The sequence below is a fragment of the Trachurus trachurus genome, assembly GCF_905171665.1.
Source record: "Trachurus trachurus genome assembly, chromosome: 10".
NCBI classification, from domain to species: Eukaryota; Metazoa; Chordata; class Actinopteri; order Carangiformes; family Carangidae; genus Trachurus; species Trachurus trachurus.
In genome coordinates, this window is record NC_139894.1 from 24,845,614 (window position 1) to 24,989,792 (window position 144,179).

General features: G+C 41.2%; 6 protein-coding genes and 2 long non-coding RNA genes across 9 annotated transcripts; 5 read left to right on the top strand and 3 right to left on the bottom strand.

Moving 5' to 3' along the window:
- The first annotated feature begins 6,811 nt into the window (after positions 1-6,811).
- On the top strand, positions 6,812-9,144 carry LOC310992532. Its single transcript, XR_014595697.1, has 3 exons — positions 6,812-6,854; positions 8,539-8,627; positions 9,089-9,144. It is a non-coding gene; the product is annotated as an uncharacterized lncRNA (long non-coding RNA).
- A 401-nt stretch (positions 9,145-9,545) lies between these two features.
- Positions 9,546-10,440, top strand: LOC310993078. Its single transcript, XR_014595726.1, has 4 exons — positions 9,546-9,635; positions 9,766-9,902; positions 9,998-10,091; positions 10,327-10,440. It is a non-coding gene; the product is annotated as an uncharacterized lncRNA (long non-coding RNA).
- A 15,823-nt stretch (positions 10,441-26,263) lies between these two features.
- On the bottom strand, positions 26,264-38,630 carry lonrf4 (LON peptidase N-terminal domain and ring finger 4). Its single transcript, XM_083980199.1, has 13 exons — positions 38,008-38,630; positions 37,455-37,853; positions 35,518-35,636; positions 34,210-34,332; positions 33,425-33,616; positions 33,214-33,331; positions 33,045-33,120; positions 32,740-32,854; positions 31,767-31,888; positions 31,505-31,663; positions 30,306-30,468; positions 30,034-30,183; positions 26,264-29,370 (listed from the first exon to the last, which is right to left on the bottom strand). The coding sequence occupies exons 2-13, from the start codon at positions 37,753-37,755 to the stop codon at positions 29,221-29,223; spliced, it is 1,788 nt and encodes a 595-aa protein (XP_083836325.1). The 5' UTR covers positions 37,756-37,853; positions 38,008-38,630; the 3' UTR covers positions 26,264-29,220.
- A 1,917-nt stretch (positions 38,631-40,547) lies between these two features.
- On the bottom strand, positions 40,548-42,628 carry med7 (mediator complex subunit 7). Of its 2 annotated transcripts, XM_083980498.1 has the most exons (3): positions 42,500-42,612; positions 42,175-42,227; positions 40,548-41,531 (listed from the first exon to the last, which is right to left on the bottom strand). In XM_083980498.1, exon 3 carries the CDS (start codon positions 41,520-41,522, stop codon positions 40,758-40,760), a length of 765 nt encoding a protein of 254 aa, XP_083836624.1. In that variant the 5' UTR covers positions 41,523-41,531; positions 42,175-42,227; positions 42,500-42,612; the 3' UTR covers positions 40,548-40,757. The 2 variants fall into 2 exon arrangements, with proteins under 2 accessions (XP_083836624.1, XP_083836623.1); XM_083980497.1 differs by lacking the exon at positions 42,175-42,227 and having other exon boundaries at positions 42,500-42,628.
- A 104-nt stretch (positions 42,629-42,732) lies between these two features.
- itk (IL2 inducible T cell kinase) lies at positions 42,733-50,729 on the top strand. Its single transcript, XM_083980625.1, has 18 exons — positions 42,733-42,757; positions 44,917-45,043; positions 45,194-45,298; positions 45,413-45,494; positions 45,606-45,731; positions 45,952-45,989; positions 46,402-46,553; positions 46,675-46,740; positions 46,846-46,900; positions 47,363-47,442; positions 47,613-47,755; positions 47,891-47,965; positions 48,238-48,406; positions 48,649-48,865; positions 48,951-49,015; positions 49,174-49,292; positions 50,140-50,297; positions 50,409-50,729. Exons 1-18 carry the CDS (start codon positions 42,744-42,746, stop codon positions 50,472-50,474), a joined length of 1,857 nt encoding a protein of 618 aa, XP_083836751.1. The 5' UTR covers positions 42,733-42,743; the 3' UTR covers positions 50,475-50,729.
- A 1,674-nt stretch (positions 50,730-52,403) lies between these two features.
- On the top strand, positions 52,404-77,023 carry cyfip2 (cytoplasmic FMR1 interacting protein 2). The gene is made up of 30 exons (XM_083980614.1): positions 52,404-52,513; positions 59,715-59,864; positions 59,968-60,057; positions 60,803-60,880; positions 61,319-61,420; positions 61,562-61,743; positions 61,837-61,933; positions 62,543-62,671; positions 62,798-62,902; positions 62,996-63,084; positions 63,829-64,066; positions 64,214-64,366; positions 65,411-65,550; positions 65,646-65,793; positions 66,647-66,800; positions 66,919-67,075; positions 67,175-67,271; positions 67,388-67,464; positions 67,565-67,673; positions 67,784-67,903; positions 68,594-68,793; positions 68,897-68,984; positions 69,117-69,260; positions 69,419-69,509; positions 71,368-71,498; positions 73,239-73,311; positions 73,422-73,516; positions 73,946-74,184; positions 74,852-74,999; positions 75,101-77,023. Exons 2-30 carry the CDS (start codon positions 59,748-59,750, stop codon positions 75,266-75,268), a joined length of 3,759 nt encoding a protein of 1,252 aa, XP_083836740.1. The 5' UTR covers positions 52,404-52,513; positions 59,715-59,747; the 3' UTR covers positions 75,269-77,023.
- A 1,382-nt stretch (positions 77,024-78,405) lies between these two features.
- Positions 78,406-86,984, top strand: hmmr (hyaluronan-mediated motility receptor (RHAMM)). Its single transcript, XM_083980383.1, has 20 exons — positions 78,406-78,537; positions 78,805-78,903; positions 78,999-79,084; positions 79,420-79,491; positions 79,645-79,833; positions 79,962-80,048; positions 80,196-80,307; positions 80,409-80,474; positions 80,718-80,791; positions 80,893-80,963; positions 81,042-81,409; positions 81,513-81,661; positions 81,768-81,982; positions 82,772-82,888; positions 83,001-83,201; positions 84,660-85,373; positions 85,465-85,537; positions 86,091-86,267; positions 86,582-86,744; positions 86,855-86,984. Exons 1-20 carry the CDS (start codon positions 78,492-78,494, stop codon positions 86,869-86,871), a joined length of 3,096 nt encoding a protein of 1,031 aa, XP_083836509.1. The 5' UTR covers positions 78,406-78,491; the 3' UTR covers positions 86,872-86,984.
- A 626-nt stretch (positions 86,985-87,610) lies between these two features.
- On the bottom strand, positions 87,611-104,381 carry insb (preproinsulin b). Its single transcript, XM_083981439.1, has 3 exons — positions 104,317-104,381; positions 88,543-88,738; positions 87,611-87,833 (listed from the first exon to the last, which is right to left on the bottom strand). Exons 1-3 carry the CDS (start codon positions 104,353-104,355, stop codon positions 87,688-87,690), a joined length of 381 nt encoding a protein of 126 aa, XP_083837565.1. The 5' UTR covers positions 104,356-104,381; the 3' UTR covers positions 87,611-87,687.
- Positions 104,382-144,179: the final 39,798 nt, after the last annotated feature.

A 144,179-nucleotide genomic window follows, 5' to 3' on the forward strand; every position in this document is an offset into this window, starting at 1 on the left:
TTTAATCACACCACTGATGTGTAGCTAGCTGGTGACTGATACTAAAACCTGCAATGCAGCAGCAACCAATTTGTGATTTTTCCCTCCTCCAGACCGAAACCAACAAGTAGCCCACACTAATCACCGTCCCCCAATTATATCTGACTGGAAACTGCTAATCAATAAAGACTGTCTGCCAGCCCTCACAGAACGCTTATGATCTAAGTGAGAATCTCTTAGAAATCATTTTGTCATGTCTCATTTATCAGCTACAGTAGCATTGTAATTGATATTTATGTCCAGCCCACCTCCTCTACGCATCCTGCCTATAAATTTAACCAAGAAGGCAAAGCACTGTGGGCTTCAGCACTCCAAGACAACTCGGAGGGAAATCTTGAGGTCATCTCCTCAGTGGAGCCATAGCCTGTGTTCACATGTCAGAGATTCAGCACTGTGCCCTTTACACCCGGACACAGCTTAAAAATGTAAGGAGAGGAATTTATGGAAATAATATGCATTAAAAAAGATGAGAGAGGAGCCAAAGTCAGAGCAGGCAGCTGTCATTGGTAGTGATTCAGAGGTCTATGAGGCCTCTCACTTTGTTCCTAAATTATTCATGCAATCTGTCAATGCTGCTGTCTAGGCAGACTCCTCTCCCCATGTGTTCAATGATGACAGAAATCCTGCGCTATGTTCACTGCTATGTTCTGCAAATCCCCCACAAGAGACACACACCGCAGTCACAAAGCTCCAGCACATGGTTTTGTGTGTGAGCGTATGTGAGTGTGTATGTGTGTGTGTGTGCACCACTCTTAGTCACCAATGATATACATACATATATTTAGCAATGTTTATCAATGTACTGTGCTTGAATATATTCAATGTTTTTCTGCTGGCCTCTTGCATCTTTGTTGTGTGGTTCACAGTCTTTGTGATTTTTATGTCATATGTCTCTTTAAGTGTTCCCCTTAGGCAACACAGACAGAGAGCACACTGTGGCGTATGAATATTCAGACACAAATGTGCACAAGCAGTTCCACATCTCTTTATGGGAAGAATATAAAAGAGAAATATTCTTTAGATGTTGGAGAGCATTATTGAAGCACTCCTTCAAATAGCCTCCCAGAGTTCCCTCCGCCGCATGAAAAAAACTTTATATTTCAAAAAAAGAGAAAAAAAACACAGAACTAAGAGATAAACTTACTCAAATGAATATTCACACTGCATGCACTGCGGTCACCTGTCGCGTTATGTCGATCTAATGAAGCATATCCAGCTCTTTAACTATGCACCTGCTGTGTTTCGAGTAGGACCACACCGCTCAGATGGAGACAGACGTGGCTGTGTGCATCACAGCGATCCAGGCCACTGTCAGTCAGCATTAAGACGGATTGTGTCTCATCAATCAAGGGTTGACCATGTGGACTTTCGAGTCTTAAAACTTTTACATAAACTCGTGACTTCAGGGAAGCAGCTTTGGCCTCCTGCGTGGAACATTTTCCACATTCTGCACAAGTTGGAAAAAATGAGTCTCATTGCTCACACTAAGTGCCTGTTTAAGTCATTGGAGAACTCTTTGTTTCTACAGATGCTGATGTCAAGTGTTTGTGCTACAGCCTCGGGGAGGCTCAGGGAGGATGTAAGCAGAATACAGATGTAGAGACAAACATTATTATATTTGCATATGTGCATAGACACACGCACCTTTAAATATTGTCACTGAATACACAGGATGTGAGTGTCCAGCAGTGATCTAATTAAGAAATGTCCACTGAGCCGATTATCAGTGCAATGGTAACCAAGGCCAACCGCTTCGCCTCCATGACAACCGAGCATCAAAATCAGAGGAAGTCCCTCTGCTCAGTGATGCTGTGATGCTTCACATCAAAGCAGATGATCAAACATGTATACTGAAAGTATACTATTTTTCTTTTTCTTTCTTTCTTTCTTTCTTTCTTTCTTTCTTTCTTTCTTTCTTTCTTTCTTTCTTTCTTTCTTTCTTTCATCTGCATCACATCTAACTTTTCAACTTCCCCCTGCGGCTGGATATTGTTCCTTTGTTACAGGACTTACTGTAATGATAAGACCTGCAGGCTGCACAGTAAATGTGATCTCATCCACAGCTTTGCCTTCTGCTGTGTCTATTCAGGCGTTCTCTTATCTTGCAGGCACACCTTTGCTTTGCAACAAACTTAAATCCTAAACTTACCCGAGGTGAGGTGTGCTCTCCCCTGAGAATGCCATGATGGCTTGCCACTGGGAAAATTATGGCCACCAGGTGAAGGGATGAAATAGACTGATATCACTGTATTTACTGAAATGTGTGCATTTGTCAAAAGGAGCTGCCCTTTGAATCACTCTTTCCCCCTCCATTCACTGCATCATCTCACTTTCCCTCAACTACTTATTTCCTTCTTTTATCATCTTTATCGCGATCATTATCCTCTCTACTGTCTTGGAACTTGTTGTATGATCTGTCATGCTGTTTTTCATTATTCATATGGTGATTATTCAAAAGTTATCTCCTTTATATGCCTACTAGCATCCTGTCTTTCTGCTGATATCTATTTTTGCCCTCTTAACTGGGTGCTAATTTTGAGAGTCTGGTTTGACTTGTTCTCTGCCTCCTTAGGCCTATTTTACAGACAAAAAATGCTCCTGTTGCTGCTTGCACCAAACAATTTGAATACAACACAGCCAGCACATGTGAAAATACTAATGATCTGTTTATTTAAACCCGTGACATAGGCATTTTCCCCGAAGCTGCAGAACAAGTCACAAACACAAGCACGCAAACACAAGTTGATGTGTGAGCAAACAGACATAGTGCAACATTAGCATTAACTTGACCTTTCTGGTGAATGGTTTTGTGTTGGCTGTTTACTAATTAGAGAAAAGGTATCTGGCTCTTTAGCTTGAGCTAGCAGTATCATCATTGACTGAAGTGTCCATTTGGATAAAGGTTTTTTTTTCTAATAAAAATAAGTGTTTGTTTAATCAGGGCTGGTATAATCGGTACAAGGCTTTGTCCTGTAAAACCAAAACAATGAACTGAGAGATGCTAAGATGCAATAGCTATAGCAAAACAATAATCTTGTAGCTGTAAACTTGTAAAAAAATAAAGTAAATAGCTTGTTGTTCTAACTCACTACTTAAAGTATATTATGTTTACACTGAAAACATTTGGCTGATAGCTTGTTTTTCAGCTCCGGCATAGTTCCATCAAATCAAAATATTGTAGAGGTCTTGTGCATCATTTTACACACATTTCCACAGAATTCAGACTGACATATTTGATATATTTGGAAACTTTAGTTTCTGCACTAGAATTTAAAATAAACTTGTGGGGGTTTGAAATGTGTTTGGTTTCAGGGCATGAGCTTTTATCGACTCACCCACTGGTGGGTCAGTAGGTTTGATGTGTAGATTGAGGAACTTGAGACTTGCAGTTTGAGGACTCAGAAGAAAAATATAAATCATAAAAATATCTTTTAAAGTGAAATGAATCGGTCAAATGACACTGTTGACAGGTCTCTGGTGACACTTTAATTTCATTTATCATATTACTTAATTAAAGCATCTGGCTCCCTCATTGTGGTAGGTGAAGCCAGACATGGTGTTGTTTTTTTGGTTGCAATTTCTTTTTTTTGTCTGTACAAATATACACTGACTTAAATTTAGCCTGGAGCATACCACTGGCCTTGGATACACATGAAAACACAATTTCAAACACTTATTGCCCACACAACACAGCGTACAGATGGAGAAAATAGTGAATGCAGAAACACACATGCACGTACACACACATTTTGCTGTTAAAAACTGTCTTTGGGCATGACCTGCCATTATTAAATTTGGCTCTGTCTACCTCTCTCTGTCCTTCAGGTACATAAACAAGCAACACACAGGCCAGTCTATACAACTGTGAGGACCATCTGAAAGGAGCCCCACAGCCAGGTGTGTGTCTCCCCGGGCGGTAACTCTACGAATCAGTGAGCCAGTTGCATGGCATCATGTCTCCTGCAGCGCACCTCGCTCCTACCCCCCCACTTCCTGTTTCTCCTGTCCTTCATCTCCCAGTAGGTGATCCCGATCTGCTTCATTTGTTTCTTGTATTTTTTTTTCTACAAGAAATCACCAGAATACAAAAGGACCAACATGTTTTATTATTTTTTGCCACTCTTACCCACTCAATCTTTGCCCGTGTTTCTTCAGATATTTATTCTGTAGAGGGACAAAGGAGCTAACCCATATTTCTGACAAGTTAAACTATCAATCATACAACAAGGAAGGTCAAATTCTTTTGTCTGCCTCACAAATCTTAAGTTGAAGGCCTGAATCATCAAGTGTCTTCTTCAGGGGGAGAGTTAGAGCTCTCAGGAGAAGAAAGGGAGAAAGTTTTGTTGTCAAATCCAGAGACACAATGCTTTCTTGCTGCTTCTTTCGGGGGTCGGGCATCTTTGTCTTATATGCTGTTTTTTCTTTTTTTTGATCTCCCGTGTGTCTTTATATATCAAGGTATTTCTGATGTGTCCCATGGTGCTTGCAGAAGCAGGTGGCCAATATGTTTACCTTGGCTCTAAGAGGCACTGACACACAAGAGCATAGTCATTGTGTTGAAACTCAGGGGGATTATACAAAGACAGAAACAAGCAAGGTTTGTCAGCCTCAGACCCAAAGGAGAACACACACACACACACACACACACACACACACACACACACACACACACACACACACACACACACACACACACATACACACACATACAGTACACACACACACACACACACACACACACACACACACACACACGCCACACTTACTGACACAAACACACACAAACACTGAAAACTGTAATCCTCTACAGAAGAAGGGCACTGAGCACTGCATAAAACACACACGCATGCATGCACGTTCACATGCACGCATGCACATAGACACACACACTTTGGCAACTTGAGTTCTTTGCCACTATCTTTCTCCCTCCTTCACTCTGCTTCAATTCACCACACTCATATCAGTGGGAATTAGCTTCCTGCACGTTGTCTTTCAGGCTGCGTAAGGTAAACAAAATACTTTTCACTTCAAAAGTTTCACAATTTCCTAATTAATAATTTTGCTCTTGACATTGAGGTTTGCCAGGTTGGGTTTTGTTCCTATGACGACAGAGCCGCATTCATCCTCTGATGTTCTCTGACTCCCTTGCTGTTTTTCTATATTGCACAGAGCGCAGCCTGGTCTATTTCTGTGGAGACCCATGTGAGTTGTTTCATAATTATGGAGGATAATGATTAAAGATTCACACACACATGCTCACTTTCATTTATTATATGCTTTTCAGGACTTATTGACACCATTTCTCTGTGTTGTATTTCTAACCTTGACCCTTACTTAACACAAATTCCAATTTTAATTCCCAAACCTAAATTCTAACACAAAACTTGTTAAAATATCCTCAGAGGGAAATCTTTTTCTTTTCTTTTTTTCATATTTTATCCCTGTGAGGAAATTTGGGCCTCTTAACAGCACACACATACTCATCCAAACACACACACACACACACACACAGCCGGTTCCCCCTTTTGTGATAACTCCTACAAAACGCCTGTCATCCTTACTCAGTCATACACAAGCAGGGAGTCAGCGCAAGCCGATGGATCAATTTAGTACAGAAAAGCTGTGGCATTCTTCAAATGTAATGGGCTTTGATGTAGACGCTGAGCTGCATTACAGAACCCCGCTGAAGCCAGTGAAACCTCTTTTCATCTGCCTGCTTCCTATGCAGAGGATGTTGGCATGAAACGTGCCTCACTTCTGCTACGCTGTTTTTTCCCCTCCTTGTTCATAGAGGAGTGTAGCTCATGCACGCCAGCAGTCTCACATCCTTTTTTCTTTTTTTTTTACTTTCTCTTATTTCTGTTCTTTTGCAGCTGCATTGGAAATAACCACTTCCTCCCCGCTTGTTTCATGACTCTCTCTCCCTGCCTGCCAGAATCTCACTTTTGACCTGAACTGTGACGCCAACATGATCACTGTGAGCCTGTATAAAATGGAAAAGCCACATTCTTAGGAGATTTCTTCTTGTTTGTGAAGTATGAATCCATTTGTGCAACACTCTGCCATCCTCCTGCAGCTACACACTGCCCCCTGGTGGAATATTTGTTCATACCATGTGTTTTCGTTTCGCTTGTGCTGTTGCAATGTTCACACTTTGCAGTAGCTTCCTCTCAGATTTCACATTGGTTGGAGGTGGATAAGATGTGTTAACTAATTAAATCTCACCCATACACCACAAAGATACTAATTTGTCATGAAATAGTATTATTAATCTTACTTAACTCTGAGCAAGAAATTGATACATGGGCTTTTTTGGAAAGATAAAAACATTTTGGGGGTGCACTTGCACATGCTAGACAGTACCAGACGAGTGTGCCATTTTTGCAAATAATGTAAATTATATATTCTATCATAGTTAGAGCCTTAATCCCCAAAACCTAAAACAACAGCTATATAACATTTAAAAACAACTTCATAATAATTTCTGTGTGTTTACCATATTTGTGAAATTAATTGTCAGTTTTTTATTTCCCCCTCTATATTTGGTCATATTAATTTTTCTACACAGGAAAAATGAGAGAGTAATTTTCTCAGAGTTACCATTATTTTACTCTAAAAGAGTATTTTTTATTCATTTTGGATAGTAATTATTTCCAATGGCCACTAGAGTAGGAGGAAAAAAATAGAGTAAATCCTATTGGAGTAATTTCAAGAACACGCCCACAAATTTTTCTTAGGTTTCGTTTCTGCCGCCATTTTCTATCCCAGCAGTGGAAGGTCGAGGTGAACGGCAGTGGTGGACGGCGGTAAGCCAGGTAAGTCAGCAAAGTACTGAAATCGATTTTATTTAGGATAAAATGTCAGCAGAATTTTTGTTGGCTTACTTGAAAGGTAATTTTTGAGTAACATTGCAGCTGGCGAGTGTGTGGGTCTCACACACTGCAATGTCGATGCTAACGTTAGCTTCAACACAAACTATAAGTTAATGTTAACTTAAATGTGAATTTAAACCGAGCCTCACTCTTGTTAGCTTAATTTACCACGTGTGTGTTTTATTGAGCTTAATTTTTACTGACCATTTTATCGAAGGTTTACTCTGAATTGAGTTGTGCCTCGGTTAGCAAGTGTGTTTGATTTTTTTTTTATGGACCAGTCTAGTATGTGTGGACTGTTTTCTCTGCTGTTCGGTTAGCAAGCATGTGTGTTTTACTCTGAGTCATGACGTTTTACCAGACTTGTTTTTCGGTTACTAAGTTAAGTGGGTTTTTGTGTGTGGACCGCAAGCACGTGTATTTTACTCTGAATTGAGGCATTTACAACACCGACTGTTTTAATTGCTCTTCGGTTGATATGTGAACCGTTAACAAGCACGTGTATTTTACTCTGAATTGAGGCATTTGTTACACCGACCGTTTTAATTGCTCTTCTGTTGATATGTGAACAGCAAGCACGTGTATTTTACTCTGAATTGAGGCATTTACACCGACCGTTTTAATTGCTCTTCTGTTACGTTAGCTAACATACCGACATGTGGACCGTTAGCAAGCACGTGTATTTTACTCTGAATTGAGGCATTTACAACACCGACTGTTTTAATTGCTCTTCTGTTACGTTAGCTACCGACATGTGGACCGTTAGCAAGCACGTGTGTTTTACTCTGAATTGAGGCATTTACACCGACCATTTTAATTGCTCTTTGGTTAGCTATAGTGTTTTTTTTTATGTGGGCTGTTTTCACCTGCTGTTTGGTTAGCAAGCATGTGTATTTTACTCTGAATTGAGTCATGTAAGTTAAGGAGCATATCCTTGAAAACATGAATTAATTTCTGAACCGTTTGTGAAAAAGACTAGATCATTTGAATCGCGGTATCTTCCGCTTTCCGAGCATATTTGAATGGTGCAGTGTGTCTATGTAATCACGTCAGTGTTTCCTCGTTTGGGCCCGCCACAGTCTCTCACAGGAAAAGAAAAGAAAAATTCTCACGTGTGTCTACGTGCAGTGAGCCCGCACTCGAGAGAGGCGGCAGTTTGAGAGTCTGAATCTCGTCAGTCTGACGGCAGAGATGAGAGCTGGTGAAACGCTAGCATGGTTGTTTAAAACACCATCTCTGATCTCTGCCTGCACATAGATTTCCATTACAAGTCCCACATTTTGTTTTTGTTGCCTTATGGTCTTCCATTTATCAATACATTGTCTATTTTCCAATTTTAGCTATATAGCTAACACTTTTATGTGAGCCAAAGTCATCATCTATTATTGTTGAGATAAGATAAATGTTGACAAAATGTATTTATTTGCTGTTAGTAGTAGTTGTTTATCTGGCTTCACATGTAGCTTCAAAACACTTGAGAGTTTTAATTAGATGCAAATGCAGAGTGGTACCAAGCCTACCTGTAGATAGGGATTTTGTAATACTTAAGCTAATTGTAGCATTCAATGCATGAATTGTTGTGCTCTATATTATCTTAGTAACTGTCTTATTTTTATTTCCCATAAAGGATGCAGGCTGTAAGAGTGAAGTACCGAGACCGCCAGAAATACATTTGTTATGAAGGGCAACTGACCTTCAAATCATTTTTGGAGTGTGGTGAGTGAAACAAATTGCACAACCTACTGAGTGTCATGTTTAAATTAGTGGTGCTGTCTTACATTTATTATTATTATTATTATTATTATTATTATTATTGTCAAGGACCCTTAGAAGTATATTTATTTGATTTTGGACCCCCATCTCTAAATGTTTCGTGTATCCTGCGAAAAAGAATGATTTGAGTTAGAAATGTTTGCTGTAAAAGTATATTCAAAGATTTGCAAAAATCTTCATGATTAAAAAAAAAATTAAAGGCAGATCTACAAGCTCATAGCGCGGCACTTGTGCTATGAGCTTGCAGGTCTGCAATCTTGAATTTTTTATTGCTAAAGTATAAAATCGTTGTTTTTAAGTGGTTCAGATCTAAAGTGACACAGATGTATGACCTTTTATAATAAAAATAAGATTAATGGCACAACAGACTGTCAATCTTGTGCAATATTGTTTTGTCTTCACAGTTTCCAAGAAATTTGAAATTCCTACCTTGGACTTAAAAGTCTATGATGATTTGAACACTGACGTTGACGAGGACGCGTTTGCGTTTCTTGTAACGAAACCAGACCTGGGTGTGCTTGAGGTCTGTTTGCCCACAGGCTCAGATTTTGAGGGTGAGTCACTTGTTAACTTGGAGTCTTGCCTTTTCAGACACTTAAGAAAGCATCTGAGGAATAACTGGCTTGGTGTGTGGATCCATCCTAATCTATTGTGATCTTTTACATTATTCTTATTACAGATGATCCCCTCTTGCTAATGACATGTTATTATTATCACACCTGTTATGTCAACATGCTAGATTCAGTGAACCCCTCTACAAGCCACTCCACTGCCAGCAGCAACAGCTCCTTTCTCAGCTCTGGTGCAGATAATGAAGGGGACTCTGATGACACCATCATTTTGCAGCCTAGTCCTGCCCAAAGAAACAGAGCCGACGTGACTCGTCTCGCTCAGGTAGTAAGCTTTGCAGATGGAGAGATCAAGATCAACATGGTGATTCTGATAAAAAGGGTAAGGGGGGGGAAATGGCCAAGTAAATTTGCAGAGCAGTATGGGGCATGGTTTACATTTTTGTCACTGTAAATGTAATGGGGCACCAAATCCCTGTGTCCCTCACCTCTTTTTTTCCTCTCACACTTAGAACATTGAAAACATTCTGAGGGAGAAACCTGGAGGAGAGAGGATCCTTGCAGAGTATGCTCGGAAAAAAAGCCTAACAGATTCCAGAAGACGTGACATGGTGAAGATATTGGTTGCACACATGGCGAGTGAACATGGGTATGTTATGTAATTAATATCCGACCCTAACATTTATGGTTTTTTTTTGGCATAGCACTACTTTTGATTGGATCTCATACGTGTGTGTGTTGTAGGACAAGTCCTTCAAGGCGTGTTAAAGAGGACTACGCAAAGGGCATCACTGCCTTGTTTCCATACCTGGCCGATCCCCAGGGCACTTTGGGCTATGTAAGTACATAAAACAAGTCTAACCTCTTTACTCATTACTTCTGGTATTGATCAAAAAAATGAGTGAGATTTCAACTAAATATTAACATTTCTGTATGCTGACCATTTCTCCTAACCTCAAAAAGTTGAACACAGCAGATGTTAGACTGGTTGATCTTGATTTTAGCAATTCTCCAGACAAGGACATGTGTTAGTTTTTTAAGGAGGAAAAACAAAACACTTTCTTGGTTTTTAGGAGCAGTATTACAATCCAGTAGATGGGAGTGGATTTCTTGCATGGAGAGTGAAAACGCTTCAAAAAGAAGCCTCAGAAGGACAAAAGAAAAGAAACCCTCAGCCACTGACAGGTACATGATTTTGAGTGTAGTTAGATTTTTTTTATGAGAATGGGCTTTATGCACCGCTCCACTACTTCCTGAACTTCAGCCAATTCCTTTATTTCCTGTCTTACATTATTGGACCAACTGATGAATTCAGGTGTGCCTGATCATTGTTGTGAGGTCAGACATACCTGGATTAATCAGTTTGTCCAATAATGTAAGACAGGAAATAAAGGAGCTGGCTTAGATTCAGGAAATAGTGGAGCTGTGCATAAAGCCCATTCACATGTTAAATTCATTTTTAATGTGCATAGTCCTTGTTTTGTTACAGTGGTGGGCATCGCAGGGGGTTTAGCAAAAAGATGAGTGGTCGTCTGTGTAAGGGGTGAAAGTGGCTCAACTTTTTTGAGAAGTAAAGGAAGTATTGCATCAGTGTGTGGTTTCACTGTTACATGTCACTGTTTACTGATCACTGTTACAGGTGGTCTAGATTCTGGTGACAGAACCCCCTTCAGTAAGGAAAACCAGCTAACCACAGAAACCCAGTGTCATGAGGCCATCGCATTGATGAAGCATACAACTGAGGAAGCAATCATCAAGGAGAAGATGAGACAGACCTTCACCCATCGCCAAGCAATGGTTCATGACCCAGTGAAGTCCTCTGAAATATTCACCACCTTTCCAAGATTTCTTGACATCACAGGACTGGTATATCACTCTTAAACTGCCTTGCATTAAAATCGAGCTGAAATGAAAAATGAGTTTAAACAGACCACACAGACCCTGGTCATCCCTGGTGCACCTATTAACAATGTATGCCATGTTGTTTTCTGTATTCCATCTTGTCTGCAGATAGAGCAGGATTTCAGTCTGATGTTTGGTGATGACATCTCTGCAAAGTTCCTGGAGAAGTGGCCTACTCACTACAGGCAGAAAGTCCTTGAACACAGCCGTGGCCTCACCCAGAAAAGCGACCTTGAAGATCTCCTTCATAACGCTGAATCCACAACAGAAGAACTGGAAGATGGTACACTCGAATTAAAGAAATAATAATGGAAGAGGGAAATGGTTTTGGAACAAAAATATAAACATTGTAGTAAAAATGTCTTTCTGAATTTGCTTGTATTTTCAGGATGGGACAGTGAGATGTCCTCCATCTTGCTCCTTATCCACCTCATGCCACCATCACCTCATGGCCGCAACAAGAGACCAGGAAAGCTCTCCGCCAGACAAGCCATTGAACACCTTGTGAAATTTATCAAGGTAATGTTACAGTTTAATTAAAGTTTAAGAAGGCTCCCTGTTCTGTCTGTAATATTAAAGCAGATATCAGCTTCACGGCCGTTTCGGCTAATGCTGCGTTCAAGGCAGGCTTTTGAAACCGTAAGTTACAGCTTCAAGTCACAACTATGACTTGGTAGCGTTCCAGGTAACCCGTAGCTCGTGTTTTTACCATCCTGTTGTCTGTGAAAGTTCCCTATAACGGCCACTCGTAACTTCCGACCCGTGAACTCGTACCAGATCGAACTGGTATGACTTCACAGGAAGGAAAAACACAAAGTACGAGTTTCTTTGAACGCACCATGAGTTAGCAGCCCCCGCCCTTGTCAGGCATCAATTGGTCCTCGTGCTACGTCACCACATTCACGCGCATCCCTTGGCTGCACACACAGCCCTTCATGCCGTTCTCTCTCCTCATTGGATAACACTTGTATCCCACAAGGAAAATTTTCTCCTCGGGTTACAGCAGAGCAGAGTGACGGAGAGACTCGTGTTTAGGCTGAAATACTTCATGTAAGTGATTGCTGACGGAAAATAGGACTATTTAGGACTTATATTAACAAAAACATTCCACTGATATCTGCTTTAAACAATAAAACCATACTCTTGTGCATGTGATGACCAAGCTCATCTCATCAATCAGCGAGTGCCCTGTGATATTTATCTGATTTGGCTCCCCACAGATCTATCACCATCTGCCTCAGATACGCTAATATGAATACGTTTATTTCTTTTACATTTAGCAGAATAAAAGCTTCATTAAAAACAAAAAATAGCGCTCATGGCGGTGGAGCTGACAACAGCGGAGTTTCCTCTGCTGCAGCTGAACAGCTGACATGTGGTCAAGACGTAGCTAATGACCTGCCACTGTCTCACGGTGCATTTCATTATTATAAACTTCAACCTCAGCTCTCTGTCCTCAGACTGTCCTGACCTGTCCCTGAACATCACACAGGGACAACATGGAGCTGTGTGATTGGTTAATAAGTTTTATTCATGTTTTCATCAGGCTGAGTTCAACAAATCAGTTTATGCTATTGATCGATTTAAGTAGTTAAATACAGTAATCATCATTGTGTAGTGGCAGGAAAGACCATTTCATCTGTATTCTCACTGTTCTCAGGTCAAATATTTATATGCGATTAAAATGTGATTAATTTTGGTTATTAATTACAAAGCCTCTAATTAATTAGATTCATTTTTTTAATCGAGTCCCGGCCCGATAAAAAATATAAGACTGGAAATGTAATGGTTCATCTTGCATTTTGTGGCAATAAGTGATTCTGGTGGTGATGATGGGGCCTTAAACTGCAACAGATTAATTTTAATAGCAAGACTAATTAAGTTTTCTTGTCACAGACTGGGACCAGTGTTGAGGGGCATCTGGACACCATCACAGAGAGCCGTCAACCCTATCTACTGGCTGTGGGGACCAAGAGGAGCGCCGTCCACAAATATTTCATTGTGATTGACAAACATGCAATCCCGTGTCAGTCACCAGATTCTCTTGCCTCTTTTGACGAGCTTTTCAAAGCTCATTTCGTCTTCGCTACCTCGTACAACAGGGATCTGGCCAATGTCTACCACTTCTTGCAAACCGCTGTTTACCAGATTGATGCTGCTACCACCAAGGTGAATCCCAGGGTCAAAGAGATGAGAGCTCGGATGCTGCACTGATTTGATACAGAGATGTTTTGTTTTATTTGCAAAGGTCCTCAGGCAAATGCCAGACTCTTGCCTGACTCTTGAAAAGATCTCCATCACAGAAGTCATTAAGAAGATCTTCTCTTGAACTGGAATGACTCTGCATCATCTCTTTTATCTTAAGGTGTTTGTAAATGAAGTCTAATGTTTGCAAAATTGGGATATAGACAAATTTATCAGTAACAACAGCTGGATCATAAGTTCCTGTAGTACGATTGCGCCGTGTATCAAATCTTTGTACCAAGAACACATTCAACGGGTTCCACCCTTCCCCACTTCTCTGTGAAATACTGCCTTCTTAGTTTCAGAATTTAAGACACCAAAAGGATTTTAAATTTTTTCAAAGCACTGATCAATTTTACACTCAACCTCACTTTTGATAGGTTCCTGTAAAGATAGACACTGCTTCACAGATTATTTTTGCTTGATTATGGATATCATCAACAATCTCTTCCATTGAAGTAACCAAAGAGTTAATGTTTGTTTCGCCTACACCTGCCACTTTAAGTTCAGCCACTGTTGCAGCACAGCTGTCTACAAGACTCTTATTAAGAAGGACTGGGTCAGAAGGGGCACTGTTTGATGGAAAGTCATCAAGCATTTTTATGCATTTAAAGTTGTGTGTACTGCAGATGGACCTCATGTTGTTGGTGTCAAAGAGCTTTTGTGTTACAAAGCATTTGATATGCAGATGTCATACAGCAATGATGATTCAAGTTAATTTATTGTTCCATACTGTTTCCTGTGATAAAATAATTGCTAAGATGTAACTGTTGCACTGGGGATGAACAATGGATTTCTGAATAACTCATATTATAATTTATTTATATTTTCTCCTCTTTTATCTAATCCACCCAATTTCAAAGAGCACATTGTGTCCAAATTGTGATGGCCCACCAATTGGGTGTAAATGTTTTGGCTGGGCTGATGGCTATTGCAATATTTTACAGCCTTATCTGCAGCTGCTGATGGCGTGGTGATAGTATACATATGTTTGCAATATTCTATTTGTTTTCATTATTGAATTATAGGGAATTTGTCACCATGAAAGACTTTTTTTTCCCTCATATTGATTACTCTGTCCATGGAGTCTTATTCATGGAGATTTTGTTGCAGGTTTTGAGGGCATTTGAATTTTTCATGTATTATACAATGCTGTCATATTACAAAGGCCAAACGGTATGGACATGTACTGTATATTATGGGTGCTCATGTGTTATGCATTTAAGAAAAATACAAGTTGTGCATTGTTGAATATTCATTTCTGGTCTTTTTTTATTTAAATATTTTATTTAATCCAGAGTTATCATTATTAAAATCAATATTGAGTAAAATACTTACTCTGTACAGAGTAGTAACTGCCTCAAAATAGAGGTCAAATTCTACTATGAATAGAAGAATTTGACCTCTATTTTGAGGCAGTTACTACTCTGTACAGAGTAAAATACAACTCTATTAATAGTAGAAAAAGAACTCTCTTATGAGGCAGTTACTACTCTGAACAGAGTAAAATACAACTCCATTAATAGTAGAATTATAACTCTATTATGAGGCAGTTACTACTCTGTACTGAGTAAAATACAACTCTTTTAATAGTAGAATTATAACTCTATTATGAGGCAGTTACTACTCTGAACAGAGTAAAATACAACTCTGTATTGAGTGAAATGGTGTTGGAGTTGTTCTCATTTTATGCTAAATAGAGTACATTTTAATCTTGTGGAGTAAAATATGAACTCTAGATGGAGTAGAAATAACTCTGAAAATTTAACTCTATGACAAGAGTAAATTTTACTCTTTTTGGACTGGGACCAAATACTATCTTTTTGGGAGTAAAATTTTACTCAAATTGAGTAAAATTTACTCTTCAAAATTTCCTGTGTACATTCATATGACACCAACACAGCATGCATTATGCTTAAAGCTCAGGTTGTTTTGAAAAAAAAGTAAAATACTTGATTGTACCTCACAAGGTTGAGAATTTATAAGAATTCATAGATTCAAGATTCAAGAAGTTTATTTGTCACTCAGATGTACAAGTACATACATTGTGAAAAGCTTGAGTTGGGTGGGTGCTCCACAATATGCATAATAAATAAAAAAAGAGACAATAAATAAATTACAATACTAAAACCTAAAAGGTTTAAAAGGTTTAAAGGGAAGTTAAAAGAATCCAGACCAGTTTACAAGGCCGCAACAATAATCCATTGTCCATTTGGATTGATTGTTAGGTTGGTTTATTTAGTAGTCTGGCAGCTTGGGGGAAAAAACTGTTTTTCAGCCTGCTGCTGGCCTTGATGTGTTGGTATCGTTTGTCTGAGGGCAGCAGCACAAACAGGCTGTATAGGAGAAAATATAAGAACATTCCCTAGACCTCACAGTATAATGACATACGGTAGGCTTGTATACACTTCTGTGTGTTTAATTGTTATAGCTTATGATACCATATGAGGAGATGAGATGGTGAAATAGAAGTAGGCCTAATTGGCCTATACTTGGGTCTGTTGTCAGTGTAACAGTTGGATATTTACTTTAATGATTCTCTATGTGATTTCTCTTTCCCTCACAAACATTGTAAACTATTTTTAACTTCACAAAAGCATCTGTAAGTAGCTGATAGGCCTACTAATATTGCTTGTCATGTGTTATGGTAATATACTGCTGTAGTGGGCTCATTTCCACAAGAATGTATTTTTAGTAGGGAGATGGCATTCAGGTAGGAGTATAAGAGAATCTATTAAGAATTGGATTGATAAGCAGAAATGATAAGGGAACAGACAACAATAAAATCCAATCAATTTGCATCCCTGTCATTCAGTGTTCAGCTCCAAACATACTGAGATGATGTCTATAGTAACTGTAGCAGTGGAGCGGAGGGTGGGCTCCTTTTCATCTACAGCGATCACCTGTATATGACACAAGAATTGCATAAAACACAGATTGGTAAAGCACTTAGACAATCATGAATTCAAGAAACGATACATGAGTAATACTATGATCACTGCTGTTTTTAACATTTCTTATACCTGTAAAACCATTTGCTGTTTTTCCTCAAAGTCCAGCATTTGTGGCTGCTTGACCAGAAGCTGAACGATGCTGTCTGATGTCACAATTTGAGGATCCACAAAAAACACATCTTTGTCAGCTCCCTCCAGGGTTAGTCTAGTTATGGGAAACTGTGACAATACAACAATAATTCATGTTTAATTGTTATTGTCAGTGATGGTAACTTATGGATGAAAATCTCACCTTTTAGCTGATGAAATGTTTTTTTGTTTGTTTGTTTTTTACCTCATCAGGATCTTTGACTGTCATGTTGATGGAAACGGACCCCAGCGAGTTCTCCTCGACCTCTCCTGTGAAGTGATTATCTAGAACACACTTTCCAGTTTGTCCACACTTGTAAAACTCGGGTGAGTTGTCATTTTTGTCAGTAATGGTGATCTGTACAGTTTCCGTGGTGCTGGCTTGTACCCAATTGATGTTCTGTCTAGACTCGGTGGCCTAAAATACAACAGAGCAGAATATTTTACTGCCACAACATTTTACCAAAATAAATGTAATTTAGAACTTGACTATGACTAGCATCGATCTTTTCTAATTTTCAGTAAGACAAAAAAAAAAAAAACTGTACTATACTATTACAACTTATTCACAACATAGAGAAGAGATTGCCCCTGCACAGCTCAGATAAAACTCCACATTGGTGCACGTGGTATCACCTTCTTTTCTTTATTCACAACATAATTTGTTAGAAATAGAGGAAAGAACAACTTTACCTTTACAGTCAGAGTAACAGTATCACCAACATCTTCTCTGTCGATTGGTGACGCCACAGTTATGAGACCACTGTCTGGATTGACTGTGAACAGGCCGTCTTCTGTTGAAGCTGTTGAACAATGTGGAAAACACAGAAACATTTCTGACTTGCTCACTGACTATAAACAACAAACAAATCAACCAAAAATATTGAGGCTGACCTTCAATGCTATAGATGATCTTATCATTGATTCCTGTGTCTGGGTCTATGGCGGTCACTACAAGCACAGAGGTTTCCTGGAAATGAAAAAATGTCAGATTTTCTGAAACCTGAGGTAGCTGATGGTCTCGTCACATTCAAAAGCCTGGCAACTGAACGCAGGCTTACTTCTAGATCTGTGTCATGCTACACTATAAATTTGCAGCAGCATTGTCATATTAAACGGACAGAAAGATACATAGTCCTTGGGCCATGACCCAAAATTTCACATATCGGTATCACCTGGGAGGGCAAATTAGTTGTGATCTTTTTTATTCCTATACACCCCTAGATTAAGTTTTGATATGATAGACCTTGTTGACTGGCAGCTTTATAGTATTTATCACCTCTTAAAGTAATAGACTGTTGCTGTTCAGAAACGAAAAAAGTGCCTTCCCTGGAAATCATCTTTCTTTCATCATATCCTCTCCTTTGGGTGTGAACTAATGGCCAGCCAGTTAGTGTTTCAAGTAATTTATCTAATTAATCTATTTTATCTAATAAAATAATCTAATTTATCTAATATATGTGTAAATAAGCTTCAATTAGCCGATTGTCAGTTCTAAATCATTGCAATGTATTTTCTAATTAAGGAGATCAACAAAATGTGAACAAAAGGTGGTGGATGTGAAAGCCCTGTCAATTAAGTATTTTTTTCTCAGGGCTTGAGGCAGCGGATAATCTAAGTTTCTTCCTTAAAGTTTCTCGGTCTGTTGCCTCACTGTACGAAGCTCAAGTTGCTCAGGCTCTCCCTCCAAGCCCAGATATTCTGCTGTACCAAGTACCAACATTGTGCACTCCGATCCATCATCTAAGATGGCATTGGTATCAAAGCTTTTGTCCTTGTTAGAGAGTCTCACTTTAACAACTTTGGGCCTTTCTCAAACGAAATCTGGTGTTTGTCTCGCACGCTCTCTTTTTTCACACTCCCTTGCTTGCCCTCGTATCGATCTGCCTAGACTGGACAAAAACAGACGCGCGGACACCATGAAAATGAAACACTATAATTCCTGTGACAACTGGCCATGGTAGTCCAGGTCAGCCCCACGTGTCAATCACAGGCTACAGAGGTTCAAGGAAACGTGTGGGCATGTGAATTAATATTATCATTGATTACGCATGACACGCATTGCCAGGAAAGATCTGATCTGTCTGTTTAGACTGCAGACGTATTGGCAGATATCCGATTTGTATCTGATTTATTTCCACATATAACGGGGGCCGGAATCTAATCGGACAATATCCGATTCCATGCGTATTTGTCCCGTTTACACGTTCACGTTACAGATCCGATCTGAACCACTTGAGAGGAAAAAATCGGAATTGGGCCACTTGAACCGTACAGTGTAAAGACAGCCTTAGTTGTGCCACTTCCAGCCTCAGTAGGACAGATTCAGGAGGCTGTGATACACGTTGTTGGGGAGGCCTGCCATAAAGTTAAGTCTGTAGATATCTTGGAGGCATTCTCTCCCACTGTGGCCTTTCCCCTTGCTCTCTCCCATCATGTTGCTGAACGGGTCATGGGTCCATTTTCCAGCATGGGTGTTTGCTCCGGCTCGAAGGACCATGAAAAAACTATGATGTGTGATGTCCAAAAAATTAAATTAATTATTAAATTACTTTTAATGTGTGTCTTTTTGGAATTAATGACAATCTGCCTAGGGAAAATAACAAAATGCGAAAATATATATATATATATATATATATAAAGCTAAAAGGCTATCATATTTTAATTTACTTATATTGACCCTAAAAACAATTTAGTATAGGTAAGGTTTTGCCCACTCAAGTGATACCGGTATCTGGTCTGGTCCAAGGACTAACATTACTGTAAAAGCATTCAAGGACACATCAGAATTAAAAGCACATGTCACACCTAGAAATGTTAATGTGTAATGTGATGACATCCTGATGACAAGAGCCTCATCTCCTCTTCATTTTACTCATCAAAAATGAATTTTTCAGCACATTTCCTGATGCGGCATCTTGAATAAAATCCATCAGCACTTACCACAGGAGTATTCTCCTCAACTCTGGCTGGACAGGGAGGATTGATGAACTGTGGGTCCAGGTCTGCGACATCCGCAACAATAATGAAGGACAATGCGAAGCTTGTGAAGACCTTAGGTTCAGTTGAATGACACTTTCCTCCGCCGTCCTGTGATGAAACACACAGTTGTTATTCTAAACCATTTGTATTAAACCAACTTGTCTTAAAATATTTTAGAATTAAAGACCCATAAAGTCAATATTGTTGAGTCATTATATGACCATCTAAGGATAATAGATTGTCACATCACCCCAGAGATCCTCACATTAAACTTTTCATATTACAGTCACGATAAAGATAAGCCCTTTGTTTTTTATTAGGAGGTATTTGCACAGATGTTTTGAGTTTTCAGAGATGCTTTGGCACTAGTTCCACTTTTCCTTAATAATGATTAGTATCACTAAGGACAAACACATCAAACCCCAACTAAACTAGAAGCATAATACTTACAGTTGCAGTGATATTAAGCCGATAGAAAGTGCTCAGTGATGTATAACTCAGACGTTTCTCCAATTTGACTTCACCAGTTTCACTGATGCTGAAAAAACCTAATCCACTACTTGGAATAACCTAGAAAACAGAGTGCAGTTGAAGTTTCCATCACATTAATGTAACATCAGAATATAATATCAATGACGTGATTTATTGAGGAAGCTTACGTCTTCAATTTTGTACTGAATGGCACCAGCAGCTCCAGAGTCTGCATCTGTGGCATGCACCGTAAACAGAGATGTTCCTGCAGCGGTATTCTGATAAATTAGATGGAGATAAAAATAAAATAAAAAAGAACAAAATAATTAACACTAAAATGTCATGGTGGGTTGGAAAGCTGTTTTTTCTCTCACTGGAGCGTGGTAAAAATCCTGCAGGGATGGAAAAAGTGGTTAAGGAAAAGGTAAAGAGAACAATTAACTTGTGTTTGACTTACTTCTGGGACAGTAGCATCATATGAAGACTGCTGAAATAGGGGTCTGTTGTCATTGGCATCCAATAATATGAGAGTTAAGGTGTCTGGTGTCTGAAAGACATTTTTTGACATAGTCTGTGAGAATATTGATAGATTTGTATGAAATTGGTGACTAACACAGATTACATGTGACTTACACTATTGGGGCCATCAGAAACAACAACTTCAAGCATCATGATGGCACTACTCTACAATGAAAAAATAAAAACAGGTAAATAAATAACTCAATGAAACATATTCACATAATCAAAATAAAGTTATTGGTTTCTTCTGGCCTTCTACCCCACCATACCTCTCGATCGAGGGGCTGACGGACTGTTACAACCCCAGTGCCTCTGTTAACACTGAAGAAAGCAGCATTGGGCCCAGAGATTGAATAAGTTAGTGGGTCATATTCGTCATCTCTTGCATCTATCTGAAATGCAGTTTCTCCTGTGAAAACATCAGTGCAATGAATGCAATGAAAGATGTGCAGGCAGAAAATCACAAAAGTAAATGAAAACAGTCAGTTTTTCACACACATGCATACCTACGGGGATGTCTTCACACAAATGATAAAGACGATTCAGGATTGTAGGACTGGTATTTGCTGTCAACATAGAATTAAAGTATTAGTTTGTGAAGTAAACACATAAAGACACAACTGCAGACAAATAAAAATGACTGAATATTCACCATTAGTTAAACCAATAAGGCACAACAGTAGAATAGTTCCTCTGATCCACTCCATGCCTGCAACTAAAAATAAAGATAATCAGTAAATCCAGGCAATGCTCACGTGCAGCTGTCCAGTAAATTTCATGTTTACCATATCTACAAATTTCACCATCTTAGTTCAGCATATTATAATTTATTAAGTTATATTTAAGTTAGATGAAAACTCAGAGGATCACCAACGTCTGGAGCGTTAATGTTTATTAAAGGGACAACAAGGAGTTTGTATTAAAAAGTCTCATATTAAAGCAGAAGTAAGCGATCCGGTCGTCTGGGCTAATGCTGCGTTCCAGGCAGGCTTTTGAAACCGTAAATTACAGCTTCAAGTCACGACTTACGACTTTGTAGCATTCCAGGCAACCCACTCGTATTTTTCCGACCTGTTTTACCTGTGAAAGTCACTATAACGGCCACTTCCGACCCGTGAACTCGTACCAGATCGAACAGGTACGACTTCAGAGGTCGGAAAAAACACGAGTTACGAGTTGCCTTGAACGCACCATAACATCTTGTCAGCCGATGGAGTTAGCAGCCCCCGCCCTCGTCATGGATCTATTGGTCCTCGTCCCTACGTCACCACATTCACACGCATCCCTTGGCTGCACACACAGCCCTTCATGCCGTTCTCTCTCCTCATTGGATAAAACTTGTAGGATACAAGGAAAGTTTTCTCCTCGGCTTACAGCAGAGCAGAGGGACTGAGAGACCCGTGTTTCAGACCAAACACTCTATGTAAGTGATTGCCGTCGGAAGATATAACTATTTAAGACTTATATTAACATTAAAATATCGCTTACTTCTGCTTTAATGTGGATGAATCTACGTTAACCACATTTGTTAATGGGTCTATTTTCTATAAATATATCGCTTTGTCTTTATTGTTATTTTGTTTTTATTATTAGTGGTTGGCTCGCCCAGCCTTTCCTATGGGTTTCACGGACGCTGCCCGGCGAGTCATGGGAATAACGCCGCAGAATTGCCGTTTATGATCGGAACTACAACGGTATCTGATCGTCTTCGAACCTCCGACTTTCATTCTTGATCAATGAAAACTTTCTTGGCAAATGTTTTCGATTCTTCGGTTCTTCCATTAGCAGTAGAATAATGCATTTGTTGTGAAATGATAACTACCAACATCAGTTTTGCTGTCAGTAGATCGGCTTGTTCAGTCCAAACTGTTACTCATTTGTATTTGGAAGAGGAAGGTATTAAACATCTCCTTGAATCTTCTGGTATAATTGTTGCACTAAACAATATGAACGTGAAGCATTGAAGTTGTTACTGCAAAACTGAGTCATCAGTGGTGTTGGTGTTGGTGATGGCTTACAGGGTGCCTCGTACCTGGGGTTACCAGAGTGTCTAGAAACACCACTGTTTTATGTGTTTGGTTTCACATTTATGATTCTGTTTGAAAAATGTTTTTGCATTGAGTCTTCAAACAAAGTTTGCCACTAGTTCTACTGTTTCAACCTGGACTATAACGTTTTATGTTCTGCCTTGTGCTAGGATGATAAGAGCAGCCTAATTATAAACTTATAAAAAGAAATGATAATGAATAATTTTTAATGCTGAGGTTTCTGAGGATGAGTTATATGTAACTGCTTTTAGAGGAAGGAAGCTGGAGCACACCGGTGCATAGGGCCGGCCCTAGGATTTTGGTGGCCCTAAACAAGATTTTTGTTTGTGGCCCACTCTAAGCGCAAACACCAAATCACTGCTTAAAACTGAATACAGACATGTTTATGCCCTCTGAGGTTTGAGGCCATTTTCTCGACTTTTACATATTTTCTTAAATTGATCTTTTTAAGATACTTGCAGATGTAACAATACTCAAGTGTTTTATGTCTAAATATTAGAACCTCCGCTGTAAGCACACTGAGGCCAATTTGCCCTAGAACACTGTATAAAGAAATAATTTAGGCCAAATGCTGGAAATTTGAGGTCTGCTTTTTGAAAAATTTCAAATCCCTTGTGAAAACACTCCTTCAGTCATGAGAATGAACTGTTTTTGGTGCTTGAAATAGGATATGAATACAGTAATAGATAAGTGTAGAAAACAAGTCTAAAATGAAATTTTGTAAGATTGCTTTTTGAGCACAAATGTTTAAATGACTTGAATGAACCCCAGTGCCTTTCTGATCATGTGGCCCCCCACCTAATGGCTGTGGCCCTAAACAACCGCATAGAGTGTTTATGCCAGGGGCCGGCCCTGCCGGTGCACCTGGCCTATGCTCCTGCTTCCTTCCTCTAAATGTTGCTCATCTGTGTCCGACCCTGAGACGCACCGGTCTGCAGTTCGTCACCAAAGCTGCACCTTACAATTAAATGTTTTTGTTTTACTATCTTGACCGACGATAATGTCAGCAAATTAAACTTGCAGCACATTGTGAAATATTTTGTTTTGTTTGTGATTTTATCTCAGCTAACATTCACTAAAAGCAACACACTGACACAAAAAAAGGTGAAGCGTAATTTAAAATGCAGCAGTCAGACTTACCAGATGATGTCCACAGGGAAGCTTCTCCTTTACTGACATCTTGGGATCAATGAAGTATACAGTATATATATCTATCTGGATGAGACCTTTGGTTCTTGTTCGTTCAAGTGATTACCGTCACAGAGTCATAAATGTGAATGATGAAGAGGTCAACCAAGGATGTAGGCTACATCGACAGTAAATGTTTCTTTCTGATGAAAAATATTAATTAATTCATTTATTTGAGAGAACTGATATTTCAGTTGAGGTGTGTTTTGTCATAGTCACGCTAGAGGCTCTGTGAAGCTGTAGGCAACATGCTTTTTGTATAATGTTCTATGACAAAGGTGTCAGCAAATATCAAAGTCAGATCAGATCGCAAATTTTTCTTTTTTTTCTTTTTTTTCACAACTTCTCGAGATCATATGTGTAACTGCAATTATGAGGAGATAAACAAACAATTATTCTACACAGGAATAGTATCATTTACCCATTCTGTAGGCCGGGAGCGTGCCTATGTTCCCACAGCCCTATGTTCCCTCTGGACTCTCTCTACCTATCTGGACTCTCTCTCTCTGGCCTGTCTAGCCTCTACCAGGTCTTTTTACTAAACTTAACCAACTCCTTTCTTCATTGCCTAAACCCAACCAATGGTGGGACCAAAGGGCTGAGGGAACATAGGGCCTAATTTTCAGTGACAACAAAAGTTAGAAATGAGGGAACATAGGGCTGAGGGAACATAGGGCTGTGGGAATGACCCCCTGTAAGGCCTATATATTCAAGAAATCAGCTTCTTAATATTATTCAATTAGACTTTGGTTTATGACTGACTGTAACTATAAAACATATCACTGCCATTGCTGATCGGACAATGGAAACGGGAACATAATAAAACACTGCCACGTAGACATGATAATAAAATAAGTTCTGATTAAGTAATACTGCACACTTTTTTCCCTTTCATTTGGACTCTTCATATTTTTTTTTCATTTCAGTACACAAAGGTATTAGCTTTGTTTTTCATGTTGTTTTAGTTGCTTCCTTGGGGACTTGGCCTTTGTAGCTTTTTAATGGTAGTTTACTTTACTTGTTAAATATCAAATGAAAAGTGACGAAAAATATATAACTCTAAGTAATAAGTAATCAAGATCTAACATGGGTTAAACTAACTTCTGGTAAAGATATTTCTTTTTAAATGTGGTTACCACTCAAGAGCATTACACATCGTAAAAAATAAAGGGCTATGAAAACTCAAAAATTCTAGGTAACTGGCAGCAATAGATTTTTGCGTTTTGAGTCCAACTAAAACTCTCAAGTTTTGAGGAAATCCACGAACATGGTGAGCACTTCTATTTGGACCCCTTTTGTTTGTCTGTCTCCTGGATCGGTGTCCAGTTAAAAGCAGAAATTCAGCCAAATTCAATATAAACACTGTTAAGAAAACACTTTCTTAAACACCCAAATGTGTGTCTCAGCCTGAGTAAACCTGTTGTTTCCAGTTCCTGTACTATACAGCCTGTGATTCTGATTGTTATTCCTCCCTGTAACAAGTCATAATCTAACATCACAATTAGTCTGAAGCTGTTTAATGACGGTAAAAAATTAAACATAAGGTAAATATCTTAAATAGTTCTTCTCTGTGCTACTCTGATCAGAGCTGCGTGTGTTACACTTCTCGAGATCATATGTGTAACTGGTAAATTATGAGGAGATAAACAAACAATTATTCTACACAGGAATATTATCATTTACCCATTCTGTATATATTCCAGAAATCTGTTCCATTAGACTTTGGTTTATGACTGACTGTAACTATAAAACATATCACTGCCATTGCTGACCGGGCAATGGAAACTGGTATGAACATAATAAAACACTGCCATAGCACCCACGTAGACATGATGATAAAATAATGATGATATAATAAGTTAAGTAATAAGGCACGCTTTTTCCCTTTCGTTTGGACTCTTCATATTTTTTTCATTTCAGTACACAAAGGTATTAGCCTTGTTTTTCATCTGGAGGACCTATGATATGTTGTTTTAGTTGCTTCCTTATGACTGGGGACTTGGCCTTTATAGCTTTTTAATGGTAATTTATTTTACTTGTTAAATATCAAATGAAAAGTGACGAAAAATATATAACTCAAAATCATCAAGATCTAACATGGGTTAAACTAACTTCTGGTGAAGATATTTCTTTTTAAATTTGGTCACCACTCAAGAGCATTACAATAGTTATCGTTGCTCTTGTAACCTCTGCCACTCCTGTGTGACTATATCCTGAAAGTTTTGGCAGCAAATCTAAAAATATCACCCAAATTGGACATTCAGTGGGAATACCCGTTCTATCCATTCTAATTTTACTTTCTATCCACAAGAGCAAACTCAGGGCTTGTTTCATTCTGCTGCAGCTGCAGCACTTCACAGTTCTCACCGTAATTATAACTGTTTCCATGCCAAAGTGTCTTTCTATCAGTATGTGAGGCATGTTTCACTCCCATCACCCCTCCTCATGACCAATTTTTCTCATACTATGTATTGCAATAGATTGTACCGCTTCCATTTGGCTTGTTCTATCACCCTAATGACTGAAAAATTGGTGGCATAACATTCAAATCAGACACAGAATAGACACATAAGTGGAGATAATGCAAGATTTGCTTCAATAAGCTTTATTTATAATAACATTTAAAAAGTCATCCAGGGGGCAAGCAAATAAACAATAATCCGATCAAGGTAATTTACTGCTATTGGCTTAGAGGTGGGGGAATGAATAGAAATACATTTTTGCGTAATTTTCAGTGGGTGTAAAGATATTGGTATGGATGCATTTGTGCAGATAACAACAGGCATGTCTGTAGTTTCACACACAGCCCACAGACCACTGACCATCAGACCACATCAGCCAACGCTTCCTGCAAAGCTGCAGCACATAGCAGCAAACCATTGTGCTTTTCAGAGTCTTTGCCAAGTACACAAAGTCTCATTCTCACAACGAATCGCTGCCAAGAACCAGTCACTTACTATGGCTTGGCTGTATTGTAGACAAAGTGGATTTAGTGCAAAAATGTTTTAACTGTATTGGAGGACATTTTCTGACAGTTAATTACACTGCAACTGTGGCAAAATGCATTAGCAGCATTAAGTTGAACCTATTAAAAGATTATAGGCAACTTTAACTCTATGTTACAAATAGCTCCAAAATACAGAGGTGAATTAATTGATTTGTCAATGATATTGCAATATCTCATTTATTATATTACAGGGATTAAGTATTGTTTTAAACAGAGTAAACCAGAGTTAGTTCCCATCCACTGTGATCAACACACAGAGCATCACCATTTTATTCAATGAAATGCCGGATCTTTAATGACAAAGACACAGAGGAATATGCATGATTTGAAAAACGAAGAAAAATGTGCGAGATTGCAGCGGAGCATCAGAAAACAAAAACACAACAAATCATTTCAATGTGCAAAAACAGGACTTCTCTAACAAGTGCGAGAAGGGAGTGAAATCCGCTTCAGTGGCTGTGAACTTGTAGTTATCTATTGCTGTCATGTGTTTACCAAAAAGGCTTGTGAGGTTGGTCATTCAAAGAAATCCACAAGACTTGCAGTCCCTTTTTGATTTGAGCTTAAATCATGTCCGGTAGCAGGAAACTGACCTTTATGATGCATGCAATTCTTCTGTGAAATCAACAGCTTTGGAGCCATGTCATGGTAACTGGCACATTTAAGTCTCAGATTCTGATCTTTTTCCCACATGGATTTAAAAACTTCCACACATATTAAGAGATGGTAGCAAACAGTGTGTGTTCTCCTAATGTAAAGTCATAGTTCAGAGATTTGCCTTTTATCCAGGGAACCAATGCTGCACCAAGTCTCATGATCACCCCTTTTATTCTAAGCTGTGTATATGTACAATATCACCCTACAACTGTGCTGTATCTGTGTTTGCTGGACTAATTTTGACTTTTTAAAGTGATATGTTGGCCATGAAAAGACGGTAGTTCACTGTCCACCATACAAAAGGCATGAGATTCGAAGCCCAAAGTCAGAGTCTGTGATGTAGACAAACATAAACACAGTTTCAATTCAGCTAACTATCCCTATAAAACACAAGACATAGAAATATTTATGGCACATTTATCAAAGTAAAAAATTAACATAATCTCTCGTTTCACCCAGTTAAGCCCGCATCTGTTAGTAAATCGACTACAGGCGTCAATGCAGCTTTAACATTCTGTGGAATGTAGCTTCATATCAATGAGAATCAAAATGGCAAAAACCACCCACACAGTCTGTCCTCTCTGTTGTGGAGAAACTCTAAGACAGGTCTCCAGGGAGCTGGCCCAGGCACTCAGAGGCACCATGACCGGTGTTAGAGGCCAAACAGACGGGGAGACACGGTAGAGGCCAGAGGTAGGTGTTGCGGCCTTCACATCAGCTCATGAAAATGGCGACAGACAAAAATGCCTGCGTCTTTACCAGCAAACAGTGCTGCATCCATATCTGACCATCAGCACATGTGAGCAGACAGGTTCATACTGTAAAAACAAAGCTGGTACAGATGAATCGCCCATTCACTGAACGCATCTCCTCATTTACAGAATCTCACAGAAACCTTTCTACCACCCGATGATGACAAGCAGCATCCAAAGACAGTTCATACATAAAAATCATCATCCATTTGCTGCCATTCCAAGAGATACGATAAATTATTATTGCCGTATTTACAAATACTAAATAGGGATCTTTTAAGATTACTTAAAAGTATAAAATGAGCCACAGTCAATTGCTATCAAGGCCAATAAATGCAACTAAAATGCAAGCATTACAAATGTGCCCCGCAGCAACAGCTATCACTCAGGGGAAACAAAATGTTTACTTGCAACACATGGACTTTAATCCTCTGATGTGCATAGTCCTGAAAAACCTCTACATGTCGTGTAGTGCTATTAATGTTAATTCTCACTCCAAACTTAGCTGTGTTAATACAGAGTATTTGAATAGGCAACACATGGCAGTACGGTATACTGCACGAGCTTGGCTGATGCTATAGCGTGTTCTTCATGTGTGTTATAATTGGACAAACAGTGGCACCTAGTGTTGATTTTTCGCAAAATGATTTTGAGAATGACTAGATTTACTTTGTTGACAAATACTATTTAATCATTTTCGAGGACCTTAAATAAGAAACGTCTTTGGTCAGTCCTGCAGTTCCTCACTTGTACAGCACATACACGTGTGTTCAGAAAACTAGTCCCAAATCTCTTGAATTCCCAGGCAAGAAAATGGAGTAAGAAAGATAACAAAAGCAAACTCAAAGAGCATAAATCCACCCCTTTACAACTGCTTCATGTTTTTATGATAAAATCACTATCATTCTGCTTTTGACCAGGCGATTTGGCCTTGAGCTGCAACATTAACAGTTCCTCTATGATTAGGAGTCGTCCAAAAAAAAAACCCAAACAAACTCAACCTTCAGACTCTATGGTGTGAGTGCATTCATTGGTTTTACTCCATTTGTCTGTGTGTGCGTAATATTTGACTCTCAGCTGTCTGGAGCCACAGTGACATGGTGCTGTGTGGGGTCTAGCTCTGAGAGAAGTACTCAAGAACGAGGCGGAGGTGTCCCAGGCGGTCTTTGAGTGAGGTCAGGGACAGGACGGTGGTCTGATAGGCGGGGTCCAGCTGGAGGACAGACAGCAGCCACCAGCACCAGGCAGGACCATTGGACGAGGCCTGTAACACAATAAGAGCAGAAACACAAGAGTCTTTTTAAGCAGAAATCACTTGAAATTACTGAGCTCTGTTTTTCAAGCACACTCTCATTCAGTTTCTAAATTGTGTTTTTCTCAACTTCCAACTCACCAACTGATGTTTTTGAATTTCCAGTTATTTCACTGAAATAACCGTATCAACATTATCAACAACCTTTCAACATAATGTTACTATTCTGCCATGATGGAGCTCTGTGTGTGCGTTTTAATAATAAAACAAATACAGAACTTAAAAATAAAAAGAAGAGAACAAATTATTTCCTCTTCTAAGAATGACCAATCAAAAACAAGAAATTAATTTTCATTCCAAACTGCAGTTATTGGGACAGGGGCTACCAAGTGAAACAAAATGATAAATTAACAAGTCGCATTGGTTGGTTTGCTGTGTAACTTGGCAGTAGTGTTTCATATACATGATTTATATTAAATGGACAGACACGAATGTAGAAAATGTTGTTAGAAAATAGTTACAAAGACCTATAATAATTATCATTTAATTATTAATTGAAGCTGTTACTATAGTCACCAGGACTGGATATTGTGTCACACTCAAAATGTATTATAGTACAGAGGACTTAGAGGTGAAGGGTTACAACCACTGTCACCTCTGTGTTAAAGCCCCTACCTGTATGTTCTCCTCCTTCTCTGGCATTGTGCCATATTGTCTGTTGATCTGCTCACGAATGCGGCTGCCGAGGCGCTGGTACCAGTCCTGAGCCTGCTGGTACACGCTGTCATGGAGCTGCTGCAAAAGCTCCAACTCACTACCATCAATCTGGGAGAGAGAGAGAGAGAGAGAGAGAGAGAGAGATACGCAGCGAGTGAGAGAGTGGTTCAGATGTAACACTTTGTGTATCTTCTTTCAGTGTTGGTGGAGTGTGATTTTAAGACGCTGACCTTAAGGTCCTCCAGGTACTCAATATCAGCAGTGTGGTAGCCGTCTCTCTGACCTCTCTTAATCACCCTGAATCTGCTGCCACCCACAGTGTCCACATAGGACCGTCCATCAGGCAGCAGCTCCAGACTAAGGATCTCCAGCATACAGCCATAGTCTGCAAACCTGCGGCACATGAAACAAAAGCATGAAATGACCCAGAACATATTAATATATAATATTTAACATATTACTTTAAAAAAGGCTACTGTTCACGCATTATTCAGTTTTTATACTTAGTACTTTTTTAAAGATCAATATGTCTGTTTGAAAGAATACATGTGAACAAAAAAAGGGCTCGCGCACATCCAGAAATGCAGCCAGGTGCTGAGTCCAGGGAGACGATTATCAAAAACAAGAAAGGACTCGCAACACTGTATGAGCTCCCCAAAGTACAAACATTTATTAGAGGACTATAAAAAGGACAACGTTTCGAGCAGTGCGCTCTTCGTCAGGTCAAAGGACGAAGAGCGCACTGCTCGAAACGTTGTCCTTTACAGTGTTGCGAGTCCTTTCTTGTTTATGAAAGAATACATGTACCTTTTCTGTCTTTAAATAAAAAATGTTTTTTTATTTAGTTTATAATACTCAGAGGTTTTAAAGGGGTTGTATTGTAAATGATGCTTTTTATGAACTTACAGACTCAGTATAATGGTGTCCAGAAAAGAATTGGTAGAATTATGAACTATAATTTAACTTAGCATTAATAATCCTGATGACACCATATTTTGGCACTAGCAACATATATCTGGTGGAGGATGGATACAGAGCAGATCTCATGGCAGATTGGTGACCATGCTGCTATTTTCCATCCCCTCAGGGTCACATACTGTATGACTGTTTTAAGCCTTGCCTGCTGTGCTGCCGGCATGTTCTGTACCACTGACAGCCATTAGGGTGCACGTAGCTTGCTGTGTGATTCACAGTTAGAGAAATGTCAAACATGGTCTGTCCATTGCCCAGAGAGTCTGGTCAAAATAACTGTAAACACCTGTGTAAACCCACAGGGAATGGACCTTCAAATTTATATGCATTTTCAGTTCATTTAATTTTGTTTTATTATTATCTACCAAAATACATTCATTTCACCTGAGTAGGCTGCTCTGGATAATTGATCAAAGTACAGAGAAATGTGAAGGGGTTGTTTCTGTGTATTACATACCCTTTGCCATGCTCATAGCTGCACATGCCAAATTTCTTGGTGCCAGTCTCCATGCAGCGGCGCATCATCAACCGGTACCGAGGTTCAAATATGTGCAGGGGGCAAGGAACTCCGGGGTAGGCCACCGTGCAAACAAATATAGGGATGTCCCTAGTAAGACTGCAAAGGAAGAGACAGAGGAGAAATCAGGAAGAGAGTCTGAAGGTCTGCTACAATAAATCCAGAGTGTGGGCTGTATTATGTGCAGCTGAGAGATGCCTACTTGGAAAGTTCAGCCATCTCAGCATCGTGGACCTGTTTCCTCTCAGCCAACTGTGAGGGGAAAAGGTGGGTCATGATGTCCTGAAGAAGAACTGTGGGGTTGTACTTCCTGTTTTTGAAGTACTAGGGAGAGAAGAGTGGAAGCAGGTTATCAGTAGCCACACACAATAATATAAACACTCAAAAGAAATCATTGTATTCTAGCAACACAACCAACTCATGGTTTCATGTCTCTGTCAATTTGTTGGGTTTAATGTTTCAAGTGGCACAGTGATCTTGACCGTTGACTTTCGAAAACCAAATCCTTATTAGTTCAAGGTGAAAGTGCCAAACAGAAAATCCCTCAAGGCAGTGTTAATAAAAGCATGTTTTGTGATGTCACATCACCCCAAACCTTTAACCTTCAACCTCCTGAAAGTACGTGCAATTTTTGAAAAGATTCCTTTGAGTTGTTCTTGAGAGATCATGTTCAAAACAACCAAAGATCATCAGTTACCTTGACCTTTGACCACCAAAATCTAAGTTCATCTTTGCTTGTATCAAATTGTTAAAACAAAGTGTTACTGACATATCACAAAACACAGCCATTTACATGTGTAGTTAACATCCAGGCTGGTAATCTACATCTCTCTCAGTTGTCCCAAGGAAAACACAAGTATGAGAAACCAGGTAGCTCTCTGGTCCCTTGTACTTGATGTGAATTTGATAGCAGACCACACAGGTGTATGAGTTATCAGATACGAATGGTAGAGAATCATTTTTATCAAACTAAAGCTAAAACAAAAGCAGTCAGATCCAGCTGACCCAGACTGAGCTAAATCTGGTATCTGAAGGCCACAGCCTGCTAGACAGCAACAAAGCTTTAATAATTAATCAGCTTTTAAAATGGAGATGTTCACAAAGCTAAAAGAAAAAAACAGACCCTTTCCTATTCAGTTGAAAATAGACACATAAAAGTGTCTGTGGGTGGTTACCTCTTGCAGTGGCTGTTTGCAGAGTGGACAGCGGAGGTTGTGGTCCAGACTCCGCTCTATGCAGTTTTTACAAAAAGTGTGACCACAGGGAGTAGTGACTGGTTCAAAGAACAACCTTCAGAGAGCGGAGAGATGTGAGCTTTAGTCAAAACAAACTTGCAGAGGAGGGATGTTCATGCTATTTGTACAGTAGATGTAAGCGCTGCTTATTTGTGTACATTAACCAGAGAGAGAGGAGAGAGCAAGAACACAAGGCAGCAGACAGCAATGCAGTATGGATTGGGAGAGCACTCCAGGACACCGACCTAATGCAGAGGGGGCACTCAAAGTCCGACACGGTAAGGACACTCAGAGTCTTCCCTCTATGGTGACTGCTTTCACCTGATAGAGAGGGTGGACACATCACAGTTAGTTTCAAACTCTATGATGAATTTACACTAGTGAGGAAGAGAAGGAAAAGGAAGAAGGAGATACCCCTGCCGTGCCCTTCTTCTTTCCTCATCATCATCTCCTCGTCGTCTTCAGCAGCAGGGAGGAAGGAAACAGCTTGACAGAGGCTGAGGCAGCACTCGGTACCTGTATCATGTTTCACCTTGAAGCCCAAAACACAGTGTGATCAGTCGAGGGTTTATATTTACATTCGAGCACCTCCAAAACCAAACATTTCTCTGTGTCCTCTCCTTACCTGTTGTGCGTCTCTCCTCCCTTTCCCCTCCTCCTCCTCTTCTCCAGGTGTATGTTTGAAGCCCTCAGGGTGCGTTGGCCCCTGAGAGCCGCTGAGGCTGGTGATGGGACAGGGCTCTTTCAAGTACTCTGACACCACCTGCAGGATGCAGGACACCTCCTCCGGCACTGCCATGCCCTCTGCCTCCAGGATCTAACATTGTATCCATTTCACAACACAAATGAGTCACATAAAGGGTGAAGACGGCTGTTAGATTCTTGTTATAATTTCAAAATGTTTCATGTGCAATATTTGTTACTATTTTAGTATATATTTAAAATGAATTTATTGCTTGAAAGACACATTTGTGGTGTTTTTAAAAGCAGCATTAGTGCTTCTGCAGCTACCTCCTCCTCCCAGAGTAAGGTAATAACCCTAGCCTAGTGTAAGATAATAACATCTAAGTTAGGAGAATATATTGACTACAAGAAGACAACACAAACTAAACCTGGACTGAAATGAAAACAAACATAATAGCACATTTTTCAAAGAAAGAGGACAATCTCTGTCTCTAATAACCACAGACTGCACCCACACATACTGGAAACTATCTTTAATCAGAGCAGATGATCATGCACGCCATGTTTGGCTTCTGAACAGATGAATCATAATGTGACCTATAATTAAAAATCACACATTTAAACTTGCTTGGTGTATTAAATCGCACATTATTCTTCACGATTATTATTTCTGTCGAAATGCACTTTAACCTCCCAGCAGAGGAGCATTCAGAGATGTAAACGAACCTTCTTGATCTGGCTCTTTGCAGGAGCAAAGTCGGCTTGAAGTTTTAGGCAATGGTGGAACTGGATGAGGGCTTCTGTCTGCTGACCCATTTCCAGCAGTACATTCCCTTTACGAAAGAAGCCCTGCACAAACACAACAGCGCAATCAGCACATCAATGCCTGTAAAAGTGAATGACACATGTAAAACATCTGGCTGCAGAGATTATAAGAATTCTATGACACAATGACACACTATTGCGTTATAAAATGCATTTATTCTTGCTTCTTTTGCACTGATAGTCATTTGCATAATGTATCAAATGCGATGTGAAATTTACAAGTAATACCTCTGGAAATAAAACAACATGATATGAATGAGCGCATACAGTGTGTGTTTCTGCATTAGCACTGAGCCACCCACTGGCATGAAGTGATTAAATGACATTATGACATAAGTAACTGTTTGTATAACACTGTGAATGACATAACTCCAATAAAGAGAAAATCTTTTTAAAGCCCCTCCGAGGAACTTTCATGTTTTGCCGGAATGAAGACTGCATTTCCCATGAGCTCTAGCGCGTATTGTCGTAAAGACACTTATCTGGCTCGCGTGTCAGGGCTCCAGACTAACTTTTTTGTGAGCAGGAGAACCGAGTCTCGGTGAGCCCGCCGCGGAGTGTGAGACAGACGTGGAGCACCAGAGGACCGCTGAGGTTAGTGACACCGAGCTGCTCCTCTTGCCTCGACTGTCTTCGGCGCGGAGAAGCTTCTCACTCTTTTTTTTCTTTTTCTCTCCATCTCTGTCTTCTGTCAAATTGCTCTGCTAGTCTCTGTCGGCGCATGCGCGTAGTCGGTTGCAGTAAATCGCTCTGTCTTTCCGAGGAAATGCTGGGCGAGTCGACTACTACATAATAATAACAAAACAACTACAAAGATAAAACAGTATTGAAAATGGACACATAAACAAATGTGGGTAATGTAGATTCATCCACATTAATATGAGACTCTTTTATAACCAAAAGCAACCTTCACTGGGCATCTTTAAACAGGTCAGCTTTGCACACTGAGTTAAAATACATTTACAAAACACATTAAATACATTTATTTTAAAAAGCCAGCAGATTTTCCTCTGTGGTTCTCTGTGTGTCATTCAATTCAGTGTTACAAAACCAACACACAAATCCCTTCTGCAATTACATTCAGGTGATCTGAAGTGAAATGGCAGCTTTAAATGTAGCATTGTACACTTCTTTGTTGCTTTGTAGGAAAATAAAAGACACCATAATATGTGAAACGCAATGTCTGGTCATAACTGTCCTGACTCTCACCTCGGTCCAGTTGGGACGAAGGCAGCAGAGGTAGTCGAGGTCTGTCAGTGCGTCAGAGAAACGCAACAGGCCCCAGTTGGCTTCAGCTCTGTACACCTTCAAGCTCAGATCATCTGGGGCTGAGGATAGTAAAAACAGAAAAGTTAAGAAAGGGAGAAAGAGACGGTGTGAAACTCATTACATTCCTGTACAACTTTAAAATAGGTGAGGCCTCAATGCTTAGACCCCCCTTTACACACCTCTCTGAATGCAATTGACTCATCAATGAGTATGATGAAAAAAAAGAATTCACAGACCTGAGGTTCTAAATTTCTAGTGGTGCTGATACTGAATATGACTGAATAACGTATGACTGACCTCCATCAAATGCTCTTTCTTAATCACTTTCAATATACATTTGCCACAGTACACTTTTATAAATTTTACAGAACAATATTAATATTGTTACAAACCTAAAACAACGGTACAGGTACAAGATTGGAACACAATAGTGAACCATAGACTGGTGTCATCAGAAAATACGATCACTTCTCACTGCAGTATCTGGGACATTTAAGATTTGACATTGATGTATTAAGCCACTTCTATAAACAGAAAGTGAAATTTGAGCAGCTTATATAAACTGTGTTTTTGGTTCCAACAAATGAAATATCTTCATTCATCTGCTACACCAACATGTGTGTCTTTTCAAGGCTTAAAGAGAAACTACTACTATTAATAAGGGATTTAATCAGATTTGTATGACTGGCGATGCCCACATAATACAATCTTACAATCGTAAAATGACCAGGCCCAACCTTTAACTGCCGCACAGGAATCTGCCAGGAAATCATTACACAAGGAGAGCACTAACGGAAGGTAAGCACTAAGCAGCAGTGTTTAATTGGATTGGCAGACAGCAAACATGTAGGTTAACAGTACGTTGATTCGCTGAAGCACAAACACTCCTACGATCCCCAGGACGCCTACTGACAAGATAAACTCATCTAGGGCAGAATTTGTCCCTTTTTTGCTTTCTCTCTGCTGCATATAGAGAAAATAAGGTCAGTTGCACCAACACAGGCAAGTGCAGAAGATAAGAGAGTGCACAGATGAAGTGGAAGAAAAGTTGTTTGCAAAGCTGTTTCTAGGAATTTAAGGCATCCTCCAAGCTATGAAAAAAATTACACAACATCCTTGTTACATATTCTCTTCTTTTCAGTGCATGTGTTGTTGACCGCAGCAATGCACAGAAACCCTGTTCTAAACAGAAAGATAGTCTCAGCCTGTGTCCAATATTTTTCCAGTCAACAGCTGTTGGAGAGGGGGAAGTTTAAATATCAAGATGATGCATGTGAACTTCTCCATTGCATGTTTCTTACTCTGCAGAAAAACATTTGTATTTGTCACTCTGCCGAAACGGTTCAATGTGCACATGGGGGAAAAAAACAAAAACAAGAATCTAACAAGAAAGAAGAAACATCTGCAGACTGATAACTGACCCAGATATACATTCAGGCCATCAATCGCCTCCCACACCCGATACAGTAAATACCTGTGGTTTCCCCCTATTTCCTGTTATTATAGGCTACCTGTATCTCACTAGTGAGCTTATAATGTGTGGCAGGAGTGCACAATTCTCTATCATCTTTTAGGGTGACTACTTAACAGTCCATGGACAGCAGATGTAAAATAGTCTTTAGGCTAATTCTGGCATGTTTACATTTGTTTAAATGTTTTATTAATGTGCATTGTCCCTGATAATTAAACATTTAAATAAATAAATCAGTAGACTGGGAATCAGCCAAGACTGTGTGTACTAGTGCACAAAAGTGGGACTTCACACTAGTCTGTCTGTCTTTGTTATATGGCATTGTGATCATAGGTAATGTCCACACACAAGAGAGCCTCTTGTACAGTGTCTGCAGCTGTAGCGGTGTCTTACATGTGCGCCTTACCTAAGTCTAGCCCCTCATTGGTGATGCGTAAAGCTTCCACGAACTCGTTGGCTTTGAGCTTCTCCTGTACATGGCACTGCATTCTGGTCTCGTCGGGGTAGCACTTCTCCACGACACCGATGAGCAAAACGTTGTTCTTCATGCCTTTCACCTCTTTTTGTTTTAACCGCACTTTGCACGAGGGGCATTTGGACGGGAGGATCTGTCCCCCGGCGCACCTCCGGCAGAACGTGTGGCCGCACGACATGGTCACCGGCTCGCACATCAGGAAGAGACAGAGCGGACACTCCAGCAGATCCATGGTTGGATCGGATGGGTTATGTCACCGCAACAACAGTGTCCTGTGCAAAGGAAGGCTGCTGCTGGTTCCGTCGAAGCGCTGTAGTCGGTGAAGCTCCTCTGTGAAGTAGTGGTAGTAGTAGCGCATGGACCATTTAAATAACGCACCAGCAGCCAGAGATACAGTAAATGTTTCTCCCTTTTCTATCTCGTCTGCCCGACCGGTTTGTGTCCAGCTAGGCTAATGCTAATTCCAGCTCTCATATATGCTCACCTCACAGATTTCCTCTTCGTATAAATCTGACATTATCCATTTTCTGTCCTAACTTAGACTTTGGCTTGGGACACACAACATCTTCCCTTCTAAAGGCAGGTTGAATAAAAAAAAACAAAAGTCAGCTTCCGGTCCAATGCGCCGCTCCAAACTCCATAAACGCAACCCTAGACAAAGCTGAAAATCCACACATTAATATTATTCCTCCCTAGTAGTAGCCACTGTCCGCTTTTAACCCCTGTGGGGACGTATGCACGACCACAAAAGCTAGGTTACCCGTTTAACACCATTACGTTACATAAATAAAGACCACGTGACGCAGCAGCGCGCACTCCGATTGGATGAAAGGATGGCTTTCCGCCCTGTTGTGAAACCCAAGGATGCCGAGTTTCATAACATAATTCCTGCGACAGCACTTATTAGTTATTTGTTCGGTTTAATGAAACGCTCCGTGGGTAAACGTATTAATGGTGTGAAGCTTCCTGTCACCGTGGCGAGGACCGTTCGGCTCAGGACTGTATAGAAAATACCTTGTCACAGTGAAGGGAATCCCAGCAGATGATAACAATAATAGCCAGGGGGCGGGGTGGGAGGACTGTGACATAAACCCTGTTACGTTCGTCCTCCCTTTTTTTCTCACTTATATAGCCTACCACAAACAAGTGTTTACAAATGTGTATAATGCATTAAGATCCCGTGGAAGTGCAAACAAACTGCACATTGAGGCTGAACCTGCCTTCCCCCCCTCCCTTTTTTTTAAGTAGCCTATGTGGTTGTCAGCATGGCAAGAATATGCTGCAGAACAGAGCAGTTTTATAACAAAACTTGTGTGCATCTGTTACACAATGCAGTGCATGTTGGGAAAAGCCTTTCTCAGTGAAACGAGGCCAGGATCTGCAGCTGGCCACACAAACGTAATTGTGAAATGCATGCTTCAGAACATATAAAATAAGTGTAGTAAATTACACATTTGCTTTACCAAGTACCAATTACCCCTCAATCGTTGGGTTATGTTTTTGTCAAATACCTTCCATACATATCATTAACCTTATTGAAACTGCCTTGTGTCACAGAAGTAGCCTACACCTTATATATTTAAAAATAATAATAATTTAACTCCTTAAAGGACAATTCTGGGCAAATTCAACTTGGGGCTATAATTTCCTAATATTTTATGTCTAAAAGAATGATTCTGAAGATTTTCTTTTTAATGCCTCTGTTATGCAGTAGTTCTGTCTGTCCCCACATCGCCACAGCAGCATATAATGGGGGCAGACTGATCTTAGGCTGTTTACATCCCACAAAACCGCATTTTCTTTTCCACAGACAACATCAAGGCAAGGCAAGGACATTTTATGTATTTATTTGTAACATCAGATGGCTATTCAAACATACAACAAGGGGTTTGTTTACTTCTAGGAAGCCGACATGTGGGGCTTCGATTAGCTCAGTTGGTAGAGCGGGCGCCCCATATACAGAGGCTATAGTCATTGCCGCAGCCGGCCCCATATTGAACCTGACTCAGGCGGCCCTTTGCTGCATGACATTCCCCCTCTCTCTACCTCCCCTTTCTTGTCTGTCTCAACTATACTATCCATTAAAGGCAAAAAGCCGGCATGTTTGTAAATGGAGCTGTAATACAAAATCTCGCGAAGTCTTGCGCGACAGTCCAGTTGTTTACAGGCAGAATAAACACTATCCAGACTTACTCTCACTGCTACAAAACGTACCTCCGAGTTGATATTCCTTTGTCGATAAAACAAACGGGAGAGCTTCAGATGACTCTGGCATGAGACTCTGTCAACAAACATGTCGGATTTTTGAAGTAAACAAACCACTCCATGTATGTTTGAACAGCCATCTGATGTTGTCTGTAGAAAAGGTGTGCAGTTTTGTGGGATGTAAACTGCGTAAGATCAGTCTGCTCCCATTATACGCTGCTGTGGCGATGCGGGGACAGACAGAACTACGGCATAACAGGAGACATTAAAAAGAAAATCTTCATATTCATTCTTTTAGACCTAAAATGTTAGGAAATTATAGCCCCAGGTTGAATATGCCAGGAATTGTCCTTTAAGATTCGGCTGAGTTGCAGTACTTTAAGAAACGTGATGTCATGGTGATGTGTGGTTAAGTTTACATAATTTAACAAGTGAATCTGCTGGAGGCTCAACAGACTGTTGATAACAGTGTTGCATTTCTTTCTCACAGTCCTGTAGAAATAACCTGCTGCAAGAAACACAGACAAGCCAGCACAACACAGGTTACATTGTCAAGTGCTCTCAAATCCTGTAAGTACAGTCTATACGTTTCATTAACTACTCTAACAAGATTAGACACTGTGCAAGTCACAGTGACAGGATTTAAATGCTTTGCAAATGTGTATGGTCTGTGTCTGTGAGTATAAAGCATCTAAACACAAAGATCTCCAAGTTCGGTTTTCAAACAAATACCACCATGCTATACTGACAGCATTGCACTCCTACTGCAAGTGGATTCTTTTAAAAGTTGGTTTTATTACAAACACTGAAAGCTGGCACCTGTGTGATATTTAAGTTCTTTGACTATCTTAACAGGAAGTGGTAAAATTATCTACATGATAGCTTTTAAATAAAAACACCATCTCAGAGAGCTTCTTAGGCCCAGTGGAAGCACAGCAACCTTGTCCATACTTACACTAAATACAACATACAAAGAGACATACACAGCTTAGATTTACAAAAAAAAAACATTACTACTCAACATAAAACTCAAGCAATTTCATCAATAATACTGCACATGGCAGCGTCCTTGTCCCATATTTTGTCTCTCTTTGAAGTAGGGCTGGTTTTGTCCTGCTGACCCACTGCTGTACAGCTGGCACCCGCTTCCTCTACATCCATAGGTTCACTTTTCAGCCTGGGAGCCTGCCCAGAAGAACAACTAATACTAACTGCTGCAGATATACCCCTTGTCCCATCTCCAGCTCCATCTGGGCCCTCCATCTGTGGCAAGTCATCGGGTAGGGAAGCGAGGCATCCCTGAATCATTTCCACCACCCTCTCCAGATGTTTCTGGAACCTCTCAGCTGTTTCTAGCCTCTGTCTCTTCTGCACCTCCATCATCACCCTCAGTGTCTCTCTGGCTTGATGTGGCCTGTACTCATTTATCAAGTGGTGCAGGTGAACAAACAGAAGCTTTAAATCCTCCAGCTTCTCCTCACGCTTTAAACTGCCAGGGCTCTTGATAAGGATGTCCAGAAGATCAAGAAAGTTCACGAGAATGGACATGTTGAGCTTCTTCAGCTCCCTTTTGTGGTCAAACTGCATAGGGTGGAGCCTCTCAATGCCTTGGCTCTCTAGTGGCCGAATGATGAGGTCATCACACTGGAACTGGTTGCCGAACATCATGTAGTTGTCTCTGATGGGCAAAGGTGGCTTGGGAGCCAAACCCTTACGGATGTTTTCATCTGTGTACTCTTTGATGTACTGCATAGGTGGGGGAGGCAGGGCACTAACCTGCTGTGGTTCACCCATGGTTCTGACCTGAAACAGAGAAAATATCAATCAGTTTCTCTTATCAAGCAAAATAAACTATGCTCTTGCTTCTTTAAGAAACTAGTCACACCATGGTACACCAGTTGTAGTTTAGAAAGCATGCCATTTGCTTTATATAGACTTTGTTATCAAGAGTTCAAGTATTCATTACAATAAATTACATTTTTCATAGTGGGCGAATGCATTAATGCAGCAACATGTAAGTAAGCTTTCCTTTCACTTTAATAGTAAGTCCAGTAATTTTATCTAAATTCATGTATTCCTGGGTATTTTTGATCTATAATAAAACTCAAACAAAAAACTAAGTCTTTTACAGTCCACTTAAGCTACGCATAGTAAAATACGTAAAATAACATCAACTGTCACAAAACAACAGGAGTAAAGCGCACAATATTGACATTTATACGTCGTGAGCTGCAATAATCAGGTGCAAATGTCACTCAAGTAGCATAGCAGTGATGCCCTGTCAAACTGCAACCCACTAGGGCCACTACTCAACTTAGTTTGGAGGTCTGCAAAAAAAAAAGAGAAAGAAATCTGATTTCGCTCTATTTATGAATCTTTCTGAGGACCGAGACAACATCTGACTGCTTCCCAGCACAAAGTATGGTAAGGACAACCTTAACGTTACCCTGCTGATCGTCTGTGGGGGTGGGCGACCCTAGTTGTGTTAGCACTGTACACCTGGCTAATTAGGAAACAGTATAGCTCTAGTATACACCTAAAACCATTACTGCCATTATTGAAAATGTCAGGTCTTCTTGAACAGACACAGCCACACATTGACGCCGGTAGCATGTTAATTAGCCAACTAGCACTGCGGCTGCTACTTGGCTAACAGTACTGATGCTAACTGCTGCTAGCAAGTTACGTCGTTACTCGTTACATCAAACTTGAAGCTAACGTTAACTATCAACACAAGCAAACGGAGAGCCGGTGGTAATATCTCTACATACCTTTCAAACGACCCCTATACCCGTGAATGAAGATATAATAAGTAAAATGTAACAAAGCGAAAGGCTAGTCGAACAATTAGCTCACAACAAGCTTCGCTCCTTCCGTTCACTGGCGTAAACGATCGTTTCTGTTCTTATTCCATTGGCTGAACTGATCATGTGACGAATAAACTGAACGCTGATTGGTCGTCATTTGTCAGCGGTGTTTGATCGATGATAGCAGCTCTCCGAAGAGGGGGCAGAGATGCAACCTGAAAGGTAAGGGTTTTTATAATATACAGTATATACTGACATTTTAAACTTTGAGATGAGAAAAATGTTTTCCCCCTTTTCAGTTAAAAGTGCATTTAACTCTTGACTTAATTTAATAGTAACTTATGACACATAGCCTATTTGAAACCACTTTGTCCAATAATCTCCACCACTTCCTCAACACCGGTGTTATTATCATACCATTACCACTATACCTCTGCTACTATCGGGCTTACTACTATGACTGCAACAGATACTAATACTAACAATTTTAATAATAATAATAATAATAATAACAATATCAATTGTGTAATTTCTTAACAAAAGCAAGAAGCACACCACGTCTTCAAGAGTGTATGATATTAAAAGAAGAAAATGGATATTTAAATAGGCTACACATACATAGGCTATACACGTATATATGATATTCATATCTAATTAAACACTTGATACAGTTTCAAACCTCCCAGAAAACTAAATGAAACCGTTATACTATATTTTTATATGGAAATTGATTATGCAAAATAAAACATTTGCACAATTAAACTTACAGAACTTTACAATGGGAATGAAATATTCAAAACTGCTTAGCATGTTTCTTTTTTTCCCGTAAACCCTGGGGGTTTGGTACATTGCCCCACTCTTTCACAAAAATATGCTTCTAGACAAGATTCCTTTTACATCCAGACCTTTTGTAGAAAAATTGTAAGAGCAGTTTTCCTGATGGTGGTGCTGTAGTATCCATTAAATCCCCTTTGCTTTGTCAGGATGAATGGTGGAGTTTTAAATTACAACTTTTCAAAATTTTATTTATTATGTATTTATTATTCCCTCCTCTTTTCACTGTTTATCAAACTACGTTTTCCATCTCCCCGTTTACTAGAGCCCAACACTATTGTTGCTATTTTTACATTTTATATATGCAGCATTAGAAAAGGCAAAAGTGAGGATTAACCTCCCTGTTGTGTTTGGGTCACCAGTGACCCATTTTAAGGTTTTAAATGCATAAAAGTACCACATAAATTTGTTTATACATCAAGGCTTTTTGACTTTGTCAGGAACCTCTATTAAAACAAAATAAAATAAAAATAAAAATTCTAAAATGCTCTGCTCAAAAATATGACATTTGTGGTGTTAGGGTACCCTACATTTTGACCCGGTTATAACGATAAGAACAATAACTAGAGGTAAAACTGAAATCATAACCTTTAGATAAGGAAGCCTAACAACATAACCAAGAGATGAGAAACAAATGGAATGAAATAATTGTTTTAGCTGATTTAAGACTCGGGTCAAAACCGACCCTAACACAAGAGATGGTAGCAGAAAGCTGACAAGAGGAAGGTTAAATTGGGGTTAGGGTTAGGTGTAATGGCCCAGGGGCACACACCAAAAAATATTAAAACCAATATTTTCATGGATAATGAAGCCCAACAGAAAGAAAGAAAAACAAATTGTAAGAAAAAAATGTTTTTAGGGTATTTTACAGTTGATTTAAAACATGGGTCAAAACTGACCCTAACACCATAGATGGTAGCAGAAAGCTGACACAAGAAGACGAAGGTTAAACAAATAAACAACGTGTCCCATCATAAAAATATGCAAAACATTCTAAATCTTCACAATGGTGTCAACGTTGAACAAATGTCAGTGTACTTCTTGATGTGTATTGTGTACTTGATTTCTCAGTTTTGATACATATAATGAACAGGCTTAACAAAACTGTTTTCAAGTGTGTTTTTAAAAAAGGATTGCTTTAGTTGTAAAAAAAAAAAAAAAAAAGTTAGAATCAGTTTTTTGTTAAATTAACATGTTGCAATTGTTATCTTCAAGGATTTTCAAAACTACTGAGATTAAAGAAGCATTTCACTGACTTATTACGACAGTTAGTGAAAGTACATGAAACTCTGTATAGCTTGTGTGTGGTGTGTGTGTGTGCATTTGTACATGGGTGTTTGTTTGCTTGCACAACCTGCCGTAAGGATGTGGTTTACTGAATGCAACAACCCTATACCGGAAGCTCCACAGCGTCTATCAAGTCAAACAATCCACAGCTTTTTTTTTTCATCTCCTCTGCCACTGCGATGTGCTCACTCTCTCCCCGTGTGCTCAAACCCCCAAGTGTTGCTCACAGTGTTACTCATCGCTGTTACGATGTTCCCCAGGGTGATTTTGAAGGGAACTATGATCAAAAAATCTCAACAAAAGAAGAGAACATCACCTTGTAACTACAAGGAGAGATTTTTTGTATTGGACACCCAAGACCTAAAGTATTCTGAACGCCGTCCAGGGGTAAGTCGTCACATATTTAATTAATGCACTAGTTTTCATTTCAGTCAGGAGGTACGTAGTGAGAATTTGACCTCCTTGGAAGTAACTGTAACTTAAACTGTATCAATGTTGTTTAGATTAAATACGAAGTAAAGATCATGTTCGTTTCAGAAAAAGCCCATGATGAAAGGTTGCATTGAGCTTTCCAGAATTAGATGTGTGGAGATTGTGTGTACTGATGTGCCCATACCGTGTGACTATAAGTACCCTTTTCAGGTGAGGTTCATGATTGCTCAAATAATGTACACTTAAAAATACACACTAATATGTTGTTGTATACAGTAAATGTGATCTATTTACATAAAAATAATAATGCAAATGGCTCCACAGGTTTTTCATGGCAACCATTACCTCTACATTTTCGCCCCAGACAATGACTGCCGTCAGAGATGGGTCAGAGCGCTCAAAGAGGGTGAGTTCAAGTAATGATAGCAGCGTGACACATAATGGTGAACCCTGAATTGTACAAAATGCAAATGTATAACCTCTGTATTTCAAAGGATTTTTATTTTGTCTGATATAGAGACAAAGCATAATAATTTGGTTGCGAAATACCACCCAAACCTCTGGATGGATGGAAAATGGAGATGCTGTCAACAAACAGAGAAACTGGCAGCAGGTTGTCATGTATATGATCCAGAGGGCTATGGTCTGTATTATTTCCTTACTTCTTGATTCAATACATATTTTCATTCTAACCTAAATTTGAGTATTTGTTACAGCATGACATTATCTCATCCAAACCAAAATTTGATATGATCTACATTTACCAGTGTTGCATAACTTCAATCATGTTAAAAAAAAAGTATTCTGTGCAGCTGGATTTGTCCGAAACATCCTCTAATTTCATATTTCTGTTTTCTCCACAGCTTCCAATAAGCCACTCCCTAAACTCCCTGATCCAGAGGTACAGTAGCCCTTTTTGAAGCTTAATTAAATGCTGTCGTTGAAATATGTTTGACTATAAAGTGTCTTTGCTTTCAGGGCTGTTTTGCATTTGGGATGGCATGTTTAAAGACAGCTCGATGTGACATCTTTAGATATATCTTTCCAAGCATTGCTGCTGTGGTTGGGGCACAGATCACAGATGACTTTCCTTTTCTGCATTTTGGTTAATTATCTTGTGTTGCTCATACCACATGCCCTCTAGGCCTCTTCTACTGCTGACATTTGATAGCTACTGTAAAATGATACACTTAAAATTCACTGTATCATAGCCCAGAGTTCATTGTGACGAAGTTGAAGTCCTTTACTGTGGGGTCTTCTCATGTTTATCTAGGTGAAGTTTTTCTCAATTATTATTTTTTTTACATGGACAGATGGAACTGCATGATACAAATCAGAGGATGGTCATTGCTCTTCAAGACTACACGCCACAGAGAGCCGATGACTTGCCTCTTCGGAAAGATCAGGAGTACGTCCTGTTTAACAGCTCCCACCCTGAGTGGTGGGCCGTACAGGACAACCAAGGGTAGGGCACACAGAAACAGCCGTCCATTCTTAGACTTTGTATACGCTGAAAATCATATACCCTTTTCCTTCAAATCAGGATGATAAGTTGATGTACATTTTTTTCCCTGATCCCTCATCAGAAACACCGGTTTTGTGCCCAGCACTTACGTAGCTGAAAAATCTGGCAACAATTTTGAGAGATTTGAGTGAGTTTTATTTCATCTTTGCAAATTGTTAACGTGTGAATACCTGAAAATCAATCATGCCCTCTATGGGAGCAGTTTAACTGTGGTTAATTTGTTTTCTCACAGATGGTACAACAAAAATGTCACCAGAGGGGAAGCAGAGGTTTTGTTGATGAATGAGGTAAAAACAACAGTGGTTATTGATTTTCATTTGTTTACGCTTCTGGCTGCAAGAAGAAAAAAAAAAACTCAAAATGCTAATAATCCAAATGCCAATAATTCTGATGATGATACTCAGAATGTTCCTCTTGTGTGACGCAGTGCACTTTTACTGTGACTGTACCACCTACAGTAGTGTTGCATTTGCAAAATTAATGCAGATGCACCTGCAAAATGAAAATCTGACATAACATAGGACTTGAACAACCACAATGTTTCCTCCAATGTTGAATTTCCTGCTGTGAGATGCTTTGCTACATTTTGCACGCGGAAGGTAGAGCAGCTATCCATCATGATCTATTATTTAAAATGCCTACCAGACTGTGCTAGTATTCACTGCTATCAGTGAACCTGTCTAACAAGTAAATCACAAATATGTTGTTAAGTTTTAATGATCTATGAGTTTTCAACACTTTATTTTTAGGGAAAAGAAGGTGCGTTCATGGTGCGCGACTCAAGACAGGCAGGAATCTACACAGTGTCGGTCTTCACCAAAGCCCCAGGGTATTTTTATTTCCTATTTCCTTCATTTTCTTAACTGATTATTATGAAATGGTGATAATGTACTTGAGTCTGTGTAAATCACTTGATGCCAACATATAACTCATAATGGCTTGAAGCCAGTAGTGTAATAAACACAATGGGATGATTTGTTGTCTTTTCGTCTCCCTAAGGTCAAATGGAGAGAAGAATCCAAGAGTGAAACATTACCTAATCAGACAGACAGAAACAGGAGAGGGTGCGTTTTACTTGGCAGAGAAGTACCTGTTCAGCACCATTCCTGAGCTCATCCATTACCACCAGCATAATGCTGCCGGTAAGTGTGACTTTCCCCTCAAAAAAGCAGTGTTATTAATGTGCATTATAAAACAATAAAATAAACATAGACACAAATTGCAAGTGCTTGCTGCTCTGCAATACTTGTATTAATGTGCAGTCTATGTACTTACAGGCATGACAACACGCCTGAGACACCCTGTCTCTGTAGATGGACACTGCTCCCAGGACATTGTACACCCCACTGCAGGTCAGAGTGTGTACAGTTTTATTAACAGTTCAGCTGGTTGAACTGGAGCTCAGTTATAACAGTTACAACTTAATCCTGTGTGTCTTGTTTTTGCTGTCCTCTAGTGGGTTATTTCTTATTTTCACAGAAATGCACTGTGTTAAGTACCAAAACACAACTGAAGTTATCATCTCAACTTCCACATTTTGATATGTTCCCTATGTCGTTATTTCAGTATAATGCAGTATTGTGGGTGCAGTTGTTCATTAAACTTCTCCTTTGCTGCACAACAGACCAGTGGGAATTGGACCCTGAGGAACTGACCCTGGGTCAGGAGTTGGGCAGTGGTCAGTTTGGGCTGGTGCTGGAGGGGACGTGGAGGGAGAGGAGGGTTGCAGTGAAGATGATAAGAGAGGAGTGCATGTCAGACGAGGATTTTAAAGAAGAGGCGAGAGTCATGATGTAAGTGCAGTCCATGTTCATGTTCAGTATCCAGGCAAAATGCACTGAGACCCAGTCACTTACTTTACTTACTTTATTTGTTTATTTAGTCGGGACAATGCATATTAATGGACAGTGAGTGCTAGAGTACCCACAGTAAATACACCGGATTTAGCACATGTGCTAAATTACATCCGTGGTCCCCAAAACAATACAACAATTAAATTAACATAAAAAACGTATGTCTGTGTATGTTTTAACAGGAGAATGTCCCACCATAAGCTGGTTCAGCTCTACGGTGTGTGCACACAGCGCTCTCCCATGTGTCTTGTGTTTGAGTTCATGGAAAAGGGCTGCCTGTCAGACTACCTGAGGGACAGGAAAGGGCGTTTGTCTCAGGACATTATGTTGGGGATGTGTCTGGATGTCAGTGAGGGGATGGCTTACCTGGAGAGCTCCAACTTCATCCACAGAGATCTGGTAAACCAGGAGTGAAGAATTTATAATAATCCACCTTTGTGTCACTGCTGTCAGAGTAATTAATCCTTCCTCTGTTCTTTTACAGGCTGCCAGGAACTGTCTCGTTTCAAAGAATCATGAGGTGAAAGTGTCTGATTTTGGCATGACTAGGTATGAATGTCACATTCCATTCCATTCTTTACCGATTCTTTGTACTGTCCGTCATATTGTGCAAACTTTTTTAATTTGCTACGATTTTACCATGGTTAAAAGTTGGCCTCCATGTACTCCTGTATAATGGCATCATGTGTCCCCTCTCTGGACTGTAGATTTGTTCTTGATGATCAGTACACAAGCTCCCAGTGCTCCAAGTTCCCTGTCAAGTGGTCAGCCCCAGAGGTCATCAAATTCTGCAAATTCAGCAGCAAGTCCGATGTCTGGTCATTTGGTGTGTTGATTTGTCTGTCTCCGTCTGTGTGACTGTGTGTCTCTCCAGTCATGCGACATATCTACCCTTTGCCCTTTTTTTGAACTACCAGTGACAGCACGTCAGTGAGAGCATTGCCAGCTATGGCCCTGTGCTATACTGGAACACACTGGTTCTGTGCAATTTCAAAATAGGCGCTGAGCATCATTGGATACAAACAAGCAAAAGATTGGGTTGAAAAATGCCTCGTGTTAGTTAAAGATCCATTCACAACACAAATCTTTGTAATGTACAGAGAAAAAGAGAATGCATCTTTCTTTTCCTATTTCCTGTGTGTGCATGTGTGCCAAACATGACAACTATTGGTTGCTATTTTCATGGTCTAATGCCAACTAATGGATTTACAGTAATCTCTAAGAAGTAAATTGTGTCATGAGAGTCTCCAAGGCCGGGGTTTAAACAGGTGGCAACATATTAACTTGGCATGAGCACCAAACGGAAGAAGAGTCTGTAGTCAGAAGCTGTGACTTGCACCGAGTAGTAAATGAGCACAGCTCCTAGTGATTGTTTTTCACTGGTATCATGCTAAGAAAAACATACCTCTGTTCATTTAGATTGAGAAGCAGTGTACTAGAATAATAGAAATCATGTCAGTTTTAGGTTAAGATGAATAACATGATGTTATGTTCAAACTGTTAATGTTAAATTGTGAGTGAAAAATTATCCTTTCTTAGATGACATAATATTACTACTCAACCACTGGCATGCTTATTCAGCTTTATCAGGAGTTGATTTTCATGTTAAGATTTTCTCTGACCAACAGCCAGTCTCACTTTGCATGATCTATAACGTTGTCTCCCCTGCTCAGGTGTGCTCATGTGGGAGGTGTACAATGAGGGTCGTCTTCCCTATGAGAACCGCTCCAATACTGAGGTGGTGGAGTCCCTGAACGCAGGCCTGCGGCTGCTGAAACCCCGCCTGGCCCCCAACGCCATCTACCTGCTCATGGAGTGGTGCTGGAAGGAGGTATAGGCACAGGAGGCGTTTAATGTCTCTAGCAGAAGAGCTTCTGAATGACAGGATAAGCAAACAGAAAAGTGTTCTGTAATAATGTGTTTTCTCTATTCTCACTGACAGAAACCAGATGATCGTCCGTCCTTCGCTCTCCTCCTACATGAGCTGGCCTCCCTCTCAGAAATGTAAACCATGATGAAAGTTGAGGATGATGATTTTTCTTTTTTTAAAGCTTTAATTTATTTAATTTATGGAATCAATTATGTATTGTTCATCAAATGTTTTTTTTTCTTCTAAAGGATCTGAAGTTGTTTCATCCAATTATCATTTAGACAAGACAATTTTCAATCCATGGTTATTGCACTTTATTTGTGTCATAGTTCTGTAGACAGTTCCTGAGAATGCTTCTACACAGCTGCTTACTGCAGTTTTGTGTAACTATGCTCTGTATATTAAATAGATGAGATGTTTATGTTGTTGAATGTTTTTATTTTTTTCTTCCTCAGCAATACAGCAATTGCACCTCATTAGATGAAAGTAGGTGATTCATTTGCTTTAGAAATAAAGAAATTAAAAAAAATGCTGCAATTAGTAGCCTACTGTTTGCATGATTTAATTATTGATATTTTAAACTTAAAACACTTTGACACCAAATATATAATTTTCTGTAAGTTTGGTGTAGATTCTTTTTTTCAGTGCTACAACCAGCTGACATATTTTCAAGTGTAGGAGAGACCGGGGATGGTTGTAACACTTTTTGTCTCAGCTCCCATAACTTGCAGAGGGTTCATGGTTCATTGGTCCTCTACAAATAGCAGTGCCTTAAACTTATCAAACCAAATCACAGAATTCACTTTTTGATGTCAAATGCAAGTGGCGCTGTTACAACCTACCCCACTACCAGGGTAGGTTGTAAGACGACCATGGGGTAAATTGTAACAGTGAGATTAAAGACTAAAACTGAGACCAAACCAAGAAAACATGCATCTATGTGAGTGTATTGTGCATGTTCGAACACTAAAGCATCTTACTGTGGTTCAGTGTGAAAAAAAATAACTCATCGCTGATGGCTAAATGAAGAAATGTGACAGCGGTGTGTATCCTTACATTAGAAAGTTGTCATCTTCTGATAATACCAGTGAATGGTGAACATGTATGAATGTAAACCTTCAGCAGGAGGTCAGAAGCAGCTCATAGTCCATGTAAAATTCCAGGAAAAATTGTGACATTAATGACAATACAGTTTAGACATAGGCCTAACTGGAAATGTAAGACTTTCTTCTTTGTTGATAACATTGCAAGTAGTGGCTGACAGTTGGGGCTGCAGGTGATGCTGAAGACCAGAGGGACTCAGACATGCACAATCACAAAACACACAAAGGTTTATAAGTCAAGGGCCATATTAACTGGCCTTTTCTTTCTGGAGTCTGGCGACAACCAATCAATAGAGCATTTATCAACAACCCATGTACATTTTTTTCTATATTTATAATAAAAAAACAACTGTAACTGTTAATAATAAAACATGAAGCTGGCCCCATAGGCATCTGGGGCATCAGGTGTGAAAGATTAGCCTATTTCTTCTTCTTTTTTCATCCTGTAGCCTATCATTAATGGAGTTTTTGATGAAATTATCTGTGATATTGAAATAAAATCATACACCACTCATATATTCCAATCTCATATGGAGACTGTTTTGATTTGTCCACTTGAGGACAGTAGCCTACCTTCTGACCTATTTTGTTGAGGATCAAAGATCACCTCCCCCTGCCCACACACACACACACACACACACACACACACACACACACACACACACACACACACACACACACACACATTGTATTGTATGTGAATAATCAAATAAATGTTTCAAACTACGTGTACAATATTGAGTTTCTCTTATGAGAGTGACAACACAAAGCTAAAACGAGCAGAATCAACATGTCGGGGGCCCCTCGCCGCCCCCTCCTCCTACCCCCTCACCACCACCACTGCGCTGTGACGGTCCCTTTAAGAAAATGCACTTGCAGCCATTTTCTGCTCTTTGTGTGGGGTGGATTAGCACTGGGTAGGTACTGGGCGAAACTAGAGCATCAATCGGCACAGAAGACGAGGAGGAGAGAGGGGAAAAAAAAGAAAAGACAGGAAAAAATTGGACTGCCGTCGCAGACCGCGACACCGTCCGCCCGTCTCCGTGTCTCGCCGGACGGACATGCAATTTACAGGTATGTGGCGAAAGTAGCGGGCGGATGGAGCCGCAGCGCTAGAGATGATCGGGGTGGTGATGTGCGCTGAGTAGTGATGATGGCTGGAGACCACGGAGCTGTTTTCTCTCTCTCTCTTTTCCTCCTCGCACCGTGCATCCCTCTCCGTTACTTATCGCACAAACGACGCTAACGAAGCCGTGGCGATCGGTGCAGAAATTCGCCCCCCGTGAAACCGGCCGATGGATGGAGCTGTCCCGATTTTCGCGGATTTATTCTGACACATGAATGGGATCTCCCCCCACCACCATCACCACCACCACCACCACCGTTAGCTTGCATTGGGCATCGTAGCTCCACACTGAGATGGGTGGGGTGAGGAGAGGGCTCGCCTGGCTGTGTGGCAAGTGCACTGATGAATGATGGATCACGGGGGAAAGAGAAGCTGTACGGTTTTCTGACGGGCAGTGTGTGCGTTTTTTTTGTTTTTGTTTTTTTTTACATTTTTGAAACAGATGTGTGCTATGATGGCAGAGGAGCAGATTTTGAAGCTCCGGTTGGCTTGATTGCACATCACCGCTTTCACTCTCTTTCATCATTTTTATTTATTTATTTCCTTCTCCCCCCACCGCACCCTCCCCTCTCTCCTGTACACCCCCACCATCATTTGATCCAACCGGCCAACAGGGCTCAGCATGTAGCGGCGAGCAGCAGCGTAGACGCTCCCACAGCAGACAGCAGGCCCGTGGCTGCTGCTACTGATGCACAGATGACAGGTTCACCCACTTCCGTTTCACACTAACGTCTAAACCTGTCCTGGCCCCTTTTTTTTCCTCAACCAAAGCTGAACTCTCATCATATGTATTCTTCCTCCTCCCATCCTGCCTACCCCCTCGGTGTAGGAAATGTGTGATCTGCCACTGTTGCAGACTCACAGAGTTGTAAATCTGAACGCCAGCCCCTCACCAACAAGCAGTGATGTAATGATGAGGCTGTAGATCCTCTGCTCCTGCTAACACTGAAGCTAGGCTACATGGAAAATGATATTGCTGTTTGAGTGAAATCATGCACTTCCCCACCAATATCTGCACGACATATGACACCGCCTGTAGGGAAAATACCTTGAAAGAAATGAAGAGTAAAGTAAAAAAAAAAAAAAAAAAAAAAAAAAAAAGACCCCAGGGACAGACATGCAGTGTAGATGGTGGTATGTAAGTGGTTTTGGTTGCTTTTGGCCTCACTGTCTTGAAGTAGTGATCACTGCTGTGCTTTGAGATGCATCAGTAAATCTATTATTAGAAGCATTTTGATGATTGAATGACAGTTTCAAGTCATTAATTGTGCAAAAAATTCCCCAAATTCGCTAGTTCCATGGTCAAAATGTAAGAAAGTGAGAAGTTATAGGTTTTTGGTTGTGTGACAAAAGAAGACTGCATCATTGGGCATTTTGTGACATTTTACATGCAATATTTTAGAAAAATAATCGACAGTCTAATCAACAGTAGTGCTATAGTTTCTGCCCTAGTCATATTCACATAATATTGTTGCTGGGCCATTTGTATCACAACCTTGCAGTCGCTTGTTTTCTTTTATTATATGCGTTATATAGCTATTCCCTTCAGACAGCTTGATCATGAGCAGCTGGCAGTGCTGTAGCCAGGGTTTCACTAGATTACATTCATCGACAAATGCCTGCAGACATAAATAAACAACCAGTGAAGAAAAGGGAAGTAGACACAAACAATGCTAACAAGTTATGGTGAACTGAAAACCATTTGGGTTTTAAGGAATCATGACCTTCCTGAATGTGACACAGGTTTGACCCTCACATGCCACCGTTAATCTCTGAAGGGATTTTCTTTAAAAACCTTAAATGAAAAAAAAAATGTAGATGATGTCAGTATGGGCTTCTGTGTACCCTCCTCTACCTGTGGCAGGCGTGGCCATGTGAGCCCGGGGGGCTTGTGTCATTGTTGTTGGTCTAAAAAAAGGTGAGGCATGACATCATGGGGATCATGAGATGACAGCAGTTTTGTTCTGCCGGTCTCTGAAACGACAAACATGTCAAATACCTCAGTCAGCTGGTCAGATGATGACACACTGTTGTTCACTGCACAGATGCTGCTGGAACACACTTTTTTTTTTTTTTTTTTTTTTTTTACTAGTGTCCGTTTGCATGCATGTTAGCGAATGTGATGCAGACTGTCACGCGTGCGTCGTCTACATGCTTGAGATTCCCCTTTATTCTTCCACGCTGATCGCATCTGATCGTATTGTGTTGGCGAATATATATTACACAGCTAGCCTTGGGGGGAGATCCCATTCAGTGGTGTGACCCTGCCGTTGACACACTTTCTCTCACTCCGACTCGTCGTGTGTCTTTTCTCCCAGGGATGATGTATTGCACAAAACCCCGAGCAGCACACACTCCTCCTGATTTCCTTCTACAAATTTTGTGTCATTGGGTTCACGCTGCTCTGTCTCCTTCCCAGTCTTCCTTTTAGTTGTAATATTTCAAGCACTTCCTCAACACCCTTGGATCGTCACGGTTTAGTGCTGTCATGAGGAGATCTGACCCAAGCTTTTCCATCCTACAAGAGTTGGTTGTAACGCCAGGTTGGCCAGGGGGGGATTTCTGCTATGCATATCATTGATTCTCTTTGCTAAAGAGTTCAACTACTGTATTGGATTTCTGAGGAGCGTTGTTGTCTTAGTTGTTCCGGTGTAATACAGGCCTGCAGCTACGTTACCAAGTGTCCAGAAGGGGAATGAAGGGGCCCTTTGCTTTGTAAAGATGCACACACAAAACACACACACAGAGACACACACACCAACTGTTGAACAGAGTCTGCTATAGGGTGGGAAAGTTTATTCAGCCAAACTGGGCTTCAGTCTGTGCCCGTGTTCCCAAGCAGACAGGAGTTTAGCAGCACTGAGCGTGTTTGTCTGCCTCGCAGAGCTCCCCTCGTAGCAAGCTGCATGTTTCATTTTCTGTAAGCTGAACAGTTAAAAATAACCAACCAGGTTGTGAAGTGCACAGCAGAGCAAGGAGCACAGGAAACGCACGACAAATTCATCTTTGTTTAATGTTCTTTACTCTAACATTATACAGATCCAAACAGCTTGTACGGGTAAAGTAGGTGCTGACATTTCACTACGAGCTCTCGCAGTTACACACCGACATTACTGGAAGTTTACAGACCTTTTGTTTATTTCATTTTTCATTCTTACAAAATTAGTCATGTCTTCATTTTGTTCGTATTGTTGAGCGAAAGTGAAAGGTTTCTGGCTGCAAAGGACTACAACTCCCAGCTTGTTGTACATTACACTGGTAAATAATGTCAACCATCATCAGTTATTGTGGTAGAACAGAATATAAAATAATGTTTGTTAGTGTCAGTTATGGAGATAATAAAAGACAAAGAGATAAAATGATACAGTTTATAGCCTATATAGTAGAGGTAACACGTGAACCTTAGTCTGCGGCCAGTTACCTCATTAGCACCATCTTTTTTTATTAGAATTTTTTTTTTCTCTGTCATTACACAGAGAGAGGTGTGTCATACGTATCATGAGAATTCAATGACTCATTATTTTTCTGGGCCCCAAGACTTGTGGTTTACATCGTGCTCTGTAAGCTCTTGTAGTACTTGTCAACTTTGTTGGTCTGTTGTCACAGGAAGCTGCACCCACCTCTGATCACTTAATTTGTGCTAACATATAAGTAGCCTACAGCATGTACGGTGCAACCAGCAACACTGTGTCGAACTGTGTTTGTGACGTAGACATCTGTCACCATCGGCTGTAGTTCATCTGTCGAGCTGCAGGCTGCTGGCAATAGGGGATTTGAAATGGTGATCAGTGTTACATTTGTGCACTCTGTGTGATGCCCTCGGGTAGTAGGCTAAAGCTGAATACTAATAGTGCTAATCGTTGGTCAGCATGCTGCTGTTTTAGCATTTAGACATGTTGACTGCCATTTGTGTGCAGTATCAGTGTGTTTGGAAGTGGGTCAAGTAACCTATCTGTTTATTTGCTCCTCAGTCTGTGGCCGACTGCCAGGACAAATAAAAAAGCTTTTAGACTATACAAGCCAAGGGGCCATAAACCAACTTTATCCATATTAAATATGGGTTTACTCATCATTGATAAGCTCTAACTGTATTTATAACTACATACTAATGAGTATTCATGCGTTATGAAGAATTCAGTATTTATTAATGCTTAGGCCTAACTAATGCTTAACCCTAGAACACTAACGTCGGGTGATTTTCACCCGTGAAATTATTGTTTCATAATTTTCATTATGTTGCTGTTGTCTGAGTTTCATGGGTCCCTGGGTAGCTTCATACTGCTCACTGATGTCATTGGAGGTAGGCATGTTACCCTGCTCCCATCCCTAGTTTTTTCAGCAGGCACATGTTCGGGTGGATTTCACCCGACGTTAGTGTTTATGTATCTAAATCTGGCCACCATTTCTGGTGATGCTGAAAATGTTTCTTTTTTCTTTTAACTCCACCAAATAAGGCTCAAATGTCCCACAAATGGGTGGTCTGAAGGACAAAGTCCCAGCTCCATTATTTTTTTTTTTAAGGAAGTTTTTGTTAAAAAAAAAAAAAAAAATCACAAATTTTGGACATTTTTTTATAGGGTCACCATGATACCTTTTTTTCATTTTGTGAAACATTGTATAGTGGAAAATTAAGGAAGTGTACTTCAATTTTGCCATGTATTGTTGTATTTTAATATACTTTGGTGAGAAATATTTTTTTATGGGTATATTATATCGGGTAAAAAATACCCGACGTTAGTGATGATGTTACTTTTTGTAACGTTAGTGTTCTAGTGTACTTAGCTAGATAGATAGATAGATAGATAGATAGATAGATAATTTATTAGTACAGTACTTACGGTAGTATAAAGTGTTACCTAAATATGAAATAACTGTGTCCACTATCTCTTTTACAGCTCAATGCATTACTTTAACTTACATTTTTCTAAGCTTCTTGTCTACCTTGAACAAGAAGAAGAGAGGCAGCCATGTTTGCCTCTTTTCTCTTTGCAGTTTGGCCCCTGGCCCTCTCAGCTCGAGTTGCACTCTCTCTGGCTGTGAATATTAAGCTGATTATCGGTGCTGTCAGCCCTCTCTGCCAGGTCAGACGTAAAACACATTTCTGAGAGGCACATGATATACGGGTGGGCGCATACACGCTGTTTTGGCTGGGCTGGTGTTTTCTAATGAGGAGCATGCACTACTGGGACTGGGCAGTTTCAAAAGGAACTGGTCATTTATTCTGAGGACAAATCAGGCAGTGTCCTATGGCCTTGTGCATGAGTTGTATATCTGTGTGCTCATATAACCAATATTAATTTCATTCTAAATTTCTACCACAGGCCACAGCTCACTTAACACATTTGTCATCGTCAGTAGACCCCACTGTCTGCCCACTTGCAAGATAACACATCTATTTTTTTTTTTTTTGTCAAAATGTCATGTGTTGCCACACTGCTCTCTGCCTGTCTTAGATCAATGAGATTTTCAGGTCTTGGCATTTCAAGAATTACATGCTTCAAATATTCCTCTTGTCAAATCAGAAGGTGAAAGGAAGCAGCAGTGAAGGGCCTCTGACTTCCCCTGAGCGTTAGTGTGGTATTCACGTACATTGAAAAAGGAGAGGATACAGGTGCACAGACACACTCCACCACATAGCCCAAAGAAAGGTTTCATAAGAGGAAGTGATGTTGTCTAGACACATCACAACAATATCTGTTGCATTTCTCTGTGGCTGAAAAACAATATTGTTGCATTATCTGACTAAAACGTATATTTATTTCTGTCAGATGTGTGTGTCAGACGTGACCCACAGCCCTGTATCCGTAACTGGTGCCTTTTCAGCGACATCACCCAGCACATCTCAAGAGTGTTCATTTGAAATCACTTTATTCTGCAGATTATTGAACTATTTAAATCACGAGTGGAGTCATTTGACTAAGTTTTCATTTTGTACTGCTAGCATTACAAAGGCTGCAACTGGATTATTAAGCAATGTATCCCATTGGCTTTTTCAGCAATTTATCCATCCATTTTATTTAACTGTTTGAACCATTTATTCATTTTTCAATCAATTATCCATAACTATCAGTAACTTATTGCTTCTTGCGAACCAATTCAACCAATTATCCATTTCCCTTTATCTGGTACCAGTTGCCAGCTAGAACTATTTTATCATGGGTTGTAGCTGTTTCAACAATTTATCCATGTTGGCTATTTAAATAATCAGTCATTAGTTTTAGCTACTTACTACAACCTTGAATTCATTAGTTGTAGCTAAATATCTCAACCATTTATCAACAACTGTTAGCTATTTCAACCAACTATCCAGTGTACTTTTAGCTAACTATTTTGGCTATTTAATCGCTGGTTATAGCCAACTGTTCAACCATTTATTAGCTATTTAAATAATCATTCATTTGTTTGAACTGCCTTTTCTAACCATGAATCCATTAGTTGTAGCTAAATATCTCAACCATTTATCAACAACTAGCTATATCAACCAATTATCAAGTACTTTTAGCTAACTATTTTGGCTTTTTAATCGCTAGTTATAGCTAACGTTTTCAACCACTTATCCTCAACTAATAATTTGTCAGTCAGTTTTGGCTACCTGTTTCAACCATGTATTCACAAGTTGTAGCTAAGCATTTAGCTATTTAAATGATTTATTCATTACCATTGGTTTTTAAGCTGCTAACCCACTACTTGTAGCATGCTATTTCAACCTTTTACACATTCCTCTTGGCTTAACTAATTCAATCTTCCATTCATTATTTTGCTCAGTGTTGCTCTGCTCACTTGGTAATGATTTTTCTAGTAGCTACTCTTTTACAGTAGTTGCAACATTTGGAGCTCAGATGTCATTTGCCAGTTCTAAATGTGGACATAGAATGAATCAAATTGTAATTTTTACTAGGCATGTGTGCCATGGTCTCCCACTGCACTAAAGCTTTAGTGGATAAAAGCATCTGCCATATAAGTTAGTGTAAATGTAAATGTATTTTATAAGATCTGCAGAAGTATCCCCTGGAGCAAGAACTCCTGGTTAAGAATCACTCTTCTCTAGCATTTCCAGTCTCTTCCCGCATCTTGTGACTTATTCTGCGGTGGAGCTTCCTCTGCCTCACACTGCTGTCTCTCCCTCTTTTTTCTTTTTTTTCACGCAAGACTGGGGTGTTGTGTGAGTGACGCCTTGTTACCATGACGACCCACGTGACCCTGGAGGATGCTCTGTCCAACGTGGACCTGCTGGAGGAGCTGCCCCTCCCGGACCAGCAGCCATGCATCGAACCCCCTCCCTCCTCCATCATGTACCAGGTACAATACTCGCAAACGCTCCCGCAGCCGTCGACCACCATCCCTCCTGTTGCTCAGCCATTTTCAGTGCATCCCTTTCACTCTTCTCTTCCCACTTCTGCAGGCTAATTTTGACACCAACTTTGAAGACAGGAATGCCTTTGTGACCGGCATCGCCCGCTATATAGAGCAAGCCACAGTCCACTCCAGCATGGTGAGACTCCAGTTCCCAAACCACACATTATGGCTCACCATCATATTGGCTTTCACGTCGGATCGTTTAAATCAATATATTGTTGTCTGTCTTCAATAGCTGCTGCTCCTCTTTCAGTGAACACAAAGGCGACTGTGGGAAGCAGCCTCACGCCCTTAAAGAGAGCCTTGTTTTTTTTGTGAATTGATTATCATTTGGCTCCTTTTGTTAGGATTTTGGCTAGGCTTGTGGCAGGACACACACATGCACACACTCACTCATATAGACACACATTCCTCTCACACAGTGGTGAATCAGGCAGACAGTGGACCACTAAACCTCTTTCCACTGATGGTGAATGAATGGAGAGTGTGATTTGACTGGTAAAGAGGGGAAGTAGAGCTTTATTTAACCCTATTTAATCAGGAAGTCCCACGGAGGTTGAAACTGGTCTATTTGAGGATGCTCCTTGTTTAGACAGATTGATAGGAAAATCTGTTATCACTGCTCCTGAATAGAGGAAATGTTCCCCTGCTCTAATCTTTACTGGGCCCAGTCATCCATCTATATTGGAAAGTGTGACTCCTCAGAATGTTTGGTTAATTTTGGTTTCTTAAGTCCCTTTGTAAAATGAAGCACACACACATGTTAAACTAGAAATAGACAGAAACAAATACGGTGAAATTAGCTGAAATTACTTAATTAGGCTATTATATGATTGTAAGACTGAGTTATATCTTCTGTTTTGTGTTGTTCATTTGTGCAGAATGAGATGCTGGAAGAAGGTCATGAGTACGCTGTGATGCTTTATACCTGGAGGAGCTGCTCTAGAGCCATACCTCAGGTAACACAAAAGCACACACATAACACTTAATGAGATACCTCATTTCCTACTTTTTATCCTTACTTTGCAATCTGACTTTTAAAGAAGAAATCCAATAATCTATCCCTTCTATGCATTTTCTTATTTTTTTTGTCTTTTTCTTTTCTTTTCTTTTTTTTGTGTCATTTAAGCTAAGTCACCATGGTTTGGAACTATATTCTAGCTCAGTCATTGGATTGCTCAACAGCACTGTTGTTTGACCTCGGTGATTATTGTATCATTATGATATATTCTTTCTGAATCAAACAAAAATATCTTATAGATACATGGAAAGGAGAAAGAAAAAGCAGTTTTTAATCATGTTCACAATCAAAGTAACTGTTGCATATGCCGAAGTACAGATCCTGTGCTTCTGCTGTAACATCAAGCTGTATGATGGCTCCCTCTTGTGTTTGTTAGGTGAAATGCAACGAGCAACCCAACAGAGTTGAAATCTATGAGAAAACCGTGGAGGTGTTAGAGCCTGAAGTGACCAAGCTCATGAAGTTCATGTACTTCCAGGTGAGACTCAGTTGCATGATAGACAGTATCGTTTATATTTTATGATAAATAAAAAACCCACTTAGAGACACATGGATTTAAAATGTCTCTCTCAGTGGTCAGTTATCAATCCCATACATCCTGATTTCTCTGTCTTTACAGCGGAAAGCTATAGAACGATTCTGTAGTGAGGTGAAACGTCTGTGCCACGCTGAGAGAAGGAAGGACTTTGTGTCTGAGGCCTACCTGCTCACTCTGGGCAAATTCATCAACATGTTTGCAGTGCTGGACGAACTCAAGAACATGAAATGTAGCGTCAAGAACGACCACTCTGCCTACAAAAGGTAGTGACCCATAAATAAAGAAATCCTAATCTGTCATTTTGTTTCTCTGACGCAACAGATTTCATGACATTTCTCTCCTCCTCTTGTCTCCAGGGCAGCCCAGTTCCTGAGGAAGATGGCCGACCCTCAGTCTATCCAGGAGTCCCAGAATCTGTCCATGTTTTTAGCCAACCACAACAGGATCACTCAGGTTGGTGTTCAGCCTGTGGTGTGTGATTGTGCAACTCTAGGAGCACACGGATGTTGAAAGATTGACTTTTTGAATGAATTTCAAAAAAGTTGATTGTAAGGTGATATAAAATCTGTAATCCTTTTAGTCCCGTTTAGTCTGTAAAGACTACCTTTAGGGAATGACAAACTCGAGAAACTGTGGACATGAGCTACTCAAATGTGTATTCTGTGCCATGCTGAAGGTGCACAGTCACAGATCTAGTTGCTTAAACACATTATACAGCCTTAACTAATGAGTAATTAAGCAATTAACCTTCTTAACCTAAGCTAATATTTGGCCAGCTAAACAATCTAAATGCCGCAGACAGTATTCAACTCACGTTGAGGTACTGAGTCAGAGTATGTAGAGTAGAAGTTCATAGTTCAAAACATTAAATAACTGCCAGATCTCTAAAGGGATCCATTAAATGTAATGATGGAAGACCACTTAAAATGAGCCAGTGGTAAAGAAAAGCATTGCCTTGGGTTGGAAGGTCTGCATAATTACGTATTGTATAGTCAGTGAGCCCTTTGTTGTATTTGTGTGTAAATGAAGGTGAACTGTCGTCCCCCCTCTGTCTCTGTGTAGTGCCTGCACCAACAGTTGGAGGTGATTCCTGGCTACGAGGAACTCTTGGCCGACATTGTCAACATCTGTGTCGACTATTATGAGAACAAGATGTATTTGACACCAAGTGAGAAACACATGCTGCTCAAGGTACACACATTTGACTCCTTAACATGCTGCCAACCGATAGCAGACAATAGGCTGATCCCCAGCCGGCTAGATCTCATTTGTCATTGTAAAACAAATCTTGTCTTTCTCTCTGTGTGTATGTGTCAGGTGATGGGCTTTGGTCTGTACTTGATGGATGGAAATGTGAGTAATATCTACAAACTAGATGCCAAAAAGAGGATCAACCTGAGCAAGATTGACAAGTTCTTCAAGGTAGGGCTTTTGTTTTTTCAGCCTCTCTTTCATGCAGGAATATATGTGTTTGTATGATCAGCAGGTGAGACATTTGTTTCTTTTGTCTTTCAGCTTCAAGTGGTGCCGCTGTTTGGAGACATGCAGATCGAGTTGTCACGCTACATTGAGACAAGCGCTCACTACGAAGAAAACAAGTCAAAGTAAGAGAACCCACCCAGCTGTAGTTCACCTAGTTAAAGGGATAGTTCACCCAAAATTCAAATTTCACTCATTATCTACTCACCCTCATGTCAACTAAGAGCTGTGAGAATTTTCAGAGTCCTCTGTGGCTTCTCTGAGTTACGGGGGGGGTCTGTGCAGCAGTATTTTCCATATAATGGTTGTCAATGGATACCAACTTTCTTCGTCCAAAAAGACACACCAAAAAACATCCAAATACCTCCATACTGCTCGTCTGTTATGTCCCTCTTGTTTTGAAGCCCCGACATGAGAAATTGTTCCGCCGGTCAGTGCAAATCACGCGAGATTTGCACTGACACAGGAAGAGCAGTGAACCGAGACACTGGGAGCTTCCGCTACAAACAAGCTTAAAATATATACTTATTTAATTTTTTTTGGAACAATTTCTCATGTCGGGGCTTCAATACAAGAGGGACATTACAGACGAGCAGTATGGAGGTATTTGGATGTTTTTTGGTGTGTCTTTTTGGACGAAGAAAGGATCCCCCCGTAACTCAGAGAAGCCACGGAGGACTCTGAAAATTCTCACAGCTCTTAGTTGACATGAGGGCGAGTAAATAATGAGTGAAATTTGAATTTTGGGTGAACTATCCCTTTAACAAAACCGCTCACAACCACATCTAAAATCAAAGGGTATTTGACCACCGCCCCCCCCCCCCCCCCCCCCCCCCACTAACCACCCATCTCCTCCATTCTGTGACCAGGTGGACGTGCACCCAGAGCAGCATCTCACCGCAGTACAACCTGTGTGAGCAGATGGTGCAGATAAGGGAGGACCACATCCGTTTCATCTCGGAGCTGGCGCGCTACAGCAACAGCGAAGTGGTGACGGGCTCGGGCCTGGACAGCCAGAAGTCCGACGAGGAGTACAGGGAGCTGTTCGACCTGGCTCTGAGAGGACTGCAGCTGCTGTCCAAGTGGAGCACGCACGTCATGGAAGTTGTGAGTTCACGTGTGGGTGTGGAAAATGCTTGTGTGTGGCAGACGGTTTGCGTGGGTTTAGATGTGAGGAGGTCGTGGGTTTTTTTTTTTTTGCGATTGATCATCAAAGCTTTGATCTACTTATATCTCTTGTGTTGTCTCTTCCAGTACTCGTGGAAGCTGGTCCATCCCACAGATAAGTTCTGTAACAAGGACTGTCCGGGCACGGCAGAGGAGTATGAACGAGCCACACGCTACAATTACACCAGCGAAGAGAAATTTGCCCTGGTGGAGGTCATTGCCATGATCAAAGGGTTGCAGGTAAAACACTGGTGCAGCTCTGACACGTGTTTAAGTGTTTGCTTTGAAAAAAAAGGAACAGCTCTGATTGATTGATGATCACAGGCAAGGCAAATTTATTTGTATAGCACAATTCATACACCAGGCAGTTCAAAGTGTTATAGAGGCATAAAAATACATTCAAAGCAAAACAGAAAAATACATTAAAAAGAAATGAATGAATGAGACAGTAAAAAACAATAATAGCAATTAGAATGATTAAAAACATTAAAAATATATAATTCAAATCAAAAACAGAGAAATACATCTAAAAGCAGCACAGCAGCTCATAGGACATTTTAAAACTTTGTCTGTGCACAAGCATGAATGCAGATACGCATCTTTTCAGTCTTATTTAGCCATCCAAAAACTCTGAAGTTACATATGGTCAACCTTTAGGGAGTATTTCCTCATTTTGATAAATTAACTTTGCTGAGAAAATGGATGTGGCTCTCTTGGTTTCCATCAGCCAATTTTTAAGTGTTACAATAGGCAGATTTTATTTCATCTTAATTTTTAACCTTTCAGACAGAGCCAGGCCAGCTAGTTCCCCTTGTTACCTGTCTTAATGCAAAGCTGAGCTAACTGCTGGCTGTAATTGTTGGCTCAGTTTTATGTTTGTCCCTCACTGTGCACAATGATGTTTTGAAGACTGTTCTCGCACCCAGCTGCTGAGGAGGGAACGTTTCTCTCTTCTATTTCATATCTAAATTTAAGATGGGGAGAGTGAGAGACATCTTGCATCCAGCTGTTCGACCCATCAAATAAACAATATTTGAACATAGACTCACAGAGACACATAGGTTTTTTTCAAAGGGAGAGAACTGCCCGATAACGTGAATTTTAAGAATCTTAAATAAATCAGGATTCTGGGCATTTTGATACATTTTAATAATATCCTCAGCCATACTGTGAGAGTGGTATTGATCTGTTCATTCAACTTGCGGCAAGAAAAATGACGAAGTGCATTTCTCAAACTGTCCAACTATTGCTTCAATATGAGTTATTATGTGATGCACTATGTAGGTTCTGATGGGCCGAATGGAGTCGGTGTTTAACCAGGCCATCAGGAACACCATCTACGCAGCTCTGCAGGACTTTGCCCAGATGACCCTTCGAGAACCTCTGCGCCAGGCCGTACGCAAGAAGAAGAATGTTCTCATTAGGTAGGTTGCATTAGGATGATCTTAAACAGAAATTAAATTATGGCTTCTTGATAATTGGCATTTAGAGACCGTCTATAATCTTTCTTTCTTTGCAGTGTCCTCCAGGCCATTCGGAAGACCGTCTGTGACTGGGAAGGAGCGAGGGAGCCTCCAAATGACCCCTGTCTGAGGGGAGAGAAGGACCCCAAAGGTGGATTTGACATCAAAGTGCCCCGCAGGGCTGTGGGACCCTCTAGCACTCAGGTTAGTATATATTAGTTTACTGTATATGGTTCAAGGAAATAAGGCAGGGCCACATTAAATTGCTGATGGTTCTGACTGTTTACAATAGTTGTGGAAGGATTGCTTAGATATTTTGAACTACCGCTAGCAACACAGTCACACGTTAAAATGTCTAACTCCAGAAGTGTTACCAGCAAAGTGTACGTAAAGAATGTAAAATACTATTAGTGCCTCTTTTTACGTTGTCTATCTATCAAGATGAATCAAAATCCTTTTCAGTGCTCAGAAAGTTCTGTTACAATTTCATCATTTGTGTCACAAGTGTTAAGTGATTGAACATATTCTCCAGTATACACAGCTTTGCTTTACTCCAACCTGAGCAGCTCTAAACAGTCATCAGCTTCAAAGCAAACTCATCCATCTGCACAGGGATTTACTACACACATTATTAAGGAATAACAACAACAACAACAGTCTTTCAATAATAGTCAAATTATAGCAGCACTCCCCCAGTTAGATTATATTGACTCCAGGATTCGATAAGCAGCAGATAAAGAGACAAGAGAATAAATCAAACTGCAGCGTGTAACACAGTTTGTGACTCACTCTGCACTAGATTTAAATTATTCTCAATCTTCTGGGTTTTCTTGAGCAAGATTGCATTCTGACAGCCAGAAATAGTGCTAATTATTTCCTTGCACCAACTCACACAGAGTATAGTAGTCAGAAAATTACGGTGTTGTGTAATACTGTGGTGAAAAAAGATTTATATTGCTAAATAGGTTTGTGAGAATATGCCTCATAAAAGCCGTTATTTGCAACAAGAGATGTTCCAATTATCATCTGTTTTCCCTTTTGTCCTCTATCTCTGCAGCTGTACATGGTGCGCACCATGCTGGAGTCATTGATAGCAGATAAGAGCGGCTCTAAGAAGACCCTCCGCAGCAGTCTGGATGGACCCATAGTGGTGGCCATAGAAGACTTCCACAAACAATCCTTCTTCTTCACACACCTGCTCAACTTCAGCGGTGAGTGCGTCAAAGCTAAATGAAATCCGATGTGTTTTCAAATGAACTGAAATCCACACAGATCTGTAAACTTGTCAGTGAATTATTTTCTTTTTCGGCTCCCTCTTCTGCCGTCCAGAGGCCCTGCAGCAGTGCTGTGACCTGTCCCAGCTGTGGTTCAGAGAGTTCTTCCTGGAGCTGACCATGGGCCGCAGGATCCAGTTCCCCATTGAGATGTCCATGCCCTGGATCCTCACCGACCACATCCTGGAGACCAAGGAGCCCTCCATGATGGAGTAAGACTTAGACAGAACCTCCTCTGTGAAACTCAGGCTGGGTTTTTGTATCTTGAGAGAACAGACCACGTTTTAACTCCTTGTTTTATCTCTCCTAAGATATGTGCTGTACCCTCTCGACTTGTACAACGATAGTGGATACTACGCTCTCACTAAGTTCAAGAAACAGTTCCTTTATGATGAAATCGAAGCTGAGGTAATGTCACTTGAATCATTTTTTTCCCCCTTTGGAGATAAAATGCCTCAATCTTTATCTCTCTGCTGCTCTTTTTTAAAATCAAACCTTTCACAACGTGCCCTGTCTGTCTTCAGGTGAACCTCTGCTTCGATCAGTTTGTCTACAAGTTAGCGGATCAGATATTTGCCTACTACAAAGCAATGGCTGGCAGGTAGGAGAAGTGACTTAATTAGTTTACCCCTTTTACCACAAGGTGTAGCCCTGGATCTACTTACAGCATAAAAAAAACTCACATAATCTGTGCTCCACAGTGTCCTCCTAGACAAGAGGTTCAGAGCAGAGTGTAAAAACTACGGCGTGATCATCCCGTACCCTCCATCAAACCGTTACGAGACGCTGCTCAAGCAGAGACACGTACAGGTACTGGAACAGGAAAATCACAATCAGTCCCTTCCTACAGCCAACACTTTGGCCTTCTGCTCTCTCTTGTTATTCTGTGTATCTGTAACTGTTCCTTGTCTATCTTGTAGCTGCTTGGACGCTCCATCGACCTGAACCGTCTGATCACCCAGAGGATCTCTGCAGCAATGTACAAGTCTCTGGACCACGCCATCAGCCGCTTTGAGAGTGAGGACCTCACCTCCATCGTGGTAAGACCCCACACCAGAGGATTACACAACTACTAAAACTGAACTCTCTTCATAACAGCTACATGTGCACTTATAGATTATAAGCAACATTTTAAATCATTTAGACAACTTAAAAATGAGTTTGGAGTGTAAAATGGAGATTTATACAGATATCTACTATATAAGCACTTTTACAATACAGGAATTAAGAAGAAGATCTTATTGGAAGGGAACGGTGTGATTGAAGTGTTGACAGCAAACTTGTGTCTCACTATATAAGACTCAACACATCAACAAGCTCTAAAAGATTAGAGAGTTCAAAAAAATGTAATTTTTTTGTACCTGTTTTTGCTGTTGGTTTTGTTATTGATCGAAAAATAAAGTTAACAAAGGAAAAAAGCGTCTCCCGCACACTGTCCAATCACTTTATTATAAACTTTATTATAAAAGAGACAACGTTTCGGACCGAAATGTTGTCTCTTTTATAATAAAGTTTTTTGCAAGTGTTTGGACAGTGTGCGGGAGACCCTTTTTTCCTTTGTTGACTCCAATCCCATGCTCCAACGCACCTGCCTTTGTTAAAGATTTTTTTAGGTGTGCGTCGGCCTTTATACCTTGCCTCGAAAGATAAAGTAAAAAAAAAAAAAAACCTGTCCTCTCCTCTGTCATATCCTCCTCTTCATAACGGTTGTGTGTGTGTGTGCTGGACAGGAGCTGGAGTGGCTGCTGGAGATCAACAGACTAACCCACCGGCTACTGTCCAAGCACATGACCCTGGACAGCTTCGACGCCATGTTCCGCGAGGCCAACCACAACGTCTCGGCCCCCTACGGACGAATCACGCTGCACGTCTTCTGGGAGCTCAACTTTGACTTCCTCCCTAACTACTGCTACAATGGGTCCACAAACCGGTTGGTCTGATGCTGCATATTAGTGGAAAGACTTTTTTTATTCAAAAGCCAGTTTCTCCTTTTGGTTTTTAACATCTTTCTCTTTCTCTCTTTTTCTCTCCAGCTTTGTACGTACCGCCATCCCCTTCACCCAGGAGCCTCAAAGAGACAAGCCAGCCAATGTGCAGCCTTATTACCTGTACGGGTCCAAGGTACAGTGTCGCAGATGATTAATATTTCATACAACAGCCTGGTTCTTCTTAAAAGCTTGCATGTGTAAAGGAAACCTGTCCTCCTACCGCTCCAGGTTAACACTGCTTCTCTGTGTCTCCCTCTCTCCCCAGCCTCTGAACATTGCCTACTCCCACATATACAGCTCCTACAGAAACTTTGTTGGCCCGCCTCACTTCAAGACCATCTGCCGTCTCCTTGGTTACCAAGGCATCGCTGTAGTGATGGAAGAGCTCCTTAAGATTGTCAAGAGCCTGGTATTTATCTTCATTTGCCACCGCATCCTCAAAAAAACATGTTTCCCTCCCCCTCGGTGCGCCCAGATTCTTAGTCATCTTTTTGTTCCCTCTTTGTGCCCTCCCTCTCTCTCCCTCCTGCCTGTTGTGCGCTATCTATCTTTCTTTGCACTTCACAGTTACAGGGCACCATCCTGCAGTACGTAAAAACGCTGATAGAAGTCATGCCCAAGATCTGCCGCCTACCGCGCCATGAGTACGGCTCCCCAGGTGAGATTCATCTCAATTGGTACATTGAAAAGAGAGCATGTGGAGTTACATCTGCAGAATTTACAGCACCAATTTAAATCCCATTAAAGCTATAATATTTAGATTAAGTAAGTATCATGACATTTTAAATACTGAAATTAGCACACTTACACTGACATTTGCTAAGTGGATTTGTCTGTTTGCACCACTCATGTTATTGCCTCAGTAAATATTATATTAAAGTTCACATTAACTGGTTGATTAAAGCTATTTTAAATCTACAACATCTTTAGTTTGGGGGTTATGGATTTATGTGTTTAAACAAAATCACCAAAAAAAAGTCAACAAGCATATGGCTAGAAAAAATAGCTGTGACTTTGTTATATTAGAGGCGATTTTCATTCTAGGGGAATCAGAAAAAAGCTGGTCAGAAGAATACAATTAAATCTGTGGCTGAAAAATCTCACTTAGATAGCAGCACCTTACTGTACAGATATTTTTAGCTCGTTGGAATACACCAGGGCCAATGACCAACGGACTGATTTCGCTGATTATTAGCTGTGTTGGCAGTACTGGTCTGTCAGGTTGTCAAGTTTACATTTTTAGTCTAGAGCAGGGCTGTGGTCTCCCTGCTCTGAAAACACAACTTCATCACATTTTGGAAAAGGTTCCAAAAATACATAGAGTAAATAAATGATAAGTTATTATAGGAATATTACCATTATTGCCATGTTATAGTCAGTTATATATTTAGATCAAGTTGGTTGCTACTTAGGTATTGTAACTATATACATACAGTTAGAATGTTGAGATATTTTAATGTACTCTCACACAAGTAAATGAACAAATACACATGAAAAAACAACTGGTTTTCAGGTGCAATGGGCAGTCAGGTCTATTTTTATGCTGCACCAGGGGCAGTATGATTTCAGGATGTGTCATTCTTGTCAACGCCCAATAATGCTGTGAGGGAATTTCTTAAAATCTGTCACAAACATTCACTTGGAGTCAAGGATTATCTTATAATATTTTGGTCCTCAAAGTTACAGGTTATTGATTCTGGCCAAAAAGTCCTTGTGAATGCAGTATTACAGTAGAATTAAGAGGGAACCTTGAGCTGGATCCTCGTCCCTGCTCACTTCTGCTCGGAAGCCGTCTCTCTGAGCGCAGTCACAGCTTGGCATTAACACGGTACTGGAAGTAGATTCAGCTCCTATTTGAGGCAGCAGGGGGAGATGCTCTGAGCATCGAAGAACTGGAATCAAACAGCCGGTATCATAATAACTTCCTGGGGGTAAATGAGCCAGTTGGAGACACAGTGGGGGGAGTTAAATTTGGGAGATATTTATATGTTGTAATTAAAATAAAATGAATACACTTTAGTGAATTAATTATTTGCCAATGTGCTATGCAGAAAACAAATTGCTCAAAGGTCCAATTACAGACACAGAAAAGACGTCTTACTTACTATCTGTCGATGCACGTTGCATCTGTATGTATTCCCTCACCTGCCTCTGTGCATTTTGGCCGAAACGTGTGTGTGCAGATTAGAGGCCTGTCAGATGGATATCCCTATGAGGAGGGCTTGGTAATCTGTAGATTACTGATGTTCTGTACCCTGAGTTCTGTACCTGGCTTACTGCCTGTGATCTTACTGTCAGCGGTTAATGATCCTCCCGTCCTCTGCTGCGAGCGCCTGGCACTCAGCACCAAATGTGGGTCAGAGCAGCCAGGCCGACCCGCTGACATCATCCCGATTCATCCCGCCAGCAGTAGATTATCGATGCCTAGCTGTGTGTTTGAGAAATAAAAAGGTGTCTCAATAATAGAGCTTATGAGTGGGTACCATGGCTGTGTTTTTCTATTTCTGCCAATTCAGGTATCCTGGAGTTCTTCCATCATCAGCTCAAGGATATAATCGAGTATGCTGAGCTGAAGACAGATGTCTTCCAGAGCTTAAGGGAAGTGGGAAATGCCATCCTCTTCTGTCTGCTCATCGAGCAAGCTCTGGTAAGATGTTTTCCTTTGCAAGTTATCACTTATCTTACATCCATTAGTATGTATGTAAGTATACGTATATGCTCCCGATCCCCTCTCCTCCTCCTCCTCTCTGTGTTGTGTTTATTTCTCTGCTATAATAGTTGTCTCCCCCTTTTACTCCATTTACCTCCCAACTTTTGCACTATTAATCCCCTCCGTGGTTCTTAGACATGATCACAGAGCGGGGACTGTAATGTGTAGCTGTCTTGACTGCCATATTTTTAATGTGGGTGAGCAATAACCTGGGTGCCTGAAGGTTTCCGGCTAATTTATGGTGTTGATTCACATCCTAAATCAAAAAAACACGGCCGGAAACTGTCAGGCCCCCAGTCCGAGTGCCCCCAAGTGTGTTTGATCTTTGATGGGTTATTTTTCTGAAATACAACTCTATTTTTCATTACACGCTGGCAACTACCTCAGGTGGTAAGGATTTAGGTCTTGTCGTTAGTATCAAAATAACACACAGACCGAATATATCTTCCTCTCTCTCTCTTTCTCTCTCTTTTTATCTCTTCTTTGGTTTGGGCTGCTGTGTTTCTGTTTCTCTCTCTTTCACCATGTTAGTCTGGCACACACGGTTTCACCTCCAATCAGCCATGGAAGCAAAAGGACTGAGACTCTGGGATTTAAGTGAAATTTTTCCATTCAAACTTCCACAAGCCTCCCGAGACATTTAATCAAGACGATTTGATTCGACTTAAAAACACGTCGTACACACTTATTTGGCTGATGAATCGTTCTGTCCTTGTCTTCCATGGAAGAGGTGATGATAGATTTCTGGTTGGTTGTTGGTACAGTCTTGTGCTCAGCTCTGCACCTTTGCTCTCTTCTGGTTTCTGGGCGCTTGTAATGCCTGTCTACATAACACTACACTACCTCAGCTGTCCCTCTCTCTGCCATTTCTGTCTGACTGCACTGACCTCTGTATGTATAGGATGTGTGTTTGTTTTTGTGTGTGTGTGTGTGTGCGTGCATTGGTTTGGACCGCCTGCGTGTGTGTGAATGGGTTAGTGCGTGTGTCTTGCCTTTTATCATTGCATGGCTTTCTATTCTCTCATCCGTCACCTTTTTTTTTAGCTGAGGTTGCAAGACACTGCTTCTCTGCATTTAGTTTAGCTTGACTAACTTGACTAACAATCGCCATGACAACCATCAAGCTAATAAGCAAGCTGGACAAGTAAGAGTTATCCCGCAAACCACACACAGCTGAAACACACACCAGGCATTTTATCCAAGAGGATGAGTTGAGTAAGATGCTTGTAAAGTTGACGTCTTGTTGGTAAACCAGATTAGATGGGATGTCGTACTTAAAGTGTGACAAATTATAATCCTGCTAATGTTGCCCTGTCACCAAGGCTTGATAATCTTAGTCCTTATGATACACACAGACACACACTCAGTTATCTTCTTCTCTGCGTAAGCTGGGGATAGTGTTGACTAATCTATTAACACATGCCTACAGCATGGTGCTCGTGGTAGTTTTCTCAGCGCTTCACTCATTGTAAAAAGTGAAAGCAGTTGCTGTAGTTATTAAGTTGCACCACTGTTTTAAAAAAAAACTGATTTTGAGATTCAATTAACATTAACATTAAGGAAAATCAACATCACCTCATGGCTTCCTGCATGATCTGTAAGGGTGTCCATAGAAGTGGCATCATGTTCGTGTTTAAAATGATGTGTTTGTGTGTTTGTGTTGTGCTTGAACCTTAGTCCCAGGAGGAAGTGTGTGATCTGCTTCATGCCGCCCCGTTCCAGAACATCCTGCCCAGAGTCTACATCAAAGGTATACGGCAGATTACTCCCCAATCCAGCCCAGTGGCCAATGGCCATTGATTTATTTGCCATTTGTGTTTAATGTGCACGTGTACTTTCCTTCGTTTGCGTGTTACACAGAGGGAGAGCGTCTGGAGGTGAGGATGAAAAGGCTGGAAGCGAAGTACGCCCCTCTCCACCTTGTGCCTCTAATTGAGAGGTTGGGAACCCCGCAGGTGAGTTTAATGCTGACCAGACATAAGAGCAGATACTCTGGGACAATTTGGTCTTTATCGTGATTTTTCTGCCCATCAACCCATCAACCCATCAATCAGTCAATCATATCGATTACTGTACATCCGGTTTGCCTGTCCACCTGCTGGCTTAAATCAACATCCCTTGTTTTTCTTTTAGTTTTTAGTATGTTTTTATTTGAACTTGTATTATAAGTATTTTAAACTATTTATTGCACTCTCCGCACTTTCTTTCTTTCTCGGATATGTTTGCCATCGTTAATGTTGTAGTGTATGTATTGTGTATGTATGTATTGCATGTACAAAGCAGCTGTTACGACAAATTTCCCTTGTGGGACAAATAAAGTTCATTTGATTTGATTTCTCTCAAGTTTCATAGTATTCATGTTCTGGTTTTTCTCTGTTCACCAGCAAATCGCCATCGCCCGTGAGGGAGATCTGCTGACCAAAGAACGCCTGTGCTGTGGCCTTTCCATGTTCGAGGTCATCCTGACGCGCATCCGCAGCTTCCTGCAGGATGGGGTGTGGCGCGGGCCTCCTCCCACCAACGGCGTGATGCATGTTGATGAGTGTATGGAGTTCCACCGCCTGTGGAGCGCCATGCAGTTTGTCTACTGCATCCCTGTGGGCACACACGAGTTCACGGCAGAGTAAGTAACACCTGCACAGTGCAAGTGCATCTGCAGTATCTCTTCCATTCAGCAAACATATTTGGTGATATACGAGAGATACTTCAAGTTTGCTGATACTGAAAAGAAAAGCTCTCCAAAAAAGTTTTATAGTACTACTATAGTAGTATTTTCACTTGAATTGGTCCTGGAAGAAGTTGTTGTAAACAAGAAAAATAGGTAGAAAATACACAAAATACTGCTTTTAGTTTTCAGATCAGGTGACAGTGTAGGGTATATCTAAAAAAAAAAAAAAAAAAAAAAGATGACATGAAAAACTTGGAGGGAAATGTCTTTTTTCTATACACCTTGGTGTTGTGACACCTGTTTCTGCTCCCTGTGTTGGGCACAAAATAAAAAAATTTAAAAAGGGCCAATTTTTGCATGTCGCTTCTTTCTGTATCATGATAGCAGTTGAGAAAAACCCCTGCAGGGCACACACCTGGATCAGAAAAGGCAAGTTGCGCAAAATAATTATGAAATCTTGTCATGTCCTCTGGAATGAATTTGCATAGCAGTAGCTGGTGGATACGTGCCATGCATTGGATTTTCTTTTTCAGATATCTTTTCTCTTTTTTTTTTTCTTTTTTACTTGATCCTCACTTTAATGGAAACCTAACTCCCGTGTTGGATGTGCCTTGCCTTCCAGGCAGTGCTTTGGGGATGGGCTGAACTGGGCCGGCTGTGCCATCATTGTGCTGTTGGGACAGCAGCGTCGTTTTGACCTCTTTGATTTCTGCTACCACCTGCTCAAAGTCCAAAGACAGGACGGCAAGGATGAGATCATCAAAAATGTGGTGGGTATATTACATCCCATACATTAATTCTGATATTTGACTCATTCTCTGTGCTGCTGTAAGATTTAAACACACCCGTTCCTGTCTGTTTTCCTTGACAGCCCCTGAAGAAGATGGCAGACCGCATTAGGAAGTACCAGATCCTCAACAATGAGATCTTTGCCATCCTCAACAAGTACATGAAGGCAGTGGAGACAGACAGTTCCACTGTGGAGCATGTTCGCTGTTTCCAACCTCCTATACACCAATCCCTGGCTACCACCTGTTGAAAAAGACCCTTCACACATAGTGCACATACACACACTCAAACACCCACACACACTCACACATTCCCCATAGCTGTGATACTAATTTTTGCCTCTTGCTGGTTTTGTAGAGGTGTAGATTACCACAATGACTCCCCACTGCGGTTTGAGAATCCAAAGACACATCCTCTCAAACTGTTCCTCTGTCTAAACTATGACTGTCTTTGGATTCTTTAAAACCCGTAGAAGTGGTCCAGACCAGAGGTGGAAGCGTATATTCACACCTTTTTTCTTTTACTATCTGTGTGGCTCTCACTCAGACTCATGCATGCCTTCTCTTACTCCCTCAGTGCACACCTGTGGAATGGACCACTGACACAAATGCCAAAAGAGTATGTCTATCTGCAGCCCTCCAAGGCTCCACTTGTTCGAAGTAACAGCCATTCTGAGTCTTAAATGCCTTTCAGAATTTGCAATCAAGAGCTGAAACAAAAGCAAATCTAACAAGGTTTAAATAAAGTACGAAATAATGCAACAAATAACTAATTTTCAAAGTTATTTAAAGTTATTTTAAGTGCAACATGGTGCTCTTCAAGTGCTACTACAGCTACTAACAGTACTAGCACAGGCACCAGAACACCTGTGCTATCATTATGTGTGCCCTCTATATGACCCAAACCTGTTTATTGTGCAACATTTCAAACTCTTCCTCGCTTATTTGTATAATAATCTGATCTGCCCGTGTTCATGATACATAGTGTCTATCATGATGCATTTGAATACTTCATGGCTCCCTCTACACCTGCTTGCTTTCAAAGGAATTAAGATACATTGCATTTTGATTTGCTTTTATTTATCTTGACCCTCCAGTCTGGTTTTTCTTGCCTCTTCCTGACATGTTTTTATTGGGTACCAAGATCCACTGTAAATTTCACTGTTGAACAAAGTGCAGTGTTGAGTGTTGTAATTGTTCTTGTTTTTAATTATTAATATTTTAATTTACACATCCTTGGTGTAGTTGCCTCTCTACTACTGACTGGAAACCTCATCCACTGTTTTTTTTTCTCTCTCTTTTTGTCTGTTTGAAAGATTTTTATATTCTGTAAATGAATACAGTGATATTATTTACAATTTGGAAAAGACACATCTTCATCTGGGTAAATGTGTTTGCTTTTTCAAGAGTAAAAAAAAAAGATAAAAGAAACACGACTAGAAAATACCTCTAGGTTGTATACAGACAGTGCTGTACTAGATTAACCTGTTTTGAGTGTGAATGGATGATGTTGGTCTAGCAGACCTATGAAACATAAATTCTGCACATAAAGGAACAAAAAATAATCAGACCTAAAATGTCAGTTATAATTAAAGGGCAGTTTTCCTAAGTATAGTCAGTATTTACTATTGATGGATTTTTGCTTTAGATTTAGCAGTGTTATCAAAATATGCAAAAATTGTCCCTATTTTTTTCATATGAAGGAAAATGAATGAATTATTAATAAGTAACCCTTCCCAAATAGACCTGTGATCTTTTTTCTGCTCTGTTTTGAATGAAGAAAGTTTCTTTTGTAACTCCAGTGTCTTTTTATCATATTTATTCAACTCTGACTTCTTGTTCATTTAAAGGTTAATCTAGTAAAAATGAAGGTACCAATGTATCATCTTGAAACCTTAGCATGGCAAGTGTAATTTATTGTCATCAATGGCTCCATTTGTGACATGAGGCTTTGTTTATGATATTGTTGTACAAGTGACCATGTTTTCAAGTACAAAAAATGGAGAAAAGAGTATAAAATGTACAACAATGGTCCTGCAAAGGATTTGAAATTATGTTGTATTTCCATGAAATAAAAAAATGTTTAACTGAAAAATGATGTTGTGTTTACATTAATGGTTTTCAGTGGGGTCAACCTTTGTGGGTATCTTCAGGAACATCTGGGTATTTCCACTTACAGTAGCCTATAAGTAATTTAATTAGCTGGATTGGTTTGTTGACTTATTGACACCACTGAAGATACAAGGTTTATGTCCTTGGATATATTTGTGACAGTTCTGAGGGTTTCAAACAGTTTACAAATTAAATGTAAGATTGAATCACACAAATATTACACATGTCTCTACTGTTGGACTTAGATATTCTAAATTAGAGTATAAATTAAATTTAAAAAATATATACGAATTACTTCGAATTACTTCGAAATAATCCCCAAAGGGAAATTAATTTGTCAGCTCATCGACCATTTGCAGCAGAAGAATTAAAAAGCCTGGTGGCCAAAGGTAGAATGTATCCTCTAGATTTCTCCATTCTGCAGCAAAGACAGAGGTAGCCGTCCACCTGGCTAACTGAGTGAAGTCTTTTTCAATGTTGAAAAAGACTAAGGTCTGGGGCGGTGCGTGGCGCAGTGGTTAAAGCGGCCGCCCCATGTAGAGGCTACAGTCCTCAACGCAGGCGTCCCCGGTTCGAGTCCCGCGTCGGGCAGACCTTTCCTGCATGTCATTCCCCCTCTCTCTGCCTCCCCCTTTCCTGTCTATCTCACTGTGCTATTAAGTAAAGGCAATAAAAGCCAAAAAATATACTTAAAAAAAAAAAAAGAAAAAGACTAAGGTCGAAACGTCTGTGCTTGCCTGTCCTACGAATAAAGAAACATCAAAGGAATATTTACTGTAGAGTGTGCTGGCTTTTCTCCCCTCTTAGTATGAATATGGCTACATCATTGAATCACACATTTCTGTCAACCATGTTAAAATACAAGAGGATGGGAGGGGTTTATTTAATTATTGTATCCAATTTTTATTGATAGCATCAAAGTACAAGTGCAGTTATTATTACACAAACAATAGGTCTACATAAATATTTTGTAAAGTTTACAAAGATCACATGTTTTAACAGCTTTTTTATTCTCACAATCACAGAGGGAGGAGATTATATTGACCAACATATGCAGACAGTTCCAAGAAGTTTGGCTTCTTACCAGAAAATGTAGACTTATGTATATAAAATTTGGAAGATGGGAGGGGATTTGTTTGTTTTTTTTGATGGGAGGGGATTAAACAAAGAGGAAACAGGGAGGGGAAGCGTCATCCAGGACCGGATGCCTATTGGCCAGACGTACGTCAACGTACGCATGACGTTATTTTTGAAATTTCAGCGGTGAGGCGCTGTCTGTTGTTGTGAGCGACTGGCTGCTGCGCTGCAGTCTTATCAACACGGCTAGAAATCCACAAAATAGTTACACACACTGGTTGAAAAATGTCTTTTTCAAGAGCTCCACTGAAAAGATTCAACGAGAACGTAGGTAAGTGTCGCTAAACAACGCTAGCAGCTAGCATCATGTCGGTTTGGCTGTAGGTTAGGTTCTTCAACGGTAGAAGTCGCTTGTGTAACGTTAGCTGTCATCCGTTAGGAAGACAACGTAGCTACACATTGTCGGCGTGATATCGTGTAAGCTTCACTTAAGTTCATGTTAAAGCAAAGTAAAAGAAGCATGCTAGGTTCAGACTAACAAAGAAATGTTTGAATATCGACGTAAGTAACCTAGCTAACGATGTGTTTTTCCCTGGAGGTTGTGCTCCTGCACCGGGAGCCTATGAGATTAAACCTGGGGAGGCGAAGGGAGCTGCGTCCTTCGACAAATCCGATCGATTTAGACCCATTAAGTCAGGTGGGTAAATCTAACAGGCGTAACCCAACTAGTGCATACAATCTGAGTATTGGCGCCATATAAAACATAATGTGTTGTGCCGCCTGTGTTTCCAGCCACTGGGGCTCCTATGCCCCCACCATCGCCTTCCAGAAATGTCCTGGTGTCACCTGTTCGTAGGACCATGTCGGTTGATGGTCTTGTAAGTTGTCTATTACCGGGCATTGTCTTTGCACAGTGGTTCTTTCTGCCATTGTACAGGTCATACATTATGCATATTTAATTTGGTACAGTTTTTTCTATTTATTCTAATTTTAGTATCATAACATATTGATGTATATAGTGTCTATATATTTTTTTTTTACTTCTATTATGCCCTTATATTGTGTTATGTATGTGCTACTGGATACTTGAATTTCCTTTGGGATCAGTCGAGTATCTCTAAGTCTAAGGTACTTGTATATGTAATAATGCCACCCTATCGCTCTACGATAAACAAACAATAAACTATGTCTCTTATGTCTCTTCACAACTAAGGTTGAAAGTGTAAAGAAAGAAAGAAATGGCATGACCGGGGAAAGGAAACAGCAGAAACTCTTGGAGAAAGAGGTACACTTCAACCTGAGAAAATGTTATTGATGTGTATTGTGACACGTTGGACAGTTGTTTCCTTTTGCTCTGAAAAGCTGCTTAACCAACAAGTGCACTTTGTCGTTGTTACTATTATGTGGGATTCAAACCTTTAGTTTTACACCCTTACAGATAAGGTCCCTGGTTCAGCAGCGAGGGGAGCAGGACCGTCAGCTGCAGGTCTTGGAAGAGGAGCTGAAGAAGGTGGAGGCCAAGCTGCTGGCTGCAGTCAGGGAGAAGACGGGCCTCTCTGCCAGTGTCACCACACTTGAAAGACAGCGGACTGAGCTCAAGAAAGTCAATGAGTTCCTAAAGAATAAGGTAGTTTTGCTTTTGATGCTTTAGTTTATTTAGAAGGGTTTGGGTTAAGAATTATTTTCAAATTTCTTACCAGTGCAGCATTAAGTGTGAATGAGCACATGTTTTTGTTTTGTTTTGTTGTTTATTAGGTTTCTGCTGACACTACAAAAAAGAGAATCAATTCACTAACAATGGAGCTGCTGGAGGCCAGGAACACTTTGGATGTTAAAAACAAGGTATCACTCAAGTACACATACACTCGTATGTTCATTACTCAGTAAAATACCTCATTTATTATTAGTCACAGTTACATGAAGTAACAGTGATGCTGCATTTGTATTAATCTATATTGTGTATATTTTCATATATACGTATGTGTCCAGGAGTTAAGTGTCCTGCAGGTTAACACTGACGGCAATCTGAAAGCACTAGAAATGGACCTCCAGGCTGCCAGGGCAACTGTTACAGCGCTGATGGACAGGAACAAGGACTTGGGTACGATTTATGGGCGTACATGGCTACCAGGGAGACAAATATGTTTGTCAGCGGCATGTGCACAGTAGATTAACTGATCAGGGATTTCACCTTTTTTATAGAGGACCTCCATCAAGTGACAAAAGTCCAGAACGAAGAGCTGCAGAGTGAAAATGCCAAGTTACATGGTGAGATATGATGTGCTTTTTTCCCCTTGCCAACCCTTAATCACCAAACTGTATGGAAAAGATGTTTTCAACGTCTTAGGCCAAGTTACCCGGTTTCTAATTGTGTCTACTGCAGATAAACCTGTATTTATGCCGCTAGTAAGTATGTTCAAACAACACAAAAGGTTACATGTTGCACCATTCCTGCTTGTATTTTAGGATGTGCTTGCTCACTACTACCCACAGTTTTTTGTTGTTTTCCAGCCATGATACGGGAGCTGAAGGAGGAAATCAAAGTCTTGCAGGGGTACCTGGATGAGGCCAATGACCAGATCCAGGTTACAAAAACAAGCCTATTAGGGCAAATCATCCAAAATTCTTCTTCTATCTTTTATTCAACTTTGTGAAAGACATGCTTGATCTATTTGTGTGTTCATAGGATCTACGTTTAAAGCTCCAAGAAAAGGCACAGGAGAACCTTGTTGCAGGTTCTCAGCAGGAGAAAGTAGAGTAAGCAAAATCCTCATACCGTAAAGCAATTTATATCTCAACTGTACACCAGGATACTCATTTGTAATTTCTCCACAGGCAACTGGAAACCAAACTGGAGCAGCGCACAACTGAGCTCGACACCACCCAAGATATGTTGAGGCATAAGGAGGAGGAGGCACAGCAATTCCAGCAAGAGCTGCAGGCGTCAGTGGGTGCTCTATGTGAAGTAGAGAAGAGGTTGGAGGAACAAGAGCTAGAGCTCAAGGCTGCGCAAAACTCAGTGAGTGACATGGAGGAGCAAATCAGGTCGGCCAACCAAGAGGTTCACAGTTCTCAAGCAACAGTTCGGCAGCAGGAGGCAGAGCTGGCTAGATTAAGAGAGGTGCTCAGACGGACGGAGAAGGAGCTGGATGAGAGGGTGGCACATCTTGAGCAGCGGTGTCTTTACTCTGAAGAAGAGAGAAGTATGTTCACTAAGTGCTGTGACTTTCTTAACTCAACAAGCAAAAATTAATTGACCGTTATGTGGTTGTGTGTGTGTGTTAATATTTTGTGGCTTGGTTTTAGGCAAGACTCAGGAGGAGGGGCTGAGAAGAGTGCAGGAGTTAAAGACGGAACTCGGCTCGTTGAGGGAGCTGAAAAGAGATGAGAAAAAGAGATACATTCAGCTCCAGCAAGAAAATTCTAATCTCACAGAGGAACTGACGAAAGAAAAGGTCAGACATGTGTTTTCTCCTTCACGACACATTCTACTTATTTATTTATTTATTTTTGATCAGATTAGAGCAGTGGCACTTAATGGTTTAACTTAATTTTACATAGGCGCTTGTAGATTCCCTGACTGTGCTGGTGGAGCAAGAGAGAGAGGACTACGAGGAGCGACTGAGACAGTTAAAGGAGGAAATGGAGGAGGTGCTGGGAGAGCTTGCTCTCTTGGAGGAGCAGGATCAGACGAGTCAGGAGGCCCTCCAGATGATGAAAGAGGAAAAGAGTGAGCTGGAGAGACAACTGAGCGATACCAGTGCACTGCTGGAGAGGTGAGCAACCAAAGGCCAAATACACTGAGGGGAAGTGTTTACAGAGTGCACAGAGTTCAAACTAAATGTGAAACTTGCACATCAATTGAGATGGAGTTTTGAAAGTTGGCTTGTACACTACACTTACAAAAAAAAAACTTTTTGTGTTGTGGGGGGATGTTTTGTCACTGCCTGTTTTACTACTTGTAGTCACAGGCAGCTGGGAACATGTCCCAGCATAACAGTCTCAGTCGAGTCAGAAAAATAATTGACAGGTTGCTAGTCCATCACAGGTTTCACACAGACGGTGTGGGTCACTGTCTATTTCTGTTCATGAGCAATTTCAAGTTTGTAAGTCACCTCACTTACTGTTCTTTGGAGTGAACCAGGGCACTTGGAGCTGAATGTGGTTTTTGCTTTTCTTAGACAGGGGATTTGACAAATAATAATGATGCTGGGGGGGAAAAAATGCACTTGACATTGAAATTAAATGTTGGTTATCGCTTGCCTGATTAACTGTTTAGTCCATGAGTTTAAACAGCCCAAAACAGCAGTCCAAAATATTTGTTATATTGTATAGTATATGTATATTTGTTATCTAAATTATCTATTCACCAATTACAGCTACACACATTCACTGTCTTTCTATATTGCGGTATTGAAAAAGATCAAAATAAAACAATTTAAAATAGCTTTTTTTTTATTTATGTAGAATTACTGGTATAATTTTAGTTGCACCATAGGTTTTGGAGTTGCACAGTCAAGATCCCTACTTTTAACAGATCAAAAATGTGTGCTTGTAATTTTTAGTAAGAGCAATGATAAGGCAGTTTTGGAAGAAGAGCATTTAGCAATCAAGAGGAAAGCCCAAGAAGCACAAATAAATTCGCTGAGCAAGATGGGAGACATTGTCACCGAGCTGGAAAGGTGAGCACTGAAGTGTCTGTGTTTTTGGAATATCAGTGTGATTCATTTTGGCATTTCAGCTTAAGATTCTGTCAATGTGTAAGTGTCACAGACTGTTTGTCTTACTTTTCAGGACCAAAGAGGCTCTGAGGGGAGCAGAAGACAGGCAGAAAGAACTGGAAGAGGAGTTGGAGAGGGCGACCCAGCAGATGAAGGAGGAGATGGACAAAGTGGTGAAAGAGAAAGAAGAGGAAATCCAGAGAGTGAAGGAGGGGTTAGAGGAGCATGAGGAGAGACGGCTCGCTGAAGCAAAAGCCAGGGAGGAGAATGCACGGTATGTTTCACTAACATTACCTCAACCTGTGTTGAAAAACCACCTTAAAGACCCCCTAAACCAAAAATGCACTTTTTTAAATGATTAACATGTCAATTTAGTGTGTGGGCTCTGCTACAAGGCATTTCAGGATCAAAATTGCTAATCCACGCCATAACTGAGCATTTTAGACTTGAAAATGCAGTTTCAATACCAGACTCTGAAAAAACTGGATTCAATTTTTCAAATTGGAGTCTGTTTTCGTGCGTCACAAAACTATAGCAACCAATCCCGTTGATTTTTCCCCCATCTCATTACATAAAATATGCACAGGGTATAAAGCGGGAGTAACGTACGTTAAACAGCGATGACGGCAACGTTGCTCTGTGTTCGGGTGAGGAGCGGTGAATACCAGCCTGTTACTGAGCAACTCAGAGACTCTGGGCCCCTGGATGCGAGCACCTAAAGAATTCTATAGTTCACAGCGGCAGCGGCTCTCTGCAGCCGTTGTTTGCTGTAGTAGTTCACCATGACAGTGACACTTCACATATACAGCTAGATGCAGTGAGTGTATAGCCTGGTTGGCACGACTTTCCAATGTTGATACTCAGCATTGGGTCTGGCCAAGACGTTAAGAGAATCCATTTCTCAAAGCGCATCCTTCAAACCTGGTTTACCCGCCCCCCTCAAATGCCTCAGTCTGCTATTGGTCGAAGCCAGAATAGGCGGTGTCGAAGCTTAAACCAATCACACCGCTCTTTCCTCTGTCCGCTGCTCCATGCTGCTGTTTACAATGAGGTTCCGGTTGCTGCTCTACTGCGTCACTTACTTGAACACGCCTCTACCCAGAGCCGTTGGAGAGGCTCGACGTTGATTGGCTCTCGAAAAAGAGGGTGGAGTTCCCGAAAATTCGGGAGACAGAAATCCAGTTAATAGCACGGTTGGCCAGACTAGAAGTCAGCAGCGCTTTTGCGAGGCGTGACGTCACTAGTGTGGGTGCGACCAGGCTAGTGAGTGTATGTAGGTGGTTTCTGCGCCGCCGCCTTGTAAATGGGAGACACGTGTTCGAGTCCCGGTGTGGTCTCTTTTTTTTTTTTACTTTTTCTTTGTTATAAACTTTATTCACATTTCGGTTTACATTCAAATTTACATGTACTCGCCGGAGGAAACACAAGCTTGCACGTGAAACCTGACGTGAGCTTCGTGTTTTGACATCACCTTTCTGTCTCCCTTGCCCCTGACGCGCACCGCCGTTACCTAGCAACCCTGACCAGGCAGTCATGCATATTAATAGAAGATGAATTTTTCAATGAGGGAGAAATAATGGACGTGTTTTTAGTGTCTTGGAGAGTTATTTTAAACAACTTTGTGTAGGTAAGCAATTTTAATCAAAGAATAGTCATAGCAGAGCATTTTAACAAATTTTTAAAATGCCTCTTTAGGGGGTCTTTAATGTTTCTTTTCTCCCAAACCTGATAGATTGTTGTTGGAGGTGCAGACTCACCTTGCACAGACAGATGAGAAGATGAAGGCCATGGAGGTGAATCACGCTGGCCTGATCAGTCAGCTACAGCAGGAGCTACAGCTGCAGATGAAGGAGAAAGAAGATGCTCTGGAGCAAGTGAAGCAACACAGACGTCAGAGTGTTGCTCAGCTCCAAAATGAGAAGGAAAAGGCACAGAAATTACTAGAAGAGGTCAGCCTGGAGAAAGAGAAACTTATGGAACAGCTCCAACAAGAAAGAGAGCAAGGCGTTATGATTCAGACAGCTCTTCAAGAGGAACAGGGAGCATTGGAGGCTGAAAGGAAAGACCACCAGCAGGTCCGGTCAGAAGTTCTCAGTCTAAAGACTGAGCTTGAGAAGGCTGATGAGGAAAGGAAGAATCTTCTGTCTCAAGTAGAAGTCAAAGACCAGTTCAACCTTGCTCTTGAGGATCAGCTAAACAAGACAGAGCAGGAGAAGCAGCAACTTCTCTCTCGCTTAGGTGATGTTGAACAAGAGTGTGTGACCATCCAGACCCAGTTGGACGTCACGGACGACCTGCGGCACGAGCTGGAAGAGCAACGTCAAGACAGACGTGCTCTACAGCAGCAGGTAGAAGTACTGACCCAGGAGAAGGTTACACTGCAGTGGGAGATGGAGGAGCAGCGGCACGAGCTCCAACGACAAATAACTGAAGCACAAGAGAAGAGGTGAGTGAAATTTTCTTCTGCAGTTTTGAGATTATTATTTTTTCCATTTTACAATTTGTTAATTAACTCATTCTTTTTTCTTTTTTCTAAGCTCCCCAAGTTCAGAAATGGAGCACTGGAAGAAACAATATGAGGAACTATTTTCTAAAGTCAGGCCCTTCCAGGTCAGTTATTTCCAAATCAATTCAGCAGAACGTGAAATTGCAGTCGAGCTCTTTAATTAAAGCTGTACTAATAATTACTTTTATATTAACAATGGAGAGAAAATCTGTAAAGTGAAAGACGTCACTCTTTGTGATGAAACAACAGATAATTATCATACATCAGCTTCAAGGGGCATTTTGGTGTCTTTCAGCTCACGTGTCAGTGTTTTTGTTCTGAATCTCCAGTCTTAGTTGGTCAGAACAGTCTGATAAACCCACTCTACATTACACATTCAGCACCAGACAGATAAACTTAGTAACCATTTGGTATAGTACAGGTATTTCCTTCATCAGTTTTGGAGTTGTATATCAGAACTTCAACTCCAGATGAATGGTTTATCTCCAGATTGCGTGTGCAATGATTTGCCATATAAAGATGATTATACTATTATGTGTTTACAGCTTGTTGCGCTGCCCCCAAGTGGCCGATATAATCATTTCATGTCATTTTCACTTTAATGAATTGATGTTATTAAAACCCAAACAACGTTTGCGTTGGTGTGTGTCCCCACAGGACCAGCTCAATGCATTTGCAGCAGAGCGAGATGTGCTACTCAATGAGAATGGGGCAAACCAGGAGGAGTTACACAAGTTGGCTGATGCCTACGCTCACCTGCTGGGCCACCAGAACCAAAAGCAGAAGATCAAACATGTGATGAAGATGAAAGATGAGAACACCTGCCTGAAACAGGTTAGACACCATAATATCACTCCCAGCTTTCCAAAGAGCACACAAATATTGCCATAGTTCACTTTTGAGGACACTATGTTGATTCACTTCCTTAAGAGTTACCCTAAATACTACTTGCTTAACCCTAATCTTAACCACTAACCAAGAAATCGGCTTTGTCCCAATTGGGGGCACAGCTCTTGGCCCCAGGTGGACAAGCCATCCCCAATTAAACAAAACCAGCCTATGACAGAAACAAACACTCTTTCTCTCAAGCTCAAGTAGCTTGTACTTCATCCCCCTTTTCCTGTCTGTGTGTGTACGTGTGTGTGTAGGAGGTGTCTAAGCTTCGCTCGCAGGTGATCCGGCAGAAGAGTGATCTGGAGCAACTGAAATCAAAGCTCCCCAGTGCTCCTCGCCGAAGGTTTGATCCCAGCAAAGCTTTCCAACACGACAAGGAAAACAGGCAAAGTGAAGAAACTGAACCTCTGAAAGAAGGTAAGCAGAGCACTGACCCCCTCACTGCAACACTGTGAAGATATTTAAATCTGTTGATGAGTTCACCTTCTTTCTCTGGAAAATCTAATTTCTGTGTTTGTTTTTGTCAGGGAATCATTATGCATAATGGAGCCTGTCTACCAAACAAGAACTGACATCTAATTGGCTGACAAATTTAATTTCTAAGGTTTGGGATTTTGAATACTTACCAACCTCTAACAAGTGTTAACTGTTGTTCCCACATCCCAGTGCTTTCGAAACCCTTCATGTCTAATTACTGCATAAAGAGTCTGAAGATTTATCTGTTTTGATTTTCTTTTTTAAACGAGTCAGTGTGTGTATGTGTATATCTGTATATCAAGTGCAATGTGTGAAAATAACCAGGACATAGATGGAAAACTTAGTTGATTATGATCTAGTGCACAAAACCTAGTTGACATAAAAATATGAGATGTTTTACTTTTAAAATCTTGTCTCTGTAAGTTTTATCGAAGTCTTAGTGCAGCAGAAGCAATAATGAGTTCATGTTGAATAGTGCTTTATAAACCCTTCTTCCTTGTAAATAAAGACAGATTATAATACTCTCTTTAAACAAAAGTGTTACAGAGATTTATTTTTTTCCCCAAATGTCAAAATTATGTATACAAAGCCTTTGCTGCCTGGGTCTTCTTGGCCATGTCTGTCCTTAGCCAGTAGAGTGCACTCTAGGACTGCAGCCACAGGTTGCAGCGCAGCAAAAGGCCATTACAACCCATGTATCATCGACACTATATACCAGCCACAAAGAACACAAATTCACATCTTCGCAGAGAGGAGCCTTGGGTTATGGGTCATGAAGCTTTATTTCCTTCAGTTGATAAGACATAGCCAGCAACTATCGGGCCAGAAATTGACTTCGGACCTTTTTACAAGCTATGAGTGGTGCTAGTTTTGGAGTGGCAGGTCACTCGCAGTAGCCCTCCAGGTGGTAAATGCTGCACGGCTTATGGCAGCACTGCTCCACGATGCCTCTCTTCACCTTGGGCTCATCGCGACCAGACAGCGCCCTCCACAGCCGCTGTTCTTGTCTGGCCCTTTCAGACAGAAACCCTTTGAAAAGGAGAAAGTTTCCAAAGCCGTATTAAAGCCTGCCGCTGCTGCACAAACACACAGTTCCTCAAACTATCCATTTAGTCTGTTCACACTTTAATGGAGATTTAATGACTACGTAATCTGATCTCCCCAATCCATTTAGTCTTGTTAGAATCTACTTCAAGAGGAGATATGACAGAGCTCCAACCAAGGCATATCGAGGCTCACACCTCTAAAGTTAACTTTAAAACATCAAATGAATGTTTGAGGCAGAAGATCCAAATAATGCATTTTGGGAATAATTTAATGAGGAATTCGGGGATTTCACAAGACTGGTGTTTATTGGATTTGTCGCATCAGATGTTGAAAGCAACAATGAGAAACCAAGAGACACGCTACAGCAGCGCATTCAAAGAGGCTGGAGAGAGGCTCCGCACACTAATGATGGTTCGGACAGATATGTAGATTTGGTTCAGTAAAGTTTCCAGCATGCTGCCCCTACACATTTTTTCCTCCAGCCAGCATCCAAATTGGCGTTCTCATTAGACTGAGCCTGAACTTTGAACATGGTGGGCAGAGACACAAAACCAGCCCTAGGTCTTGGGGCAATGTCATGCTGTTCCTTTTTCTACTCCCGCCATCAAGGGGACAATTAGAACTTATTCTACACTAATCAAATGGAGAAAAAAAAAACCCACAACAGTTACCATAGTTAACGCTGCCTTACCAAGCAGATGTTCCAGATCCCGCTTGTGGGGTCGGTTTGGATTGTAGAAAAAACCCCGTTCTCCACATACGAAGTAGAGGGCGTCCACCAAATGTGACCCGCACAGGTGCTGGACAGGGGCCGAGGACACCCCATGGGAGAAGAGCACTAGAAGTAGCATCACGGACACTGCCAATGGTACCCTGGCCATAGACCTCTTGGGGCAAAAAGAAAAAGGAAAGTTAACACACAAAATAGTAAACATCTGATCAATTTTTTAACTTGTCGGGTTTCAAAGACAAAGAGTTGAACTGAATCGATCTTTCAATACATAATACCTCGGAGCCCAGAGGTTGAAAGCTAAAGGATGAAGTGATGTTCAAATTTCATCAGACCATTCTTGATGACACCCAAGCATTACAAGACCACTTTGTTTTAATATCTCTAGGCTATAGATGGTCGGTGGTGTTCCTGTGAAATTCCACCAGATAGCTTCAGGCTTTGAGAGTATAATAGCACAGACACAACATAGAAGGCATGCCGCAATACAGCAACTCAAAATAAGGGCTTTGAAGTGAGCAGAAAGCTGAATAATTCATTCTTTCATTGGAAATAAAAGGCCAGGATGAAAAACCGTGGTGAAACAAAGTCTGTAGGAAAGTCATTGGATGATATTTGACACAAAGTCTCTAAATCTTACAAATTTGCAGGAGTCTAAACAGGTAAACTAATAGATTAAGAAAACCAGGGTGTTGGTCATCAATCAATCCCAAAACTGTATTCCTTCGTACTTTATAACTGCAAACAGCATTTAAAAGATCAGCCATCCAAGGTTATGTTTAATGTTATTTCTACAGAACCTCTATTGAAGTAGATTGAAAATTGATTTTATTCTTGCTTTACTTTTGCTTTACTTTTATCCCCAGGTGAGCCATATTTTATCGTAGCACCATCTGTTACAAACCGAAAAGACTGACTAGGTCTCCAAATCAGCATTGTGGATACTGTCGGTCAGTCCGCAAGGTCAGTCCCCACCTTGCTGTTTAGCTTAGCAGCTGTAGTACCCAAGTGGGAATGATCTGTCCAAGATTACAGAATTGCTATTAGTGTTATTAGTGAAATCCCATTTGTGATGGATATTCTCCTGGGTTTGAAGTTCAGCCCCTGTTTCAAGGTGAAAAACATATTTAGCAGTCATTTAGATGCTATATTGACCTTTTGTGGACATCTTATAGTGTGCTGCAGATTATTGGATTGAAAATGAATCATTTTAACAGTCTTTAACAATGCACCTGTGCCAGGCATTACAACATTGGCAGAGCGCTCTATCTGGCCCGCCACTCCTCTATCCCTCTTGGCTGTATGCCAGGCTCCTTGGCGCAGAAGATTGGTTGAATTATAGATCCCTGCTTGTGCTACTCTTTACTTTCATCCTGGTTATTATACACATAAATTATAAAAGTTAAAATCTTGAGGGAATGGAGAGAAACTTGCTTACCTGTGTTAGAGGCCTTGGTGCAGCAGAGCAGCTTGTAGTTACAGATGAAAAGGGCCTAGGCCTATAGGACTATACAAGTACAGAGAACATCTCTTGGCTACCTTTCCCCTTTATAACTCCCCACCTCCACCTGGCCTTTGTCAGCCTCAGCGGAAAACGCTAAGGTCCTCTCATTAACACCCTGACCTGTAAGCATGTTGATCTGCTCATGAGTGGCACTAAGTCATTTAACTGAGTGTGGACCAAAGGCAAAGTTGGGATAAACTTGAGAAGGCAGTCACCCCGAGTGATACCCATTTCAACCCCTGCTGCGTAGTGGCCTGACTGGCACCTGTAACAGGCTGACAGACAAAATACCATATGCCACGTACTGATCACATAGTGTAGATTAGAGGGCTTTGAGGATTATTAGTGACCACTAGTGGTGTGTTTAAGATGGAGCTGTGCACAAGTAATGGCTGATAAGAAATAATCAGTCCGTCTATCCCTTTATCTTGATGCATCTGCTCCTTTGTAATATTACTGTGCCTGTCTGGTGGTGGCAAAAGGTGACACTATAATTTTATATCAAATGATGGCTCAGATGTCAGGCTCCAAGGATGCAGCACAGCTCCTTTCCTGGAACTGGAACTTTTCCCAGAACTCAGGATTATGGTGTGCATTTTTTTTTCTACTGATTTTCAATTTGAATTGTGGTTTGAAATCTGAATTTACAACAATGCTAACATGTAACACCACAATTCCCAACTTTGTTTGTAAGATTTCCATTTTTTGGAAAATAAATACTCAGTGCTTACTCATTGTGTATTGAGCAATAGCAAATATTACACCATTTTGAGTGCATTGACTCAGGTGTGAGGTTTTTTTTTTTTTTTTTTTTTGCTTTAGGAAATAGAAATGCATTTACACAAGTGTCAGCTGTACCATCCTAGGAGCAGGGTTCATGGCATGTCTAAAAAACATCCTTCTTTTAGCTATCACTGTGTAAATGAATTTAAAAGTTACGATAGTGACTGCCACTAGATATTGCACCACATTACAAATGATTTTATTCTGCCATTGTCCTGATATGCTCCAATGCTGGCACTAAGCCAACAAAAGCAACATTTTCTATACAAATTAATGATATAACAGCGGTTGGCTTAAAGCAGAAGTAAGAGATCCGGTCGTTTTGGCTAATGCTGCGTTTGAAACCGTAAGTTACAGCTTCAAGTCACGACTTATGACTTTGTAGCGTTCCAGGCAACCCGTAACTCGTGTTTTTCCGACCTGTTGCCTGTGAAAGTGCATTATAACGGCCACTCGTAACTTCCGACCCGTGAACTCGTACCAGATCGAACTGGTACGACTTCACAGGTCGGAAAAACAGGAGTTACAGGTTGCCTTGAACGCACCATAAAACTTCTTGTCAGCAGATGGAGTTAGCAGCCCCCGTCCTCGTCATGGATCTATTGGTCCTCGTCCCTACGTCACCACATTCAAGCGCATTCCTTGGCTGCACACACAGCCCTTCATGCCGTTCTCTCTCCTCATTGGATAAAACTTGTAGGATACGAGGAAAGTTTTCTCCTCGGCTCAGAGCAGAGCAGAGTGACTGAGAGACCCGTGTTTCAGACCAAACACTCTATGTAAGTGATTGCTGTCGGAAGATATAACTATTTAAGACTTATATTTACACACAAATTCCGCTTACTTCTGCTTTAAATAAAAGCTATCATATCAAAATCCATTTCCAAGCATCTCACATGAGATTCAGCTTTGGAGCTACCCCATGGGAGTGGTCCTGCTGGGGACACAGAGATTGAGTTCCAGCAAGGACACTGACGTAGTTGCAAAAACCTGAATGTTTTGATGAGTCACAAGCTGACTGGTAGTAGAGCAGGTATAGTCACCATGGCCAGGTGGCCATGCTCCGATCCTGCAGGTTTTTTTTAGTTTTGTCACTAGTTAAAATTCATTTTCACCTGTGCACGGTGCATACCGCACTGTGCCGTCTCCTGTGTGGGTGGTCTCTGGTCTTTTATAAACATGAGCAAGGCCCACAGTGTGACAGGAAGGGATTCGCATACACACACATAAACTCGCATGCATGCACAGCTAGACAGGCTAGCAAAACAAACCAAATCACAGATCACAAGGGTGCGCCACTTTGCTCTTTGCTCCGAATTCCACTACTACTTTATCTTTGTAAAGGAAATAGTTGTTATTAAATTTATGATTAGAATATTAAGTATGTGACATATACAGTATAACTGTTACATATGTTAATCAACTGCCTTTAAAACAGTTTTATTATCCAATACAGTGGATAATAAAAATAATGAAAAATTAAAAACATCTGAAACCAAATTGACAGAGCTGTCATTATAATAGGCATACTATCAACTTCTAAAGCTCATGGTGTATGTATATCTGTATTTGCGTCCTGCTCTTTCCTCTCTTTTTTATTTTATTTGTGGGTGTATATAGCACTTACGTAAGAAAAAGCATGCTTTATCTGGGCTTCATATAGCTCTATCTGCCTTGTGTTGCTTGTTGTTGTGTCTTTTCTATATATTATTCATAAGAAACTGTCACCCAACAACAAAAATGCTTTACTAATGAAAAATGCTACAATCACTAAAATGCTCTTTGAAAGAAATGGCAGTAGGGTTTGTGTGTTAAAAATTCTAATTCTTGGTGCAGAGGCATGGTAGATGCCGTTTGAAAGAGAAAAATGCAATAAACTTGCATTCTGACCCCTTGCTGAGATTTATATGTATCCAATCTAAATAGTACAGATATAAAAATGCAATATGAACAGCTCTGAAATATCAAACGACACCCAACAAAGCAGCTTAAATGTTACATCGAAGTAGAGAAAGCTCCCATCAGTATTTGTGTATATGATAATGTCACTTGTCTGTACAAATCGAACTGTGTTCCGTTTTGATCCAAAGGAACAGACGAAGCCAAGCCCCCTCGTGGAAATTATAAAAACATGAACGCTGTCATGTTATTGACTGATGTGCTATCAAAGAGAGGTATGGCAGAGATGAGAACCTTTCGAATATTTGAAATATTGTAGCATAAATGTCTTTTACACAGCATTTGTATACATTTACATTCTGATGAATGAGGAATCAGCTTTGGTTTCCCCCATCCACTGCTGCAGTGAGTGGTCTCACATTACAGTATATGTGGTTATTTGAGACAGAAAAAAATTCAGTGATCCAGAGCAGGATTCCTTCATGTGGAAATTTTACCCAGAACTGTCAGAGACTAATTAACGCAAAGTTCAACTTGTTCATTTATTTTCCACAAGGGGAGTAAAGGCTGATTCTAATGAGCACAGAGTAAAAATATTTTCAGTATTTATGATGTTGCTTTTAATAAGAAGACGAAGGACATGACATCAGGGTCCATGAGTGCTGAAGTGGTTTTTGGGTATAAAAATTATCGAAAGCAGATGCTCATTTCCTTCAAAGGAGACAGTCTAGCTAAATGACAGTAGAGAGAGAGCAGGTTTTTCAAAACTCAGCTAATGAAAGGATGGTCTTTGGAGGAATGATAAAAGAGAAGGGTGGGAAGAAAGCTATCCAGCACCTTGGCACTGCGATTTGAGAAGGTGTTAAATGTAGAACCAGGAAAGGTCCAACTTTGCCATGCTTTGAAACAGGCTCCTCGAGGGAACAGAGCAAAGCGGCAGGAGCTGCGAACAACAGGCACATCCATCTCACCCCGGTTGCATGGCTGCTTCAAACACGCACATCAAATAGCAGAGGACTAGCAGACGCCCTAGACATGCAGAGACAGACAGAAGTTGGGTTGAAAGTCGGCTGGGTCCCAAAGGTGGGAGTTGCGTAACTTGTCTTCTCTTCTACTGCGTTTGAGGAGATAAAAGGGTGTGAAGAGTTCAGCCAAGTGAAATGTTGTTAATCTGCTCTGATAGTGAGCCCGTTTACTCCCATAATTATCCCTGACTTTCAGAGGATGGCAACAGCGGAGAAAAAAGGTTGACTGACATAGCAGACAACAGAAACAGCTTGGATCTTTTATGTTTTTATGTGAGAGTTTGGACCATAAGGGGGCAAAAGTAATGAAACAGATTTCCACTAGTCAGCTCTGAGAAAGTGGATACTGATGCAAAGCTTTGTCTGTGCTGAGACAGAGCAAATATTTAAATATTGAGCAGTTGTTACTGTATAAAAAAACAACAACAAAAAAACACTCCAGGCAGAAATGAGAAAGTATCAAAAATAGTTGAGTGCTCCTTTTTATTAGTTGAATTTTTAGCAAGGACAAACAGTTAGGATTCTGGCAGGTCAAGTTACCCTGTCATATACAAACATTCATCTCAGCATTGTGTGCATACACAAAAGACAGAACCGCCTGTTCCAGACACTGGCCTCCGTGTGTGTCACGGCCTGCTGCCTCAGATCCATGACAAAGCGCTACAGAGTTTCATAGAACGCCGCTCTGTGTGTATGAGTGTGAGTGTGATTGAGAGGGAGAGGGCTGCCCTGGTGTCTGCACTCTCCTGTCCTGCTAGTGACAGTCGCTAATGCAGTACTAACCTCTGTCATGACCTACTTTGCTATGCCACTTCTGTCTGGACCTTTGCAGAGCACACACACAGACACATATATTGTAATGAATAAAAGAAAAGAAATCTTATAACGCCAAAGACTTTTTGCTTTAAACTGTACTTAAACAGGTAATTCATTGCTCTCACACATATACACACTTGAGCAGAATGGAATTAGAGGTTGACAGGATGGGCTGGGTAACAGCTTGGTAAGAGCATGGTTTGACAGCTGAGAAAATGACTACATGTTATAAATGTGACAAGTCCCCAAGAGAGGGGTGAAGCAGGACAGAATGATGGCCAGTTTGATTTTCAGGCCAGAAAATAGATTTCTATTTAAACCCTCATGTGACTGGCCTCTTCAAGTTGAATGAGATGAGCGAGACAAGAGAATTTCATTTAGAATTGGCATTTTTCTAGTTTGCGCGAGGCCTCTTTCAGTTTGATGGATTGATATGAGAGCGCCTTGCTTCCTCTCTGAGGGGGATTTTTTTTATTTTTCACGCCACATCTGAGGGGAGCAGGATGTTGTGCTGGTTCATACTGTGACCCTCCCTACTGGGTGTTATAACCCTTCAATGCACCAATGATAAGTAGTGGCAGCATGAAATGTGCCTGATCTTCTACACTTCTCACTCAAACAGGGTGTTGATTCACTTTAGCTGTGGGCTGACGTGATACAGTCTTTGTCTTGTTGACGCTGACAACATTGGAAATCAGTTTTATGGTGGCATCCATCTTTAGCATGAGTCTACAGTCATGCCAGTGGCTGTCTGAGGCTTTACAAAGTGTTTCAATCACAGGTTTGAATGACCCATATTGACACCTGCAAGAATCTCGTAATATGATTTTAGGCACCCCTAAACCGACGAACCATTTTTTAACGTGACATTTGTGGAACCTCTTTTCTTCCTACCTCACTCCCATCAGTGGTTACTGTACTATGTGCTCAGGTCTTTACTACTTTAAACTTTACTTTATTATTTTCAGAGTTTGTGAAATAGATTGTGTCAGGTAAATGAGCTATGTTAGCTAGTTTCCAATTTAAGTCTCAGTTACAGTTTAGTTAACATTTGCTACTTTATATCTTACTGTAAGCCTTAGTTACCGTTAGGCTGTCTAGCTGATTAAGTGCCCTTTCAATTCCAACACTGGTGCTCAGTTATGAGCAGTGAAACAATAAGTTGTTGCAGAGATAGTTTTCACATCAGTCTACTATTTGTTATTCTGTTGTAGGTATTAGTTTTGTGGTGGTTAGGTTAGTATTTTTGTTTTGGTTCCATTAGTTCCACTGGGTTGTGCTACAGGTGGAAAAGACAAACATTTGTAACACTGATAATAACTAAAAAAAATGGAACAGTTTGGTGCATTTATTATTTCTGCTTGGAGCTGCCTTTAAACCAACACTAAGGAACTTTTCAACCTTCATATAATATTTTCATAACCTTTGTGATGGTACATCGACTTACAACAGGTTGAATGACACCTCTGTCATGGCCTGAGGGGGTCTGTATCACCTTCACTGGCACTAAGCAGCTTTGAGGAGCATGGTAGGACACCGGCTCTCACTTAAGTTTCACTTTCACTTTCGCGAGTCACGACGAGGAGGGAGCAGGCAATGCAGCACCTTTCCGTCGGATTGTGCATGTGTGTTTACTGTGAAATGATCTGCTGGAAACAGAAACTTAGTTTGGACGTCTTCTGTTCATTTCCATGCACCAGGAGATCAGGATGTTTACGGCGCTACGTGCTGGTGCTCATGGGAAATGGAGTCTTCCTTCAGGCAAAACACTACCGCTTTGGGCCACTGGCGCCGCCAAACTCAACCAAAACTGAAAGTTCTTTAGTACTGCTTTAACAACCACTGTTTACCATAAGCTGGAGAGCTTTACAGGCTAAACACCAAGGCGTCTTGGGTCACATAGACGTATCCATATAACATGGCATCAAGACTGAGCACTTAACAAGTTTTTCATCAAGATTTCCATCCTTTAAACATGAACTTTCACCACAATTCATCTAATAGTTGTGTTGAATAACTGGAATAGTTGAATGTCATTTGACTAGAAATGACAAATGGCTTACTCATTGTGGCCCTAGAGGAAAATCCAGGGCATCACCAAATATATTAGAGTTCATCCTCTGTGCACCATGAATGGTGACAAAAATGGAAATCCATCGTACACTTATTGAGATATTTCAGCCTGGACAAAAGTGGTGGACTGCCACCAAAATGACACCATGAATCATCCACCATGTGGCATGCTGGGATAGCTAGCAGTATCTTTCAGAATGAGAGTATGATATGTTACAATATCGGTTGTTATCTGACTGTATGTCAGTGTGTCCATTTATTGATAATGAGAGAGAGATTCCATTTTTTATCATGAATCACCTTGTAGTTGGGGTGCAGGATAGATGGAGTTAAATCTTGAGGATTATGGCAAAGCTGTGCACAGCCACCTGCTATAGCGAATGCTTGTGTGTGCGTGTGTCTCCACATGTTTGCACAAATCGATATGGCTGGTATCACCCCCCTGAGTCTGTCTCCCCCTGCTCTTAGAGATAAAGTAGAGAAAGCAGGCCCACAGCCAGACATATGAGTGGGATTAACAACAGGCGCTTATTTGGGAGAAGAAAAGAGGCCAAAGCTAAAGATAGGGGATTTCAACACTTTTCATTATTTTGTTGAGAATGTGTACAGGAGGTACTGTCAGGGTAAAGGTCAAAATCAATCAATCCAATGTTCTCTGCCAACCTGCCTCAAATTGCATATTGACTCAGTGTAACGCTCTCCAAACTAGTGGATTAGATGCATGTTGACAACTTTAATGCTACAGTGGAGCTTTTCTAGAAGAAGTATCTATGTGCCATTATTGCGTATCTGGGGGAGCTTGACTTGATGTTACTAAGCCGAGCTTGTTCGTTTCACTCCCTCTTGCACTATCTCTTCCTTTAAAACTTTCCCTCGTATAGTGTGTGGGCATAAATGCAAGTAAGAGAGAGAGAGATAGAGATGTGCTGGTGGTTGTGGAGCAGAATGCCAAACATGCCCATGTTTGTGTGGAGGTGCATGCATACCTGACACCTGAGAGATGTCTCGATCTGTAACTGTCTGCTATCTGCAGGAGCTGTCAGTGCGATAGTGCTGTGTAGTTGCAGGGGAGGGCTGTACGTTGCCCCATTGGCTTCCACTGGGTTCGCATATAGCATGTTGAACAGCAGGTAGTACAGCTTTGATATGTTGATGAGGACCTTTTATGTTGCGTTTGCGTGTCTGTGAGAGAATGTGTGTGTGCCTGTGCATGTTTTACTGGTTGGCTCGAGAGCAGGAGGGAGATGCTTCAGATGTGTTGTCCTTTCATTCCAGAGTCCTCCTTTGAGGTAAGAGGATCCCATGGACACATAACATTTCATTGTGACTTGCTGCAGATAAAGATTGAATTATCTGTGTTATCCTTAAATCCCCATTCAATTTTTTTTTAACAGGGATGAAAGATTTTGTCTGTGGTGCCTGGGGAACTGTGTACCCCGCTGTTTGGTAATATCTGAAATTAATTCCTCCACCCATCCCAGTTGTGCCTAAACAATTCAAGGGCAGTGTTAGATCCTCAAATTGAGAATTTACTGAAAAGCCTTTGTACCACAGTCAGTGATAGTGTTTTTGTTAGGCATAATTCCATTTATCATTACTGTGTCCTAACACAAACTGGTTTGTATCACCCAAATAACAAACTATATGTGACGCTCAATCACAAGGGTTGTTGCCCATTAATGAAAGTAGATATTTTTACCCCCCACCCCCCAAACAAATACACACACTTACACCATTAGAGAAAAAGAAAGGAGGTGATAATTCTTTGAAGTGAAAGCAAAGGACTTCCCTGTGTGTCACCACAAAGAAGGATTTCAAGGAACAGAAGGCAGGGAGGGAATGGAGAGAGGTGAAATCAGAGGACTCTTAGTATTTATTTTTTATTTTTTACTGCACAAGAATGCTTAATTCTTTCCAGCTAGGCCTTGCTCCATAATTTAACAGTGTGTGGACCTCAGCTTCACATCCACACGGTATTCCAATTTCATTTATGTGTATATATACACACACACACACACACTGACACTGACCCTGCACTCTGTATAATGACCTTTGCCCTGGCACAGTATATAGCTGCCTTGAGATGCGAATCGTCCTGAATGCAAAATCGGCATCATGGTCTTTATTCAATCTGCAAATATAACAAAATGGAGACATTGCTAATAGAGTTTGACAGCTATGCCTTTGGATGAGGTTAAAAGGCCGTCCGTTTCCGCTCTGCATCGTATTTGGCAGTGATGAAGCCAGTAGGTCATTGCAGGGTTTGTAGAAATTACAGTCCACCAACTTCTGAGAAAGATATCTGGCTTTGTAGCTGTGTAAATGCATCACTATGTTCACATGTTAGCTGGAAACTCTGTGGTGCTGGAGCAGGTAGGCTCATCAAAGCTTTTACTAGTGAAAAAGAAGATACAATGTTGACTGCTGCAGCTAAAAACTGTTGCTAATGAGAGCAGTCAGTTAAAACAGTGGAGTTGGAGAAAGTCAAACCAAAACAAGTTGCTAATGAACTCCTTAGAGCTGAAGGGAGCTGCACAGTCAGTCATAATTCTTTGTGATTTTGTCTCTACAACTGCCATGTTTCATTTTCCATGCAGCCACTTGATCTGGTGTTAATATTAAAATATTTATTAGACCAGATATAATATTTTTGTAAAACTATGGCTTCATTGGTACATTCAGCATGTTTGCACTGAGAGTTTAATCCCTATGGGGGATGATTTGGATTTATGAAGTGGGTTCAAACCTGAGACTGCTGCACTGGGTGTTATACATATAGAAGTCAACAGCATTTAACAAGCAGAAAATCATATACTTGGGAGGATTCTGCAGCTCCAGGAGTCCACACAATCTGCTGCAGCAGATGTAAACAAGAAGAAACATCCATCAGAAGCAAGCAAGGAATCCCACAAGTGAGAGACACAGAACTCAATCAGAGCCCAGGATAAATATTAGTTCAGAAACCTTCACAGTTACAAGTAGGGACGAGAAGGGATTGAAATATGACCCAGAACGTGCGTAAAGTTAAATATTCCAGCTTTAAGCACTAAACCGGGCAAAAAGAGCTTTAATAAAGCAAACAGCGCAGATGATTTAGTGCAGCCAACCTGACTTGTCAAAGAGGCAATCCTTCTAATAGAACCACTCTGATTTATCACGGAGACTCTCTACAATAGAGACCGTAATGGGCTTTATTCATATTTTTATTTTATGAAACACGATGAAAGGGGTCATGGTGGCCATTAAGTTGATTAATGGTTTGTGTTGGGTAAAGAAGATGCTATAAAGCCTTAAAAGTTAATGCTGTCATCTGCAGACTGCTGTCCTGATGGAGTGGGAGGGGCCACGTGCAGCTAATCGACATAATTCAGCCAGGTAATGTCATATCACTAGGGGGACAAGATGGATATCAGTTGGCAATGTTATGGGGTGTGCCGTGGTGTGCCGGCACATTTACGCAGGTTATTTATGCCCAGTAATGAAGAGCATAATGAAAATTGGACACAACTATAAATATGAGCAGGGAAAGTGTAATGTGGAGGGATAATCATTGATGCAATTAAGGTGTCGTATGCAGTGTGAGCCTGGCCTTCCCTGACTTTCTCCTCTGCCTTGCACCAACGGCGGTATTTTATCCTGTACCATCACGTTTAATCAGCTGGGGGATGTCAGCGTAAATCCACTGGTCTTGCACAAGGAAGCTGTCGTTTTAAATATGTTAATGCAAAAGCAATAAAGTCTTCGGTTAATCTCTCTCTGAGGTTATTGACAACCACTGTTAGAGGTATTTCTTTGTCTTAATTGGTGTGTAGACGTGTCTCTGTGGACACTGCTCTCACTTGTGTGCATATCAGAGAGCGTGAAGGGAAAAAAAAAGGAACATCGCCTGCCAGTTTTGGTACTTTGTCAGAGCTGTCAGCCTATGAGTGAAAGAGAGGAGGAGGGGAGAGAGGGAAGGCGGGTGGGAGAGAAAGTCGGGTCAGGAGATATGGGAGGGAGAGAAATGGAGACTGATGAGAAAGGGAGTCCGGGAGCTGAAGTGATCCTGTGGACCAGATGCTGATAAACTGCCATCACTGAGCGCTCTGTCAGCTCTGACTCTCATCTGTCACTGTCATCCCGCTGCAAACCCCACCCCCCACCCCCTTCCTTTTTTTTCTTACTTCACCCCCTCTGCATCATCTTTTTTTATCCACCTGTTTCCTTTGCACAGCTTTTACCCTCCTGCGAAGATGTCTTAACTTTCCTTTGCTCTTGTTCTTAAAATACGATACACATACGTACATTGCCTTACGGTGAATGTTTCACAGTATGTTTCACATGTTCAGCTCATGGGAAGTGACTCAAAGCTGCAGCGGCTTAGTTTGACAGACGGGGCTTTTCAACTGAATATTTTGAATTTCCCTTTCATGTTGGAAGAATACATGTGCTTCATGCCAAGCAATGCTACTTTACCTTTGCGTGAGAAGTTGTACCAGAGCACAGATGTGTTCTGTGATACGTGCTTACAGGTGGTCAGAGATCTACATTAACATTTCTATATGAAGCCTTTATTGACTTAAAGCTCAAACATGCTGATACATGCACAGTTGTAAGGGTTAAGCAGATTAAGCATACCCAGGTGGGGATGTTCCGCACATAAAGTTCTTTAGCTATTCATCCACTGACCCTTACCCTCTGGCATTAGTAGATTAACACTGACTGGCTGAGTGGTCCCGTGCGAGGTGCCTGAGCGTAAAGCCGCCTCTACACGTTTCATCTGCCTTTGACACAACGATGGGATTTTTACGTGACAAAGATGATAGAGAACAGAAGATTGCAGGTGTTATTCTTCCTGAGTTTGAACCTGCACATCAGTGTGTGGGTGTTGTGCAGTTTTAAGATATTAAAAAATCTAAGATATGACATGTCACCTGACAAAACTTCCCCCCCCCCCCCTCTTTGCTTTTAAGTTTCCTTTGTTCTTTTTTTAATATCATGCAAGTACGAAAATCAAAGAGCATGAACTTGTAAATTAGTCAGTTCTAATTAAGATACTAACGACACACACACACAGACACACACATTGCAGTCATGTATCCTTGACTCTAAAGTATAATATGTAAAGGCTGTGCCCTTGCTCTGCAGCAGGGGTTGGGCAGAAATCCCTCAGGTTAGTCTGTCTAATAGCAACTATCCTGGCTGTCACAACCAGGCTGGGACAGCCACTTGCAGATGACTTTGTTTTGTCCCCGTCTTAGAAAGCCCAACTGATTGGGACTGTGTGTGTTTGTGTGTCTATACTGTATGTGTGTATGTGTGTCTTGGAAAACAGAGCCACATAGACATTGATTTGTGTTTGGTGGAACAGATCAAATTGTCCCCTCATGCTTGTACCCACTTTTCCATGGCTGAGTGTGCTTGTGTGTGTTCTGTCTCGTGTGTGTGTATGTGTGTGTGCACACCACGTTTTGTGCATCCTGATTCCCGGGCCAAACCCTGTCATTTTGCGCCTGTCACATTCTGTTAAGTCAAGCTCACCCTCCTTCCTTAATTCCCCTACTTTCCCTTGTCGCCCCCAACGTCAGTCCAGACGCTCATAAACAGCATCTCTCAAAATGGCATCCGATTCATTACACCCCACGCCACACACAAAGAAGAGGAAGACGCCCAACACACACAGACATTTCTGGTACACTGCCAAATCTGGGGCTTAATTTCTCTGACACCAGACCTTCTTTCTAACATTTTGTTTTGCTGCTGTCTACCAAGCCTTCAGCATGTGCTGTTATAATGTTACACTGCTCATCTTTGTAACACTGGTGGAGTCTGTTGGTGGAAAATGAACATCTTACCCGGAGGTTGTTCATTTGATACTTGCATTAGCGCTTGATATTCACTGGCAAGAGTAATTAGAAAATTGATGGTGACACATTGAAACTCCACATCGCTGATGTCGCTCAGAAGGATTTCCCAGCCTCTAGTCTGCCCAGCGACAGATATGGATCTGGATCATCTGGTTTCTCTTCACTGATCTCTGCAGCGAGCTGGGCAACCCGTGTGTCAGCTCTGTGATCATGGTCTGTTACAAAATGTGACCTTTGTTCGCGGTGGATGTGAATCCTAATCAAAAGTCTACATTTAGGAAGCTTTAAACCCATCCTCAGTTTCACACTCACATGATGACAGAATGAGTTGAGGATCCAAATTGTTAAAATAATTTTTTAAGAAATCTCAAAATATGACCTGCTTTGTTCATATTTATTAAATGCATTTAAAGATCCAGTGCGTAAAATGGGGGGAAAACAGTGATATCTAGCATTCAGATTCTACATTCCAGCGCTCACTCGCCGCTGGCACTCAACCCTTTCGTCGGCAAAGTGACGGTGGCATCTGAGGACAAAAAACTTGTTTACCATGACTGGGATGACTGGGAGTATTTTAGGATTTCACGATATGTCTGCTGTTTCCTACTCCTTCTTCTTTCCTACCCTGTCTTCTTCGTTGGTTAATTATGGACGCGAAAATCTTGAAACGTGCCCTATGACTGGCTGCATTTTCCGTTCAGGCTGCCATACAAACATGGCGGCGCAAGATGGCGACGCTCTCTAAAGCAAGACCCTTGCTTATATTCAGATTTTGCCGATAAACCTTGTTAATTATTACACACTGGACCTTTAAATTCATATTACATGTTCATATAATGTAATTTTTTTCACCTTTTGAGATGCGGTCTGTCACATAGTTTCATGCTCAGGTTTATCGTGATTTTCACCCACATGCTTGACATACAGGAACATTCACCTCAGTGCAACAAAGACCGGATTACGAACACCACATGGTCTGAAGGGTAAGAGTGTGCTCTTATCAGCAGCAACAACTTGTGTGTAAACAAGGTCCCGTGTATTTTCTGCTCTTGTAGCAAACTTGACATGTTTGTGGAATTTTGGCTAAACAGCTTTTAAATTTGCATAATTGAAGTAGTCAGTAATGATGAAAAATCTGTCAGTTGATTGCCAGTGCCACTCTCGTAGGTAGACTGCCTCAGTTGGCAGGATGGTACGGTCGACACGTTGGAGAACAAAGTTTGGATACAGCCAAAGCATTCTCAAAGTTGGCTTCCACCAGACAGCCCTCATGAAGCACCTTTAAACCTTTCGACTGATAAAGCATGGTGAAGTACATTCATATTGATAAAACCAACCTTAATAAAGGCCTTAAGCCATTGTGATCCTACACACAAGGCTTTAGGCCTGAGTTTTTGACGTTGCCAGTTATGATTATGGTTGTTTAAAAGAGGACAATTGGAATGCTGCTGACCGGTGTTGTCGGTGGACAAAATAATTAGCACATATTCAATTTATAGCCATAATTTTAAAGGTGGGGGTAATTGTGTGACCATGGAAAATAATCTATATTTATCGACCAAGTGGATAGTGGTCATCATTAACATCTATATGTGTAGCAGGTCTAACAGTACTGACACCATGCCCAGTGCATTGCGGTTTTTCTCCCTCCACTCAAAACGATCACTGCACAGGCCTGTAGCTGCTGCTGAACCGCTCCATCACAGATACACTCAGGTTCTCCTCCTCGGGTGTGAAAGGTGCTCTTGTAGTTAATAAAGAACACTTACTCTGTCAGGTGCTGTGTTACCTGGGCACACCAGAAAAGTCGAGTCAATTTCATTTCCATCTGTCCATCGTGTACACCCACACTGCTGGAGTCTACGCTGGTTCAAATGGGGTGAGACACAAGGTCAGTTTTATATATAACTCCCCAAACCAACAAATCACACATTTGCCTCGGAGAGCTTTTCAAACTATCCTTGGACACGTCCCATTCGTTGAACTGGGTCACAAGAATTAGGTTCCACATACTGTACATAGCAGCCCCGATGAATCACTGGTTAGCTAAGCAATCTTACCACCTGGAAATGTTACAAGTAAAGTATGAACTACTGGTTTATCATTGCCCTCTTCCACTGAGGTGCAGCTGCACAGTTCACCCGTACAGGAGAGATAGAGAGATTGGTGTAAATAACAATTATTTATTTCAATAAGTTAAAATGTCAGGCTGGTGGAAGAATACAAACATAAAAAGTTTGCTGCCACCTTCCCCCTGAAAATGCAGCAGGAAAGGTAAGTGCTCAGACCCTCCATCCAGGGCTAAGTGGCACTCTGCAGCCCTAAAAGGAGAAAGAATGTGATCACGACTGACACCAACTTCAATCAAAGTTTATTGGGGCTGTGCCACCTCAACTAAAATCCCACTATATACCATACAATTTCAGCAACACACAGGCCTAAATGCAAGTCATTTGTTATGGTTATTTAGTTCCAGTGAATTTTCTCTTTTGTATGTTGTCTTTTTTTGTTGTGCAGGTTACAGCTTCGCTCAAATATTTCATTCTATTTCATTTTGAGTGGAATGCCTGGGTCGCGGTCTTTCTTCATTTGAGCCAATAATCTTGCACTTGCTCTATGCTGGCGACAGCAGTGGCCAGAGGCACTGCGTTTTCAGGTCATCTGCCTGTTCATCCATCCCTTCAGTTTTCATCCCATTCATGTGAATGCGATATTTCAATCAGTTTCTTCAAACTTGGCACAAATGTTCACTCTGACTCAAGGGTGGACTGATTAGATTTTGGTGGTCAAAGGTCAATGTGACCTTAAAACCCATTTCTTGCCATAACTCAACCATTCCCACACTGATTAACTGCATTTTAAACGTAATTCTAAAACCAGAGAGGCTGTATAGCCATTATTTGAAGCTGAAGAATTAAAGACTGAGTGCAGGTGCATGTGCATCTGTGGGAAAGGTACTTCACAGAAGAAAGGGTGAACTACAGCCTGACTCCTCTTACAGTATATCCCTCAAGGCCTCAATTCTTTTGCAAAAGGCAATGGCATTAGCGTCTTTATGAACGTAGCAGTGACCTTTTGTACATTCAAACGGTTACAGTGGCAATTCTCTGCAAAGCCGTGGTTAATTTCTTGCTTCCCTACTCACAATGTCACTCTCTGTTGGGCTTGACAAATAACACATATATAGGATAATGAGAAAATCTCGTATGTGCTAATCGCTCATATGTAAAGCTAGCAGAACAGGGTACGCTCTCACCACTTAACCTTTGCTCACCGACACATAGACACATACAGTACACTTATCTTGTCATAGAGGTCAGCTGATAGTCAAAGTAGTGCAACACAAGTAAGAAGAGTAATGCAAAATGGCTAAGCCTTAGCTGTTGGAAAAGTACACACAGCGCATGAAGACACTGTAGCTGTTTTTGGACAGCGGAGCTTCAGCTAACTGTTGGGCAAAGATAGGAGGCAAAACATTTATACAGCTCTTACACACCAGTGCCCCAAGCCAGAAAAAATGAAGTGGCTGGATTGGCCACAGGACATCTGGCCAGAATTATGCTCATGGTTTCAGTGTGATCTCAGTAACTACCAGCTAGTTCCAAATGAATGATTTACCTAATCAAGTTGCATCATTAAAACGTAAGGAGTGTTTTATCCAGTTAAGCCTTATGCAATGTGTAAATTGGCTGTGAGAAGAAGTCGATATTGTTGTCCCAGCAACAGCAATTAGCTACATAAACAGGGATGTACTGTTAATGGCAACAGTGCATTTGTTCAGTGTTTTTTTTGTTTTGTTTTGTTTTGTTTTGTTTTAAATAAAGGTTTCTAAGATTTTTTATATGCATCAATGAAGCATTTTTGTTGTTTAACAGGTAGTAATGTTGATACAGTTGTAATTGAATGAACAGTTGGTGCAACTGTGGGACAGGTGAAATGGCTGTGTGTGGGCCAGTGTGTCCACCAAAGTAAGGTCTGAAGCACATTATATAAGTGTAGTCTTCAACTGAAGCCATCTTTAGTTATGTTACAGCTGTCAAATTTGACTTGACTGAAGGACTTGGATTGCAACCGTTGGCGATAGTGGCTTAAATTATAAAGAGGGCATAATTATAACAGTCAAAAACCACAATGTACTGTAATCCTTTTTGGCCACTTAGGGGCTCAACAAGAACAAGCTAGTGTATAAACATAGCATATTACATGATAGTAAACAGGTGCCCATTAGTCTCTTGAGGAAAATATCCAACAGTTAAACTGTGGTCAGTTATTGTCCATGTGCCATTTGATACCTGGTTTGTGGTCAAAATCTTGTGAGTTGTTGGAGGAAGGAATTTTCTGGAGACATTTCAAGTCTTTAACTGAGGAAGCTACTAGCTAAACTGAGGAGATGGACAGTTACAAAAAGTTATAGGTTAAATAGTGTAATGCCGTCAACCATATTTTTTAAATGCAGCCATAGACATAGACATAGACATGATCTCATATCTTACCTATACCTGACCCATATACAGACCAGTACTTTTTTGTTCCCATTGCACTGTACATGGAGAGTCATCTACAGTGAACTGGTCAGAACATATTGATCTCCAAAGCTGTAGACCAGATGACCTGGATCAGAGTTTGGGGCCATCAAAACAAAATAATGAGAAAAAAACAGAATAAAAACAAAATACTGAAGTATATTATCCTCTTATTCTGTTTGAGAATGTTGTTCTTTGTGAAACCTTGTTGAAACCTTATTTTCTGTTTTCTGTTCAACATGAATCCATGTTTTCTTTGGCCCACCCGTTTTTACGTTACCCTAAAGGTTAACTGCCTGGTCAAGAGGTTGAATGCCAGAGGGTAAACTCTATAGGTTAGATGTTATCTTAGTTTATGGACCATCCAGGTTAGGTACAGCCTTCTGTTTGGAAAAGGTGGGATTATGGAGGTTAGAAAAGGATAGTACTAGATTTCACATTGATACCAGCGATTCTGCAGGATTCTGCATTTTTGTGACATTGTTCTTTTTTGTAATAAAGTCTTTCTTAAATGCAAGCAAAGACGTGTCAGTGATCACTTCTTTACATCAACACATCAATATACAACAGTGCAAAAGAGTTATGACTGCAGAATAAACAAATAAGAGTTAAGATTATAGGCAACATATAAGCTGAAGTGGCCTTTAGTAATTAACTGAGAATGACTTGCCATTTAGTCACACTGCTATGCTCTAGGACATAAATTCCTTCCAATGGCCTGTGCATTACGATAGCAATACATGAACTAATGCCAGGATTGAGGATAAACTAAATGTATTTTTGTGGTTTGTTAGTATTATGATGACACACCAACAAATGCTTTGAGGATTTAGAGGTAATCATATCATTATTGTTGATAAAGATGCATGACATTAAGTTCCCTCGAGCCTTGGGGAGAACATAAAGTACACACAAAGTTCCTACTGATCTTTAATCAATTTATTCTGCAATAAGCTGCAGAAATAGGTAGGGGATGGCACTGCATTAAAATTCAGTTTCATTTCACTTCAAAAGAGCCTTTTAATGTCTGTCATATATATTTTTGAAAATGGATCTCTTTGAATGATTCCTTTATTGCGTTTTCCCACCGTATAGTCCTGAATATATGTAGTAGAATACTGAGTATACCATACTTGCAAAAGTGCACTTTTGTTTGATTAAATCCATTGCCATGTTTGGGGGGCCTTGGAGACCCCCAGCCCTCTTTAACAGGCTAAAGTAACATTCTTAACATCGTATAATTAGCTTGATGCTTCAAAAGCTTCCCTAATTTAATGAGAGTTGCTTTTAAATGTGATTTTCAACTGATGACAGACCCAAGTAATTTCACTTCACTGGGGGATACTATACTACCGTTTTTTTTTACTCTGAAAAGCTTAATCCTATAAGCAATTTTTTTTTTTGCAATTTTCATTTGCTTAAACAATGTAACTCGTGAAGCATGAAACATTATCTTATTTGGTGTAATAATGACTTATGGCCATTTCTTTACAGAGAGTTTGTGAGAAAGGGTTACGACCTCAATACTCCTCTACTTTGTAAGTTTTAATAGAACAAAATACAAAAAGGTAAGAGGAAGTAAATCTTTTTGAAGAGAATAAAATGGTTTATTTTGTAATTATTATTAATCTCTAACAATAAAGGAGTCAGACCAGTCAGAAAAGCACAAAGGACTTGAGCTTTTATGCAGGGTTGATTTGCTCAAAATTTAATCACACACAGTGTCCATATAACACAGAGTGCAAACATAAAAAATATGATGCAACATTTCATCATAATAGTCTTTATTTTCAGCTTTGCATTCCTAGCTCAAGAAAACATGAATGTTACAATCCCAACTGAATACAAGAGCTTGTTTCAAATATGTAGTAACTGACTAATGAGGACTGTCCAATGCTAAGTCTGAAACATATCCTTATGTCTGGAATCTGACTGGTTTTATATTTTTTCATGGGAAAAAGAATAAGCCTGATTCTTAATTCCTATAACAGATTGCTACAAAGGTTGCTCTCAATTGATTCCAACATTAGCATCAACAGGAATTAATCCATGTATCCTGCATAAATCATACACTAACCTTGAATGTTGCTCAGGCCAAACTTTCCATCTCTATTAAATCTGTGAATTATAATTAACATTGTCGGCATGTTCTGTATTAGTTACTGTGACCATATGCTCATCTCCCTCTGCTTCACAACAGCTGAATCAGTGGTCGTCTCTTTTAACCAGAAAACACAATATGACAGCATTTGGCAGGGCCTGTTTTCTCATCTTAATGCCGCTGTGGTTGCCAAAGCTCCTCTTACTTTCTGATGAATAGGATCCAAGCAGCAGTAGGTGGCAGTGTTGCTCTTCTGCAGTTCCCTGGCAGCCTTCTTGGCCTCTGCTAAGACCCAACATTTATTAATTAGTTTATAAAATGTTGTATAGACTTTGGTGTATTGGCTCTTGTCCGCTTTGGCTCTCCACCTCTCGTTGCAGACAGATTAACAGATAAATGGATCACCATAGAGTATTCCAATGTGTGGGGCAGCTGGAATCAATATCTATTGTCCAGTGATGGCTTCAGAAAAGAGATAAGAATCTGCCTTTTTCTTTATTTCAAACCCTCTACCTCTTCATCCATCTATGTCTGTACACTCCAACACCAAAGAATGTATGATTTTTATTTATTAAATTAGAAATCCTGAATAATATCTTGTTATGAATTCAAACTGAAATCAAGGCTTCTTTACTGTCTATAATAATCGATGAATATACACTTTAGTTTGAAAAAGTCTATTGTGTCTTCAGAATATTCACACAAGAGGTAATGAAAACCTTTCAAGCTCTACTAAATTGCCATTTGTTGTTAAGCATATTGTTAATTTCAATGAAAATTAATTTCCTTTCATTTCAATTTTGTAAGGTCAACTAACTTTGAATAGCTTACTGAGAGTCCACCATTATCATTAAATGTGCCCTGATTGGGATTGGCCTCGACTGAACAGTTTATATGCTTGAAATAGAATAGTAAATTGTGGGTGCAAACCTTCTGGGGGAATGATAAGGATAGTCCTCTCTTTTTAATGAATCAATTGTGTTTCCTGCAAAAGAAATTAATTACATACCTAAACATCGCTTATTGAAAAAGACAAAGAAGTAAAACACTTGGCAATCAGTTGTGATAGAAAGGCACTTCGTTAGTCATATAAATTAAACACTGAATGAAACATCATTAATTAGCTAGAACAATAAGAGTTGTTGTTTGAAGGATACAGTTGAAGGGTAAAGGCATATGTTAGTGATCAAAGCTTTTGAAGCTGAGAAGAACTTTGGTCTTGGAGGATCAAACAAAGCACTTAAACTAACAGCTCCGTCAACAATAGATTAACAGTACAATTAGTTTCATTAGTTGTGCTGCAGTTGTCAGGAAGATGGGACCACATAGATAGGTGCACTATGCACGTTTGCTTATTAGTTGGTGGCAATCAGCTTGTCAGTCAAGTTGTTGTGAACCCATGTTGACTTGTGACGGCAGCATGAATAATTGTTTTGTCATTTTATTGGATGTTAGCAGTCCGTATGACAAAATATGTTTCTGTTTTTTTTTAAGATGCATTTCTTTCCCTGCTTGTCATATGAAGATGTTAGGATTCTTTGAGTAACATGGACTGCTGAGTTTTCTCTAAAGAGAGAGAGGAAAAAAAGGGTTGACAGATACTGTGCTATGACTGCGCTTTTCTTCTTCGCTGACAACATGTTATGCTTTTTTTTTTTACACAGAATAACCCATCCACAAGTGTAAGAGCAGATGTGGAGATTCAAAGAATCTGTTCAAATCTGGTTCTTCAGCTGGATTGTTGAATAATTGCTGAGGCACCATTTGTATTAGCGGTAGAGAGTGCCCTCTTAAACCTAAGCTCCGACTTCTAGACAGCGTCTTTAAGAGAGTCACAGCATGAAGGTCATCACTAATTCAACACTCTGCACTCTGACCTAGCAACAAAAATGTCCCAGGGAAAGAAAAGAAAGCCTGTGTTTAACATATTTAATACCAACCGTGTGTGGATCTAATCATACCCATTCTCTTTGAAACCCTAGAAAATGGTAATTAATTTTTCATAGTGTGAATTAGAATCCTAATTTGGAAATGTGAGATCAAAAGAAACAATTTCAATAGCTGGCTAGTGGAAGTAATCCTTAGTGGCCAAGGACAAGAGGCTGTGGTGTTCAAGATATTCCCAGTGGCAGCTTCACAGCAGAATGCAAAGAGGGATTTACTGTTTTTTTTTTCTTTCTTTTCTTTATTTATTTTGTATTTTTTTTTGCTGAATCACATTAATAAACCATGTACCTATTAAACCATGGCAACACTCACATGAGGAATGAGTCATGCGTACTTTACTTTTTCAGTTTTATTTATTCCCTCATCCCTCTCTTTTTAATAACGTACAGTATATGCTGCTCTCCTACTCCCGTCCATACACACTCCCATAGGTTGCACAATACATGTTTGACAAGCAGCTAAATGAGTGGCGCTCCCGTTCAGCACATTGCAATAGAAGCGATTGCATTAGGTCGTGATCAGTTCTGCAGGCTGGATAGAAAGGTCGCTGAGGTTGTGAATCACAGAGGAATCCTAATCAGGCCTTGTTGCAACTCTAATTAATTACAGCCCAGAGGGCAAGAGATCATACAGAGACCTACAAGCTTGCACATTTGCAAACAGTGACTCACTCACACTCAGAAACACACACACACACGCAAAAAAGAAAAGGGAAATTATATCCTTGGATTGGTCTTACACTGCTGCACACATATCAGTCCTATTTGATGAGGCATTGTAACTCACCCCTCATATTCTACCACTTTCTCTCAGTCTGTCGCCTCGGTTAGAAATTTCCCATATTCCCAGATGATGACTTTTGAGGGTCTCTGGAGTGCATGCCTGGACTTGTTGCATCCAGCTGTCGTGGAACTATTGAGATAGTGAGAGTTCACACTCGAGAAACCACAAGAGTCACAGCTTTATAGACAGGAATCAATTCGGAAATCGATGCTGGTTCCTTTCGGCATCATTTTCATTGGGTAGAATGGTGAGTCTTGAGATACATATTTCTTACTGGCTTTGAGGAACATAGGCTACTAAAAAAAAATACACTTTTATATTTCCTATAATAAAGGTAATGTCACAGCTAGCAGCAGAGTCACAATATTATTTAACATTAGGTAGCCTGGTTGGAGAAAAAAACAAAAAACACTGTGCTAACAGCAGCCCCACAGTGGGGGCCTGTTAATAGGGGGCGCTAGGGCGCTGTCCCCATCAAAATTTCAGGAAAAAAAGTATAGACACAGTAAACATAAATTACATAGTAAAAAGTAATTACCACGTCTGTTCAGTTGTCACTCATACAGTGGGTTTTACTTTTAAATTTTTAAGCCTTTCCAGGTTGTTTCAGCCAAATGAGTGTGTGTATGCTCTTAAACTTTTGGCTTCCACGTGACTTCATGCTGGTCTCTACTTGGTTGTTTAAAGATTCGTGGCGGGGGCGCTGCGCAGCTCTCTGCGCCCGTGGCGAATCAGCGCGTTTGGGTAATTTTTCATCCAATCGGATTGATTCATGACACCTGTCAATCAAAGTCACTCCCCTGGCAGCGTCACTCAAACAGCTACAGACGCGCCCCCGTGCACACTGAGCAGACAGACAACAACAACAACAACAACAGAACAGGAGACAATGGCGCGGCCGCAGCAAAAGAAAATGGCGTTCGCTGGAGGAAAAAATAGGATAAAGGAGCTTGGACCGGAGCAACCTGACTTAAAAATACAGCAGCAGGCAAGTGACTGTGGACGGAGTTCATCCATGACGGAGTTGAGGCTTCTCCGTCTGTGTAGTTGGCTAACGTTAGCCGGACATGAAGTTAGTAGCTCTTTATTTATCTTTATCGCCCCCCCAATTTTTTTTTAGCACCAGCCGCCACTCAAACACAACACGTTAAAATAGGACTAAGTGACCAAAGGCCACATCAATTGATGCACCGCCCACAGGTGAGGTGCTAAGCCCTCTCTGGCTAAACCTAATCACAGGTGGGCTAATCGTGGGGACCGCTGGCTCACTTCCCAGCCAGCTGGTGGATCTGAACTCTGGATTTACCTACATGGAGATCTCTAGGAGCTGCTAAAGGACCCCAGCCTGGATCACAACTAGATTTTTTCACCTCAACATGTAAGTAACTTCTAACTTGATCACTACATGATGTTACATGTCTGTTTTAGCAACGTCTCTGGTTTAGCCTACTGGTGACCCGACCACTAGCCTACAGAGAGCATGTCAAAGTTAGCTAACTTGCTGTGCCCATGTTTTGGATTCGCCTGGTAATTAGTGGCTGATGTGGAGTACGACGATGCCAGCATGGGGGACCTTCAAAGTTGTACCGTTATAGCGAGTTTGTAAGAAAGTAGGCCTACCTGTTAAAGTTGTGGTTTCTGCTGTGAGCACTTTACACGCATGGTTACACCTGACTGACGGACACAGTTGGGGGGTTGGGGGGGAGTGGAGGACAAAACTGCTATTTTAGTTGGAGACGCTGGTGGTGTCACTTACTGAACCATAGATATACTGTAGCTACAGTATAAAATGTCCATGTGTGAATGTCAGAGACGTGTGCTGTGCTAATCTGAGCATAAGACAGGAAACGGTTAAACAGTTAGCTTGAAGTAAGGACACCAGGATATTTCAACTAGCACCCACAGAGCTAACTTTGTTGTTACTTAAAAGTCACCATAACGTCACTTGATGAAGCACAGACTCATCTAAGCTAAAACACTTATTGACCACCAAAAAATCTTTTCTGAAAGGTTTTTGTCTTGGTTATTATTGGATGCTGCCCTTGTGTTTGTGGCAGGCGGCATTAAAGGCCATTGTGTGGGAGCTCTGATTAGCATTGAAGAGGCCAGCCAGAGGCTTCCAGGGCAGCTCTGTTTGCCAACAGTGAGAAGACCAAGGGCAAGCCATAGCAGGCGATCACAAGTGTGTTTGTGTGTGTGAGAGCGAATGAGTACGTGCGCATGCATAATGACGTCTCTCTAAATTAGACGGTGATGAGTAAAACTCAGTTGACTCAAATTCCGGGAGTCACTTTCAGATCATCAGTTCCTGTAAAATATTGTGAACTTTGACAGGCCCGAGATCAAAACAGACTGACTAAAAAAAATAATTAAGGTGATAAATCACTGACTAACAAAAAGGATGGCCAACATGAATATGTTAACCTTGAGTTTAACATTTTTGCTAATGTGCTGAGTTGGTGAAAAACACTGACTTAACTTCAATAATGCCAAGTTCTCAAACTCATACTGATGCAGAGTACATATTTTCCTAATCGATTTGGGAGCAAATCCTCCACTGAAGGCAAGCAGGACTTTAGTATTCACGGGGGCATGTGCACCTCTCACTATGTTAATAATGCTGTCTTCAGACAGTCTCAGGCTATAATGAGGATTTGTGAATTCAAATCACAGTCTGCTACATATGTCAATGCCGTCAATATACCACAGCTTGAGCTCTACCTCTTGAGCTCTATTTCTGACACAGGCCGACTTCTTGACCCCCACCTCAACAAGGAAGCAGTAAGGAAGTTATTGGTGCTCCCATCACATAATGACAAGATGATGACTGGCCTCTGGCCTCGGCTTCATGGTTTACAGGAGAGCTGTTGGCAAGCAAAGGGCATAAAAGGAACAAAAATAGAGAGGGAAATGGAGAGGTCTAAGCACTACTGCTATTTACTACTTGTCAACATATCAGCAAGTGTGATGCAAGCATAGGTCGGTGGAATTCAATTCCCTCCACTTTTTGAAAATAGACTTGCAATCTTTAGTTTTTTCAAGTCCATTCCAGTTTTTCTGTATGGCTTTTTAACCGTTTTCTCACAATGAGACCCCATCTCTGCTTTAACCATGTTTAATAAATGTTTAATAGAATGGGTGCATGAGAGTCAATCTACTTTAGCCTGCACACTCTCTGTGTATTGAACAGTAAGTGTTTATGTAAATGAGAGCTGGCTGGCAACTCTCCCTCTGGTCTGGTCTCAGTGGATGCTATTTATTCACATGAAAAGGAAGGAGTTTAAGAAAGGATTGTTTTTGCATCTTATCAGATGCTCGAACAAATGTGGATTTTTTTTTTTTGAAGCTATGGCATCGGCGAGAGCACCTGGGTAGCTTAAGCACATTTCCTCATACTCCTATTATCGTTATACCAAGGACTACCGAGCTGCAGTGTTTATTTGTTACTATATCCCTTTGTCTCTCTTTAAGCTTCCCAAGCTACTCTTCTTCTTCTAGTCTTTCACTTCTAAATAGTTGCTTTGAAGAATGAAGTAAAGGTCATTACAGCCAAAGTGCTTGATTAATTAAGCAGTTAAAAGAGAAAGCACAGAGCAATGGTTTGCCGCCTTTTGGTCAACGCTTATTTGCTACTGTTTATTAAAAAGGATCCTTTGGGTGAGCAGACCTCTTAAATGGGGTTAGCGCTTGTTGAAAGCAGCGTTTTGTGGTGAATAATTGTACTGCGGCTTTGAGCACGCATGTGTTTAAATGTTGGGATTGAACAGCGCCTGGGGTGTGTTTACCTGAGAACGCTTCATCCCCCTCCTATCCTTCTTTTCTCCCTCCTACCGTCCATCGCTCCACTCCTCCACTCTAATCAGTCTGATAAAGGATATCCTCTGCAGTCCCCCAGCAATAGCTCTGCAGCAACAGATTAGACAGTCTGCACGCATGCACACACATTGTCTGCTGCAGGGGCCACTGGAAATGGGCAGACAGAGGCAGGCAGAATTACAGGTGGACAAAGGTACACGCGTCAGGCGGCAGATGTGAAATGCAACCGCAGACACACAGATTGCTGATTTTGTTTCCCCTTCACATACTCAAGTAGGCACATGACACATGCACACGCAGGACACATGCTTACACACACATGGAGCAGGCTGGCGTACACACTAGACTTAACAAACTCTTAGACTTGAAGTACTCTGCTAACAAGCAGAAGTGAGTGGCTCTGACAAATTGGTGTGTGCTGATGAATTGGTGCGTGTGTACTTTGGCTAACAACACTTGGAGTAATGAGCAGTTTGCCCCTAAAGTAACCTCTGCATGCTGAGTTACAGAGATGGATGCTGCCTCGGACTGCTGCAAAAGAGCACAAGATAACACACATTGCGTATGTGTACGTGCACGCACAGTGTGTCTTTTGAAAGTTTGCAAAAAAAACAAAACAAAAAAACAACAGAGGGAGGGATGGGCTTTATATTTGAATGCATGTCCCCGACTTTTTATGCGATCACTGCAGCACCAGACTATTTGTGTGCCTATAAACACAGAGTAGAGCAGAAGAGCTTGTTCAATAGCTTTTACTATTCTAGGGATGGCGCACGGAGACTGTTTGCTCATCTGCAAATGGCGAGCGAGATGCCAAGTCAGAAACATTAGTAGATGGTGTTGCTGATTTCAGACACGTTTTTATTTACTCTGAGCATGAAATTGCACCACTCAAGCTGTTTGTGGCACTAGAAAGCGTCTGATTTTGCAACCTCCTGGTGGCACTTGGAGGTCCCCAAAAACCATTGTTCCCAAAATACACATGCCAACATCTCTGCCTGTGTGACAAACCTATCATGCTTTACTTGCTATGGCTTTTACAACTTACTGGAAAAGGTCAGCAGAGAATAGTTTACAGCAGTGTCTGTCGAAGGATGTGTTCATTATAACAGCCAGCTCGCCAGTTTATATGATTCTTTATCAAAACAATGAATGCAGGCATATTCTTTGTTAGATATTTATATTGGACAATGCAAGCGTTAGCTCAAAATACACTCTCTGTGTGTTGGCTCCCAAGTGAGGCAAGACTTGCGGTGTGAATCAGCTTGTGCTTCAATGTGGCCCCATTTAGCCTTCCCTGTTGCTGAATGGAAGCTGTTACAAGCTGAGATTCACACAACCTTGATAGCTGCTCGGTTTAAATCACACACTTTTATGACCCAGCTCCCCTTCTAGACACACAAGACTGAATATGGCATAGCATGCTTTATAATTGGAGAAACGCTGTATCGGAACCACCCTTCAGCATAATGTTGTTGCAGTAGGAGGCTTTTAGATTTACAGTTGATGGAGTTATTAAAACATAAGCCGCCGGTGCCTTTTACGCATATGGGCTGTTTGTTGTGCGTGAGGCTGCTGTTACAACATGACACGGAGGAATAAAGACATTGATTCACAGTGTTGACACTGTGATGGCCACAGCTCTCCTTGACCGTAGGTTTATTTAAGCAATAAAAACACACCACAACTGTTACAAGTCAGAGGTTGTCATACTTTGAATCGGAGAACAGGCAGGTTATTTGAGCTAAGCAAAATATGAGGTGAAACCAATCTGAGAGCAGAAAGTTTTTTGTTTTTGTTGTTGGGTAATGGAACAATAGCAAATGTGCCATTACAGATTCGTGTGGAGAAAGGTTAGAAACTTCTGTATTATTATTATATGTCAGTTTTTCCTCATGGGAAAACACACACACACACTCATGCAGATTCTCTTTAATAAGGTCCTGAACTTCATCAAGACACACAGCGTGGTGGCATTATCTGCACCCAGAGAGCCACACAGGGGCCCCAGTAGCTGATGGGATTAAAGAACAAAGAGAATCATGGGATTAGCGAGGTATAAGGGCTGGAGCCTGGAAGGCAACCATTTTGTTTACCTTTGTCTTTATTCTTTTATTCCATTTCCTCTATGTTATGTTGTGACTCCCAGTCGGAGGGCGGGTGGAGAGTGATATCTTGTTTGGCTCCTGACAGCACCACTTGGAGAGGAAAATGAAAAGAGATGGTGATAACACAGAGACTCACGCATTCACACACACACCTCCTGCTGGCCTGTCCACCCCACGCTGTTCATAGGGCAATTCAAGCCTGGCAATTTAGGGCCAAGTTAAAGTGGAGGGGAAGGCCTAAAATAGTGAGGTAAGGTGAAAGAGAGGGGAAGAGGAGAAAAAAACCTGAGAAGATATACCCAGGGAGTGATTGGTGGAATGGCGGGGGACAGATGTAATTTTCAGACAACGGCAGGGAAGTGATGTAATTTTCTGAATGCAATTTGTGTGAGTGCATGCACATGTTTGTCTGTGTGCCGTGTGAGGCGGGACCATGCAGATGCTAAAGTAGCATTTGGATGGAGGACTCATCAACTGAGAGAAACAAAACATTTTATTTCCCTTTTCATGACATAATTGCCAGTTTCAGAATAAACTTTTTTTTATCATTGCTTATACTGTAGCTCGTTTGGTCACAGACACATTTGTCTTTAGATGATATTAATGAGCGTTCACTGTAAAACTAATGATTGTCAGGTAACAGATATTTTCCTTTTTCTCTCTTGCTTTTCATCTTAACAACCCAGTGATAAAACAGCAAGTGTAATCTCTAGCAAATGAGCTTTACAAGTTGAGAAGGACAAAATTGATATTCCTATCAATGTGAATTGTGACTTTTATTTTGCTTTCTCTGTTGGACTTGCCAAAGTATTGTTGTGCCAGAACAACACAGTTTGATGCATTGTGCTTTTGGCTGTCTTCGTAGACAATTAGTCTGACAAATGAATTAAAGAATATGAGGCCATTTTCCCACAGGAGATGGATCCCTCCTGCCTAAGCATATCCATTTATGGGGGGTGGAAGGAGTAGATGAAGAAACATTAAAACGTTAGTGTTTGTAATTGAATAGTTTAATGCAGCACTCAAACTGAACCAATGACATTTTATTTTTTTTAATTTGTATCCAAACTTTGAGAGTAGTGACGCTGGACAAAAAGCGACTTGAAGGGATACAGTCTGTGAAATTTTTCTTTTTGTCAACAAATCTACAAGTAAGTGAAATCTGATGATGGTTGATTCATTCAGTTTGTCCAAAAATATGAACATGAACAGATTAGAATCGCAGCACAAAATGTGTGTTCAACCACTGTGTAACAACTAGAGAGGCAACTTGATTTTCATTATCAAGACTCTCAGCAACTTTTCATTTTGACCAATGTTGAGTCAAATTCAATATTCAGGATCCCTCTGCCTCATTGTTGGTTTCAATCAACTGCTGAGGCAATTATCTAGCTATTTAGCTTTTAAAATCTCCACTATCTTCGTTTTCAGTTTCAGGTTAGTGCACAATTAGTTTCTGCAGCTTTTTCCACTTAAAGCAGTTGCTGTAGTGTTAGAAAAACAAATAATTAGGGGACCTTAAACCAAAACAGTTGGTTGAAAAACAGAAGTTAAAGCTGTTGAGAACTGGATTTAACGACCTCTTACAATAAAGTAGTAAAGTAAAGCCCTTATTTCCATTGTTATAATAAAAAAAATATTGATTAGAGCAACTTTAAATAGCATTTTCAGGGAGTTACAGCACATGATGGAAATATAACCGTTGGGCTACATTGTGGCCTGTTTACTGTGTCACAGACAGATGACAAATAGGCTAAATGATAGCCTATCCCCAGCTCAATACATAAATGTATGTATTGGTTTTGGTTTTCTCATGTTGTCATTGTTGTAAACACATGTCTTGGAGGAATATTAGAAATCTAAAACTTCACATACAGTAATTTACAATTCCTGGAAATTACCATCACTACATTTGTAAACAGTAAAACTTTCCTCCTGGTCCTCCTCATGACCCAGTCTATTCTTCAACCCTTCATTAAAATCAGGATTTGAGGTGAGGTGTCACATTTAACTCTTTTTCTCTGTAACTATGACTTATGGTGGCGAATTAATCTAAATGAAGCCGGTGATGTCATGTGGTCACCATAATCATGACAGGGTCGCCTCCTGATGTTAAACTGTCTTCTTACCTCATCCTTGTCTCATTATGTCGACAGCAGGTCAGTGGCAAGGTGAGAGGGTGTTAGAAGGGAAAGACAGCTCCGGCTTGTTACACCTCCTGCTGGTCTGTGCATTAAATGAGCTTCATAATCATCATGTGACTGAGTAGTTGATTTAGTAAATCTTCTAGTGAGAGGTTATAATGAAAGGCAGATATATTACAAAACCCCTCATAATGTGCTCAGATAATTGGGTAGTTTAAAAGAAGACCATATAACCATATAACCAATCAGGGGTTTGAACCAAATTGTAAAGGCGTAAACACAAAGGTCGCAACCTCATGAAATCACGAAATCTACGCAGCCAAGTAGATTTTATTTGAGCATTCACCTGAAGATAAGACGGTGTTTATTGGCTCCTCTTGTGACCCCCTCGTCCTTGTGAATCTCAGCGGGACTGTTAATGTCTTGATGGAAGGTTACCTCCCAGTATAAAACACTCAGCCTCTGCAACAACAACTTTATGGAACACCTGTGCGAGCGAGGTTTTACGAGCTCATCGGCTGCATGATTTTACATTTTCAAGTTGGCAAAGTGACATATGCTGCGGGAAACAAACACAGAGTCCTCGACACCCGCAACCGAAACTGATGAGCTGCGCGCAGATGGCAGTAGACTGGAGTCAGTCATGTCGGTCGTACCAAAATGCTGTGACCTTTATTTTTTTCGCTGATACAACATGCCTAAGATTTTTAAAACGAACGCACATTGCGATAATAACCTTGAACCATGGGACCGATTCTCATGAAGAATAGTTTGATGATTATGCGCTAACCACAAATGCATCATAACATTTTGCCATAATCAGAGTCAAAGCGATGAGTCAACAACAGTTGTCCACAATGCTGATCCTCAATTAGGACTCTTTCTTTTTTTTCTCCTTTTCTTCATAAGAGGCTCCAATAAATATGGCCATTTGCATGCATTTTGCATAACCAAGCTGCCGGGGGCTGACTTAGAGGAGTAGCAGTTATATATTTTCTTGTAGCAGAGCACCTCAATTCTTTTGGGGGCAGTTGAAATTCTGCAGAAGCCCAGTTTTCATTTTCATGGCTGCATTTACATGCTGTCTTACTGTCTGGCTCTTTGAGTTATATCAGGTGGCTTTATCACCTGAAATAAAGCAGAGATAAATGTTGCTGAGAAAGTGTAAAACACAGGGCCCTCCACTCCATGCATGTCTAGTGTCTGTGTGTGTATGCGAGGGCGCAGACAGGAAGGCATGTGTACGTGTGTGTGTGCCTGTTATTTAATGCTCTAAATCTTGAGCCCGTATACAGTATGTGTGTAAACTGGAGCATTCTGCAGACTCGGCTTCTCACGCCGTTCTGGCCGTTCTGCTGAGGATGCACTTTCGGCTCAGGGCTGCAGGAAGTCACTGTCTGACCAAGCTCACACGCACACATGTCCACGTGTGCAAAGATGTACCTTTCTTGACATTTGACACAGATATGGATCTAGCTGCCACTAAAAAAAAAGTCCATTCCCCTGGTGACATTTACCTGGGGTTACCAGAAATCATTAGTTAAGGTCAGTTTCATAACTTGAGAAAGGTTGGGAGGCGAAGAAGAAGCAGACTTGACTCTATCTATTGCGGGCTGTATAGCTCCATATACACTGTAGCCATGTGGGTGGGAGCACTGAGCAAATACACCCTCTGGGAAGTGATCTGGCACATTCTCATGAACACTGTGAGGGAAAATATGTGTAGAAATGCAGGTCTCATCCTCTGACAGAACCATGCTTATCCTGAAATTTGAAATCCATTCTCTCTATATTACCTCTATTAAGCTCCTAGATACTGTTTCCCTGCACCTATGGCACCTCTGTTATCTTGTTTGTACTTGAACAGTTTCCCAGACTTGAGCTCCTTTATTTGGGGATGTTTTGGTGAACTTGTGTGCTCTCCTGAGAGGCTGATTCTGCTCCCACTGAAAACACAACTCAGGAGAATAAGAGGGGGAAATCAAAGAACTGCGCTCAGAAATATATGGTAAACATAAACATGGGGCTTCTGTGTATGTGTTGCGTGTCTATATGTTTTTGCAGCTGAGAGGTAATGAGTACCAGTGGAGGGATTTGGAGCAGGCTGATGCGCAGAGGCCTTGCTGAATAATTATTTTTTCACACCAACTTGCTCTATTCCTCCTAGATAGGATAAAACACTTGATATTCCCAATTTCCCCCCTTTTCATATACAACCTTGATTCCTCACAATATGTCTACTCCAGCATCCTCAGACTTGGGATTCACTGGGGTTTGCTATGGTGCATAGTAATAGGGAAGTGCACGGACAAAAGAAAACTGGAGCTTTACGATTCGCAGATGCAAATGGATTCATTAGAAAGCCGCCTCATTGGCTCACTCAGAATCAGTTGACAAGAAGGGACACAAGTATTCTGATCATGTAGCATTGGCGTAAGTTATTTCTTCCCCTCTCCCTGTTTTTCAAGTGATCCACGTCTCGACTGACCGGACCCAATTGTCCGTGCAGACTCGTAAGTGGTTAACTGAAGGCTGCAGAGGATCACCAATCATTTAATGGCACAAACATGAAGCAACACTCGGAGGTAATGCAATATCACAGCGTAATCCGATTTAATCATACCTGGGGGGGTAATTAATGGGGTTGGCAGGAAAATAGTGACTCAAGTGAAATCCAATAAAGAAAATAGAAGTGGCAGACGTTGCAGGTAGAGATATAAAATAAGATAAATTACCACTTTTAAGAATCATATTTTTCTTTACTGTACTGTCTGCCCACACATGCACACAAATGTCCCCGGCTACATGTAGCCACGACTGCGTTCAGCTGAGAAGCACAGACAACGACTATAGAAAACAGAAATTGTTGCTCATGTACGCAACCCTAACTCTCCTCATCTGCTGCAAAACACATTTTATTCTGACCCTGCACTGGTGAGACAGAGAGAGACAGAGCAAGACACTGTTTGTTTGCCAAGCTTTGCAGAGCTGATGTGTGGACTCTTTGCCAAGCCACGCAAGGCAGGACTGGACCAGACTAGACCGCGTTCCCCTTGTCATGACGCTTGTGTGACTCCACATGCATTGTTTGGGAAAGGAGAAATGGATGCAGGCAGGTATATGCTGGCTATGCATGCTTTAGGCTGTGTGGAAAAGCTGCTTCTCCCGTGCTCAGCACTTCCTGAGGCTCGCAGAAAACAAACTCTGTTCCAGTCCAACACAAAAGACATTTCCTTTCTGTCGGCACAGTTCTCTGTTTTTGTTGGGTCTGAAATAGCCTTTCAGCGGATACACACACACATAGTGGAATTCTGTTATCTATCTTGCCACTATCTTGTGTACATGTCATTGTAAGTGTACACACAGAGTGATGTGAAGATGTGTTCCAGAAAATGAAACTGCACTCTCAATTGAGAAACAACAAGCAGTTAGATTCAGGGATTCTCTGCTCTTTGAGCTGAGGAGAAAGATTAGTAAAGGCTCAGAGAGGTGATGGAGAGGATGACTGAGAAATTAAAGGGGTTTCTCAGTGTGAACCCTTCCTGTGGTGAGTAGACTAAAACACTGCTCCAAATGATACATTTAAATGATTTGATAATTATATGGTTAAACTCCTAATTAAGGTAACACACCCTGAATGTTAATGTCGAAATTTAACTTGGCTCTGATGTGAATTTTAAATGCTGTAATGGACTGTAACCTCTCCTTTCAATACGCAGTAAGTTAAAATAAAACACTGCTGTCTGGTTTCTCCTCTTTAAATCACATCCCTAATGTTAATGAATATAAACCATGAAACTTCCACAAAGAATTTAACAATCAAATAGGTTTATCTATGTTATGTCAACTACTTTTAACTATTTTGTTCCCGATCAGCATGGCACATACTGTAGCTAGTTCTTAACACGACAATACTCTTGAGTCTTAGCTGTGGAGAAAAGGGGCCAGTCAGAGCTTGTAAGGGGAGATGTAGGCAATTCAGAATATTCAATTGTTATACTCTAGAACAAATCATGGTACAATAGTTGCTGAATTCACCCACAAGTGAGACAGATTTTTAAATTAAAATTATTTAACATGCAGATTGAGTTTGAATCAGCATTAGCTTCCAGCTGCTGTCAGAGGCGAACATCTAACACATTTTTAGCTCTGTGATTGGATACTTTCTGAAATAGTCCTTGGCAGTGACACACGTTTATACTTTAATGTTACTTTGTTTCTTCTAACATCTTTTGTATTGATTATTTAACTGGGCTATTTCATGCTGATCTAGGCCCTCGAGGAGCTCCAACCATGAGTCACATAACTTTGAACTCTGATTAGCTCCTCCGGCTTTGCAACTCCCTTTCTTTTGCAAATTGGCCTTGCATTCTGTTTGCAGCTATGCTAGCAGTCTGTGATGTCTTGCTTTTAGCTTAATGCTAAAACATCACCATGCTACCATGCTCAGAATGATGATGCTAATGTGTAGCACTACAGCACTGATAATGTTTACCATGGTCACTCACTTGTTAGCATGTTAACACTTGCTAATTAAAAGTAAACACTGCTGTACTAAAGTTGCCATCATGGAGAGCTGAGGCTATAAGCCCATCACAGTTATTAGATAATAGCCTGATCGCAATCATTTGAGCTGACTGTAGTTATTTTGCATAACTTTCAAATTGTTTCCATTCATCTGTATAAAAACAGTGCCATATCCATTTCGTGGTCGTTTTCCACCATTTGAGGTTTGACTGGTCCTCTTTTAATGACATCATCACGTTGCGCCTCCTTCTGCTATGGTTTAATGGAGCACCAAGTTCATCTCATGGAGCTTAATTTCTAATATTCGACGACAGCATTTCTATTGACATTAGCATCATGGATGGAAAAGCCTGAAGGCAAACAGAAATGTGATTTTTATTTATATGTTCCAATGTTTAATGTGAATGGCTCCTGTATTATTAAACTATATGTTTAGGCTTATAAAAGTGGCATAAAATCAGAAAAAAGACAATTAAATCATTAATCGCAATTATTTGCATGGGAAATGTATTGTCAAATAAAATTTCATGATTGTGACGGCCCTAGCGGAGGAATTCTGCAGGTACTTGGTAAACCAAAGAGTAAAAGACTTGTAAAAAAACACCTGAATTCTCTCCAAAATTGATCTTAACACATTTTTAAAAAAAATAATGAGGACATTGGTGAATTAAGCACATTGATTGTTTTTTGGTGGTTCATGTCAAATGTTTTGTACCCTGCAAGTAGTTTGCCCTGCAGAAGTCTCATTTATTCACAGCACAACCACAGTGGCTGACACACACACACTGACACACACACACACACACACACACACACACACACACACACACACACACACACACACACACACACACACACACACACACACACACTTTTTTGTTTGTTTTTTCTCAAACCTTTCTTACAGAGAAGGACCAAGAAATTAATATGTTTCAAACTATCTATCAAGATATCTAGAGAATTGAAGTGTCTGGATGCATTTATTTATTTTGTCAAACTTGCGGTAGCACTCCACATGGGTATTTTCCTGGGTGCTCTCACTGAGCTACAAAGTCACCCTGATGAATTAATTGTCCGCATTTCTTATGCAGAGACCGAGAGAAGGAGAGAGAGAACAGGTTGAGTATAGTGAACAGTAGGGGACAGTAATTGAATCCCATAGTTATTGATTTAGCCAGAGTATCACTGCGGGACACCTACGGCCAAGATATGCTGTCTGTGAAACTCTGATTAGCATTTACTATGCTAATAGTAGGCTTATTGTAATTATGTTTCTGCTTCTCTCGCTATCTTTCTGTGCCTCTATTCCCTGTCTCCTCTTTTCTTTTCCCTTGATCTCTCTCACATGACTCCCTTCTATCAACATGATGTACAGTAAGTAATATTCCATTCCTCTTCTTTCCTTGTCTTTCCCTGCCTCCCACCTCAGGTTTTCTCTCTGCTCTTTGTCTTGCTGCTTTCAGCTGAAGCCAATACCCCATAGAGCCTTCGTGCTCTCCCACCCTGTATGTCTAAATCCCGTGGTACTACTGAGAGCATATGTAATATATGCCTGTGATGGTGCACACTTCTTCCAGCAGCAGTAAAGTCATGTTTCTCTACTTGGGCGCCAAGCCAGAAGGCCAGCGCTGGTGTTTTACTACACACCGCCGTGGAGGCATGGGCAGAACTGCAGCGATGGCATTTTCCCCCTGCAGTCCCTGGCCTCCTCACCACTCCCCTCCAGCCCCTCAGCCCCTGGGGATCAGTGGAGATAAGGTTTGAACATCTCCGGATGCCACTTTGCATAAATGTTTAATAGCAGGGAAAACATTAGCATCAGTAATTAAAGCAGTAATTTAAGCCTAGACGCCATCAACAGGCGAGCTACTTCCACGCTGGAATAACACCACGGAAACACAGTAATTAGCTTTGCTTTGATTGGACGGGAGACCGGGTTCAGTGAATGTGTGTGTATGTGTGTGAATGTGTGCGAGTGCATTACAAAGGAGGGCATACTTTTTGTGTTTGCCTACCGTCCTTGCCGGAGAGAATTCTGCAGACAGCTCGATTTATCTGCTACTCTCTGCATGCCTGTAAAGATTGATTGCGTGGGAATGTGTGTACATACACCCATGTGTGTCAAATGGCATTTGACATTGGTTTGGACAGTGTTTAACATTGGCCTGAGGAGGTCAAATATTGCGCAGGACTTCCCAAAGGAGGCTGATGTTGTCCTATGTCATCATCCATGTCCTGTGAGCCTCCTCCTCCCTTTAATTCCCCCTAAACTCTAGACTCTAACCTTTCTATCTGTCTTGGACCTCTGGGACAGTACCCTGCATTCTTTTTCATTAAAGTGCTATGATAGCAATATGGCTGTGAGGGGGGATGATATGTTTTGCTTTTTTCCACTGGCATCAAAAATCGTTAGGAGTGCAAGGAGGTCAGCCTGGCTCGTATCTGGCTTTTAATGGCTCCTTAAAGCTAGGCCCAAGGGATGGGTGTATACATACATACACACACACACACACACACACACACAAACACACACACACACACACACACACACACACACACACACACACACACACACACACACACACACACACACACACACACACACACACACACACACACACACACACACACACACACACACACACACACACACACACACACACTGCAGGGTGTCTGAAACCAAGCCAAGACCTTGCACTCATCTCCCCTCTCTTTATTTCACTCTTTTTTTTTTTGCTCATTCCCCCCCCCTCTCTCTAGCCAAATAGCTGTAGCCTTTGATGTATTGCAAAAGACTATTGCTGGAGCATCAGTGCTATTCTATGATTCTAACTCATCCTTGGCACTGGCTGAATCTGTACTCAGGGGTAGTTTCTTTCTCTATTCCACTCAGGCTTCTCATGAATTTGTTGTGCGTTTCTCTCAGCCCCAATGTCAGACTTTCCTATTCATGTAACAACAAAGTGAAGTTCCGTGACCTTTGACCTTATCAGAAGGAACACTTTTCACTTGTTGGCGGCACCCGGCTGCTTCTTCTCAGTATGCTGATAGAGTTTCTGTGCGGTTTAATTAAGCGTATTGAGTTTGCATCAGCAGTGGGGTGTTATATGGCCAGCTGGGTATGCACACACTTGCATAAACATGCACACGCACTTCCAAACACACAGTCCTTTACTTCCATGTGCACTCCTATCCATCGCAGCTGACAGCTTGTTAATTGCCAGGGGGTTAACTGGAAGTGGTGGTGTAATTGCATCAGAGTTTTAATTTACCCCGGCCTCTTATTTATTTACTTAGCCGTAGATTTTAAAGCAGCATTAATCGTGTGTTTGCGTCAGGACGTACTGGGCATCGACAGACTAGATGTCAGTCCTGACTCGGTCCAGACAACCTGTAGAGTGTTGAGCTAGACTTTGCATTGAAATGACCTATATACTGTGATGAAATCTAATAAAGCAATGAATACCTTTTAAGGCAGAATATTTAATCCTTATTAAAAAAAGATAATTGAGTCACTGCAACATTCTTTAAGGCTCAGGGTCTGTCCTCACTTATCTGCTACAGAGTTTTATAATGTGTGGCAGTGATGAATGACTAGCCTCTTATTGTCAATGCTTTGTACAGATGGACTATTCAGAAAAATGCGGAATATTGCGGCTTATGAGGCCTTGATGCTTGAATGCGTGGCATTTTATGACTGCCCCCCCCCCCCCCCTGTGTCTTTTTTTCACATGTGACCTCGGGAAAACAGCAAAGCAGGAAGGCCTTGGTAATCAAATTTATTTGACAGGGAAGCAACTTAAAAGCTGTGCTGCAGACTATAGCCTTTGGTTCAAGGCTTTGAGAAAGGAAGAGGAGGAGATACTCGAATACCTATGATACACACTTTAGAAATATGTCTTCTCCTTGATCTAGCTGACCACGCTGGCTTTGAAAAATGACAAAATTCATTGGAAAATTATAAAATCAGTTAAAGTTAGAACTTCTTTTTGATGTTGAATGGTGTCTTTGTATCCTGTGTGCGTCTGCATGGTTCTGTGTGTGAGCTCTATGTGTTTCTTCTTATTCTACATCAGAATGACAGTGCATGAGGAAAGTTGTGAAATGGGGAAAAGGATATGGGATAAATCGCCAGAAGCAATCTACATCTGCAGCTTGATGCCCCGTGTCTTTATCCACCCCTCCCACCCTCACACACACGCACGCACACACACACACACACACACACACACACACACACACACACACGCACACACACACGCACACGCACACACACACACACATTCATGCACACACAGACACTCACTCACTCACTCCTGCGAGCCCATCCATCCATCTCCTTGACATGATTGTTCCTCTCTTGTTACTTTATGTTCTTATCCATCAGCTATGAGTAAAACGGCAATTACACCCGGCCATCGATGCAGCCAGCAGACAGTCAGAATTATGGCATGGTGCATTACTGCAAATTGCTATTAAAGTTCCTTTTTTCCCTCTAGAGCATGGGGAGCAAGTGGAGAGTAATGGACACTCATAAGGCGCATCATTAGGATAGATTTAGTCATCCCACGGTTTTAATTGCACCCTGCAAATTTTCCATACATGCAAGAGTGTCCCGCAGAGTTTGAGTTGTGGTTTTCCTCTTATTGCCCACTTTGGTCCTGAAGTCAGAGCTCCCACTTTGTCTTAACTGACTGTGCTTCCTCTGCCTAGATTTTTTTTCTTAATCACTGCTTTCTTCTTTTTTTTCTTATCGTTTTAACCACAGATTTGCTTGGGAAATGATTTGCATTCTGGCTGGGATGTATCTCTGCTGATTTACAAGCTGACTTTTCATGGTGTAGATGAAGCTGCAAAATGAAATGTAGCTTTGTTTTGTGAATGACACATGATACTCTGCTGAATTACCAAATTCAGTTACCCAATGAGCAACAGAGTAACCCACTAGTGTCATTGCGGGGGGGGGGGACTGTATATGGTGAAAAATAGAGAGTGATAGAGGATAGATGGAGGAAAAGGTGAAGCGATGAGTGGTGTCCTATAAGCCAGTGCTCGAGGAGATGGATGGATGGTGTGTGTGTGTGGGTGGGTGGAGTTGTCCTTGGTGTGGTGCTGATTGTGTATGAGGTGGTGCTCAGCAGGACAGATGGTGCTAGTGGGCAGATGAGTGAATAATGATGTTTCACCACAGTGCAGTAATTACCTGCTCCTAGGCCCTCTCTGCGGCCCGCACGGCCGCATGCATGCGTGCATATGGATGCTTACACACACACACATTCATGCATGCCCTCATAATTCACGTGCTGTACTCACACTGCTCATGCACATATAGACATAAATACCAACACACACAGTACTGACATCACTGTTCTCCCGCTTCCATGATTGATTGATGGATGTACATTATCTGAAGCAACACTCCTACTTCGGGATGCGAAGTGTGTGAGAGATTTAAACACACATTTAATCCACGTACCTGCATGTAAAATCACATCACAGAGACACGAGTATGTGTGTTTCTATATCTTATATCACTACAGCCTATATCACTAGCACTACCACTAGAAAATGTTGAGGTTATGTATCCAGCAGCACTTTGAAAAATGATCCTTTTCATGCAGCCATGTAGATCACAGTCACATTGTAATGACATCCTTTACATCTACATCTGTGGGGGCTGCATAACATTACAACCAGAGCTGAAATACATGAATGTGGGTCTGGTTTAGGCTTGGACAATAGGTTAAAAATTTCCAATCGGCCACCGTACCCCTTTAAATCGGTGGTTGACGATATATTCGGCAGTTATGACACGTGTGCGGAGCACAGGTGTGTATGTAGATAAATAATTTCAACAGAATAATTATATTTTATTGCATAAAACGTTTTATTTGAACGGAATGTGCACATATCAAATCGAAAATTATGAAAGTATGAAATTAAAAGGCATGGTAAAGTTATGTGTGGACTGTGCACCTATGCTGACCACTGAGCCAGCTGCGCCGAGGGCAGAGGCCTGTACCACGAAGCGAGCTCAGCCTACCCAGGGTTACTGTCAGCCTATCCAGCTGAACCACTCCGGATCAGCGGTACCACGACGCTGGTTATCAACTCGGTAACTCAACCCCGGCTTGTCTTGCTGTGAATCTGTGAACGCGCACGTATAAAGGGTGGATTCAAGGCAGCGGATCAATCACAACCAGAGCACCGACGCGTCAGAGAGAAGTGAGGTGAGCGCAGCGCACGCCTTATTTCTGTGAGGAAGAAAAAAAAAAAGAAGAAGCCTGTGGTCCGACTCCGACCTGAGTTATTAAATGTTTACGTATATTTAGAAGAAGTTTAATTGGTGCTGATTAAACTTGTAAATGAATGCTGCTCTGGATCCAAAGTATCCAAACAACAGAACTATTTTATTATATTAGACTATTTTCCATCTTTGCTGAGCATAAGGTTTGTTCTAAATTAAATAAAAGCCTGTCCCATAGACGCGTGTCTCTATAAGACGTGTCCGCTCGGCACACACACACTCACACACACCCTCAAAAAAAAAAAAAAAAAAAAAAAAACAATTGGCAGAAGTCCGGGCCGTGAGAACCGGCAGCCTACCTTTCGTATGGATAATCAGCTTGATAATCCGTTGTTGTGATAGACACATGTGTTTTCATAAAGTGGATACAATCACCGCAACTCTGTCCGGAGCTTCGCTACTTTTATTTCCGTATCCTTGGTAACAGTAACCCCGGTACAAGGATTTCAAAATAAGGGCACACTGAATATTATAAAACATTACAGCCATAACGCTCTTCTAAAAATAATTCAGACTCGTTGGAAATCAGTGTGAATAACATACATATTACATAACTATAGCTGCCAGATCCGATTTACGCACGCTTTGAATTGTGCTCCATGTAAATTAGAGTTGAATTCTGTGGAGGCAGACCATTAATTTGGCGAAATAAAATGCAAAAAAAATCGCCCAGACAATCGCCAAAAATTAAACCGCGACGGACTCAGCCGGTGGTCGATTGGCGATACATTCGTCCTATCGCCCAAGCCTAGTCTGGTTCTGTCAGGTTTTATTTGTGTTTACATTGCAGTAACTTCAGTGAGACTGATCCTAATTAGTTACTTCTTGGGCATTCAGCCATTGCCAAGAGAAAAAAGCAAATGGTAGTCTTTGTATTTGCTTATGGGAAGCCAGTGGGGGATAACTTGACTTCATCTAGTTGTTTGTTTGGGAAATAATGGTAAACCCAAACGGCAGTTTTTCCATGTTTATTGCAGACATCATCACATTAGATAGAATAGATAGAGTAGAGGTGTAAGTTAATGGATTGTTGGGGCGAGTATACAAGTAGAACAGTGGAATCACCAGTATGTGGATATTTTAAGTATGGTGTTGCCTCATTTCTGACAGTCGGGTGTTTTATGTTTTCCCAGTCTCAGGGTATAACCTTGTTGTGTGAAATTCATATCGGTCCACTGCACTTAAGGAGGGAAAACATGATTTACCTCAGGTGCCAATTGTAAAAACATAATGGTCTGTTTTCCATTTTCAAGGCCCTCCACTCAATTCAAGAAGCCTCTAGCTGCTAGCTACTTAGGAACGCTTCAATAACAAGTGTCATTCTCTTAATCATACAAGCACTCATCTTAGGGTCAGAGGTTAATCTTTGCTTCTTGAAAGAAACTGATATCTATGTTGATGTCAGTCAGTGCACCATTTACAAAGATATTGTACAACACTTAGGCTACACCAGGTAGGTCAAGAGTTTATCTGTAAGTGTCACAATAGGGTCAAAAACTAATAGATGGTTATGAAACTCTCTCACATTGGACCTGTGTGGTTTGTGTATGCATTGTAAACCAAGGAAACCACATCTGCTGGGAAAATCCAGAATACAAAATGTAGCCTACTTATCAAGGCTGGTTTACTTTCTTCAATCACTAACTCTCTTGCTTTCCTCAAGCCCCTGAGTAAAGCTTGACTGGATACGAACATTTTTTTTCGTCAGAGCTTTGCTGTTTTGATTAATTTCCACCACCAGCAGGCTCACAGACCTTTAGGGTAAATTTGGGTTAAAGATTGCAGTCTGGTTAAATCCAGAAAAAGTAGCTTTGGACACACAGCGTTTATTAAGGTGAAACCAAAATCGACCTTGTAACACCACAGCACTTGGAATGTGGCACAGTTCGTCAGGTTGACTCAATTTATGCAAAATAGTGTTGAGTGTGTTAAAGTTAAGACTGTAGAAAAATTAAACTTGTTGGGGGAAGACAGATGGACTTGTGGTATGTGATGAATTAATGACCCTGCGCCATACACACGCACAGACGCACAGTGGAGTTGGCAGGCCAGTCAATGGCAAGACTACCAAACAGAGTTTTTTGTGCTGTTGGGGCTCATTGGGAAAACACCGGGTGTTTCAGATGTCCAGCCGTACCGTGCTCCTCAACACTGCCAGTTCTCTCTCTCTCTCTTTCTCTCTGTCTACACCTAGTGCCTTGTCCAGGGTACAGATGAGATGATTTTGTTTCATCAAGAACAAGCTTGTTTTTTTTTTAGTTTATTTATTTATTTACATGTTTACTTACTGGAGCACGACAAAATATTGCTGTTCCTTCAATAAATGAGGTCTAGCAACACCCTCGGCAAAGACGCAGACACACAGGAAGGAAGGGGTATTTCCCTAAATGATTAATGCTCAACTATCTGGGCTTCACATAACACTTTGTAAGATGCAGCAAAGTGTGTCAGACCACCACAGGTCACGCAAAATACCAACATTATTGTGACAGGTTGCAATATATCAGACACCTTGTCAGCGAACAGAATCACTCTGTCCTTGAGGTGTACTGTAGAAGTATTGTAAAATGTTAAATTAAGCTTATATTCACACTGTCAAATTATTCACCATGTTGTGCAGGGTCTGCTAATGGGTTATTGTGGTTACAGTGTATTTTGTTTGCATTTTCTCTCTGAAATTTCAACTTGCTGTCAGCCCATTTGCATCGAGTCAGGGTTATTGGTGTAGCTCAAAACTCTGGAGAGTTGTTGTGGACTGTTAATAAAATATTCTTCAGCTGTATGATGAGCTAAAGAAACACTGACAGAAAATGAAGAAAAATATTAGGCTAGAAGTTTAGTTTGAGTTTCATCTCATGTGTTTTTTTTATGATCAATCCTTTGGGCTTAGTGAACAAAGAACCACACCCAAACACACAGTACCAGACACCAGCTGACTGATTTTTAGAGTTGATAAAATATTTAGGATAGTTGCTGCAGCACTGACTACTCCCAGGTGCAATTATGTGGAATTTTTAATAAAGCTCTTGGCTGAGCTGGATTTAAGAGTTACTCCCTAATCCAACTCTGTTCTCATTCTACTTTATTCACAGGCTTGTGCTCAAGTGGAAAACTGTTAAATATCAGCTCCTCTTCACTTTGAAGAGTCTAGCTGGGTAAAAAAAAAAAGAAAAAAAAGTTTGAATCAGCTCCAGAGTCTGGTGTGGCATGACTGCTTCCACTGCTGTTCTGGACCTAAGACATGAACATGGTGAAGTGAAAGAAAATTCTTGCCACTCTTTTGAATTCAGGTGGAGTTTGAGGCTATGGGATTGGAGAAAAAACAACAACTACTAAAAGTTAAATTTGTACAATCAATATTTTTCTATCGATAGCAAATAACCAACCAAATGACTGCATGCAGTTTAAAAGATGTTGCTCAAGTTCATGAACTGACAGAGAATTATCGCACAGCAGCTCACCACTCCCATTACCTTCATTTCCTGCAAACAGCTATTTGTAGTGAAAGAAGTGCCAGCACTGATTGCCAGTTAGTGGTGGATAAAAGAATATAGAGGTGCAAATAGTAGCTCAAGAGATGGATAACTTCATCACCTTTCCTCAGACAAAATATACAGATATAGACATGATCAATATTGCTCAACATATTTTGGATGTGTAAAAGGGCACCTAGTAAGACTACATTAAGAACTGTGTACATGATATGTTAACTGCCTCCCCAAAACCAATTATTGTTAGATTTCAAATGAAATAGTTATAACTGTATAAATAACTTCTCCTTACAATGGCCAATACACTATAGTGACAATATTTCACTAATTTGATTCAGTCCATTCTTTCCTTATTCGTATCACTCATCCGTACAGGGTTGGTCATGGACTCAATCCAAGCTGACAGCGAGCGAGGGCAGGGTTCACCCTCGACAGGTTGCCAGTCTGTCAAAAGCTTGCATTCACACTCACTTTCACACCTATGGGCCATGAAGAGTTTCCAATTAATGCCATCTTTGGATAATGAGGACCTGGAGGAAAGTCACACAGGCACATGGAGGGTATCCAAACTCCAGAGGCCTTTAAGTTACACGTCACAGTGTCTTGCTTTGAGGTGACAGTACTAACTGCTCCTCCACTATACCGTCCCAATTCAACTCAATTTCATTTACTTAGGCCTAGTCCACACGAGCCCGGGTATTTTTGAAACCGGAGTTTTGCTCCGCGTCCATACGAGTGGTGTAATAAAAACACTGCGTACACACGCAACCGTGGAATCCGCTACCAAGTGACGCAATGCACGTGTGGAAGGCTGTTTTAACCAATCAAAATACAGTGGAAACCGCTTATGGATCAAAAGACTTGGGACGGAATCATTTCTATACAAATGCTGTTTAAATAATTCGTTATCAAGAAATCCGCTTATAGTGTTCATTTTTGGTCATTTTATGGATGAAAACATGCGCAAAAACAATTTAAAAACTACGTGTAGCCTATTTATTTTATTTTCAGCGGTGTCCCTTTGACGTGCACTGCTGCAGCAGCCTGCACATGTTGCTGCGCTGTGTCTTGACTCTTGTGCTGTGTGTTGTTGTGTGCTGTGTTGTTGTGCTGTGTGCATCACCTGGCTGCTGAGCCACATGACTGTCGGTGCGGCTCAACCCTTTATCACTGGCTGTTGTGTGTCAAAACATGGATGAATGAGACATATTCACTTTATATCGGCCGCGGACGTCACGTATACATTTTCGGCTTTTGGCTCGTTCCGTTCATCTCCGCATAGCCCCCCCCCCCCCCCTAACCCTAACCCCCCCCCCGTCGTACCCGGTCTGACAGTGACATAGGCTATTGCCTGTTCATTCATGAAAATCATCCCGAAAAACTCTCAATCAAACAAGGTGGGGAATAAGAAACTGCGGCGCTACTGTAGTAGTTCTGGTATCCGCGGGTCATTCCGACATACCGCCACTCCGACATTGACGTCTAATTGTCGTAATGGCGGCACTTCCATTAATTGAAAACGTCCCACCACTCCGACAATTTTTGTTTCCATTGTCGGAATGGCGGTACTTTCCTTTTTTGGAAACGTCCCGCCATTCCGACATAAGGTCATTAAATGTCTAGGTTAATAATGATCACCGCCTCCGCAGATCTCTCTCCTCTAACAGCACTTTGACTCTGGTCAACGCCCTTGTCACATCCCATCTCGATTATAAAATGCATTATTATTATTATTATTATTATTATTATTATTATTATTATTATTGGCGCTGTGCTACTTAGTTTGCAGCTGTGGTCGAGAGAGCTAGAGAGTTAATGGAGAGAGGGACCGCTACGCCGGTGAATCAGATCAGTGATGTTGTTTTTTATTGTATCACAGTGGTTACAGTACGTTCAACAGGATCAGTGGTTCTCATGGGGGTCCTGGACCCCTGCATATTTTTGATCTCTCCTGTAGCCTGGCCGGGTCTGGCTCCAAGTTTAATTATAGACAATTTGATCTGCAGACGCACAGAGGCATGCGTAAAACACATATTTTGACTACTTTGTGCTGTTGCTATTTTTTTTAAAGTTACCTTTCGTTTCCTTTAGATTTTTGTGCATATTATGGAGCCGTCCTGGTCCATGGTTGTAAGCCCTTTTACCAGGAGTAAATTCCAAAAAGTTGCAACAACTTGTAGTGATACACTGGGTTTTGCCTGGCCAGCTGGGGCAGTTGATTTGCAGGTTCTCTCCCCAGGTTTTTTTCCTTGTGTATTAGGCCAGGGAAATGATCAATTATCCTTGTGGTTTGCGCACTGGGACGTGCGGACCTTTAATGAATGAATGAATGTTTCTTTTTTGCTGTAAGTTGTGTGCGTAATGCGTAAAAGTGTATTAGTGGGATCGAAGGTTTAAATGGAGAAGTGACGTGGTGAGAGGGGAGGAGAGTGATTATTTTTCCCGGTGGATTACCCTGTGGATCATAAAGGCCCGTTTGGACACCTCACAGCCCGTTCTCAGCCAAGCGGGACGAGGGAGAGGACTGGTGGTCACCTCGGCGGAGCCGCGGCGTCTCTCCCGTGTGGACAGTAAACAAACTCTCTCTCACTCACCCTCACCACGCGTCAACTCACACACGCACGCACGCACACACACACACACGCACGCACACACACACGCACGCACACACACACGCACACACACACACACACACACACACACACACGTCCGGCACGGACAGTGACAGTGCGCTCGCGCACCCACACACACACTCATTCCCACTCGGACTTAATGGACAGCGGGAGGGGGGAGGGCTTTCGGGTTCTGTTGATCTGTGTGTAATAGTTTATTATATGCCGCCTGTGATGGGCGTGTTTTGAGTTCAGTGAAATACAGAGACTCAGACTAAGTAGCGACTTTGATTATTGCTTCCCTGGACGCACCAGTAGCGCGAGCCTATAGATCCGCCTGCAGCAGGACTGCGTTGTGCCAGTTCCTCTTATATCCTTATTGTAAGGGAAATTGTTACAAACTGACATCGGAGTGTGTGATTGTAAATGGCGAGACTTTGTGTTTGTGTTTATTTATTAAGCTTCCACTGACTGTATCGCATCCGTACACATGTCTTAAAACATGAAAAAAAAAAAAAAAAGCCTTGTCGGAATGGTGGGACGAAACTGTCGGAATGGCAGGACGTTTTCATGTCGGAATGGTGGTATGTCTGAATGGTGACATGTCTGAATAGTAGAATGTCGGAATGGCGATATGTCGGAGTGGCAGCATGTCGGAGTGGCAGCATGTAACCAGTAGTTCTGTCATTTTTAAAACACACCGGCAGCGGCCCCGCTGATCTGTAGCGTCACTTGTTACTGTAAATGATGCTGTGTGGAAAACCAGCTGTGGTCTGTGATTGAGGGTGAGTTTGGAGCTGACAAGAGGATCGCCCTGACGACCGTTTCGTTATATTTTTCACATCGAAAAACTATACAAATAGCATTTAGATGATGAAAAAAAAAGAAAAAAAAGAAAAGTGAAATAATAAAAATCCACTTTGTCACCTCCATTTTTGCGAGCTCACGTCAACTTCTGCAAACAACCTCTGCAGCTGGCAGTGATTACATCAGCACGTGTGCAGCTATGACGTAAACGAGAAAAACAATCACGGTTGCAGTGTCCACACGCACCCGGTGAAACCAACCCCGGCCGAAAACCCCACCCTGGACTCCGGTTTCAAAAAACCACGGTTTCAGGTTTCCAAAAGCACGGTTGCGTGTGGACAGGACATACAACCGGGAACATATGTTCACGGTTTCAAAAAACCCGGGCTCGTGTGGATAAGGCCTTACACAGCCTCAGCTCAGTCACTTACCCTCCTCATCTACTGTGTTTATTGGTGATAAACGGGCGTACTGCCGGTAATAACTGTAAAACCAGTTGTTGAATCTAGGATCCAACACGGCCTGACTCATGAGCATTAATTCTCAACCCGACCACGGGCAAAAAAGAAATGGCAGAGCGTGTCCGACGGGGGGTCGGGTCGATTAGTCGACTAATAGCCATAAATGACAACTACTGGTCGACCAAGAAAATCTTTGGTCGGGGCAGCCCCAGCTTTTTTATTTATTTTTTGTCACCGGGACCTGTCAGCGTGAATCGGGCTGGTGCTTCACATCCCGCCATCAACCGAACCACATCATCAGTGCTGACTGTTTTTATTTGTTTTATTTGTTCGGATCGATTAGCTGCGCTCTAGTCATCCTGGGGTCCACTGTTATAAAGTCGCATTCGAGGCAGTAATTAGGCTCCGATTTCTCAAACACTTATGTTTCGTAAACTGCAAGAGCATTTCATGAGATCACTGTGGGTTTCCTAACATGATCGGTAATAGATACGTGTGTTTGCAGCCTCCATCCACCAGTGATGACGCTTTTATCAATCACAAAAACTATCACTCTATTAATGTCCAGATATTTAGGGTCAATTCCTATCTTAACCCTCAAGCTCAACTCTTAACACTAGAACCGCCAAGGCGTCATTTTTACCCCCCTGGTGTTTCTAAATATGTGTAACTCTGTTAAAATAAAACCCCTACTTCTCTCAGTTCATGGCTTTTCCTAAAATGGGTTCATTAATCATCTACTGAATTTTGAGGTCTATGGGACATAAACAAACTAGTGATGCGCGGGCTGACCCGTAGCCCACGGGTCCCGCGGTCAGCCCGCGGGGCGGCTCGGTGCGGGTCAAGAAATGTTTACTTTATTTGCGGTGCGGGTCGGGGCGGGTCATTAAAAAAACTGATGATGAAGTCCAGAGTGTGTTATCAGGGCCGTGCTGATGTTGACGGGAAAGCCGGCGGAGGTGTGAGCAGGGGCGGAGTGGGGCACCAAAATCTACCGGGAAAATTCTGACCGCACCGGCCCACCATCGGCCCAACCCCCCCCCCCCCACACACACACACACACACACACACACCATTTACATATTTCTGTACCGCTCACCGCTCAAACAGAGCTATGTGTCATTCCATATGGCAAGAAATATGAGTGCCAGTTGCAAAAAAAGAAAATGTGGGTGAAACAACTGAATTGGGGGTCTGGGGGTCCTCCCCCAGAAATTTTTTTGTAAAGGCTACACCATTTCCCATATTCTGGTGCATTTTAACCAATACATCCATGATTTTAACACATTGTTACTTTTATCTAGCTAAAAAAAGAAAGAAAGAAATTACAGAAATACAGAATGTGAAAGAGCTGCTATTAGTGCCTCCCAAGCAGATTTAGCCTACTTAACACTGCTGACCATAACATTACATCCAGTCATGTTTACTCCTTTATTTCCCCCTTCTCAACTACTCTACAAATGGATTTTACTGACAGCGCGCTGCAAACGCCACGGTTTCGTTTCGGGTCTTGTCCTACTCACCAACATGCTTCGGTGCCCATGGAGAAGACAGAGCAGGCTGCTGCTGTGATGTGAGAGGTTCCGGCTCGTAACGGTACCGCGGTCCGCGTACCGACGCGCACTGGCCCACTTCAAAGTAAAGCACGGACTGTGTTGTCTTGTTAAATTAATATAACTTATAGATAACGTAACACACGGGCAGGACTGATAAGGTTTGCTGGGTAGCTTCCGTGAGTCGTTCTGTTTTTAGCCGCAGCCGCTTGTTTAATGATAACTTTCACAGTGACAGGCTGACGCATTTCCCATGAGGCTTTGCACCATTCTACATTAGTTTAAGAACAAACAAACTAATTAAATTGCTGGTTATTTTATATTTTGTGGTCATGGAGGTTTTGTAACATTGAAGTAAAATAATTATATAAAGATAGGAGGCTAAACAAAAATCATTTAGTAGGCTGGAATGATGAGAGTCTGATTCACTATCGCAACCATGAGTGAGAGGTAGAGAGACATGAAGGGGTACAAATAATGGGTGGACTTTTATTACTGTATAGAGGTAGAGCTTGGAGATTATCGTGGGGACTTGTGATTATAGTTAGTTTTAACTCATGATCACCACACGGCCACGCAGAGTAGCTTGCGGGCCGGCTCACTTGGGTTTATTGGCCGCCGGCCGACCGGGAAATCTCCCGGTCCTCCCGATGGCCACTCCGCCCCTGGGTGTGAGGGAACCGGATGAGACGGCGGCTGGGCGCATCAGCAGAGCGGGGTTGGTTTCACAGAGAGCAGGGACTGGGGAGGATGAGAGGCGGCGGCCGCCGCGGCTGCTGCACGCTGCACTGTGACTCTCCCACTCCTCATGAGCTCCACAGTCCACACTGACAAGCTACCGGCAACACAGCGCCTCTGTCCTTTCAAAGTAAAAAAGCCCGCTGTCTGACGTTTAACAGCGGCGGGGCGGGTCGGGGCAGGTTGTGAAAATAGATGCGGTGGTGCGGGGCGGGCTGGGGCGGGTCAAAATACTTCATAGATGCGGGACCCGCGGGTTGGAAAAAAACCCGGCCCGCGCATCACTAAAACAAACAAAAAAAATTATACCTCAAACCGCCGGGGGGTCATTTTTACCCCTAATAGAAACAGCTGTTTAGTGCCGTGCTCAACATTCATGCCGCTGTCCGGTTGCTAAGCAATTGCTATTAGATGCTGTTTGACAAGTAGCCCACCTATCCTGCCGACCATGCCCAAAGAGAAGAGGAGGAACAAAATCTCAAAAATGTGCATGAAGTGCCTACGTGCAGTGGGTCTCATTCGTGAAACGTGAGCAGCACGGATTTGTGTGTAAACCCTGAGCAGCGCAAATTTACGTGGATTTCCGCATTCATCAATGTTTTAGTAGTGCTCATTTTTTCGTAGCTACTCACAAAATCTACACCTGTGTGTAGCGCTTGTGTAAATGTAGGAATGCAAATAAATACTGCTTGTCACTGTTGAAAATTACAATTTTAATCCGTATTACTCTCTCTCATGTTCAAAATACGCCGACGCCTTTGAAACACGTAATTTAAACATGACAAACAACTAGAAATATTTGGAGAGAGAGACGTTTTAGGGATCGGACACGCACAAACACGTCAAGGCTCCATCTTATGATGATAATAATCTGATATAAAACCGGAAAAAACTTTTTTGTGTTGCTACACGCTCGGTGGGCGCACACTTCACCATGCGCAGCAGCGCAATCGGCACCGGTTTGGATGGAGCTGTGACAGACGGCTGGTGCTTCTGTAAGAATATAACCTGCCTATAGCCAATAACTTCATGTGTTGATACAACCATGCTCCTATACAGCTGAGGCTGTGAAGAGCCTCCTCCTCCCGTCGCTGCTGTAGCTCTGTAGTTGTGTGTGTGTTTTTTTTTTTCATGTTTCATATCGAACTATTCTGGCTTTACTTCTTAAACGGTTCTTTAATAAACCAAGGATACTTAATTCACTAAATCTGTTTCTTCCCTCCACGCCTTTGACCTGTCCCAGTCACACCACTACTAACAGAAGAGGATTAAATATTTTTTTCTGGACTCCACTTCAGCCAAAATGACTTTGAACCCCGATCGCTCTCTTTTTTTCTCTCTCCCTCTTTCCTTGTTTGCGTCATGGCCGCAGGTGAACAGGATGCACCTACCTCCTAATATGGTGGTCAGGATCTACTTATATGGCTATTCATGTATGGAGATCTATGCTAATTGCTGATCACCGGGGGCGTGTTGTTAGTTTACGATGGGTTGGCATTCATCATCTTACACACGTGTTTACGATCAAATCTGAGTTTCCCGCACCGTTCATGAATCCGGAGTAGAGTTTTAGTAGAGTGAGCTTTTATGTGCAAATCTACACACAGATTTACTCACGTTTCATGAATGAGACCCAGTGTGTGGACAGTGTTCCGTATCAACCCGAATATAAGATGATCGCACGTGTGTGTGCATAGCGTGTCTGTTGCTACTGAAACTGCAGAACCACGGAAAGCGCCTCAGTCAACACGGTGTGTGTCCTTTTTTCTCACTGGGTCACTGGCATGGTTCTCAAAGTGCATCACGATAGGTCTGTAGTTCCTCATCAAGGCCTTCAATGAATGTGACGTATGGTAGCCAGCAAGTGCCTTCAGTGTTGCCTGGCCTCACAATGGGGACCTCCATTGCCCAGCTGATCTCCTCAAACTCCCTTGAGGCCTTTGCAGAGCAGGTGTAATGCTTGTGGATGGCTCGTAGCATTTGCTTCATGTCTTGTAGCTGGGGAAGCAGTTTGATGCTGTCAAGAGCAACTAGCTCTAAGCGGTGAGCCACACACCAGATCGAGATGAGGGATGGGTACAAACGCTGGAGTTTGGCACTCACTCCATTATTAACACCCAGCATAACGGCGGCACCTTCAACAGACCAGCGAGAATGGCATCCAAAATGCCCTGGGCATGTTCCAGGGCGACGATCTGGATTAGCTGGTCACTGGTTTACCATTCTGGAGGTAGGTACAATATCAGCTCCTGGTCCTTTACTGATCGGTCAACTGATGAGTCAGAAATGACAGAAAAAAACCTGACTGATTTCAGGGATTGCTGAAGCTCCTCAAACAAGCAGAAACCAATGCATTGAATGAACATTGCACATGCCATGTCATTTCTGTATGTTGAGCCAAGATCCAGGCCATTCTTTTGATGGAGAGCTACGAGCTTGGGGAACATGGTAAACAAGGCCTCCTCCATCGTAATGAAGTAGGCGATGTTGAAGAGCTTTACCATTTTCTCTTTGGTGGTGTGAAGGCTGTGGAGCTTGGACTTGAGCAGTGTGATGGTGGGTACAAGCCAACCCAGCTGCACGTTGGCCTCTCCCTGAAGAAGGTTGACTGCTAAGTTGTGACTCTTTGCGTACTTTCAACTGTAGTGGCCAGAGACTCAAGGTCATAGTGAAGCTGAATTGATTGCCTTGACATGACGTAGCCTAATTTGTGCCGGAGTGCGAGATTACGGTGTGAACGAAGGGATGAAAGTCTAGGAGAGCTGGGATCAGTTCAATAAAATCAGACGTTTTATCTCCCGAGAGACAGTAGGTTATTGCTCTTGGGAGCTTTACAAATCTAAAAAATGAATCACCTACAATTAAAATCTCCGGGCGGACTGTATGGAGGTTATCAGTGTAGACGGCAAGCTTTGATCTCAGGTGATGACCCATAGGAAGCGAGCTGGTCGTAGTCAGGGTGGCTGCGTGATTGCGCACCTGGTCAGGGAGTAGAAGACCCCGGTGCTGACACGGAGGGCTCAGAGTCAGCGAATGACAGATGAGGTCTTTCCCGCCGGGGGTGGTCGGGGAAGGGGAGCCCTAGGGAGAGGTTGAAGTGACAGTTGTGGGATACGCGGGGCCGCGAGCGGCATCTCACTTGGTAGAGCACGTCTGCTGCAGCGACCCTGGGTGTGATTCATCCACCTATCAGTCCCTTTGCTGCGTGTTATTCCCCCCTCTCACGCTCTCTCCCCCTCCCCGTCACTCTCCAGCTGTCCTTTCAAAATAAAAGCCTGGAAAAAAACGGACTCGTGATCTCAGTGGGCAGGGCGAGTCCTCTAAAGCATGAATATATTGGGGCGCGACATTTAAATTATGATCGTTTTCAGCCGTCAGATTTATCAACACTGCCGGTTCTACACCGAAATTGGCAGCAATCACACGTGACACTTAGCGCACGTTTATATATACACCAGATCCTACACAACTTTGATAAATGAAGGCCTTGGTGAGAGTGGACAACAAAAAATCCTGTGTTCCTTCCCTGAATATGTTGATGCAGCTGCATAAACTGTCACCCTTTAAAGGCAAGGCAAGGCAATTTTATTTGTATAGCCCGTTTTTACAAACAGTTTGTCTCAAAGGGCTTTACATGGCATCGTAACAACATCCTCTGTCCTTAGACCCTCACATCGACTGAGGAAAAACTCCATGGAAAACCCTTTTAACAGGGAAAAATCGGAGAAACCTCA

Bases quoted from the DNA above. Each gene is read 5' to 3' on its own strand.
- med7 (XM_083980497.1), bottom strand. From the start codon at position 41,522: ATGGGTGAACCACAGCAGGTTAGTGCCCTGCCTCCCCCACCTATGCAG.
- insb (XM_083981439.1), bottom strand. From the start codon at position 104,355: ATGGAAATGAAATTGACTCGACTTTTCTGGTGTGCCCAG. The intron at 88,739-104,316 runs GTAACACAGCAC...TTTTGCCCCAAG, and splicing joins GACTTTTCTGGTGTGCCCAG to AGGTCTATGGCCAGGGTACC. The intron at 87,834-88,542 runs GTAAGGCAGCGT...TCCTTTTCAAAG, and splicing joins GGATCTGGAACATCTGCTTG to GGTTTCTGTCTGAAAGGGCC.
- cyfip2 (XM_083980614.1), top strand. From the start codon at position 59,748: ATGACGACCCACGTGACCCTGGAGGATGCTCTGTCCAACGTGGACCTG. The intron at 61,744-61,836 runs GTAGTGACCCAT...TCTTGTCTCCAG, and splicing joins GACCACTCTGCCTACAAAAG to GGCAGCCCAGTTCCTGAGGA. The intron at 62,903-62,995 runs GTAGGGCTTTTG...TTTGTCTTTCAG, and splicing joins AGATTGACAAGTTCTTCAAG to CTTCAAGTGGTGCCGCTGTT.
- hmmr (XM_083980383.1), top strand. From the start codon at position 78,492: ATGTCTTTTTCAAGAGCTCCACTGAAAAGATTCAACGAGAACGTAG. The intron at 78,538-78,804 runs GTAAGTGTCGCT...TTTTCCCTGGAG, and splicing joins AAGATTCAACGAGAACGTAG to GTTGTGCTCCTGCACCGGGA. The intron at 85,538-86,090 runs GTCAGTTATTTC...GTGTCCCCACAG, and splicing joins CTAAAGTCAGGCCCTTCCAG to GACCAGCTCAATGCATTTGC.
- lonrf4 (XM_083980199.1), bottom strand. From the start codon at position 37,755: ATGGATCTGCTGGAGTGTCCGCTCTGTCTCTTCCTGATGTGCGAGCCG. The intron at 33,332-33,424 runs GTAAGGAGAGGA...TTGGGCTTCAAG, and splicing joins GGAGGAGAGACGCACAACAG to GTGAAACATGATACAGGTAC. The intron at 31,664-31,766 runs GTAGGCATCTCT...CTTCCTTTGCAG, and splicing joins GAGATGGCTGAACTTTCCAA to TCTTACTAGGGACATCCCTA.
- itk (XM_083980625.1), top strand. The intron at 47,966-48,237 runs GTCAGAGTGTGT...GCTGCACAACAG, and splicing joins CATTGTACACCCCACTGCAG to ACCAGTGGGAATTGGACCCT. The intron at 48,866-48,950 runs GTAAACCAGGAG...GTTCTTTTACAG, and splicing joins ACTTCATCCACAGAGATCTG to GCTGCCAGGAACTGTCTCGT.